Below are 144,179 nucleotides of genomic sequence, written 5' to 3'. Positions count from 1 at the left end.
GTGCCTTGGAACTGTGATTTATTGTGCTTGGACTGTGCTTTATTGCAAGGACTGTGTATTGTCATTTACCGCCAAACTCCGCCATTACAGCGCCCTGAGGAGAGCGCAGGAGAAGAAGAGGGGCGTGGAGTGGGCGTAGACAAGCTGGAGGGCGCGAAAGACAATGGCCGCCGAGTCTAAATATTTCTGCGTCCTGAGGATGTGTCCGTCAGCAGCCGAGGTCCGCCTTCTCATCCTCTTTGGAGGGTGGAGACCATGGAGACGGGGCCACCCACGAAAGAGACCGCGGGAAGAGGACACTGGAGAAGAAGCAAAGATGGCGACGCCAGGAACACCGCGTGGGAATGACCCGACTCGGCGTGAGGCTGCACAACCCGACACAGCCCCAGATGCGCCATCGTTGCGGGGACTGACCCTCATGGAGCTACCGATGGGCCGACCCCCCTTGCCACCGTCTGAGGAGTGTGTGGCTGCAGCCGAGGCCCGGCAGATAGCCTACCGCCGGGAGGCCGATGCCCGTGTGATAGCCCGGCTGGGCCAACCCACTGAGGTTCGCCTGTCTCCGGTGTCCCCTGCTTCCTTCACCCCGACCGCGGCGGAGTGTGAGCTGCAGGCACAGAACCTGAGGATCCTGCCAGAGGCAGAACACCTGCAGCGCTTGATGACGGCCTGGCGGAAGAGACCCCAACCTGCGGCCCAAGTCGATCTGATGAGCATCGAGGAGACTCCACCGTCACACTGGGGTGTTGTGGTGTCCTTCAACTCCCGGAAAGGAAGGGGAGTTATTCAGGAGATCGGGGAGCCACTACAGGTCCGTGTTGACCGAGAGGAAGTGGAGCCCTGCGGGGGAAGGTACGACTCCGACCTGGAGCCTGGTGACGCAGTGACCTACACCCGGTGGAGGAGGGAGGTTGGCTGGATGGCTCGGGGAGTCCAGCGGTGTGTCGCACTCCAGGCCGCTGCCGAAACGTCAGAGGACGAGTTTCCTGCAGGGAAGGTGACGGAATCCGTCCCCGCGGAACCTCAGGAAGTCCAGACCCACCGCGTGCCTCGGGGTCGCGCTTGCCTACGAGTAAGGAGGACATCCCGACGAGGGATCCTGTCGTTGCTGGGGCCGGAACCGGTCCTTGGTACACCAACGCGACCCGTTGGCCTGGTGAGGCCTGGAAGAAGACCGCATCCTGCTCCGCAAGAAACTGAGTAAGCAAGAATGCTTCATTACATGTATATAGTTAACTGTTTCTGCTGTTTTGCTGCTAAAACCTGTCTAGGGTTATTCTTAAAGGGATCCCTTTGTTGACCCGGGATCCCTATTGCTTTTTGTTTGTTTTCTACTTTTGCCCCAGTTACCAAGAGACTGCCGAATCATGGACGGTGAATGATTCACAAACTGATGCTGTAAATAGTTTGCACCTTCTTAAGGGTTCCCCTTACTGGTTTTACATAAAGAAAGGACTCTTTGCGAAGACGCTGTTCTTGGAACCAGCACAGGAGTCCTTACTGCGAACGGACTTGCAGCTTGAGAAGTTGCACTACCTCATAGAGACTTGGTTCCCTCTTAAAGGGAATGTTCACATATTGCACTTATGAACAGTGTTGCCTTAAGATGGTTAAGTGGCAATAATGTCTTGACAGAAGAAGTTAAATGTAGCTAACTAGTTGATTCTAAGAAATGTTTAATAATGTTGATAGAAGAATGAGGACAGAAAGTGAACCCGTACGGGGTTAGTCAGTGAGTCCTCCTAGGAGCCATACAGAGATGGCTCAGTAATCCTGAACTGAAAGCTGGATGATAAGTTCTATACTGTGTATAGTAGCGGAAAGGCAGAAGGCCCGGGCGGAAAGGGGCGGTCCTGTAACAGAAAGGAGAGGCAGCAGGCCTGGAGCAGATCGGACAGGCGGTCCTGCAGATGTAAAGAAGGAGAATGCAGAAAAGTTGATTAGTATTATAATGTTTTATGAGTAGGTCTTTAGTGGATTGAGCGTGTACGTCCTTAAAGGCAATGTTAACTTATTGTTCAAAGTTTGCACTAAGTAGAATACCCGGTTGGGTAAAAGAAGTTATTTATAGCATGTTACCTATAGTATTTAACCATGTTTGTAATGTTCAAGTGTCCTCACCTCCCATAAAGGGAAGCTCTGTTCAAATTTGCTTATTGTTACTGCATTTCAAAAATTGTATGTCTTTTTGCTGACATGTATTGTTGTTTTCTTCCCAGTCCAGGAGTACTGGATTTAACCGGGGGGGGGGGGGGGGGAGTGCAGCGCCCCAGAGTCCTGGTCGTTGCAGTAATGTCGCTCTGCCTCTAAGGGGAGTGATGTTACGTCTGATGGCACTGAGGGAGTTCATCTGACCAGGTATCACAGACACCAATACATTTCACAGTCTGGCCTCCAGGGGGAGCTAAGGGTTCTATGTATTAGGCCACTCCTCACAGTCTGGTAAAACTGGGGGTTAGGCAGGAAGTTAGAACAGAAAGCTGACTGGGTTGGAACCAGGCAACACCTTGTGGCAGAGGGTGTTGTAGGGGAAGATTCAGAGGGGTCCCTGTCAGGGGTGGGATCCTGACAGAGGCCTAGCGAACAGAGAGAATGTTACGGGACCGCGCCTGCACGATATAGCGGCGGTGCCCCAAGAAAGGACAAGAAACGAGATCAACGCAACAAGGAGAATACCAGTAGGAGGCGTGCTGTAAGACGAGGCAACATCCTACTGAGGCGCATAACCGGTGGCCGGAACGCCGAGGAAGTATTAGGCTCCAGGCAATACTTCAAACCTACGGCAGGACAGTCAGTTAGAGGCGGGCTGTCTCACCCAATTGACCTAGGAAGACACAGGGGGGGTAACAACAGGAGTGGGGAAACGCTAGAGTCCCGGAAGAGCTCTGAGCCTCCCCGTCATACGGGTGCGTCCTAACCTTAACATCTGGGGACGTGGAAGAACATCAGAATCGAGTTGTGAGGGAACACGAGAAACAGACACAACAGTTGTGGGGACTATCCCGTAAGCACAGCAGGGGAGGACCACAACACACAAGCGCTAGAAGGTAGGCACAGATTTCCACCTGCAAAGGGAGCTCTGGATGTGCCATCGGACCGGCCGGACTTGCGCAGCCTGGTTAACCGTATTCCGGATTGAGGACCCTGAAGCCTTCAGTAAAGAGGTAAAGAGACTGCAACCTGGTGTCCTCGTTATTTACTGCGACCGCCACTTCACCGCACCATAACATCATCCCATACCTCCACCTTTATTGTACGCCCCTCAGCAGGGTCACGGACCGGGTCTAGCCACCGTGACAACCCCAGAACAGAGACTCAGAGGCCCGGTACCGGGTACCCCTCGGCCCCGCGGCAGTGGGGGCGCTACAGAGGATACTTAGGGGGCCATCATACAGTGTGGGGATTACAGTGAGGAGGCCATCATACAGTGTGGGAGCTAATGTGCGGTATTTGTACAGTGTAGGGGACCAACATACAGTTTTGGAGCCATAAAACAGTTTGGGGGCTACTAAGGGGTCAGTATACTGTGTGGGGACATTATTCTGTGTATAAGGGAGCATCATACTGTGTAGAGGGGAGCTGTACAGGGGGAGACTCAAAATTATTAAATGTTATAGGGGCACTCTGGATATTGTGACTGTCACAGGGGCACACAGAAGACCTTATAACTTTCTAGGGGGCAAAATGTGGGCACTGTTTTCTTGGGCACATGCACAGGGTATTACTATATTCTAGATGGTTGTTTTACCATCCAGAGGGCACACAGTAGGTGCAGTAATAGGGACACATACGGTAGCAGTGGCTCAGTATTGGTGTATTAGCAGGATAAGGAATTTCTGCAGTTTGGGAATAGATGGGGACGATACCTGAAATGTGAGAAGTCAGATGTGTCTTTGTTGTAATCTCTGCAGCTGACTCCAGGCTGGAGAAGTTGTCATATCAGTCTCCATCAGAAAGAATGTTATCTGTAAAGGTACCTTCACATTAAGGGTACTGTCACACAGTACCATTTTAATCGCTACGACGGCACGATCCGTGACGTCGCAGCGATCGTATGATTATCGCTCCAGCGTCGTAGACTGCGGTCACACGTTGCAATCACGGCGCTGGAGCGATGCCGAAGTCCCCGGTAACCAGGGTAAACATCGGGTAACTAAGCGCAGGGCCGCGCTTAGTAACCCGATGTTTACTCTGGTTACCAGCGTAAACGTAAAAAAAACAAACAGTGCATACTCACATTCCGGTGTCTGTCCTCCGGCGTTCTGCTTCTCTCCACTGTGTGAGCGCCATAGCCGGAAAGCACAGCGGTGACGTCAGACGTCACCGCTGTGCTCGCTTTCCGGCTGGCAGACGCTCACACAGTGGAGAGAAGCTGAGACGCCGGGGACAGACACCGGAATGTAAGTATGTACTGTTTGTTTTTTTTACGTTTACGCTGGTAACCAGGGTAAACATCGGGTTACTAAGCGCGGCCCTGCGCTTAGTTACCCGATGTTTACCCTGGTTACAAGCGAACACATCGCTGGATCGCTGTCACACACAACGATCCAGCGATGTCAGCGGGTGATCAAGCGACGAAAGAAAGTTCCATACGATCTGCTACGACGTACGATTCTCAGCAGGATCCCTGATCGCTGCTGCGTGTCAGACACGGCGATATCGTAACGATATCGCTAGAACGTCACGAATCGTACCGTCGTAGCGATCAAAATGGTACTGTGTGACAGTACCCTAAGCGACGCTACAGCGATAGCGACAACGATGCCGATCGCTGCAGCGTCGCTGTTTGGTCGCTGGAGAGCTGTCACACAGACCGCTCTCCAGCGACCAACGATGCCGAGGTCCCCGGGTAACCAGGGTAAACATCGGGTTGCTAAGCGCAGGGCCGCGCTTAGTAACCCGATGTTTACCCTGGTTACCAGCGTAAAATGTAAAAAAAACAAACACTACATACTCACATTCACGTCCCTCGCCGTCCGCTTCCTGCAATGACTGAGCGCCGGCCCTGCGCTTAGTAACCCGATATTTACCCTGGTTACCAGTGTAAAACATCGCTGGTATCGTTGCTTTTGGTGTCAAACACGACGATACACACCGGTCTGACGACCAAATAAAGTTCTGAACTTTGTTCAACGACCAGCGATATCACAGCAGGATCCTGATCGCTGCTGCGTGTCAAACTAAACTAACAACGTCACGGATCGCTAGCGATATCGTTTAGTGTGAAGGACCTTAAGTTACTATCCTTAACTCCACTGTGATCTCCTATATGTTCTGCAGCACTGGTCTTTCTGCAAAACACTCTTCCCTTACATGTATTTTCCTTGATATATGTGATCCTGTTGGAGGTTGTGGGAATTAATATCCTGCTTATATTCAGATTATCGGAAGTGGAACGAAGCTACCCGCTTGCAGAAGTGGACTGGCAAACCGTATTTCTCTTGACCCACAAGATGCTAGTTAGAAAAATAGTCAGCTTACTGGTCTGCAATGAGATCCCCAATCCTGCCAATGCCCAGGACGGATTGGGGTGAGCACCCACGCCAAATGAGAACAAGGGGAGAAATGATCCAGCTTGAGGCGGAGGCGGGTAAAATTTGATCATGAGTAAGACTCTGTAGTTGAAACGCATTGATTGTCCTCACTACTCTGCCAGATGTTTGCTATGTATATTTTTTTAAGAACATTATACATTTTTAAGTTGTCCAATAAAGCTTCACAAAGTTGTAGCCTCCTCCGCCTCAAGCTGGATCATTTTTCCTCTTCCTCTTCACAAGATGCTAGTGCAGTGCCCCAGAGTCCTGGTCGCTGCAGTAATGTCGCTCTGCCACTAAGGGGAGTGATGTTACGTCTGATTGCACGAAAGGAGTTTCTCTGACCAGGTAACACTCACACTACACTTCCACTCTGGCCACCAGGGGGGTGGTTCTATCTAGTAGGCCACTCCTCACACTCTGGTAAAACTGGGGGTTGGACAGGAAGACAGGGAGAGAAGTAACTGGGAAGAGCTAGTGAGAGGACCTGTCAGGGATGGGATCCTGGCAGACTCCTAAGAGCAGAACTAACCAGTGAACAACGGGAATACAGAAAAGAGGCATTAGGACCAGAAGGAGTCGTGCTGTTAGACCGAGGCAACATCCTTCTGAGGCGCAAACAGTCGGTGGCCGGAACGCCGAGCAAGTAAGAGACTCTAAGTACTACTGCAAACCACGGCAGGGCAGCCAATTATAGGTTGGCTGTCTCACACAAATCACCTAAGCAGACAACGGAGGCAGCTGTGGGAGAGGGGCGACTCTAGGGTCCCGGAAGAACTCCAGGCCTACCCCGTCATACGGGTGCGTCCTACCATATCATCTGGGGGACGGAGAGAACGAACATCAGAGACAGACAGAATCAGTTGTGAGGACTATCCCGGGAGCTCAGCAGGGAAGGACTACAATACCCAGCGCTAGAAGGTAGACACTGATTTCCACCTGTAAAGAGAACTCCTGATGTGCCTTTGGACCGGCCGGTCTCAAACAGCCCTGTTGACAGCACTCTGGACTGAGGACTCTAAAACCTTCAGTAAAGAGGTAAAGAGACTGCAACCTGGTGTCCTCGTTATTTACTATGACCTACACTGCACCGCAATATCACCACCATTTACCACCACCTTTCACTGGACGCCCCTCAGCAGGGTCACGGACCGGGTCTAGCCACCGTGACAACCCCAGAACAGAGACTCAGAGGCCCGGTACCGGGTACCCCTCGGCCCTGCGGCAGTGGGGGCGCTCCATTTTGGCGTCACGAACAGGATCTACTTAAGCCTGAAGAATCAGGTCATGTGTGCCTTGGAACTGTGATTTATAATGCTTGGACTGTGCTTTATTGGAAAGACTGTGTATTGACAATTGCCGCCAGGAGTTCCCACCACGATTCGCCATCGCAGTGTGCGGAGGGAGGAGCCTCAGCTTCGTGGGCGGGACCGGCCAAAAAGAAGCGCGGAACGAGAAAGCGCGGTAACGTGCCGATCCCGGAAGAGGAACTCCGATCTCCAGCAGGTTAGTGGAGGAAGGGCCAGCCATGTCCGAGTCGGGAGGAGCGGAGGAAGAGGCCACAGCCGGGGACGCAGGGGCACCTCCGGGCCCCGCAGCGGGTGAAGCCGCGGCCCTAATACAACCACCGGTTGCCGCAGAACCCGCTGTTCCCCTCAGCCAGTCGGACGCTGCCGCTAACACAAAAGCCATAATGCCCTTCTCTATGCCGTACCTGCCCGGGGCGGCCTGTGTTGTGAATTTGGATTCTGGGCTCCCCCGGTGGCCGCTTGTGGAATTGGACTTGTCATCCTCTTTCCTGTTTCACCTGGTTCCATCAGTAGTGGGTGTCGCTATTTAAGCTCATTTCTCTGGTGGTTTCTTGCCGGTCAACAATGTTATCTGATGCCTCTCAGTGCTTGTTCCTGCTTCTAGACAACTTCTAGATAAGTTGGACTTTTGTCCATGTTTTGTTTTGCCTATTTGTTCCAGTTCACAGCTGAAGTTTTGTTACTGTGTCTGGAAAGCTCTCGTTGATCAGGGATTGCTACTCTGGCGTTATGAGTTAATGCCAGAGTTTAAGGTAATCTCTGGATGGTGTTTTGTTAGTGTTTTTCTGCTGACCATGAAAGTATACTATCTGTCTTCTGCTATCTAGTAAGCGGACCTCAAATTTGCTAAGACTATTTTCCTGCTGCGTTTGTTGTTTCATCTGAACTCACCGTCATTATATGTGGGGGGCTACTGTCTTCTTTGGAATATTTCTCTAGAGGTGAGCCAGGTCTTATATTTCCCTCTGCTAGCTATTTAGGTCTTAGGCCAGAGCTGGGCATCTAGCGATAAATAGGAAATGCTACCTGGCTATTTCTAGTTGCGCGGCAGGCTTAGTTCATGGTCAGTATAGTTCCATCTTCCGAGAGCTTGTCCCTCTATAGGCTTGCTATGATCTCTGCCTGCAGAGATCACGACAGTTTGACCGGCCCATAAAGTGTTAAAGACCCAGGTTGAGAAAGGAGAGTTATAAGAAGTCTGCTGGAATTTTTTTTTTTTTTTTTTTTTTTTTCCTCCAGTCTGCCTTGCTGCAGTCTTTTTTCTCTCTCTCCTCCTAATCTCTGCATGCTCTGTGTGCACCTGACTATAATGGATCTCCAGAGTGTAACTGCGGGTTTGAATAATCTCATCACGAAAGTACAAAATTTACAAGATTTTGTGGTACATGCTCCGGTATCTGAGCCGAGAATTCCTTTGCCGGAGTTCTTCACAGGGAATAGAGCTAGCTTCCAGAATTTCCGAAATAATTGTAAGCTTTATTTGTCCCTGAAGTCTCGTTCAGCTGGAGACCCTGCTCAGCAGGTTAGGATTGTGATTTCCTTGCTCAGGGGTGACCCTCAAGATTGGGCCTTCTCATTGCCAGCAGGGGATCCTGCGTTACGCGATGTGGATGCGTTTTTTCTGGCCTTGGGCTTGCTTTATGAGGAACCTCATTTGGAACTTCAGGCAGAAAAAACTTTGATGGCACTATCTCAGGGGCAAGACGAAGCTGAAGTTTTCTGCCAAAAATTCCGTAAATGGTCTGTGCTTACTCAGTGGAATGAGTGCGCCTTGGCGGCAACTTTCAGAGAAGGTCTCTCTGATGCCGTTAAGGATGTTATGGTGGGGTTCCCTTTGCCTGCAGGTCTGAATGAGTCCATGACAATGGCTATTCAGATTGATAGGCGTCTGCGGGAGCGCAAACCGGTGCACCATCTGGCGGTGTCTATGGAAAAGACGCCAGAAAGTATGCAGTGTGATAGAATTCTGTCCAGGAGCGAGCGACAGAATTTTAGACGGAAGAATGGATTGTGTTTCTATTGTGGGGATTCTACTCATGTTATATCAGCATGCTCTAGGCGTACAAAGAAGCTTGATAAGTCTGTTTCCATTGGCACCATTCAGTCTAAGTTTATTTTGTCTGTAACCCTGATTTGTTCTTTGTCATCCATTGCCACGGACGCCTATGTTGACTCTGGCGCCGCTCTGAGTCTTATGGATTGGTCCTTTGCCAATCGTTGTGGTTTTGATTTAGAGCCTTTGGAGACTCTTATTCCTCTGAAGGGGATTGACTCCACCCCATTGGCTAATAATAAACCACAATACTGGACACAAGTAACCATGCGTATCGATCCGGATCACCAGGAGATTATTCGTTTCCTGGTGCTGTATAATTTACATGACGATTTGGTACTGGGATTGCCATGGTTGCAGTCTCACAACCCAGTCTTGGACTGGAGAGCAATGTCTGTGTTGAGCTGGGGATGTAAGGGTATTCATGGGGACGTACCTTTGGTTTCTATTTCGTCGTCCATTCCCTCTGAAGTCCCTGAGTTCCTCTCTGATTATCAAGACGTCTTTGACGAACCCAAGCTTGGGTCGTTACCTCCGCACCGTGAGTGCGATTGTGCCATAGATTTGATACCGGGTTGTAAATATCCAAAGGGTCGTTTGTTTAATTTGTCTGTGCCGGAACATGCTGCTATGCGGGAATATATAAAGGAGTCTTTGGAAAAGGGACATATTCGTCCATCTTCTTCTCCCTTGGGAGCTGGGTTTTTCTTTGTCTCAAAAAAAGACGGCTCTTTGAGACCATGTATTGATTATCGGCTTCTGAATAAGATCACTGTTAAGTATCAATACCCATTGCCATTGCTTACTGATTTGTTTGCTCGTATAGAGGGTGCTAAGTGGTTCTCTAAAATTGATCTTCGTGGGGCGTATAATTTGGTGCGGATCAGGCAGGGGGATGAGTGGAAGACCGCATTTAATACGCCCGAGGGCCACTTTGAGTATTTGGTCATGCCTTTTGGTCTTTCTAATGCCCCTTCAGTTTTCCAGTCTTTTATGCATGATATTTTCCGCGATTTTCTGGATAAATTTATGATAATATATCTGGATGATATTCTGATTTTTTCTGATGACTGGGACTCTCATGTCCAGCAGGTCAGGAGAGTTTTTCAGGTTCTGCGGTCTAATTCTTTATGTGTGAAGGGGTCTAAGTGCGTTTTTGGGGTCCAGAAAATTTCCTTTTTGGGGTATATTTTTTCTCCCTCTTCCATTGAGATGGATCCCGTCAAGGTGCAAGCTATTTGTGACTGGACTCAGCCCTCCTCTCTTAAGAGTCTTCAGAGATTTTTGGGCTTTGCCAACTTTTACCGCCGATTTATTGCTGGTTTTTCGGATGTCGTTAAACCACTGACTGATTTGACCAGACAAGGCGCTGATGTTGCTAATTGGTCCCCTCATGCTGTAGAGGCCTTTCAGGAGCTTAAGCGCCGTTTTGCCTCTGCCCCTGTGTTGCGTCAGCCTGATGTGAATCTGCCTTTTCAGGTTGAGGTTGACGCTTCGGAGATCGGAGCTGGGGCAGTGTTGTCGCAGAAAGGTTCCGACTGCTCCGTCATTAGGCCTTGTGCCTTCTTTTCTCGCAAATTTTCGCCCGCAGAGCGGAATTATGATGTTGGGAATCGGGAGCTTTTGGCCATGAAGTGGGCTTTTGAGGAGTGGCGCCATTGGCTCGAGGGGGCTAGGCATCAGGTGGTGGTATTGACTGACCACAAAAATTTGATTTATCTTGAGACTGCCAGACGCCTGAATCCTAGACAGGCGCGCTGGTCTTTATTTTTTTCTCGCTTTAATTTTGTGGTGTCATACCTACCGGGTTCTAAGAATGTTAAGGCAGATGCCCTTTCTAGGAGTTTTGACCCGGACTCTCCTGGTAATTCTGAACCCACAGGTATCCTTAGGGAGGGAGTAATTTTGTCGGCCGTTTCTCCTGATCTGCGGCGGTCCTTGCAAGAGTTTCAGGCGGATAGACCGGATCGTTGTCCGCCTGATAGACTGTTTGTTCCGGATGATTGGACCAGCAGAGTCATCTCTGAGGTACATTCTTCTGCATTGGCAGGTCATCCCGGAATTTTTGGTACCAGGGATTTGGTGGCAAGATCCTTCTGGTGGCCTTCCCTGTCACGAGATGTGCGAGTCTTTGTGCAGTCATGTGACGTTTGTGCTCGGGCCAAGTCTTGTAGTTCTCGGGCTAGCGGACTGCTGTTGCCCTTGCCTATTCCTAAGAGGCCTTGGACACACATCTCGATGGATTTTATTTCAGATCTGCCTGTTTCCCAGAAGATGTCTGTCATCTGGGTGGTCTGTGACCGTTTCTCTAAAATGGTCCATTTGGTTCCTCTGCCCAAGTTGCCTTCTTCTTCTGAGTTGGTTCCTCTGTTTTTTCAGAATGTTGTCCGATTGCACGGTATTCCTGAGAATATTGTTTCTGACAGAGGTACCCAATTTGTGTCTAGATTTTGGCGGGCATTCTGTGCTAGGATGGGCATAGATTTGTCTTTTTCATCTGCTTTTCACCCTCAGACTAATGGCCAGACCGAGCGGACTAATCAGACCCTTGAGACATATCTGAGGTGTTTTGTCTCTGCTGACCAGGATGATTGGGTTGCTTTTTTGCCATTGGCAGAGTTCGCCCTCAATAATCGGGCCAGTTCTTCCACCTTGGTGTCCCCGTTTTTCTGTAATTCGGGGTTTCACCCTCGATTTTCCTCCGGTCAGGTGGAATCCTCGGATTGTCCTGGAGTGGATGCGGTGGTGGAGAGATTGCATCACATCTGGGGGCAGGTTATGGACAATTTGAAGTTGTCCCAGGAGAAGACTCAGCGTTTTGCCAACCGTCATCGTCGTGTTGGTTCTCGGCTTTGTGTTGGAGATTTGGTGTGGTTGTCTTCTCGTTTTGTCCCTATGAGGGTCTCTTCTCCTAAGTTTAAACCTCGGTTCATCGGCCCTTATAGAATATTGGAGATTCTTAATCCTGTTTCTTTCCGTTTGGACCTCCCTGCGTCCTTTTCCATTCATAACGTTTTTCATCGGTCGTTATTGCGCAGGTATGAGGTACCTGTTGTACCTTCAGTTGAGCCTCCTGCTCCGGTGTTGGTTGAGGGTGAGTTGGAGTACGTTGTGGAGAAAATTTTGGACTCTCGTGTTTCCAGACGGAAACTCCAGTATCTGGTCAAATGGAAGGGTTACGGCCAGGAGGATAATTCTTGGGTCAATGCATCTGATGTTCATGCTTCTGATCTTGTTCGTGCCTTCCATAGGGCTCATCCTGGTCGCCCTGGTGGATCTGGTGAGGGTTCGGTGCCCCCTCCTTGAGGGGGGGGTACTGTTGTGAATTTGGATTCTGGGCTCCCCCGGTGGCCGCTTGTGGAATTGGACTTGTCATCCTCTTTCCTGTTTCACCTGGTTCCATCAGTAGTGGGTGTCGCTATTTAAGCTCATTTCTCTGGTGGTTTCTTGCCGGTCAACAATGTTATCTGATGCCTCTCAGTGCTTGTTCCTGCTTCTAGACAACTTCTAGATAAGTTGGACTTTTGTCCATGTTTTGTTTTGCCTATTTGTTCCAGTTCACAGCTGAAGTTTTGTTACTGTGTCTGGAAAGCTCTCGTTGATCAGGGATTGCTACTCTGGCGTTATGAGTTAATGCCAGAGTTTAAGGTAATCTCTGGATGGTGTTTTGTTAGTGTTTTTCTGCTGACCATGAAAGTATACTATCTGTCTTCTGCTATCTAGTAAGCGGACCTCAAATTTGCTAAGACTATTTTCCTGCTGCGTTTGTTGTTTCATCTGAACTCACCGTCATTATATGTGGGGGGCTACTGTCTTCTTTGGAATATTTCTCTAGAGGTGAGCCAGGTCTTATATTTCCCTCTGCTAGCTATTTAGGTCTTAGGCCAGAGCTGGGCATCTAGCGATAAATAGGAAATGCTACCTGGCTATTTCTAGTTGCGCGGCAGGCTTAGTTCATGGTCAGTATAGTTCCATCTTCCGAGAGCTTGTCCCTCTATAGGCTTGCTATGATCTCTGCCTGCAGAGATCACGACAGGCCTGGCTCCCACGATACTCTGGGGAGTCGCATACATTCACTGACTTTAAGGAAGGGCTCTGCAGCCTGCTCGAGTTCTATCCCCTGACAGAGCCTCAGAAGGTTCATATGATAACCGGCCAACTCTTCGGGGCGGCTCTGAGAGAATTGAAGTCCTGGCCCGCCGAGGATAAGGGAACTGCACAGCAGATTTTTGCAAAGCTTAAAGCCACCTTCGATACTCGCACTGCTACAGAAATTAAACTGACTTTCTATGGATGCAAACAGAGACCGCAGGATAGCTTACGGGACTATGCCCTTAATCTCCAGGAGGCGATGCGGGCCATTAAGCAGAGTGACCCCGGCAGCATGCAGGATGAGGATAAACTCTTGAAGGAGCGGTTCATTGAGGGGCTCCTGTGCAGTCACCAGCGGGGCCAATTGCACTTCCTGGCCATGCAAAATCCAGACTTGACTTTTGCGCAATTCAAAGATAAAGCTATCCAGGCATTGCAGGAGCGACAGCCCAGCCGTGCAGCACCTCCCCGGCGTCCCGCTCTCACATACCACCAGGAGGTGGCATCGGATGCCCCAGTCGCCGCCCAGGCCGATGCCCAGAGCCTAGAGGACGACTCCCCTGCAGGACTTCGCCTCCAGATGCAGGAGCTAACCAAGAGCGTTGCTGCCCTGGCCCGGACGGTGCAGTCCCTACAGGAGGCCCCCAAGGAGAAGATCCAGTTGGCCTCCAGACCAGAGGATGTCCCTTGGATGCGACAGAGGAGGACTCCGCCGACCAGAGGCCGGAACGACGATCGCTTCCACCAGGACGGACGACCCATCTGCCGCCGCTGTCACCAGGTGGGCCACCTTGCAAGGTACTGTCCTTTAAACGAGCAACCCCTGGGGCAAAGGGCCAACCCCCAGGAGTAGGACGGTCAGGCCCGCAGCATTGGAGAACCAAGTACATTGGAGGATGACCAGTTCTCCCTGTAGTGGTTGATGGAATCCCCTTGAACGCTTTGCTGGACACCGGTTCTCAGGTGACGACTATACCTTACGTGCTTTATAAACAGTATTGGGAGGACACCGATATTACTCATGGCCCTGACGATGATTTCACCATAATAGCCAGTAATGGTCAGCCGTTGCCACAAGTGGGGTATAAGGAGGTCACCATCAAGGTGGGGCGGGTGGAATTGAAAGCCCAAGGGATTGTGATTGTTGATATTGATCGTCGAGAATGTAATCCCATGATGACTCTTGGTACTAATGTTATAGAAAATTGTCTTGCAGAAGTTATTGTTTTGTTGCAACAGGTGGCAGAAACCACTGGCCACAGTGAGCAACGTGCCCTGCAGAAGGAAATCAGAGCTCTGATGCAGAGACAGCAGGTAGAGCTGACTGGTGGTGAGATTGGTCGTGTCACTGTGAGTGATTCAAACCCCATTGTGATACCCCCCAGGAGTGAAATGTTAATATGGTGTCGGGCAGCCATAGGCCTCAGGGGAAAGGACTACCAGGCCTTGGTAGAACCCGTATATTCAGACAATAGGCCTACTGTTCTGACAGCCCGGGGGGTGGTCGACGTTCGCCAGGGGAGAGTGCCCATACGTGTCCTCAATTGTGGGGAGGAAGAGGTTCACCTCACCAAGTATGCCACGCTCGCCAAATTGTTCACTGTTAATAATAGTGTGATACAGACACCTGAACCCTTGGTCCCGTCAAACGTGGCGGAGGACAACGGTTCTGCAGAGCACTCGAAAGATTGGTGTCGGGAATTGCATGTGGGCACTGACTCTACCCCATCCCATCAAAAACAGGGGGCCTACAGGGTGGTACACGAGTACGAGCAGGTATTCAGCAAACGCCCCTTAGATTTTGGGCAGGTGAAAGGGATCCAACATCATATCCCCACGGGAGATCACCGACCCATAAAAGAGAGATATCGCCCTGTACCCCCAGCTCATTACCAGTGTGCCAAGGACATGTTGCGGGAAATGAAGGAGGCTGGGGTGGTGAGAGACAGCTGTAGCCCCTGGGCAGCTCCGTTAGTCCTTGTTAAAAAGAAAGATGGTACAATGAGGATGTGTGTTGATTACAGGCAGTTGAATCGCATTACACATAAGGACGCATACCCACTGCCCAGGATAGAGAAGTCTCTGGCTGCCTTAAAATCTGCTAACTACTTCTCTACCTTAGATCTCACCAGTGGGTACTGGCAGGTTCCTGTAGCGGAGGCGGACAAAGAGAAGACGGCCTTCACGACACCAATGGGTCTCTGCGAGTTCAATTACATGCCCTTCGGATTATGCAATGCTCCCGGGACATTCCAGAGGATGATGGAGTGCTGCCTGGGACACATGAACTTCGAAACCGTGCTGCTGTATTTGGATGATGTCATTGTCTTCTCTAAGACCTACGAAGACCATCTGAAGCACCTGGCCGAGGTGTTTGAAGCCCTGTCCAACTTTGGCTTAAAGGTGAAACCGTCCAAGTGTCATCTGCTGAAACCTAAAGTGCAGTACCTGGGCCATGTGGTGAGCGCTGAAGGAGTGGCCCCGGACCCCGACAAGGTCACGGTGATCAAGGACTGGCCAAGGCCCAGTGACCTTCACGAAGTCCGGCAGTTCCTCGGGCTGGTAGGCTATTACCGGAGGTTCATTAAGGACTTTACCAAGAAGGCCGCACCCTTGCAAAACCTGTTGGTGGGCCAACCAAAGAAGACCAAGGGGAGGAACACCCCCTTTGATTGGAACGAGGAGCTGGAGGGATCCTTCGCTTGTTTGCAGTCGGCACTGACGGGAGAAGAGGTACTGGCTTACCCCGAATACGACCAACCGTTTGTGCTGTACACAGATGCCAGCAATGTGGGATTAGGAGCCGTGCTGTCCCAGGTCCAGAAAGGCAAAGAATGGGTGATCGCTTACGCCAGCAGGAAACTCCGTCCCACGGAAAGAAACCCTGACAACTACAGTTCCTTTAAGCTGGAATTCCTTGCCATCGTCTGGGCAGTAACAGAGAGGTTCAAACACTACCTGGCCTCCGCGAAATTCACCGTCTTCACGGATAACAATCCGCTAACGCATCTGGATACTGCCAAACTCGGGGCCTTGGAACAGCAGTGGATAGCCCGGCTGTCAAACTACGATTTCACCATCAAGTACCGGGCAGGACACAAGAATGCCAATGCCGATGCCTTGTCCCGAATGCCCAATTTGCCAGAAACGGGAGAAGACCCGGAGGCACTTGAAGAGGTGGAGCTGCCTGCATTCCATCGCCCCAAAGCCACTCAGAACTCTCATCATGTGAAGAACAGGCACAGGAACCAACCGGATGCCACGCTGAATCCCCTGCCCCATCACGGGTGAGCAGAAACCCAGGATGGTTACCCCGCGGTCCGTCGGGTGAAAGACCTCTTGACGCAGGCAGGGTTGCATCCCGGCCCAGATGATCCACAGGAAACCCAACAGCTGTGGAAGGGGAGAAGCAAACTGTTTACCCATGATGGCAAGCTGTGCAGGAGGAGCATCGACCCACGTACTCATGAATTGGTGTGGCAGATAGTGGTGCCAAGGTGAGATGCGCCCATGGTTCTGGGAGCCTACCACGATGGAGCCGGACACTTCGGAATGGGGAAGCTAGAAAGGCTACTCCGAGGGAGGTTCTATTGGATTGGCATGAAGAGAGCCATTGAGAAGTGGTGTCGGGAGTGCGGTCCATGTAGCCTACGCAGGAAGGACCGTGGCAGCCAACGGGCTCCCCTGCAGCCTATCATCACCAAACGGCCGCTCGAACTGGTCGCGCTGGATCATGTGAAGTTGACACCTAGCCGGTCAGGCTATATCTACGCTCTTACCATCGTAGATCACTACTCCAGATTTTTGGTGGTTGTACCTGTCAAGGATCTAACGGCCAGAACTGCCGCCAAGGCCTTCCAGCAGTACTTTTGTAGGCCGCATGGCTACCCGGAGAAGGTACTGACCGATCAGGGACCAGCATTCGAAGCAGAAGTGTTCCAAGAGTTCTGCCAAGTGTACGGGTGTAAGAAGATCCGAACCACGCCGTACCATCCTCAAACCAATGGGATGTGCGAAAAGATGAACCAGGTGGTGATCGACTTATTGAAGACCTTGCCCGTAGAGGAACGGAACCTGTGGCCGACAAAGTTGCCTGACTTGGTGGATATCTACAATCACATCCCAGTAAATTCCACCAACTGTACTCCAGCGTACCTAATGAGGGAAAGACCTAGCCAGTTACCCGTTGATCTGGACATGGGGGTCCTAGTCCCCAAAGATACCTCGCCGGATGCAGATTGGGATGCAGAAAGGCAGCGAAGGTACCGCAAAGTACAGGAGTGCGTGGAAAGAAGTCTCGCCCAGGCTAGACAAAAACAAGAAAGGGACTACAACCAGCACGCTCCTGCGATTCCCCTGTCACCTGGTGAGCAAGTACTTAAACGAAAGAGGAGACTACACAAGCTTGATGACCAATGGGAAGCGGAACCGTATACCATCCTGCCATCCGATTTCGACAACACGAAGGTCTGTCTCATCAGCAAGGACAGAGGGGAGACCTCGACAGCGGTATCCAGGGATCACCTTAAGGTCTGCCCCGATAAGTTGAGAGAGAGGGACACGGCCCCAGGAATCTCCCCGCCGGTGGAAAAGGAGAAGATGATCCATACCGTCCTTGGTGACTTTCCCCAGTCCTGGACTCAGATAAATCAGGCCATCGTGGTACCTGTTCTAACGTTTCAACAGCCGGACCCACCAGAAGCAATGGTGGTACCAGATCATCCGGCCCCGCAACCTCAACAAGCCCGACCTGAAGATGCCATGCCAACCGTTGAACCGGCAAATCTTCCCTCTGCTGTATGTGAATCTGCTGTACCCACTGTTGATAGCAGCAGCTCTGAGAGCCCCAACCTGCCAGTGCTACCCAGACTCACTAGAAGTGTAGCTAGAAGACAGTGCACTACACCAGCGGTAGCAAGCATAGAGGGCCCTGTTAGGCCAATAGCAACCCCTGCGCTGCGAAGGTCCACACGCAGCACTCAGAACCAAACTCCCCTCCGCTACAAAACTTGGAGGTATTAGCGAGGGCTGCTATTTAGTTGAAAATGTTTGTGTGAATATCTTTTGTTACAGGTTTTAAAATGGACAATAGAGTAATGGACGGTGAATTGCTCAAAAACTTTCAAAAGGGGGACCCCTTTGTTTACCCGGGGTCCCCGCTGTTTCAACCATTGAACTGAGAGTCATAAACTGTGCATGACCTAACTTTCGCAACATTCAAGAGTCCTCACCTCCCATAAAGGGAAGCACTGTTATGTTTAATTGTTTATGCTATTTCAAAATTTTGTGTGTTTTCTGTTAACATGTATTGTTGTTCTTGTTTTCCCAGTCCGGGAGTACTGGATTTAACCGGGGGGGAGTGCAGCGCCCCAGAGTCCTGGTCGCTGCAGTAATGTCGCTCTGCCACTAAGGGGAGTGATGTTACGTCTGATTGCACGAAAGGAGTTTCTCTGACCAGGTAACACTCACACTACACTTCCACTCCGGCCACCAGGGGGGGTGGTTCTATCTAGTAGGCCACTCCTCACACTCTGGCAAAACTGGGGGTTGGACAGGAAGACAGGGAGAGAAGTAACTGGGAAGAGCTAGTGAGAGGACCTGTCAGGGATGGGATCCTGGCAGACTCCTAAGAGCAGAACTAACCAGTGAACAACGGGAATACAGAAAAGAGGCATTAGGACCAGAAGGAGTCGTGCTGTTAGACCGAGGCAACATCCTTCTGAGGCGCAAACAGTCGGTGGCCGGAACGCCGAGCAAGTAAGAGACTCTAAGTACTACTGCAAACCACGGCCGGACAGCCAATTATAGGTTGGCTGTCTCACACAAATCACCTAAGCAGACAACGGAGGCAGCTGTGGGAGAGGGGCGACTCTAGGGTCCCGGAAGAACTCCAGGCCTACCCCGTCATACGGGTGCGTCCTACCATATCATCTGGGGGACGGAGAGAACGAACATCAGAGACAGACAGAAACAGTTGTGAGGACTATCCCGGGAGCTCAGCAGGGAAGGACTACAACACCCAGCGCTAGAAGGTAGACACTGATTCCCACCTGTAAAGAGAACTCCTGATGTGCCTTTGGACCGGCCGGTCTCAAACAGCCCTGTTGACAGCACTCTGGACTGAGGACTCTAAAACCTTCAGTAAAGAGGTAAAGAGACTGCAACCTGGTGTCCTCGTTATTTACTACGACCTACACTGCACCGCAATATCACCACCATTTACCACCACCTTTCACTGGACGCCCCTCAGCAGGGTCACGGACCGGGTCTAGCCACCGTGACAACCCCAGAACAGAGACTCAGAGGCCCAGTACCGGGTACCCCTCGGCCCTGCGGCAGTGGGGGCGCTCCACTAGCGACTTGTCAGGCTCAAGAGAAAAACGTTATGTCCCCGATTCATCAAGACTTTTGTTTTGCACATCAGTCTCAATAAAGGAGTAAGTTGCACCAACATCAAGATATGTGTACCCCTTAATGAATTTGGAGCAACTTTCAGCTCATGTGCCTGCATTAGAAATGCACTCCGGTAAGGGACAGAAGTACATTTCTGGCATAATTTACAGCATTTTTGTGGCATAAATTATGAAGAATTTGTAGGCAATGCTCAGCCACACTCCTGGCAGTCTAAACTCCCCTCACTTATTAAAAGCTGACCAAGACTGGTGTAAAAATGCCAAAAGTTGTAAAATGTTTCTGCAGTTGTGGGTTGCACAAAAACGTTGCGACATTTCAAACACTATTACACCTAAATTCTGTTGAAAACTGATGAATTGAGGTCTAAAATTCTATATAGATAGTACAGGTGCTCAAACACTCTACATAAAATTTACAATTAGGTTTCTGATTCTTGCCACTACTACCCTTTTTCTCATCTTTTTCTCCCAATTGTTTTTCTCCTGTGTTTTTGCTTATTTTTAATCCACTTACGGTACCAATTTTCCACAGAAAGAAGGTGCACCGTTACATAAATTATGAGATTTGTAAAGTCAATAGGGACTAGATTTTCCTTAAATATTCTACCCTTGTGACACTGTAGTGTGATCATATAATGACACGATTTTACTAAGCATTCATATTTGTATATTGTATTCTGTCTTTTCTTTTAAAACAGAAGTTGATTGTGCAAAAATAATGTGTCCAAAAAAAGCCAACAGTTACCTTGTCTTAGATCATATTGTCCCATCCTCAATGAAAGAACAGCCCCTACTTTTAAGTTTTTTTGTATAGCGTTCTACTGAATGTTGCCATGGCTTTGGTTATTTACACAGATGACATGCTTAATAACATTGCAATGCCCCTAAACTAGACATTTAAGTAGCCCCTTCCTCAGGAATCCTTGGAAAGACTCCAAATTGGTCATGATCATGAATGCTTAAATTTGAGGGATCCTAGCTTAAATCCCATTTTTTTTGCAGTTAGGTTGCAAGACTTATTGGCAAGTATGGGCCATGTTTTGAGTTCATTGTAGGCTGGGGTGCTGTTGAAAAATGTATAGAATTTGATTTTAATGGCGTTCCATCTCAAGGACCATATAGCACTACAAAATATTTGTGTGTAGCCCCAGTCTTAAAGTAACTGTCTATCCTTGAGTATGGTTTATTTTGTTAATCCAAGTAAATCGAAAATCATGTTGTCATGCATGACAGTGGCCACAGGCTCAAAAAGGCTACCTCGGACAGTCTTTGTCTGGCAGATTCTAGAGGTACAACAACCTTCACCCTTTAAGCCCTGTACAGGGATCTGGTCTTACAATGGGGTCCAGTGGATTGCTTCCACTCAATGACTGTCATCTGTAAGAGCAAACCAGAGGCAGGAAGGGTTGCCAAGCAGGGTTAAATCCAAGAGGTCACATCTGGAACAGAATCTTAAAACAAAGAGGATGGTCAAAATTAACTCCAACATCAGAAAACAGGAATATTCAGGAAAGCAACACAAGTAATGACTAGCACAAGTCATTTAGCAAAACCAATTGGCTGGCAGTGGTAGTCAGAAAACCAGGGATTAAAATAGTACGTAGCCCCAAAGAGGCTTCTGTCACGGGGTTACCGCATCATCTGGCTACCTGAGCGGAGTCAGAAGATCACGGCATCTGGTTGCTCCTACTACGCTGAGAAAAATCACTTCTCCAGTGTATTAAACGTGTTTATTTCTTCCAGCTGCACAGGGGTTAATTGGCCATATTGGAATACTCCTACATTCAGCTGTGCTCGGTTCGCCACTTCTTTTCCCTATAAAATCTGGGCTCGATTGCTAAGTCCTTGTCAGAGTTAGCAATTTCTGCATGATATTGGAGTGAGAGAAGTTGGTTTTGAGGAGAGCTGAAGGAGTTTATTAGCGACTGTTGTCTGGTTTGTACACTTGGAAATTCCTTATCCTTCCCTGTCTTTCTTTCTTCCCCCTCCCTACACACCTTGGTGAATACCTCTGTTATATGTGAGTGTATATTTTGTGGAGTTTTCAGTTTACCCTTGTCTTCGTTACCCTGTCTGTCGGGTTGGTGTGCTTTGGAGCACAGTAGCTCCTCTCTTCCCTTGGTGGGGGAAAGGGACAGACGAAGGGCTGTTCTAGGAGATAGGGCAGGGGTGGAGGCACCGGCGTCTTCACCATCTGAAGTATGCCAGGAAATTTTGGAGGAGGGATAGAATACATTTGAATGCCATAGGTATGGACATGTGGTGTTTGGCGGTACAAGGAGGCATTGAGAAGTCTCTGAAGGTGTGGGGGGACATACATTTTTGAGGGGTGCAAAACATTTATGTTTGTGGCATGGGTGGAGGTCCTCGAAGTTGGTGGAGTTTGTTAATGGTGGATCGGTGTGTGTAGGGGAATGCAAGAGATACTGGACCCTCCCTGGGTGGATTTAAGTGGACGAGTGTTTAAATAATCCCGGGAACGGGATTAAAGGGACCCATGGTTAATGTCTTCGGACATTGGCCAGGTTGGATAATAGGTGTCTCTGAGCTGGTGCATAGTAGATAAAGGTAAGACATGACCTGGGGCCAAGGTGGGCTTATGAAACCTGCGGTTTATAGTTTTGGGGCTTCGACTGCCACCCCTTCTTGCAAGTTGTTTAAATTGTTTGGTTATTAATGTTAATAAAAGGATGCTGTGGCCAATTAATCCAATTCAAGTGTGGTGTGATTATTTGGAAGTTTATTAAGAAAGAATGAGGTGGGGAGTAGGAGGAAAGGGGTTAAATTTGAAGCTCACATGAATCTCGAACACCCCTTATGTCTATATATATATGTCTGATTCTATATGACTGGACATTTTAACAACAGGAAATGAAAGATGATATGTTGCTGTGCTTTAAGGAAGTTATTATGTGAAGAAATAAGGAATGTCTTTAGATTTCATCATTATCTTATTGCCAAATAGCAGTTTATAAACAGATTAGATTCATCATTGCATATATTGTTGTGCTATCTTGACATTGCTTATAAGGACACTTCACTTTTCCTATAAAATGCAAAAAGCTTCCATTTCTTAATCTGAAGCATAATATTAACGAATGATGTTTCTTTCCAATTAATGTGTCGACTTTGTAAAAAATTAGCATTTCATTAATTTGTCTGACATGTCTAGAAAAGCCAAAATGACGTAGAAATCAGAAACCTAACTAAACAACAAAAGACAACTTGAAAAAAGGTGCAAATTGTTTGATGATGATGCAAATTAAAAAGTCACTAATTGAGAAGTATTCACACCAAAAACTGTTGGAAATGGAGTGATGAATCGGGCCCACAGCATTTGTCTGTAAGGTGCAGGTAGCGGAGCAACCAACCAACCTAGATACTCTTTGGGAATACTTGTGCGGATGTCCTGAACTGAACACACCAGCAGCAGTATGAACAGTCTGAGCAAAGTGTTTTTTTCTATGTACCTCTGCAGTCAGCCTCTCAGTACCCCAAGTTCTCTTTACCTTCTGAGTCAGCCTCTCAGTACCCCAGGTTCTCTTTACCTCCTTTGTCAGCCTCTCTGTACCCCAGGTGCCCTTATACTTTGAATACTTCTTTTGTTCTGGTATCCGGAATTACTGGCTACGCTAAAAATGGCGAATTCTTGAATTTGTGATGGACAACAAGGTTTCACTTTGATTCTTCCGGGGTTCTGCTAATCTCCCCTTGATTCTGTACACTGGACCACTGGTAATCTCCCCTTGATTCTGTACACAGTGCCCTTTTGCTGTGTACACTCACACTTCTCTTTTTCTGATATCCAAAGTTACTAGCTACACTGGTAATGATGAATTCGTGAAGTTGTGCTGAACAATAAAGTTTCATTTAGCTTCTTCAGGGGTTCTGGTAATCTCCCCTTGATTCTATACACAGGCGCCCGGGTAATCTGCCTTTGATTCTGCACCCAGTGTCCTTTTGCTGTGTACACTCACACTTCTCTTGTTCCAGATTTACTGACTGTATTGGTAACTGAATTCTTGAAGTTGTGCTCGACAACAAAGTTTCACTTTGCTTATTCAAGAGTTCTGATAATCTTCCCTTGATTCTACACACAGGCCCCCAATTGAGTCATTCAGATGTACATCTTAATCATCAGTTATCACACACTGAACTTTGCACAAGGGTAAGATCTATTCACCCACTCCTGTTAAAGCTGAATCTTCTTCCCCAGCCATCCCGACCAATAGTCTGGCAACCTCTACTGCACAATATGGGCACATAAAACATAAAAGTCGGCACAGGAAGCAGATGTTGCAGCAGCAACTTTGTGTGTTACATACTGTATTTACAACAGAAAGTCATTCTGAACTAAAGTTCACCTCTTGGAGCAGACCCTCCTGGCTTCTTCCTGCAGATCTACTGTATGTCAACTTTTACAGATCATCTTTTCCTTGTAACAGCACTTTATTCTAAACTCTGCTGCCCGACTAATCCACCTGTCCCCCCGCTATTCCCCGGCCTCTCCCCTCTGTCAATCCCTTCACTGGCTCCCCATTGCCCAGAGACTCCAGTACAAAACCCTAAGCATGACGTACAAAGCCATCCACAACCTGTCTACTCCATACATCTGTGACCTCGTCTCCCGGTACTTACCTACACGCAACCTCCGATCCTCACAAGATCTCCTTCTCTACTCCCCTCTTATCTCCTCTTCCCACAATCGTATACAAGATTTCTCTCGCGTATCACCCCTACTCTGGAACCCTCTACCACAACACATCAGACTCTCGCCTACCATCGAAATCTTCAAAAAGAACCTGAAGACCCACCTCTTCCGACAAGCCTACAACCTGCAGTAATCACCGATCGACCAAACCGCTGCATGACCAGCTCTATCCTCACCTACTGTATTCTCACCCATCCCTTGTAGACTGTGAGCCTTCGCGGGCAGGGTCCTCTCTCCTCCTGTACCAGTTGTGACTAGTATTGTTTAAGATTATTGTACTTGTTTTTATTATGTATACCCCCCTCACATGTAAAGCACCATGGAATAAATGGCGCTATAACAATAAATAATAATAATAAATAATAATAATAATTCACTTTATTAAAAGTAGGTACATTTGAAAGATGCTGTAAATCAAGGATCGCTCCCCCCAAAAATAAGGTGCACACGCCCATCCTTCTCAACTATCCATGTTGAATCTCCACCTTTGTAAAATATTAGCGAATGGCTTACATAAATAGTCACTAATATCACTTCACATAGCACTAACCAAGTGCACATTCTCCAAATCAACCTGTAAAAGTTGTAGATTTTATCCAAATTTTCATCAAAACTATAATTTTTTTTTTTTTCACAAACCGGTGCATGGCCTAAAAGGGCTGCAATTAATGTTAGGAGTTACGCTGTGTGTAGACTGTAATTTCAAACACCAAACCCTGTTCCTTGGGGCTCACAATGTAATCTCCCTAGATTATGGTATGATGAGCATAGAGGACATGTTTGATGAGGGGAGGGGGTGGGGAGAGGTCAGAGTAGTGGTGGACTGTATTTTTTTTTGTTTATTAACTTAATGTGTGGAGATTCCGGCAGCCAATCAGTGCGCAGAAGCCATCCACAACGTCTAGTCACAAGGGCTTATGTCATTCTATGCAAAATCAAATGTCCCTCCGATATAAAAAGCAGACATGTTGTTTTTGCGCCATTTTGTCAGTGTAACAGTGCAGAGAGGCTTCTCCTGCTGCTGCTGCTGCTGCAAGTAGTGAAATAGTTAGCTAGGTGGTTTATTGTCAGCTAGTTCAGCTAGATAGTGTCAAATCGTCCTTCCAGCATCTAAATCCTTTGTGCTTATAGTGTGGTGCAGCCAGGAGTCCACTTTTCAGAATTTAAAGGGAACCTGTCACCCCGTTTTTTCAAGATGAGATAAAAATAGCGTTAAATAGGGGCAGAGCTGTGCAAAATTTTGGAAAGCGTTTTGCTCACGGCTGGGGATCAAGTTGTCTCATTCTTCAGCGTTTCATCCTCAGTCGAATGGTCAGACCGAGCGTATGAACCAAAATTTGGAGCAGTACTTACGCTGCTTTATTTCTGATAACCAGGAGGAGTGGTCGACATTCCTTCCTTTGGCTGAGTTTGCCATCAATAATCACCGCCAGGAGTCTTCTGGGGAGTCTCCGTTTTTTTGTGTTTACGGGCTACATCCTCAATTTTGTACTTTGAGTCAGGGGAGCTCTTCCGGCGTCCCGGAGGAAGACCAGTTAGGAGCACAACTGTCATCAGTCTGGAGGAGAGTTAAACAGCGCTTGTTGAGCGTGGGTGCTAGGTACAAACGTGTGGCTGACAGAAGGCGTGTGCCAGGTCCGGACCTGAGTGTGGATGACTGGGTGTGGTTATCCACAAAAAACATAAGACTCAAAATACCATCCCTTAAATTGGGTCCTAGGTTTATTGGTCCATTTAAGGTCACTGCTGTCATTAACCCAGTAGCTTACCGATTGGAGCTTCCTACGGTGTATAAGATACACAACGTGTTCCACAGATCGTTGCTAAAAAAGATGGTGGGTCTTGTGGATGCGACACCGATGCCTTCTCCAGTCTTGGTGGATGGTAATTTGGAATTTGAAGTCTCCAAGGTGGTTGACTCTCGTGTAGTGCGCCGCACCTTACAGTACTTGGTACACTGGCGTGGTTATGGGCCGGAGGAGAGGTCTTGGGTACCAGCCTCGGACATTCATGCGGATCGGCTGGTCAGTATGTTTCACCGCCGTCATCCGGAGAAGCCGGGTCCTATAAGTCGTGAGGGCCCTGGGGTCCCTCGTTGAAGGCGGGGTACTGTCATGTCGGACGCTGTTCATACTAGGGCGTTCGACAGACAGTGGTAATTCCGCTTTTGTCCACTATGCGCTCAGTGGCGTTGGCTAGATTTTATCTAGCTGGTCCGGGGTTAATTTAGCTGGTGCTCGGATTGGAAGCTGGGTCACGCCCACTGCCTTTAAATTGTTCTTCTGAACATTGGGCGTCGCCGATTATAGCTTCTGTCTTGTGCTTTGTTATCTCGGTCTGGAGTGGTGGTCTAGGAAAAGGAGTATCGTATCTGGTGGTGTATATTTCCCTTTGTCATATTTTCCTCCTTCCTATATTTGTATTTGTTTTGCCCTGTGCACTCATAGTGTATTCCTGAGTGACTGCGGCGTGGTGTATATTTTCCATTATCCTTGTCTGTGCTAACTGTGGGTATTGGTTAGTGGTCTATTCACTGGGAGGTGGGTAGTGGTTTCAGCCAGAGGTTGTAACAGGAGATAGGGTGAGGATGGAGGCCCAGACAAGCACACCATCAGTGTAAACTCTGGGAGAAGGGTCAGTCAGGGTTTCCCAGAGATGAGGGAAATCGCAGGGGCCCTGGTTATTAGCTCTTGCCTATTTAGACACCTAGATTTCCCGTGACACCTAGGTGTTTAGTAGTTTAGTTCTCTAAACCCTGTTGTTTAATAGTTTAGCTCTCCCTCTTCTGGTATCTCAAGGTTTAGATCTCTATCCCTTGGTGTCTAGTGGTTTATTTCACCATCCCTTGGTGTGTTGGTGTGTTGTGGCTTAGTTATCCAACCCTAGGTGTTTAGTAACTTAGTTCTCCATCATCTGGTGTGTAGTGGTTTACATTTTCATCCTCAAGTGCCCTGTAAGCCTTAGGGATTCCAAGACTTGGTGTCTAGTTACACCTTGGTGTCTAGTGGTTTAGTTCACCATCTCTTGGTGTGTAGTGGTTTAAGTCTCCATCCCTTGGTGTGTAGTGGTTTAATTCTGCAACCCTAGGTGTTTAGTAGTTTAGTTCTCTAAACCCTTGTTGTGTAGTAGTTTAGTTCTCAATCTTCTGGTATCTCGTGGTTTAGTTCTCCATTACTTGGTTTCTAGTAGTTTAGTTTACCATCCCTTGGTGTGTTGGTGTGTTGTGGTTTAGTTATCCAACCCTAGGTGTTTAGTAGTTTAGTTCTCCATCCTCTGGAGTGTAGTGGTTTACTTTTTCATCCCCAAGTGCCCTGTAAGCCTTAGAGATTCCAAGACTTGTGGAGCAGACCCTTCCACGCCTACCCCCATAGCTACCAGAGTCACCCAGCTTTGTTGAAGCTAGAAATGCTGGTCCAAGCCCTGTCCCAGGCCCTGTCACATGCATCAATGCTGTGCAATTATACTATTTGAGCTGTTTTGGCAAGTTTTTGCCCCTTCCTTAAGGTTGTTGTTTATACGGTTGGTTTTGTCTCCCATTGAATTCAATGGGGTTTGTGTTATGAGCTGGTGGTTTAGGAGCAACATGGGACGTGAATATCAGAATATCAGGGAAATCCAAGCAGAGATGTGAATCCAACCAGGAACCATTGACAACTGGCACAGGCTAAAGGATAGAACCAGGCTAAATAGCCGAGCCAGAAAGACAATCAGTGGAAGCAGCTGCTGACTACTAAATCCAAGGAGCAGCAGTACCACTTAAAACCACCGGAGGGAGCCCAAGAGCAGAACTCACAAAAGTGCTACTTACAACCACCGGAGGGAGCCCTAACAGCGGAATTCACAACAGTACCCCCCTTGAGGAGGGGTCTCCGAACCCTCACCAGAGCCCCCAGGCCGATCAGGACGAGCCAAGTGAAAAGCACGAACCAAATCGGCGGCATGGACATCGGAGGCAACAACCCAAGAATTATCCTCCTGGCCATAACCCTTCCACTTGACAAGATACTGAAGCCTCCGCCTCGAAAAACGAGAATCCAAAATTTTCTCCACCACATATTCCAACTCCCCATCAACCAACACCGGGGCAGAAGGATCAACAGAGGGAACAACGGGCACCACATATCTCCGCAACAAAGATCTATGGAAAACATTATGGATGGCAAAAGAGGCTGGAAGGGCCAAACGAAAAGATACCGGATTGATAATCTCAGAAATCCTATAAGGACCAATAAACCGAGGCTTGAACTTAGGGGAAGAAACCTTCATGGGAACATGACGAGAAGATAACCAGACTAAATCCCCCACCTGAAGCCGGGGACCAACACACCGACGGCGGTTAACAAAACGTTGAGCCTTTTCCTGAGACAACGTCAAATTGTCTACCACATGAGTCCAAATCTGCTGTAACCTGTCCATTACAGAATCCACACCAGGACAATCAGAAGGCTCAACCTGCCCCGAAGAAAAACGAGGATGAAAACCAAAATTACAAAAGAAAGGCGAAACCAAAGTAGCTGAACTAGCCCGATTATTAAGGGCAAACTCGGCCAATGGCAAGAAAGCCACCCAATCATCCTGGTCAGCAGACATAAAGCATCTCAAATAAGTTTCCAAGGTCTGATTAGTTCACTCAGTTTGGCCATTTGTCTGAGGATGAAACGCCGAAGAAAAAGACAAATCAATGCCCATCCTAGCACAAAAGACCCGCCAAAACCTAGAAACAAACTGGGAACCTCTGTCAGACACAATATTCTCCGGAATGCCATGCAAACGAACCACATGCTGAAAAAACAATGGAACCAAATCAGAGGAGGAAGGCAATTTACGCAAAGGTACCAAATGGACCATTTTAGAGAACCGGTCACAAACCACCCAGGTAACAGACATCTTCTGGGAAACAGGAAGATCTGAAATAAAATCCATGGAAATATGCGTCCAGGGCCTCTCAGGGACCGGCATAGGCAAAAGCAACCCACTAGCGCGGGAACAGCAAGGCTTGGCCTGGGCACAAGTCCCACAGGACTGCACAAAAGAACGCACATCCCGCGACAAGGAAGGCCACCAAAAGGACCTAGCAACCAAATCTCTGGTACCAAAAATCCCAGGATGACCAGCCAACACCGAACAATGAACCTCAGAAATTACCTTACTTGTCCATCTATCAGGAACAAACAGCTTCCCCACAGGACAGCGGTCAGGTTTATCAGCCTGAAATTCCTGAAGCACCCGCCGTAAATCAGGGGAGATGGCAGAAAGAATCACCCCTTCCTTAAGAATGCCAACCGGCTCAAGGACTCCAGGAGAATCAGGCAAAAAACTCCTAGAGAGGTCATCAGCCTTAACATTCTTAGATCCCGGAAGATACGAGACCACAAAATCAAAACGGGAGAAAAACAGGGACCATCGAGCCTGTCTAGGGTTCAGCCACTTGGCCGACTTGAGGTAAATCAGGTTCTTATGATCGGTCAAGACCACAACGCGGTGCTTGGCTCCCTCAAGCCAATGTCGCCACTCCTCAAATGCCCACTTCATGGCCAACAACTCCCGATTGCCAACATCATAATTGCGCTCCGCAGGCGAAAACTTTCTGGAAAAAAAGGCACACAGTTTCATCAAAGAACCATCAGAACTCCTCTGAGACAAAACGGCCTGTTGTGAATTTGGATTCTGGGCTCCCCCGGTGGCCGCTTGTGGAATTGGACTTGTCATCCTCTTTCCTGTTTCACCTGATTCCATCAGTAGTGGGTGTCGCTATTTAAGCTCATTTCTCTGGTGGTTTCTTGCCGGTCAACAATGTTATCTGATGCCTCTCAGTGCTTGTTCCTGCTTCTAGACAACTACTGATAAGTTGGACTTTTGTCCATGTTTTGTTTTGCCTATTTGTTCCAGTTCGCAGCTGAAGTTTTGTTACTGTGTCTGGAAAGCTCTCGTCGATCAGGGATTGCTACTCTGGCGTTATGAGTTAATGCCAGAGTTTAAGGTAATCTCTGGATGGTGTTTTGTTAGTATTTTTCTGCTGACCATGAAAGTATACTATCTGTCTTCTGCTATCTAGTAAGCGGACCTCAAATTTGCTAAGACTATTTTCCTGCTGCGTTTGTTGTTTCATCTGAACTCACCGTCATTATATGTGGGGGGCTACTGTCTTCTTTGGAATATTTCTCTAGAGGTGAGCCAGGTCTTATATTTCCCTCTGCTAGCTATTTAGGTCTTAGGCCAGAGCTAGGCATCTAGCGATAAATAGGAAATGCTACCTGGCTATTTCTAGTTGCGCGGCAGGCTTAGTTCATGGTCAGTATAGTTCCATCTTCCGAGAGCTTGTCCCTCTATAGGCTTGCTATGATCTCTGCCTGCAGAGATCATGACAGTTTGACCGGCAAATAAAGTGTTAAAGACCCAGGTTGAGAAAGGAGAGTTATAAGAAGTCTGCTGGAATTTTTTTTTTTTTTTTCCTCCAGTCTGCCTTGCTGCAGTCTTTTTTCTCTCTCTCCTCCTAATCTCTGTATGCTCTGTGTGCACCTGACAATAATGGATCTCCAGAGTGTAACTGCGGGTTTGAATAATCTCATCACGAAAGTACAAAATTTACAAGATTTTGTGGTACATGCTCCGGTATCTGAGCCGAGAATTCCTTTGCCGGAGTTCTTCACAGGGAATAGAGCTAGCTTCCAGAATTTCCGAAATAATTGTAAGCTTTATTTGTCCCTGAAGTCTCGTTCAGCTGGAGACCCTGCTCAGCAGGTTAGGATTGTGATTTCCTTGCTCAGGGGTGACCCTCAAGATTGGGCCTTCTCATTGCCAGCAGGGGATCCTGCGTTACGCGATGTGGATGCGTTTTTTCTGGCCTTGGGCTTGCTTTATGAGGAACCTCATTTGGAACTTCAGGCAGAAAAAACTTTGATGGCACTATCTCAGGGGCAAGACGAAGCTGAAGTTTTCTGCCAAAAATTCCGTAAATGGTCTGTGCTTACTCAGTGGAATGAGTGCGCCTTGGCGGCAACTTTCAGAGAAGGTCTCTCTGATGCCGTTAAGGATGTTATGGTGGGGTTCCCTTTGCCTGCAGGTCTGAATGAGTCCATGACAATGGCTATTCAGATTGATAGGCGTCTGCGGGAGCGCAAACCGATGCACCATCTGGCGGTGTCTATGGAAAAGACGCCAGAAAGTATGCAGTGTGATAGAATTCTGTCCAGGAGCGAGCGACAGAATTTTAGACGGAAGAATGGATTGTGTTTCTATTGTGGGGATTCTACTCATGTTATATCGACATGCTCTAGGCGTACAAAGAAGCTTGATAAGTCTGTTTCCATTGGCACCATTCAGTCTAAGTTTATTTTGTCTGTAACCCTGATTTGCTCTTTGTCATCCATTGCCACGGACGCCTATGTTGACTCTGGCGCCGCTCTGAGTCTTATGGATTGGTCCTTTGCCAATCGTTGTGGTTTTGATTTAGAGCCTTTGGAGACTCTTATTCCTCTGAAGGGGATTGACTCCACCCCATTGGCTAATAATAAACCACAATACTGGACACAAGTAACCATGCGTATCAATCCGGATCACCAGGAGATTATTCGTTTCCTGGTGCTGTATAATTTACATGACGATTTGGTACTGGGATTGCCATGGTTGCAGTCTCACAACCCAGTCTTGGACTGGAGAGCTATGTCTGTGTTGAGCTGGGGATGTAAGGGTATTCATGGGGACGTACCTTTGGTTTCTATTTCGTCGTCCATTCCCTCTGAAGTCCCTGAGTTCCTCTCTGATTATCAAGACGTCTTTGACGAACCCAAGCTTGGGTCGTTACCTCCGCACCGTGAGTGCGATTGTGCCATAGATTTGATACCGGGTTGTAAATATCCAAAGGGTCGTTTGTTTAATTTGTCTGTGCCGGAACATGCTGCTATGCGGGAATATATAAAGGAGTCTTTGGAAAAGGGACATATTCGTCCATCTTCTTCTCCCTTGGGAGCTGGGTTTTTCTTTGTCTCAAAAAAAGACGGCTCTTTGAGACCATGTATTGATTATCGGCTTCTGAATAAGATCACTGTTAAGTATCAATACCCATTGCCTTTGCTTACTGATTTGTTTGCTCGTATAGAGGGTGCTAAGTGGTTCTCTAAAATTGATCTTCGTGGGGCGTATAATTTGGTGCGGATCAGGCAGGGGGATGAGTGGAAGACCGCATTTAATACGCCCGAGGGCCACTTTGAGTATTTGGTCATGCCTTTTGGTCTTTCTAATGCCCCTTCAGTTTTCCAGTCTTTTATGCATGATATTTTCCGCGATTTTCTGGATAAATTTATGATAATATATCTGGATGATATTCTGATTTTTTCTGATGACTGGGACTCTCATGTCCAGCAGGTCAGGAGAGTTTTTCAGGTTCTGCGGTCTAATTCTTTATGTGTGAAGGGGTCTAAGTGCGTTTTTGGGGTCCAGAAAATTTCCTTTTTGGGGTATATTTTTTCTCCCTCTTCCATTGAGATGGATCCCGTCAAGGTGCAAGCTATTTGTGACTGGACTCAGCCCTCCTCTCTTAAGGGTCTTCAGAGATTTTTGGGCTTTGCCAACTTTTACCGCCGATTTATTGCTGGTTTTTCGGATGTCGTTAAACCACTGACTGATTTGACCAGACAAGGCGCTGATGTTGCTAATTGGTCCCCTCATGCTGTAGAGGCCTTTCAGGAGCTTAAGCGCCGTTTTGCCTCTGCCCCTGTGTTGCGTCAGCCTGATGTGAATCTGCCTTTTCAGGTTGAGGTTGACGCTTCGGAGATCGGAGCTGGGGCAGTGTTGTCGCAGAAAGGTTCCGACTGCTCCGTCATTAGGCCTTGTGCCTTCTTTTCTCGCAAATTTTCGCCCGCAGAGCGGAATTATGATGTTGGGAATCGGGAGCTTTTGGCCATGAAGTGGGCGTTTGAGGAGTGGCGCCATTGGCTCGAGGGGGCTAGGCATCAGGTGGTGGTATTGACTGACCACAAAAATTTGATTTATCTTGAGACTGCCAGACGCCTGAATCCTAGACAGGCGCGCTGGTCTTTATTTTTTTCTCGCTTTAATTTTGTGGTGTCATACCTACCGGGTTCTAAGAATGTTAAGGCAGATGCCCTTTCTAGGAGTTTTGACCCGGACTCTCCTGGTAATTCTGAACCCACAGGTATCCTTAGGGAGGGAGTAATTTTGTCGGCCGTTTCTCCTGATCTGCGGCGGTCCTTGCAAGAGTTTCAGGCGGATAGACCGGATCGTTGTCCGCCTGATAGACTGTTTGTTCCGGATGATTGGACCAGCAGAGTCATCTCTGAGGTACATTCTTCTGCATTGGCAGGTCATCCCGGAATTTTTGGTACCAGGGATTTGGTGGCAAGATCCTTCTGGTGGCCTTCTCTGTCACGAGATGTGCGAGTCTTTGTGCAGTCATGTGACGTTTGTGCTCGGGCCAAGTCTTGTAGTTCTCGGGCTAGCGGACTGCTGTTGCCCTTGCCTATTCCTAAGAGGCCTTGGACACACATCTCGATGGATTTTATTTCAGATCTGCCTGTTTCCCAGAAGATGTCTGTCATCTGGGTGGTCTGTGACCGTTTCTCTAAAATGGTCCATTTGGTTCCTCTGCCCAAGTTGCCTTCTTCTTCTGAGTTGGTTCCTCTGTTTTTTCAGAATGTTGTCCGATTGCACGGTATTCCTGAGAATATTGTTTCTGACAGAGGTACCCAATTTGTGTCTAGATTTTGGCGGGCATTCTGTGCTAGGATGGGCATAGATTTGTCTTTTTCATCTGCTTTTCACCCTCAGACTAATGGCCAGACCGAGCGGACTAATCAGACCCTTGAGACATATCTGAGGTGTTTTGTCTCTGCTGACCAGGATGATTGGGTTGCTTTTTTGCCATTGGCAGAGTTCGCCCTCAATAATCGGGCCAGTTCTTCCACCTTGGTGTCCCCGTTTTTCTGTAATTCGGGGTTTCACCCTCGATTTTCCTCCGGTCAGGTGGAATCCTCGGATTGTCCTGGAGTGGATGCGGTGGTGGAGAGATTGCATCACATCTGGGGGCAGGTTATGGACAATTTGAAGTTGTCACAGGAGAAGACTCAGCGTTTTGCCAACCGTCATCGTCGTGTTGGTTCTCGGCTTTGTGTTGGAGATTTAGTGTGGTTGTCTTCTCGTTTTGTCCCTATGAGGGTCTCTTCTCCTAAGTTTAAACCTCGGTTCATCGGCCCTTATAGAATATTGGAGATTCTTAATCCTGTTTCTTTCCGTTTGGACCTCCCTGCGTCCTTTTCCATTCATAACGTTTTTCATCGGTCGTTATTGCGCAGGTATGAGGTACCTGTTGTACCTTCTGTTGAGCCTCCTGCTCCGGTGTTGGTTGAGGGTGAGTTGGAGTACGTTGTGGAGAAGATTTTGGACTCTCGTGTTTCCAGACGGAAACTCCAGTATCTGGTCAACTGGAAGGGTTACGGCCAGGAGGATAATTCTTGGGTCAATGCATCTGATGTTCATGCTTCTGATCTTGTTCGTGCCTTCCATAGGGCTCATCCTGGTCGCCCTGGTGGATCTGGTGAGGGTTCGGTGCCCCCTCCTTGAGGGGGGGGTACTGTTGTGAATTTGGATTCTGGGCTCCCCCGGTGGCCGCTTGTGGAATTGGACTTGTCATCCTCTTTCCTGTTTCACCTGATTCCATCAGTAGTGGGTGTCGCTATTTAAGCTCATTTCTCTGGTGGTTTCTTGCCGGTCAACAATGTTATCTGATGCCTCTCAGTGCTTGTTCCTGCTTCTAGACAACTACTGATAAGTTGGACTTTTGTCCATGTTTTGTTTTGCCTATTTGTTCCAGTTCGCAGCTGAAGTTTTGTTACTGTGTCTGGAAAGCTCTCGTCGATCAGGGATTGCTACTCTGGCGTTATGAGTTAATGCCAGAGTTTAAGGTAATCTCTGGATGGTGTTTTGTTAGTATTTTTCTGCTGACCATGAAAGTATACTATCTGTCTTCTGCTATCTAGTAAGCGGACCTCAAATTTGCTAAGACTATTTTCCTGCTGCGTTTGTTGTTTCATCTGAACTCACCGTCATTATATGTGGGGGGCTACTGTCTTCTTTGGAATATTTCTCTAGAGGTGAGCCAGGTCTTATATTTCCCTCTGCTAGCTATTTAGGTCTTAGGCCAGAGCTGGGCATCTAGCGATAAATAGGAAATGCTACCTGGCTATTTCTAGTTGCGCGGCAGGCTTAGTTCATGGTCAGTATAGTTCCATCTTCCGAGAGCTTGTCCCTCTATAGGCTTGCTATGATCTCTGCCTGCAGAGATCATGACAACGGCCCCTGCCCCAATCTCAGAAGCGTCAACCTCAACCTGAAAAGGAAGAGAAACATCCGGCTGACGCAACACAGGGGCAGAAGTAAATCGGCGTTTAAGCTCCTGAAAGGCCTCAACAGCCGCAGAGGACCAATTCGTCACATCAGCGCCTTTCTTTGTCAAATCGGTCAGGGGCTTAACCACACTGGAAAAGTTGACAATGAAACGGTGATAAAAATTAGCAAAGCCCAAAAATTTCTGAAGACTCTTCACAGATGTGGGTTGAATCCAGTCATGAATGGCTTGGACCTTAACAGGATCCATTTCTATAGACGAGGGAGAAAAAATAAAACCCAAAAAAGAGACCTTCTGAACTCCAAATAGGCACTTAGACCCCTTCACAAATAAAGCATTATCACGAAGGATCTGGAATACCATCCTGACCTGCTTCACATGAGACTCCCAATCATCGGAAAAAATCAAAATATCATCCAAATACACAATCATGAATTTATCAAGATAATTGCCGAAAATATCATGCATGAAGGACTGAAATACAGAAGGAGCATTAGAGAGCCCGAAAGGCATCACAAGGTATTCAAAATGGCCTTCGGGCGTATTAAATGCAGTTTTCCATTCGTCACCCTGTTTAATACGAACAAGATTATATGCCCCTCGAAGGTCAATCTTAGTAAACCAACTAGCCCCCTTGATCCGAGCAAACAAATCAGAAAGGGTATTGGAATTTGACCGTGATCTTATTAAGAAGGCGATAATCAATACAGGGTCTCAAGGAGCCATCCTTCTTGGCAACAAAAAAGAATCCCGTTCCCAATGGTGAGGAAGACGGCCGAATATGCCCCTTCTCCAAAGACTCCTTAACATAACTCCGCATGGCGGCATGCTCTGGCACAGACAGATTGAAAAGTCGGCCCTTAGGGAACTTACAGCCAGGAATCAAGTTAATAGCACAATCACAGTCCCTATGTGGAGGAAGGGAACTGGACTTGGGCTCATCAAATACATCCTGGAAATCCGACAAAAACTCCGGAACTTCAGAAGAGGGGGAAGAGGAAATTGACATCAAAGGAACGTCACTATGTACCCCTTGACAACCCCAACTAGTCACAGACATAGATTTCCAATCCAGCACCGGATTATGTCCCTGTAACCATGGAAAACCCAGTACAACAACATCATGCAAATTATGCAACACCAGAAAACGGCAATCTTCCTGATGTGCTGGAGCTATGCACATGGTCAGCTGAGTCCAATACTGAGGTTTATCCTTGGCCAACGGTGTAGCATCAATGCCCCTCAAAGGAATAGGGCTCTGCAAAGGCTGCAAGGAAAAACCACAGCGCCTGGCGAATTCCAAGTCCATCAAGTTCAGGGCAGCGCCTGAATCCACAAATGCCATGATAGAAAAGGACGATAATGAGCAAATCAAGGTCACAGATAAGAGAAATTTAGGCTGTACAGTACTGATGGTAACAGACCTAGCGACCCTCTTAGTACGCTTAGGGCAATCAGAAATAACATGAGCAGAATCACCACAGTAAAAACACAGCCTATTCTGGCGTCTGAATCCCTGCCGTTCTGCTCTAGTCAAAATCCTATCACATTGCATAGGCTCAGGACTCTGCTCAGAGGATACTGCCATATGGTGCACAACTTTGCGCTCGCGCAGGCGCCGATCAATCTGAATGGCTAGAGACATAGATTCGCTCAAACCAGCAGTCGTGGGGAACCCCACCATAACGTCTTTAAGGGCTTCAGAAAGACCCTTTCTGAAAATTGCTGCCAGAGCCTCCTCATTCCATTTAGTGAGCACAGACCATTTTCTAAATTTCTGGCAGTATACTTCTGCCGCTTCCTGACCCTGACACAGGGCCAACAAGGTCTTTTCTGCATGATCCACAGAATTAGGTTCGTCATACAATAATCCGAGCGCTTGAAAAAATGTGTCTACATTAAGCAATGCCGGATCCCCTGATTCAAGGGAGAATGCCCAGTCCTGAGGGTCACCACGCAGCAGAGAGATGACAATTTTAACCTGCTGAATGGAATCACCAGAGGAACGGGGTTTCAAGGGAAAAAACAATTTGCAGTTATTTTTGAAGTTCAAAAACTTGGATCTGTCCCCCCCCAAAAAATCAGGGGTTGGAATTCTAGGCTCTAAAGCCAGAGTCCGGACAACATAATCTTGGATACTCTGTACTCTTGCAGCAAGTTGATCCACACGAGAAAACAAACCCTGAACATCCATGCCAGCGCCAAAATCCTGAACCACCCAGAGATTAAGAGGAAAAAAAAGTCAAAACAGACTGCAGAAAAAAAAAAATGGCTCAGAACTTCCTTTTCCTTCTTTTGAGATGCATTTAATTCATTTTTGGCCAGTTGTACTGTTATGAGCTGGTGGTTTAGGAGCAACATGGGACGTGCTCTGGAGGAGGTGGTACCTGTACTGACCGCAGTTCCTGAGCTTAACACAACACTAGAAGTAGCCGTGGGATGTTCCTGTTACTCCCTAGACACCTCGTCACAGCCGGAGGACTAACTACCCCTAAAGATAGAAACAGGAAAGCTATCTTGCCTCAGAGAAAATCCCCAAAGGATAGGACAGCCCCCCACAAATATTGACTGTGAGTGGAGAGGGAAATGACATACGCAGAATGAAACCAGGATGTAGCAAAGGAGGCCAGTCTAGCTAGATAGATAGAACAGGACAGAATACTGTGCGGTCAGTATTAAAAACTAGAAAAATCCACCACAGAGTTTACAAAAATCTCCACACCTGACTAAAGGTGTGGAGGGTAAATCTGCTTCCCAGAGCTTCCAGCTTAACTGAATTAATCCATACTGACAAGCTGGACTAGAAAAAACATAGAAAGTGCAGAAAGATTAAGTCCACAACAAGTGGACTGCAAAAGAACAAAGCAAGGACTTATCTTTGCTGAACTGGTGAGAATATCAGGGAAATCCAAGCAGAGATGTGAATCCAACCAGGAACCATTGACAACTGGCACAGGCTGAAGGACAGAACCAGGCTAAATAGCCGAGCCAGAAAGACAATCAGTGGAAGCAGCTGCTGACTACTAAATCCAAGGAGCAGCAGTACCACTTAAAACCACCGGAGGGAGCCCAAGAGCAGAACTCACAAAAGTGCCACGTACAACCACCGGAGGGAGCCCAAGAGCGGAATTCACAACAGGTTTGTATATGTTCGGCAAACTGTTTAGCATACATTGGAATCATCATATAGCACATAAGTAAGTTAAGGACAAACTGTACTTTAAGAACATGTATATCACAAATATTCTTCTTTATTTATCAATTAATTTTCTGGAGTAAGGCCTCTGTAACGTATTTTTATCTAACAGATATCATTCTGAAACAAAAATCCAGTGTTAATTGAATAGATTTATCATGAATTTAACCCAGCGACTATGTATCCGTGAATAGTTCCCATAGAAGATACTTTTATGATATCCGTCTGGAAATCCGCTACCAGACAACAAGTGCAGTGACTCCCATCCCTCCCTGCATCTCCCCTGGCTCACTCTCCACATTCGATCCCATCACAAAAGAAGAAGTCTCCAAGCTTCTCTCTTCTTCTCGTACGACTACATGCACCACCGACCCCATTCCCTCACATCTCCTCCAGTCTCTCTCTCCAGTCGTCACAACTCACCTAACTACAATCTTTAATCTCTCCCTCTCTTCTGGCATTTTCCCCTCCTCCTTCAAACACTCTATCATTATTCCATTACTAAAGAAACCCGCCCTCATCCAATCCTGCAAAAATAACTACAGACCAGTCTCCAATCCCCTTTTCATCTCTAAACTCTTGGAGCTCCTGATATACTCCCGCCAGTTACCTCTCCACTCACTCCCTCATAGACTCCTCACAGTCTGGTTTCCGCCCCCTACATTCGACAGAAACTGCACTCATCAAGGTGACCAATGACCTTCTGACAGCAAAATGTAATGGTGACCACTCTCTGCTCATTCTTCTCGACCTTTCTGCAGCTTTCGACACTGTTGACCACCCTCTCCTACTCTCTAGGCTTCAGTCACTAGGCATTAAGGACACTGCTCTCTCCTGGTTCTCTTCCTTTCTTTCTGATCGCTCCTTCAGTGTTCTGTTCTCTGGCTCCACTTCATCTCCTCTTCCTCTCACTGTTGGGGTACCTCAGGGCTCAGTCCTTGGCCCCCTTCTCTTCTCCCTCTACACGGCCCCTATTGGACAGACTATCAGCAGATTTGGCTTTCAGTACCATCTTTATGCTGATGACACACAACTATACACGTCTTTCCCTGACCTTACCCCCGCTGTACTACAGAACACCATTGACTGTCTGTCTGCAGTCTCCAACATCATGTCCGCTCTCTATCTGAAACTCAACCTCTCCAAAACTGAACTTCTTCTGCTCCCGTCATCTACTAACCTCCCTAAATCTGACATTTCCCTCTCCGTGGGTGGCACCATAATAACACCCCGGCAGCAGGCACGCTGTCTGGGTGTTATGTTTGACTCCGATCTCTCCTTCACATCCCATATACAATCTCTTGCCCGCTCTTGCCGCTTACACTTAAAGAACATCTCTAGAATCCGCCCTTTTCTCACCATGGAAACAACAAAAACCATCACTGTCGCCCTGATCCACTCCCGCCTGGACTACTGTAACGCTCTATTAATTGACCTCCTCCGTACTCGACTTTCCCCTCTCCAGTCTATCCTTAATGCAGCAGCAAGGGTTGGCCATCTAGCTAATCGTTACTCAGACGCGTCCGCTCTTCACCAGTTGTTACACTGGCTGCCCATTCATTACAGGATACAATTCAATGTACTTGTTCTCACCCACAAAGCTCTCCACAGTGCGGCACCCCCATACATCTCCTCCCTCATTTTGGTCTATCGGCCTAACCGACCGCTGCGCTCTGCAAATGACTTTCGATTAACCTCTGCACTAATTCGTACCTCCCACTCCCAACTCCAAGACTTCTCCCGTGCTGCGCCAATCCTCTGGAATGCTATACCCCAAGATATTAGGACCATCCACAATTTGCATAGTTTTAGGCGCTTGCTCATAACACATTTGTTCAGAGTGGCCTAAGACATTCACTAATCAAAGTCATTTTATGTTTGTGTGTGTATCCCATTCACTATCTCCATCTATCCCCCACCCCCTGAAAATGGCTGGACCATCATTGTAAATACATCATTGTAAGTACACACCTGTACTTTGTATCTCCCCCACCCAGCGTCGGACTGGAGCACCTTGGGCCCACCAGAGAAAATCATTCTTGGGGCCCACAATGTAGCTACATAGAAATAGATACAAGACCACCAATTGTGCGGTAAAAAGTGCTAATATCAGGGAATAATATAAGGTAGTTCACGTCTTAATTATGTAGCAAGGGTTGGGGTAGCCCCCTCACAGAATATAATGTAGCCCCCTCATAAAATATAATGCAGCCCCCTCTCATAGAATATAATGCAGCACCCCACAAAATATAATGCAACCCCCTCAGGTATAACGCAGTCCCCACCATAGAATATAATGTAGCACCCTCATAGGGTATAATGCAGCCCCCCTCATATAGTTTAATGCAGCCCACCACAGAATATAATGTAGACCCCTGAGAGAATGCAGCCACACCACAGAATATAATGCAGCCCCCACATAGAGTATACTGTAGCCCCCTCATATAGTATGATGTAGCCCCCATAATATAATGTAGTGTAGTCCCCTGAGAATGCAGTCCCCCCACAGAATATAATGTAGCCCCCTCATAAAGTATAATGCAGCCCCTCTCCACCCCATCATTGTCCTCATCACACCTCCATCATTGCCTTCTCCCCCTCCACCCCTATCATTCTCCCCAACCACCTCCATCACTGCCCATTCCACCACCTGCATCATTGCCTCCTCCCCCATCATCATTGTCCATTTCATCACCTCCATCACCTCAATCATTGCCTCCCCCCACCACCATCATTGCCCATGACCTCCATCATTGCCTCCCCACCACCATCATTGCCCATTTCATCACCTCCATCATTGCCTCCCACCGCCACCATTGCCCATCACCTCCATCATTGCTTCCCCCATCATTGCCTATCACCTCCATTGCCTATCATCTCCATCATTGCCCATCACCTCCATCATTGCCTCTCCCACCACCATATTTGCCCATCACCTCCATCATTGCCTCCCCACCATCATTGCCTATCACCTCCATTGCCTATCACCTCCATCATTGCCCATCACCTCCATCATTCTCTCCCCCCACCACCATCATTGCCCATCGCCTCCATCATTGTCTCTCCCCCACCACCATCATTACCCGTCACCTCCATTATTGGCTCCCCCCACCAACATCATTGCCCATCACTTCCATCATTGTCTCCCCCCACCAATATCATTGTCCTTCACCACCACACACACACCTCACCGCAGCAGCAGCTCATCACCTACACACACACGCAGGCACACACACACTCTCACACACACAGGCACAGACACACACATGCAGGCACAGAAACACACACGCAGGCACACACATGCACACACACATGCAGGCACACACACACGCAGGCACACAGCACAGCTCACTTCCCCGCAGCAGCAGCTCATCCCGGCAGCCTCTTCCTCGCTGGAAGCTTTCTGTCTGAGACAGCATGCTGGATGATGACGTCATCCACCTGAGCTGTCACATAAAGGAAGCAGGACGCCGGGAGGTGAGCTGCTCTGTGAGTCTGAGTGCCTGCATGTGTGTGTATGTGTGCGGTGCGGTGCTGTGTGTGTGTGGGTGTGCGGTACTTTGTGAGTGTGTGTGGTAGTGGGGCTTTACATGCGGGCAGTGTTAGCTGCAGCCTGCAGCTAACGCTGCCCGCTATTAAAGAGAAATGGTACACACGCCTCTCCACACCCATAGGGGCGTGGGGAAGCGTGAATATTCATTTTGCTTTTGCATTTGCATTTTCCTGTCTCCAGCTGCTGCTACGCTGGCACAGGGCGGGCCCCCTTGACTCAGGGGCACACCATAGCAACTTGCTGGGGGCCCCTGGAGCAGTGCGGGCCCTAGGCAGCTGCTGGCCAGTATGCCAGCAGCCAGCAGGTGTCAGTGCCTGGGTCCACCGGAGAATCCTCCGGTTCTCCGGTGGGCCAGTCCGAGCCTGCCCCCACCTCATTGTAGATTGTAAGCTCTCACAAGCAGGGTCGTCTTATTTTGCTTTAATTATTGTTAACGTTGTTACTTATGACTGTTGTGTTTGAAACTGTTAAACTGTAAAGCGCTGCGGAATATGTTGGCGCTATATAAATAAAGATTATTATTATTATATTGTCCATTTTCTTATTTGGCAGGTATTCTTCACCTCTTAGGCTCCAATTCATAATTTGGGCTTTTTTTCAAGTCACATTTCTTTATTTTTCTCTTCTGGTATTTGTTGATTTTTTTTGTTTCAAATTTTTCAAAATGGAGCATGTTGTTAATGAACTTTGCACAGATTTAAAAATTCTCATAATTTTAGTTTTTGGCCTGTTTTGCACCTTATTACAGCAAGACGTCTCATGTTCTGCTAACATTTTGGAAAATTTGCAATACAAAAAAAACCTCAGACATATATGAAATCACTCTAGGGGTAATGATGGAATATACTTGTTAAAAAATTTTAGGACATTTTAAAATTGCAATATATGAAAAAGCTAAAAACACCTAAAAATGTCAAAACTATGCCCATAATGGCGAACATAAAAGAAAAAACCCAACATGGGCGAAACAGATAAAGTAGACTTTTAAAAAATGCGCAAATTCAATGAAGAATAAGTCTCAAATGCAAAAAACTAGACAAAAAAAGCACAAAATGCAGTAATAAATTGGGCTCTGTATCTTTTATAGGAGAAGAATGGTTGAGGTAGAGAGAAAAAGTGAATTGTATTTTTCAGACATTTGTTCCCACAGCATTTATCAGTAAATAATATTAAATATAATAAAATTCATAAAGTAACAAATGAATGTCCTACTAAATGGAACAAAAAGTTAATTGTCAAATGGAATGTCCTTTAAGTGCTTTATTGATCTCTACCAAAAAACGTAAGCTACTATTTTATTAATGCTGTCAGAACAGAACCCCAAGAGTCCATTGTTATCAAAACTCTAATGGGCAGGGTTCTCTTTGCCTTACCTCATTATACAGAACCAGGAGTACTGGATCAGATTTTTTGTTTTATAGGGAACCTGTGAAATTGTACATGTGGACCTATCTGTGGCCACCATAGTATAGAACACGAGGAGCTCAACAGATTGATATATAATTTTAGGAGGACAAGATTCAGTATATTTAGCAATTTTTTCATTTAAATCTATTCTTTTTCTATGGTCAGGAGTCCAGTGGGTGGTCCTACACCGTGATTGACAGTCAATCACTGACCTCCTACTGGACTCCTAAACCGAGGATGAGCAGGGAATAGATAATCTGAATTCTTTGGATTAGATTATATGAAACTTCCCACTGATTAACTTTTCAATCTCAATGTAATTTTCTGTTACAACACTTCTCTGGTCTAAATTTGAGTAGAATTATTTTTGACCCTCCCATGCTCCTGATGTCTCCATTTTTCTGTAAACGTCCAGGTTATCCATGCGTGTGATATGTAATTCCCAGGGGAAGAAGTTCTTTAGTTGTGCTTTACTCTTTCCCTTTGTCACAAGAAGTTCCATGTCACTGTTGTCCATAAGGCGAATCAGGTCACCGTCTGGGTCCTTCATATTCAGAGCCAGGTCAATGCCAGGGAACTCGTTTCTGGATTAGGCAGCAAGAAATTAAAAAGTAAATACATTTACAAAATAGTTTCAAAATTATATAAGGAGAGTAAAATTTTGGACACTGCGAAAAGAAAAGATGTACCAGCCACTGCCTTTATTGACCAATTCTACACCTGGCTTCATCACTTTCTCTCTGCTGACATTCCCACCATCATCATGGGTGACTTCAACATCCCCACTGATACCCTTCAGTCAACAGCCTCCAAACCTCTGTCCCTTACTTCATCTTTTGGACTTACTCAGTGGTCCTCCGCAGCCACCCACACAGACGGACATACACTAGACCTGGTCTTCACCCGTCTCTGCACTCTATCTAACTTCACCACCTCCCCTCTCCCTCTATCCGACCACCATCTGCTCACTTTCTCATCCCTGTCCTCCTCACCGGTCATCCATGTTCAGCAACATGCTCACCCCCGCAGAAACCTTGCACACCTAGACACCCACAAACTCTCTGACTCTATCCTACTGGCATCCATATCCTCACTCCACGACACAGACAGTGCCACTGCTTTCTACAATGCCACTCTCGCATCAGCTATTGATACGGTTGCCCCTCTCATTCATGGCAGACATATCAATAGACAACCCTGGCACAATAACACCACTAAAAAGCTCCGGCAATTGTCCAGAGTTGCAGAGCGACGTTGGAAGAAAACACATTCGCAAGACGACTTCACTGCATTCAAACAGGCAACACTCGCTTTTAAATCTGCTCTCCTCTGCTAAACAGGCCTATTTCACAACCCTCGTATCTTCCCTATCCTACAACCCCAAACAGTTATTCAAAACCTTTAACTCCCTCCACCACCCCCCACTGCCCCCTCCAACCTCCCTCATCTCTGCTGAGGACTTTTCCACACAATTTAAAATTAAGATCGACCAAACAAGGCAAGTCTTCATTGTTCAACCACCACAACCCCTTTGTGCACCAGACCAATGCCCAAACCCCATAACATCCCTATCCAACATCACTGAAGGGGGGCTTAACTGTCTCCTCTCCAAATCATACCTCACCACCTGTGCGCTCAACCCCATCCCATCCCACCTCCTCCCCAACCACACCACCACTCTTATCCCATCCCTAACCCACCTCTTTAACCTATCATTTAGGCTAGGTTCACATTGCGTTTGGGCAATCCGTTAAGCGCATAGCGCTAGCGGATTGCGCTAACGTAATGTATCTATAGGGATCGCGTTTGCTGATCCCGCTAGCGCAGATCCCCAATCTGCGCTAGCGAGGAACGGACCTTGGGCGCACCTCGGATGCTGCAAGCAGCGTCCAAGGTCCGTCAGAAAATGACGGCACAACGCTAGCGCGTGCCGAAAATGGCATGCGCTAAGGATGCGCTAGAGAGCAGATTCACATTGCCGTCAATGGGTGCGCTAACGGACCCGTTGCATGGCGTTAATTGCGACAATTTTGCCATGCAACGCAGTCCGTTAGCGTTAACCCATTAACGCAATGTGAACCTAGCCTAACTTCTGGCACCTTCCCTTCTGCTTTCAAACATGCCACAATCTTGCCTATCCTTAAAAAGCCAACCCTCGATCCAACTGCTATGTCAAGCTATTGCCCAATATCACTGCGGCCATTCGCTTCCAAACTCCTGGAGCAGCACGTCCACGCTGAACTTTCTTCCCACCTCTCATCTAACTTGCTCTTTGACAATCTACAATCTGGTTTCTGCCCCATCACTCAACTGAGACAGCCCTGACCAAAATTACTAACAACATATTAACAGCCAAAGCTAACGGACAATACTCTGTACTCCTCCTTCTAGACCTGTCCTCTGCTTTTGACACAGTTGACCACTGCCTCCTACTACAGATCCTCTCCTCTTTTGGCATCAAAGACCTCGCCCTATCCTGGATCTCTTCATACCTTTCCAACCACACATTCAGCATCTCCCACTCCCAACACTAACTCCTCAACCCACCCTCTCTCTGTTGGAGACCCCAAGGCTCTGTTCTAGGACCCCTACTCTTCTCAATATATTCACTTGGCCTGGGACAACTCACAATTCCAGTACCACCTTTATGCTGATGACACTCAGATCTACCTTTCTGGCCCAGATGTCACCTCTCTGCTGTCCAGAATCCCAGAGTGTCTATCAGCCATATCCTCCTTCTTCTCTTCTGGCTTCCTCAAACTCAGTGTGGACAATTCTGAACTCACCATCTTTCCTCCATCTCATAGATCTTCCTTACCTGACCTATCTATCGCAAATAACAACATCACGCTTTCCCCCATACCGGAAGTCTGCTGCCTCGGAGTAACCCTTGACTCTGCCCTGTCCTTCAAACCGCACATCCAAGCTCTTTCGACCTCCTGTCACCAACAGCTCAAAAATATCTCCAGAATCCATCCTTTCCTCAACCGTCAATCTAGTAAAATGCTTGTGCATGCCCTCATCATCTCCTGCCTTGACTACTGCAACATCCTCTTCTGTGGACTCCCTGCTAACACCCTTGCACCTCTCCAGTCCATCCTTAACTCTGTTGCCCGCCTAATTCATCTCTCTCCTCGCTACTCCTCGCTACTGGCTCCCATTCCCTCAGCTTATCCAGTTCAAATTACTAATACTAACCTAAAAAGTCATCCATAACCTGTCTCCTCCATATATCTCTGAACTAATCTCCCGATATCTTCCCTCATGTAATCGCCGGTCCTCCCGAGACCTCCTTCTCTCCTCCACACTTATTCGCTCCTCACCCAACTGCCTCAAAGACTTCTCCCGAATATCCTCCATCCTCTGGAATTCTTTGCCCCAAAACGTCCGACTATCAACCACATTCGGATCCTTCAGACGGAACCTGAAAACCCACCTCTTCAGGAAAGCCTACAGCCTGAACTGACCCCGCTGCTTCCTCACCACTACCGAAGCTACCGCCTCACCAACACCGGAGCTCCTGCAACCCCCAACCTATTGTCTCCTTCCCCACCATCCTGTAGAATGTAAGCCCGCAAGGGCAGGGCCCTTGCCCCTCTGTATCAGTCTGTAATTGTTAGTTTGTTTACAGTAAGTGATATCTGTAACTTGTATGTAACCCCTTCTCATGTACAGCACCATGGAATCAATGGTGCTATATAAATAAATAATAATAATGTACACAATCATATTAGAGATTTGTGTTAGATGGATCTTCTATCCTTTACCGTTCCATTTTGTGTCACCAATTTTAAAAAGGGAGCACACACAGATTTCTGTTCTAAAAAGGGAGAAATAGCAGCACACAGACGGGCAGATTTATCAACATGTCTAGTTCTAGACAGTTTTAAAAATCCACCAAATTTAGTCTGTCTAGTCTAAGGATACACCACCTATTAATGAGGTTACCAAAATTTTGGCAAATTGTCCCCAATTCAAAGCAATTTTCTCCAGAATTCTGTATTAAATTGTTTTGAATAGTCACAAAAATGTTTACACCACTCATTAGAAATTCCTGATTCATCATGAGACTTGTGTATCTTAATGAATCAGGAGCGTCTGACTCCAACTAGCCTCCTAATCAAGACCGACGAGAAAATTGCCAGTCTCGATGAATCGGGGCCATTATATTACAGAATAAGCTTACTCCCCTTTCTGGCCAAGCCATACCTTTTTGTCCCTCTTCAGACAGGACGTAAATACTGTCTAAAACACATAATAAATATTGTACAAGTCATAAAAGACAGTTTTTTGGGCTCAGATTATGCCAGAATAGTAGCGCATTTAGCTTGATAATAAGGCCCCAGAGTGTCTACACGTCTATAATATAGAACTGTGGTGACGGCGTACAATGTGATATGCATAAGCTCCTTACTTTCGCACTAAAAATATAAATTTCTTATTACTGATTTTTCTACAAATCATCCCAATGTGTGCTTGAAAGGTATCCGTGTTCAATTTAGCCAAATACTTAAATATGAGGGCCTCAATTCATCAAGACCGGCAATGTTTTCACCGGTATTGATGATGAGGCGTGATGAAGGGAGATACGCCTCTTAATGAGTCAGGTGCATCTGAAAAGTGGAATGGGTCTCGGTGTGACTTGCCACAAATCTTACTCCGGTCACAGACTGGAGTAAGATTTCTGGTGTAAGGTAAACCACAGCTCAAAGATTAGGCAAAATTTTTGAGACTTTTCAAGCTAATTTATGCTAGAATTCTGCAGAAATTGCTTTGATGACTGATTGCTTTGAGGGGCCATGATACACATTAAACTGTCGCCCTATATTACTACTAATATGGGCAATTTTGATTAAATTAGTCTAATGTGTATTAGGGCCTTACAAAATGTATAGTATATAGATACTAAAAGAGTAAAGACAAGTATTGCGATAAAAATTATTGCACAGGCTGATATCAATTAATAAATAATGTGGCAAAAAGCATAAGCAATAAACAAAGAGCACCTCCTCGATAATGATATGTAGTACATAGTATATAGTACCTGAAGGTGAAAATAAAGTGGGAATAAATAAATGCAGAAAATGCCAACATTAAAATACACACAGTTAGAATGTTTTGCCACACGTTTCGCCACAAACAGGCTTCCTCAGGGGTCTATACTTGTCTTTAATATTATGGGCTGCATCGATGCACTCTATTATTGCTATGGGATCAGTGAGTTTATAATGCAATTTGTGACCATATATTGTATATTATTTGTGGCAGTGCTTCAGGTTGAGCGCCTTTTGTATGTGTTTTTAGTCTTTTTTCTTTGTATCTATGAATTCTTGTATAAAGTCTAAATATTAAATGAAATTCTCACTTTATTTTAATCCTTGAAGTTGCTATTAACAGCAGAATTAGGGCAGACATTACATTTGTAAGTACATAATGAAACATCGTAGTGACCCAGTTATGTAGATAGCACGCCTGGTCCCCCATGCAGCACTCCAAAGTGACCCATCTACATAACTAGGTCAGTACGATATTCAAAATCAGATGTGGCTCCTGAACTAATTATTTATAGCTGTGCCATCCTTGTCTATGGGGCTTATGCAATAACATCATTTGTTTGGACATTTCTAATTATGAGGCTTGTGTAATATAATCATTACTTTGGACATTAGTTCCTTTATCTCAACATTCCTGTTTTAAAGGAAATCCGTCACCTGTTTTTTGATGCCACATCTGAGAGCAACATAATAAAGGGGCAGAAATCCTGATTCCAGTGATGTTTCACTTACTGGGCTACTTGCTACAGTTTTGAGAAAATCACAGTTTTATCTGCTGCAGATCTACCAGTTCTCTGACTGCTGAGCCCTGTATAGCCCCGCCCACATCGCTGATTGGCTTCTTTCTGTGTACACTGTGCATAGACAGAAAACTTCCAATCTGTGATGGGGGCGGGATTATACAGAGCTCATGAGTATGGAGGATTATATGGCAGCAGGTTTAGCAGTCCTCTGGTGATAATCTCCTGCTGATAAAACTGTGATTTTTTTTTTCAAAACTACAGCAAGCAGCGGAGTAAGTGACACATCACTGAAATCAGGGTCTCTGTCTCTACATCATGCTTCTCTCAGATTTGGTGGCAAAAACCTGGTGACAGATTCCCTTTACCCATATGAAATTGTACCTACTGTTTTGATATTGCAAGCATTATTTATATAACTCATAACTAACTATATAACTAATCAATTGTTGAATCAAAATCTTACCACTGCCCCCTCATTTTTTAATCTGCTTTAATCATGTCCATCATGATTTGTGCTTTTATTGTAGCCTTTTTCATAATAATGTAATTTTGTTGATCAATTGGAAAATTATTTTTGTCTTTTTTGTAATGCAATATTTTTGGTTTATTATATTGGTTTTTAGACCCTTAAACTTCTCAATAATATATAATTTTTAACTTTTGGAAAATCCTTGGATTTAAAAAACCTTTGAGATATCAGCAGCTGGAAGTGCATTAGTTGGATATGAATGGTATCAATACACAAAATGAAAATGATATATTTATTAAACCGCTCGAGGGATTGTTATTAAACCTGTTTCTGCAATACTCCTGGTATATTCTGTAAATGGCGAGGCTTGTCTAGATAATTTAAGTCATATAAAAAAAAATCGGCTTTATTTTTTTCGAGCAGTTATTGATTTTCTTCTATGCTAAAAATACCAATAGTGCATACTGAAGTCAAAAAGAAAAAGGGAAAAAGGAAAAAGGGAAATCGGCTCACCAAGCGTGGAAAAATTGTTACCTGAATCACGGTCTCCAGACCGACTTCTGGAGAGAACAATAAAGAAGAAAAAATCCAGCATCCACAATAATAGAGAAAAATTAGACTAAATCATGACTTTTAATAATTACAATTAAAAATTTAAGAACAAAAGAATGTGTGCAATACAAAAATAAAAATAAGTGGGGAGGAAGGGAGGGGAAACAGGGACACAAATCTACGCGTAGGCCTGTTCCCCTGTTTCCCCTCACTTCCCTCCCCACTTATTTGTACTTTTGTATTGCACATGTTCTTTTGCTCTTACATTTTTAATTTTTGCTATTAAAAGTCATGTTTTAATATCATTTTTTTCTATCATCGCCAATGCCAGATTTTTTCTTACTTAGTTCATACTGAAGCCTTTGTGAGAACTGCTGCTTCTTTCAACCAAGGAAAATGAACCTTGCCAGTAATAATGTACATATTGAATAAACTGGCCAATTAAATCATACAATAAACTCGATGTCGTCAATCTTTTACATAACAAGAGATCAATTGATTGGATTCACTGCACAGTTCATTAACCGACCTCAAGCTTTATGTTCAGAATGGAGAGATTTACCTTATTAACTGTAGCAGTTCATTGTATGACGGCCGTTTCTTCACATCCTCTTCCAAGGGGATATCTCTGCAACACAGAAGATTGTACGCATCTGTGTGCTGCATTGTTATAATGGCAACAGTGACAGCAATAGCGCCCCCTACTATAAATACCTGATCGAGCACACATCATAATCGTGGAAGTAGCAACGTAGCCAGCTGGCAGGAAACTTTTCCTCCGGAAGATCCTTGATGATTCTCACGAAGGACAGTGGGAAAATCCCTACTCCATCTGCAGTCGATCCCTGATAACCAAAGCAAGACGAGCACATTGGGTTATAATACGAAATATACAGTATTACTGCTGATTATTTTATTAGCATCTCAATTATCAGATGCATAAGTAACACGTGGCCTAATAGCATATTGTCCAACGAACAGTCACCTAAGAAGGGATCAGTCAGCAAATTTGACCCTACAAAACTAACCAAAGTGCTAGATAAGAGATCTCAAAAGCTGTTTAAACATATCTTTGTTGTACTTTTAGTAGCAGCATAAATGATAAAAGAATTACCAGGAATCTGATCCATATGTGGTGGTGTTCAACACCTTAGACGCCTTGGCCAATAGTGGCCAAGGCATCTAGGTGGTTAGACAGAGCACGGCACCACTCTGTCACTTGATGGCTCACTACTCCTGAAAAATTATCACAGGGTGCAATAGTAGCCACAAAAGCTGGGGACCCTATAAAGTGTCCTAGACTTGCCATCTTTTAATCCTTAAAGGGGTTGTCCTGGAATCTAATACTGATAACTAGTGATGAGCAACTATACTTGGTATTCAGGTTTTCCGAACATGCTCGGGTGTTCTCCAAGTATTTTGGTCATGCTCGGAGATTGTTTGAGTCACCACAGCTGCATGATTTGTGGCTGCTAGACAACCTGAGGATTCCCTAACACACAGGCAATCCCTGCATGTATTCAGGTTGTCTATCAGCCGCAAATCATGCAGCTGCAGCGACTCAAACATAATCTACAAGCACGCCCAAAATACTCGGAGACCACCTGAGTGTCATGCAGCGCTCGCCCCCGGCTTCTGCAGCTCGCCGGGTGCGCGGCGCATTCAGCTCTGCGCGTGCGCACATCTGATTCCTCTGTTGGCACTCCTTCCTGTCCTCTCCGTCATCCTGGAGGACTGTAACCCGGAAGTAGCTCTCACGCTGGTATATAAGCTGCTTCCTGCTGCTCCTCTGTGCCTGATGATCATTTGTGTTTACAAGTGCTTCTGGTCACCTGTGGTCTCTGTGCGTTCCTAGCTTTCTGACCTTGGGACTCCTCCTTCCTCTGCAGTACCAGCCTGATTTTCCTGTGTTCCTGCTTTGTTCCTTCAGTTCCTGTTTCTCTGCGGTACCTGCCCGGCTCCTTTACCATTTCCTTGCTCCCGTCAGCCTCTGTGTCTCCATATTGTCTCGTCAGCCTCCGTGTCTCTGTAGTATTCCCATCTTCTCCCTCGTCTCAGTAGTTCCTTGCCATTCCCTCTGTTTCCTCCGCTGTTTTCCTTCGGTCCCTGTGTTCCTGCAGTGTACCCTTCTTATCTCAGTCGACCCTCCAGCTTCCGTGGCGATAGTCCCTCACGGGCCTGCCCCTAACGCTCCCTGTATAGGGGGCGGTCCCCCTGGTCAGCTCGTCCGAGAGGGGTTCGTCGTCACGGTCCAGTGGGTCCACTCTCCGTTGTCCCTGTTTGAATCCACTCTCTCCAATGGGACTGCACTCGGATGACATCTGAGTGCAGCCTGATTCTTACAGCATCACAGTATCATCAGGCCATGGACCCCGCTGGAGCTTCCGCTACTCAAAAAGACTTACTCTTTTTGCGTGAAAACCAGACTAGGATCATGTCGTTTTTAAAAAATATGGAGTCTCGCCTAGCGGCTTTACAGCCTTCTGATCCTGGTATTGCTCCGCAGTTGGTTGCCCTTCAGCTGGAGCTAGGTCTACAATGGGACACTCAGTCCCATATTTCGAATTTTTTGGCCTCTATTAATGATCGGCTTCTCGCCCTCCAGAATGTGGCCTCTGTCTCCACTCCTGTCTCTGCGCCACAACCCTCGCCCCGACTTGCTAGACCTCCTCGGTATGGTGGGGATCCTAAAGCGTGCCGCGGCTTTCTTATTCAATGCCAGTTGCATTTTGAATTTTCTCCGCTACTTTATCCCACCGATCGAGCTAAGGTTGTTTTTATAGTATCCCATTTGGAGGGTGAGGCTTTGGCGTGGGTTAATCCCCTCTGGGAGCATAATGATCCTTTGGTCTCCCAACTCAATCCGTTCCTGGATACCTTCCGCAAGGTTTTTGATGAACCTGGACGTCTGGTCTCTACCACAGAGTCCCTCTTTAACCTTAGCCAGGCCACTCTCTCTGTAGCTCAGTACGCCATCCGTTTCCGGACTCTGTCTTCAGACCTTGGGTGGAATAATGAGGCTTTGGTTGGAGCGTTTTGGCGTGGTTTGTCTTCACGGATTAAGGATGAGCTGGCAGGACGGGACACTCCCACCTCTTTGGATGATCTTATCTCCTTGGCCATACGCATTGATCTGCGCTTTCAGGAGCGCACTCGCGAGCTTGCCAGAGAAAAGAGACCTCTTCGCCAGACCACTATTGCTCGAGGGACTTCTTTTTCTCAAACAGCCCCGGTGGTTTCTTCATCTTCTCCTGAACCCATGCAGGTCGATCGCTTTGAGTCTTCCGAGCAGCGCCGCAAGGAGAGACTCGCACAAGGTCTCTGTTTTTACTGCGGTAGTGCCTCTCATCTCTTACGCGCCTGTCCTCAGAGGTCGGGAAATGCCTCCGCCTAGGACAGGTAAGAGAGGCCTTCCTAGGTGGTTATGACTCCTCTCCACCTCTGGTTTTGTCTGTTATTCTACATTTAGGTTCCCGTCATTTTTCTCTGGAGGCTTATGTTGATTCAGGAGCGGCTGGGAACTTTGTTCAGCTCGAGGTTGTTAACAGGCTTGGGATACCTGTTAGACCCTTGGAGACTCCTAGACAAATAGCTTCCGTCGATGGTCAGCCTTTGCGGGAGACCGTCAACTTAGTTACGGAGGAAGTTGAACTTCAGATTGGAGCTCTTCATCGTGAGAAACTGGCCTTTTATGTTTTACCTTCATTGTCTCATTCTTTCCTTTTGGGTCTTCCTTGGCTGAGAGATCACGAACCCACTCTGGACTGGCGCACTGGAGATATTCTACGGTGGGGACAGTCTTGTCTGAACAGGTGCCTGCTTCCTGTCAAGCCTGCGTCCTCCTTTCGGTCTGCTTCGGAATCCACGGGAATTCCTCCAGCCTATTGCGCCTTCTCGGATGTCTTTACCAAGAAGGAGGCGGAGATCTTGCCGCCGCACCGCTCTTATGACTGCCCGATAGACCTTGTTCCTAGTTCTACTCCACCTCGAGGACGTATTTACCCATTGTCTCCTACCGAAACTCAAGCCATGTCCGAATATATCCAAGAGAATCTGGCCAGAGGCTTCATTCGAAAGTCCTCCTCACCTGCAGGAGCTGGATTCTTCTTCGTCAAGAAGAAGGACGGTTCTCTTCGCCCATGTATAGACTATCGGGGTCTCAACACTATCACGATCAAGAACAAGTACCCACTTCCTCTCATACCAGAACTCTTTGATCGTCTACGTGGAGCACGAATCTTTACCAAATTGGATCTCAGAGGAGCTTATAATTTGGTCCGTATCCGTTCCGGTGACGAGTGGAAGACTGCGTTTAATACCAGAGATGGTCATTATGAATATTTGGTTATGCCATTCGGTTTATGCAACGCACCCGCAGTCTTCCAGGAGTTTGTAAATGATGTTTTTCGGGATCTACTTTACACCTGTGTTGTAGTGTACTTGGACGATATCCTTGTGTTCTCTCCAGATCTGTCTACTCACAGAAGAGATGTACGGCAAGTACTTCAGCGTTTGAGAGAGAATCGGCTGTACGCAAAACTGGAAAAATGTGTCTTCGAACAGTCATCTCTTCCCTTCTTGGGTTTCATCATTTCTGACGCTGGTTTGTGTATGGATCCTGGAAAAGTTTCTGCCGTGCTCAACTGGCCACGTCCTCTTGGAGTGAAAGCAATTCAGCGATTTCTTGGATTTGCTAACTACTATCGGCAGTTTATCCCTCACTTTTCCTCTCTTTCTGCTCCAATCTCCTCCATGATTCGGAAGGGTGCCAATCCTCATCTATGGTCGTCTGAGGCCGAAGAGGCTTTCCGGTCCATCAAGCAGGCCTTCGCCTCCGCTCCTATTCTTCATCGTCCTGTGGCCAATAAACCCTTCATCCTTGAAGTAGATGCTTCTGCAATTGGAGCTGGAGCTGTGCTCTCGCAGAAATCCTCTTCTGGTCGTCTTGTGCCCTGTGGTTTTTTCTCTAAGATCTTCTCCTCCTCTGAAAAGAATTATTCTATCGGTGATAAAGAACTTTTGGCAATCAGGTTGGCATTGGAGGAGTGGCGGTACCTCTTGGAGGGGGCTTTACATCGTTTTGTAATTTACACAGATCACAAGAATCTGGCATATATCCGCTCTGCGCAAAGACTAAATCCTCGGCAGGCCAGGTGGGCCTTGTTTTTCGCCAGGTTTGACTTCGAACTTCGTTTCCTGCCAGGAGATAAAAACTCCAGAGCCGACGCTCTGTCTAGGTCATTCCAGGCGGTGGATATGGAGGAAGAACCTGCGCACATCATCGATCCTGCAAGAGTCATCACAGTTGCTCCTCTCTCTCTTTCCTCGTTGCCTCCGGGTAAGACCTTAGTTGCTGAAGAGAACAGAGAACGCGTCTTACTTTGGGGTCATGCCTCCAAATTAGCTGGACATGTTGGTCTCAAAAAAACCCTCCGTCTGATCTCTCGCTATTACTGGTGGCCTACGTTGTCCAAGGACGTCCAAAGTTTTGTCGCCTCTTGTCCCTCCTGTGCCAAGAATAAAATTCCCAGGCAGCTACCTTCCGGGCTTTTGCATCCTTTACCGGTACCCTCCACTCCGTGGCAACATTTATCGATGGACTTCATCACTGACCTGCCTTCTTCATCTGGTTGTACCGTCATCTTCGTGGTCATGGATCGTTTCTCCAAGATGGCTCATTTCATTGCACTACCTGGTTTGCCTTCTGCTCCCGAATTGGCAAAGATTTTTGTTCACCATATTTTTCGTCTTCATGGTCTTCCTTTACATATTGTTTCTGACCGAGGTGTTCAATTCACCGCCCGCTTCTGGAAATCCCTCTGCAAATCTATGAACATTTCGCTTGACTTTTCTTCGGCCTACCATCCGCAGACCAATGGCCAGGTGGAACGTACTAATCAGACCTTGGTAACTTATCTCCGTCATTTTTCCAATTCCCATCAGAATGATTGGTCTGACTTGCTGCCATGGGCTGAGTTTTCTTACAATAACTATTCCAGCGAAGCTACTAACAAATCTCCATTTTTTATCGTCTACGGTCAACATCCTGGTCTTCCTCTTCCGGTTCCTCCTGTCTCTACTGTACCAGTGGCTGATCTTCTGTCTAGAGAGTTCTCCAGGGTCTGGCAGGAGACCAAGTCTGCCCTTGAGTTGGCTCAAGTCAGGATGAAGAGACATGCGGACAAAAGACGCCTCGATTCTCCTATATTCCATCCTGGGGACAAGGTTTGGGTTTCTTCTAAATTTATCCGTCTCAAAATTCCTTCACATAAGCTGGGTCCTCGCTATATCGGTCCATTCGAAGTTTTGTCTCGTATTAATGACGTTTCTTACAAACTTAAGTTGCCTGCCTCTCTGCGTATTTCTAATTCTTTTCATGTGTCTCTCCTTAAACCCGTAGTTTTTAATCAGTTTCATTCTTCTAACCTTTGTTCTCCTTCGCCTGTTTCCGAGGATGATGTCTTTGAAGTTAGGGACATTTTAGCCATGAAAAAACTTAGAGGGAGAACTTTGTTTTTGGTTGACTGGAAAGGTTTTGGTCCTGAGGAGAGGTCCTGGGAGCCTCGTGAGAACATTCAGGCCCCTCGCATTTTGTCCCGGTTTCTTTCAAGTCTTAAAAAGGAGGGGCGTAAAGACGGGGGTACTGTCATGCAGCGCTCGCCCCCGGCTTCTGCAGCTCGCCGGGTGCGCGTGCGCGGCGCATTCAGCTCTGCGCGTGCGCACATCTGATTCCTCTGTTGGCACTCCTTCCTGTCCTCTCCGTCATCCTGGAGGACTGTAACCCGGAAGTAGCTCTCACGCTGGTATATAAGCTGCTTCCTGCTGCTCCTCTGTGCCTGATGATCATTTGTGTTTACAAGTGCTTCTGGTCACCTGTGGTCTCTGTGCATTCCTAGCTTTCTGACCTTGGGACTCCTCCTTCCTCTGCAGTACCAGCCTGATTTTCCTGTGTTCCTGCTTTGTTCCTTCAGTTCCTGTTTCTCTGCGGTACCTGCCCGGCTCCTTTACCATTTCCTTGCTCCCGTCAGCCTCTGTGTCTCCATATTGTCTCGTCAGCCTCCGTGTCTCTGTAGTATTCCCATCTTCTCCCTCGTCTCAGTAGTTCCTTGCCATTCCCTCTGTTTCCTCCGCTGTTTTCCTTCGGTCCCTGTGTTCCTGCAGTGTACCCTTCTTATCTCAGTCGACCCTCCAGCTTCCGTGGCGATAGTCCCTCACGGGCCTGCCCCTAACGCTCCCTGTATAGGGGGCGGTCCCCCTGGTCAGCTCATCCGAGAGGGGTTCGTCGTCACGGTCCAGTGGGTCCACTCTCCGTTGTCCCTGTTTGAATCCACTCTCTCCAATGGGACTGCACTCGGATGACATCTGAGTGCAGCCTGATTCTTACAGCATCACACTGAGCGTGCTTGGAAATCTCGAGTATACTCACTCATCACTACTGATAACCTATCCTTTCAACAAATTTGCATAAATCAGAGGATAAAGCAAATGTAAGAAACTTTGTAATAGACTATATGTAAGGGGCCCCCAACCTGTGGCTAGGGAGCCACATGTGTGGCTCGCGGGTGTTTGCTAGACCTGGTTCTAATGCACAAAGCTGGCAAATAGTTATTAAAGTCAGGCTTCCAGATGGGGACTTTTGAGAATAACCCACACAGAAGAGAAGATCTGGAAGCAAATATACTTGCTTTGGGTGTTTAGGGATAATTTACAGGGATTTCCCCATAAACAAAGCATTAACATTTTAATCAATAGATCTTGGAATAATAATAGGTTCCACAATTGGATGTGTTTAAATGAAATGTTCCTGTGCTGAGATAATCATATAAATGTGCTCCTGCTGTGTACTGTGTAATGGCCGTGACTGACCGTACAGGAACTTGGTCTGATCATACCACAGCTCCTGGGGGCGCTAGCCGTCACTACTGTGAGAGGACAGAAGCTGGATGTGTCTTTCGACCCTCTCTCAAAGCTTAATGTGGCTTGCAACTCTCTCAGAGCTAAATGTAGCTCTGAAGGTCAAAAAGGTTGGGGACCATTGCAATGTTATCAGATAAATGGGCTTCTTTATCCACTTATTAGCCACTTCTGACCCTCCCCCCTCTGTCTTTTCAACTCAAATTCACTCTGAAAACTGCTAAAATCTATCATATTAAAAAAAAGACTGCCAGCTCTCTGAGGGATCATATCAAGATGTCTATGTAAGGATCGGAAGAAGGAGGAGCAGAGGGAAAGGGAAGCACAGAGACATAAACCCTACAGCTGTTTTCTGGTAAGTGTTTTATCTCCCCCTAGTGCTGGACTCACAGATATATTGCTCAGTACCGCTTTAATATGGTTTACTTGCTACTGCATCGTCTGGACATGTACTAGAGGTAGGAGAGAGCAGGAATCCCTCAAAGCTGTGTGTGCTTTGTATGGGACAATTCTCTACATTCCCCAACACAGTAGTAGTGATGCTCCTAAGGTTTTTGTCACGGTTCCACTCCTCAGTGTGTCTGGGGTGAAGTTACTGACAGCTCAGCAGTCCAATCTGGTACAGGGGAGTGCTGAAGCTGTCAGTAATTTAACAGTTTTGTCATCCAGTCTGTCAATGGGACGCGCTGAGCCATCGGTGTGTTGATTGACAGCTCAGCAATCCAGTCTGAGACTGGGAGGCACTGGCTGTCTCAAGTTCTTCATTGTCTCAGATGATTGCTAAGCTACTTAACTGGGCTGTTACCCCCAGACTTCTGCCAGATGTACATTCAGCTAAAGTGTGGTGTGTTACTCTGTGCCTTGCGTTCTTTTTGTAGATCTTTCGTTGTCTGACCTTGGACCTCGTTCTGACCATCCGTCTGTTTAACCCCTCCTGCTCTGATATGCTATCCTCCTGGTATTCTGACCTCGGAACGTTACCTGACTATGTCTTTGTATCTTCCTTCTGTTTTTGATGTACCCTCCTGGCTTCTGACCTTGGACTCCTTGATTGTCCTGACTTACGGTTTGGCCGTATGAAGTGACTCATCGTCACATTACGTCAGACCAATATGTTTCTCTTTCTCACCAGACTGGAGCCTGTACACACATTTTGTGACCAGGTGGCGAATTTGACGTAGATGACTCAGGATCTGGCTAAGGAATGGCAGAGTCTGGAGTCATCGCCATATCAGTTGCAGAGTCAGATAATTAATTTGATGAAGACCTCCTATAGCCCTCAACTGCTGGCAGTTGCTGTGACGTCAGTACCCTCTGATGTACAGTTGGTCTCTCCCGAACCTGTAATGGCGCTCCCTAATAAATTTTCAGAAGAGAAAGACCAGTTTAGGGTATTTAGGGAGAGCTGTAGGTTATTTTTTACCCTGCACCCCCGGTCATCAGGGAAGAGGCTCCAGCAGGTGGGAATAATCATGTCCCTACTGTGATGGGTTCCTCAGACTTGGGCATTTTCTTTGTCCCCATAATCCCCAGAACAGTTTTCTGTTGATGCCTTGTTTGACAGTTTAAGTCTGATATATGACGAATTCGACAGGATCCCAGTCGCTGAGGTTAAGATCATGAATCTGGCACAGTAGGGGTCGCACAGCTGGGGACTACTGTACTGAGTTCCAGTAGTGGTCCACCGAAGTTGTGTGGAACGATGCTGTTCTCAGGTGCCAGATCCACAAAGGCTTTTCCAAAACCCTTAAGGATGCTGTGGCCCTGAAATTCATGATGCCCCTTGTTCTCTGGTAGAGGCCATGACCTAGGCCATGCGAATGGACCAAAGAATTCATGAGATATGTGGTGAACAGTAGGCTGCCGGTTATACGTCCCAGGAGCAGGTCCATTTACCTGAGGTGGAATCATTGGAGGTTAGAGTTTCCAGTCTTCGTGTTGTGGAGAAGAAAAGTAGATAAGATCTTGGACTCTGTACTGTGGTCTCTCTGGACATTTTCTTAAGAATTGCCCAACTCGTCTTCAGGCTATCAAACCGTCAGGAGAACATTTGAGTATGGGTGATGGCTGAGGAGGTCAGCCAGACTCCCAGGTACCTTGTTATTCCTCTGATAAAGTACTGATAAATACAGTGTTATCCTTCGAGAACCTGGTGTTATATATTAGCATTCATTGACTGTGGGTAAGCTGCTAATTTTATTGATTCGGGACTGGTTCTGAAGTTAGGGTTAGGGACAGTTAGTTTAGAAAGACCAATTCAAACCTTTACCCTTGACATGACACCGTTAGCCTGGAATTTGATCAAGAGGGTAATGGTGGATTTCACTCTCCAAATGGGAGCACTCCACTCTGAATTCATCTCCTGTTTTGGATAATTTACCTGCTGGATTGGTACTGTGGCTACCATGGTTGCAGATTCACAATCCTGGTATTGATTGGTGTCAGAAGGAGATTGTTAAATGGAGCCCCAGTTGTTGAAAGAAATGTCTAAAAACTGTACAAATATGCTCCTCTAGTCTGAAAAATCTGCCAGGGTACATGAAGGACTTCAGAGATGAGTTCTCAGTAAAAGAGGCAGAGATACTACGTCCCCATCGTCCCTTTGATTGTCCTATTGATCTTAATGCTAGCACCACATTGCTTAAAGCTCGCCTTTACAATTTGCAGGAGCCTGAATGGACCACCATGAAAGAATATGTTAACGAAAGTCTACAGAAGGGTCATATCCGTTCTTCCTCCTCCTCTGTAGCTGACGAACGTTTTCTTTACGTTATGCTACATTATTGGGGGATATTCAACTACATTGTATATGAACGTGTTCCTCACGAGACCTAATCTTAGCAACCATACTGTTTTATATATGTACATTCGTCAATCAATTTTCTGATATTAAGCACTTGTAGCATAGCACCTACTATGTGTCTTGGGGGACACTCGCTTGGCACGGGATTAATGCACTCAGGCACGGTTTTCTATCAAAACAGAGTCTTTTAGGTTTATTTCTCACAACATAAACCACATCCACAGGAACTTAGTAACAGTTTGAACACCATCTGGAGGTATTCAACTTCACCACAGTTCGTCTCTGACCCCGGTCAGCATTACACACGGTTTTCAGACCGTTACCCGTTGGCAACCTTCACGGGTTCCTGGACACCTCTTGGCCTCAGAGGTGCCCCATACACAATGTCTCTCTCTTCTAACCCTGGTTAGCATAACACGGATCCCTTTCCGTTGCCTGTTGGTGCCGCACAGGTTTCTCGGATACCTCTCCTCCACAGAGGTATCCTTCAGATGTTTCTCACTCTGACCCCGGTCAGTACAACACAGATCTCCATCCGCTCCACACACTGGCATGTGCTAGGTCCAGAGCCCTGCCATGTGCTCTTCAGGAATCCTATTCTGCAGGACTTCCAACACAGGCTTCCAGGACCTTCCGGCATAGACCATTCAGGTCCACACTCCAAGACCATGTGGCCATCCCTCAGTCACATTATATAGTACTAACCACTCCCACAGGTGGGAGTGTGGATGTGTGGTTAGTTTGTCCCACCTATCTCACACAACTAGCCTAGTAAGTCTCTCTTACAACTATACAAACTCTTGAGGGACTTCAGGTCCCAGAACAACAACATTGCATCAGACTTACCATGCAGTCTCCCTCTGCGACACATATCTGCCATTCACAACAGTGCCGGACTTTGTCTCATCAGAATTATGCCTTCAAGTGCATCTTGCAGCGCACACACAGCACCCCCTGGCTGTAACATTGGTCACCGCACCACATATTCCCCCCCTCTGTTCAAACCCGTAGGGTTGAACACTTATCACACACCATCCTTATCGTCACACCTTTGTTAGGTCTTTTCCCGCCCCTAGTGGTCAACATGTAAGTCTTGAATTCTAGTCTTCAAGTCACCATCTGTCCGTGTCAACAGATCTTTCGTCACCACATTTTTGTAACAAGGTCTCCCACCTATGTCACTCTTAACCTCACCACTCCAGACCCATCCACCATCTCTTGCATGGCTTGACCATTCCTTCCAATGACTTTCTTCCAGGCGACCTCTGAGCTCTGCCACCTCTTTCTCTAAGGCACTCACACGGCACTCAGCAGCCTGTCTCTGAAGCTCCTCCTGCCCCAACCGGGTTTCCACTTCAGGCCCCACTCCTTTGGTGGCCTCTTCTTCACTGTACTCCCTTATTTCCTCAGAGTCACAGTCACCCGCATAGTCTGTGTCATACCCCACAGTATGGTGAACCCCCAAGTCACACTCTTTCTGGGTGTCAGCTCCACACGTTCTATCTACCACATCACTAACAGTCATATTGTGGCACACATCAGGTGACGTCATGTCCGTAAGTTGGGACCGTCCACCATTTTCCTTGGTCACGCCTAACTTAGGACTGTCAACTATAGGGGGTGCATTCTCTGCATTAATTTTCATGCACAACAATTCATTTGCCCTGGACAACAGTCTGACTGAATCACCCTTTTGGGATGCTCCGCCCCCTTTTGGGAAACCACCATCCCGCAGGACTCCACCCCTCTCTGGGCAACTTCAACCTTTTGGGTTACCGCCCCCTTTTGGGACTCCGACCCTTTTTTGGAAACCACCATTCGGCAGAACTCCACCCCCTTTAGGGTTGCCACCCCTTTTTGGGCAATTACTCCCTTTTGGGATACCACCCCTTTTGGGACTCCGCCCCTTTTTAGCAACCATCCCTGTTTGGGTTTTCCGCCCCATTTCTTTGGGATGCTACCCTTTGTGACACCACCCCTTCCCTGGGGTACACACAACAGTACCAGTTCACACAGTACAGAGAAAAAAACACATCTCTTTGGGTCGCATCGGCTCTTTAAGAGTCTGCACGGAAAGAAGAAGAAAAAATGTTGTTGTTTTTTTCAACACTTCACCAGCTCCTGCTGGCAATCACAAGCCGCTGCTGCTGAAACTTTTGCTGCAACTGCAGCCGCACTCCACAACGCTCTGTACGGCTCCACCGCAGACTTTGTGGACCCGCCGATCCACAGCAAGACGCTTGTCACCTTCGTAACTCCGCCGAGTTACAGCAAGACGCTTGTCACCTTCGTAACCCCGCCGAGTTACAGGTATTACTGCACAAACACTTTATCTCACTGATCCCGATCAGCATAACACACGGTTGTCAGATGGTCGACTTCTCTGGTTCAGCCAGCACCGCACATGTGCTTCTTGGGAACCGCTTTGCCCGCATTCTCCACCAATTGTAGCATAGCGCCTACTACGTGTCTTGGGGAACACTCTCTTGGCACGGGATTAATGCACTCGGGCACGGTTTTCTATCAAAACAGAGTCTTTTAGGTTTATTTCTCACAACATAAACCACATCCACAGGAACTTAGTAACAGTTTGAACACCATCTGGACGTATTCAACTTCACCACAGTTCGTCTCTGACCCCGGTCAGCATTACACATGGTTTTCAGACCATTACCCGTTGGCAACCTTCACGGGTTCCTGGACACCTCTTGGCCTCAGAGGTGCCCCATACACAATGTCTCTCTCTTCTAACCCTGGTTAGCATAACACGGATCCCTTTCCGTTACCTGTTGGTGCCGCACAGGTTTCTCGGATACCTCTCCTCCACAGAGGTATCCTTCAGACGGTTCTCACTCTGACCCCAGTCAGTACAACACGGATTTCCATCCGTTCCACACACTGGCATGTGCTAGGTCCAGAGCCCTGCCATGTGCTCTTCAGGAATCCTATTCTGCAGGACTTCCAACACAGGCTTCCAGGACCTTCTGGCATAGACCATTCAGGTCCACACTCCAAGACCATGTGACCATCCCTCAGTCACATTATATAGTACTAACCACTCCCACAGGTGAGAGTTTGGATGTGTGGCTAGTTTGTCCCGCCCATCTCACACAACTAGCCTAGTAAGTCTCCCTTACAACTATACAAACTCTTGAGGGACTACAGGTCCCAGAACAACAACATTGCATCAGACTTACCACGCAGACTCCCTCTGTGACACATATCTGCCATTCACAACACTGCCGGACTTTGTCTCATCAGAATTATGCCTCCAAGTGCATCTTGCAGTGCAAACACAGCACCCCCTGGCTGTAACATTGGTCACTACACCACACACTGTATATATGGCAAAGCATGTAGTGATTATACTGTATGTCTCTTCTAGAGACCGTCAAGTGACTCTTACAAAAAGACCCAAGAGGGTCAAAACATCAGGACTTGATTGTTACTTTTCTTGTGTATTAAACTATTGTGCTTTCTCAATGGGGTCTAAATGGTAATGTGTCTCCTTGTGGAAAGTGACAAGCCAAGCCTGGCATGTCAGAGTGAGGAGACTTATAAGCCATGCATGCTCGTCTGGGAAATTAAATAGCCAAATTGTCTCTTCAGAGAGGAGGAGGACTAAAACTCTAGTACAATAAACTCTTATCAGCCTCACTTCTACTGTGCGGTGAACTGTCCTATAGTCTGAGTGACAGAGTCAAATACCCTGATTGATTAGCACCTTCTTGTTCCTCTTCTTACTGAGTGCACTCACTCTAATATTCTATACGCTGCTGTATATGGGAGACATCATACCAGTTGGTCTCCACTCACTAGCTCAGAGACAACAGAAATGTCTACATAGAGCCTTCATAGGGGAAAACTGGTGGAAAATGCAGGATACAAGTCAAGTAATGGTAAGAAATAGTTCTTCCATTATGTACACACATGCCAGCTTATTTTAAAAAGTCAACTAAGATTACAGGTACGCTTTAATACATCTCCCTTTTTCTGATTGTTACATTTTTGAAAAAAAGGAATGAAAAACATGTTTCGTATCACCATATCCAAGCTGGCCTGAAAAAAAATATTGTGCTATTGGACCCACACAGTAAACACCATTAAAGGATAAGGAAGTTAAAAAAGATTTTTGACACCTTGCTTCTAAAAAAAAAGAATGAACTAGAAAGTGCTTAAAAGTCATATACATTCAGGATTTGTAACAATAAAACAGCCTGTTCCACAAAATAACAAGCTCTTACAACACAGCTTCTTTGATAGAAAAATTGAAAAAAAGTTATGGCTGTCAGAATATGGCAACATAAAGACAAATTTTGGTTTTGAAAAGTTTTTCCTTTTGGAAATGGTGCAATTGTTTTTAATGCATCAAATGTATGTGCGAACTCACTTCCTCAGTTGCTGGGACATGAAAAATAATAAAGCAATGGCTTCCTCAAATTATTGTCAAAGGCAAGATTGAAAAAAACAAAAGCGAAAAAATGGAAATAGGCCAAATAGGGAAGTGGTTAAGGGAGAAAAATGCACAATCACTTTTAGACTGCACTTTCTGGTTAAAGGGTTCTTCTGGGGGAAGAAAGAAAATTAATTAATTAAAAAATTATTAGAAATTTAAAAATACTTTTAATTAGCTATTTTATTACTTGTCTTTAGGAATGAGCGGACAATTGCCTTGCAAACAAATGTGGATAGGAAAATGACTTAAAATGATACAGAATAAAAATAATAATAATTATCTTGAACCAAGAGGCAGAGGTCCAAGTGGAGGAGTTTTTCCACTGACATCAAGCCCAGGGGTTAATAATGAAGAGATGTTTATCAGATACCCCCATTACTAACCCCGTAGTCTAAATAAATACATAGAAAAGTTTATATGTAAAAATCACTCCCCTACAAGTTCCACCTTTTACCCATCTATTACCCCCCAAAAAAACAACAAGGATCTGCCACAATCCAAATGGAAGTCAAACGATGATCCCGGTTTTCTTTGTCCAGTCTATGGAGCACTGTTCTGAGAACTAAGCTCCTTACACTGGAATACCAAAGCAAGCCAAACTATGCGGTGTATCAAGTACAGATACCCCAAAACAAATCCTCTGATATAAATATCACAAATAGCCAAGAGAATGTCTTATATACAATTTAAAACATAACTTTTACTCATACTTATATAAAATAGTTTTATGGATAATAGACATAAAGTGCCAAAAGTGCTCAAAATACCAGTGCTCAGTAAAAAATGGTTTTATCTCACCAAATCAGTCGTTTTTTTCTCTCTCTTTTTATCAGGAGCACTATTACAGACAGGGGGGGAAAATTTTGATTACTGTGCTACCCCGGTCGTGCCCCTGTATTGCTCCTGCCCTGACAAGGGCAGTTCCCAAGTCAGGCTAAATAATTGTCCCCACCATGAAATAGATAAATATCCCTACGCGTTTCCTCTCCCATAGGGGAGATTCATCAGGGGAATGTATAAATATAAATTGTGGGATCTGTAATTTTTCAGAAAAAAAGCCCCTCCATCGGGAAATGGGCTCCTATATGTCCAGTGCACCTGTTTTTGGGTATGGACTAATGGTAAGGTGAGCTAAGCTCCTTACACTGGAGCAGCAGCCACTGTCGGGTCTGTCTCTGTGAACTGAGGTGACATCAGTCAGGTTACCTCAGTTCACCGTGGCCGCTTCTCAAAAGGGGAACATCGCTCTGGACTAAGGCAGTGAACTAAGGTTACCAGAGTTCACAGGCTCCAGGTGTTCCAATATCCTTAAAGTCTCCCTTAAAGGCTTCCTTAAGGTTTCCGGGCCTCAAAGCTGCCAGGAGACCCAGTGGCTGTGAACTCTGGTAACCTAAAGGTGTGAACTGAGGTGATGTCAGTTAGGTTACCTCAGTTCACAGCAGCAAGTTTTCACAAGGGTAGCATGAGTGCCGGACTGATGATGTGTGGTGACCTCAGTGGCTCAACAGTCCGCCACTCATGCTGCCCTCATGAAAACTGGCCGCTGTGAACTGAGGTAACCTAAAAGACATCACCTCAGTTAACAGGGGTCGGGCGGGTCTCACAGAGTACAGTGTGAGACCCAGCAGTGGCTGCTGCACCAGTTTATGGAGCAGCGTTCTCTGAGGGAGGCATCACAGACTGGATGAAGAAGATGGGGATCGTCATGGGACTTCCATTTAGATTGCAGCGGACTGAAAAGATTATGTTTTCTAACATCCTGTAAGTGCTGCTGCTTATATACACTCTTTTGGAAAACAACACCTCCAACAGCTTTCATCTGATCCTTTCCATGCTCTTCACCCTCTCATTACTCCCAACTTAGCTGCCTGTGTTTCAGGGAAGATGTTATTTGCTTTGTGTATATATAAAACTTTTGAACAGTGCCACATCTTGTTTAAAAGGCACCCTCTCTAATAAGAAGGGGCCAAGCAACACATTTAGTCAATAGGTAGTGTGGTGTTCTACCAGTACAGTTGTGATGTCCCTTGATCACAGTGTGGCCAGTGTCCTGAACCTGAACCCCTGATCCCAGTGTGGCCAGTCCTGAACTCAAAGTCCCTGGTACCAGTGCAGCCAGTCCTGAACCTGAAGTTCCTTGTCCTAATAGATCCAGTGCCCGAATTTTTGTGGTCTGTATTTCTGGCTTGAAAAAGGTCTATTATGGCCGAAAAATCACATCATCTACCTCATTTTTGCACTTTTGCCCTATGTTTTTAACAACGGAATAAAAGATATGTTTTAACCTACGAGAATTCTCTTGCGCCTTGGATCTTTCTGAAATCGTGCGGCCAGTATCTGAAACTCATCCCCCAGTTCCCGTGTGTCCAGACTTTGAATCAGAATCCGAGACCTGTGTGTCTGAACATGTGCCTCCGATTAATCTGTGTATTGGACTGCTACAACACAGTTTCCAAACACTGAAGCCACATCAGTGGCACCTGTATCCTGAAGCCATTCTGGCAGTATCCGAATTAGTCCAGTCTGAACGTAGACCCTAGTCTGTGTCAGGGAACCTGACCCCTGGGGTCAGCAGCTGCTGGACTGGAGATTGCCTTGGAGTGCAGCCAAGCCTGCCAAGCCAAGCTTCTCTCCACCATCAGGAGCTCCAGTGAACACCTGGTAGTCATTAAACTATGCCCATTCCTAGGCAGGGCCAGCCCAGTGCGAACAGTGGGTCCGTGAACCATGAGCGCCACCTGCCGGCTGTAATGATTTCCATGTCGAATGTGTGTTTTTTAGCTAGAATTAATTTGTGTAGACCACTTGTGGTCAAACCTCTCCAAACAGTAGATGGGTGTAGCTGGGTCCCACTGGTTGCAGCCAGTTCTGAGCTGATGGCATTGCTGGATATATTCTTATTTCAAAAGCAAGTAAGCATGATGTGTCTTTCATCTGCTGCACTTAGTTTCCTTGGCCGACCATTGCGTCTACACTTCACAATGTTGACAAGTTCTTGGTGCCCTCAATGCTGAGAAAAACAGGTAGATGCATCATGCAATACCATTAGGCATTGCCATTTAGAACTATAGGAGAACAAAGAGTTCTGAAAGTGACGAAACAGCTCCACAGAGCCTTGAACTCAACATAATCGAGTCTATTTCTGATTACATGAAGAGACAGAAGTACTTGTACAAGCCTACATCCACAGAAGGTCTGTGGTTAGTTCTCCAAGATGTTTGACGCAACCACCCTCCCCAGTTCCTTCAAAATCTATGTGCAAGTGTATATACAAGAATGGATGATGTTCTGAAGGCAAAGGGCGGTGACACCAAATATTGATGTGACTTAGATTTCTCTTTTGATCATTGACTTTGCATTTTATTGATTGAAAAAAAATAAACTAATAACATTTTTATTTTGAAAGCATTCTTACTTTGCAGCATTTTTTCACACCTGCCCAAAAACTTTTGCACAGTATTGTAGATCATTACCGACAATGAGGACAATTTCTTATTGGACATTAACTGATGACATATTAACATATACAGTGGTATACACAAAAAGACAGTATATGAAGTCATCCTTCTGATGCAGGATCATGCCATGGTTTCTCAAGTTTACAAGTTAGGCCGGGGTCACACTTGCGAGTGCAATGCGAGAAACTAGCACGAGTCTCGCACCTCAACACCCGGCACTGCCGCCGGCACTCGGGACCAGAGTGTGCAGCTGCATGTATTTCTATGCAGCTGAACGTTACGGTCCCGAGTGCCGGGTATTGATGCGAGAGAATCGCGAGACTTTCTTGCATTGCACTCGCAAGTGTGACACCGGCCTTAAGATGAAAATAGCGAACCTTTAGAACAGTGAAAGTCTATAAATTCTTCTACTGTTTACCAGATTTTTGGATTATTGTATTATTATTTTTTATTATATAACCTAATAAATAGGAACGTGAATCATAATTCTCATTCCTGTATATTACAAATCTTCAGACCAGAGACATCTGTTTTATACCCAGGTCAATGTCATGTCTAAGGATCCCTTATGGCCGAGATCTATCACTGACATATCTTCAGCACACTGCCCTCCTTCTTATAGAGAATCTGCAGCTTCGGTCTACACTACATCTATCACGCAGGGTTTTATTACTGTTGCAGACATTGCCACAAGATCATTTTCAATAAAATTAAAACACCCGTAGGCAAGTGAGTTCTTTCAGTGATCCTTGAAGGTGATGATTGGGGATAATTATTAATAATCACTTAATTACCTTTGTTTAAAGAGAGCCTGTCACATTGTACATGTAGTCTGATCGGTGGACAGCATGCTGTAGAGAAAAAGAAGCTGAGTAGAATGATATATTGGTTTCTTGCAAAAGATTCAGTATAACTTGTATTTATGCATTGAAATCTCTGGTGTTTGCCTGCATATGAGTCCAGTGGGCGGTGCTACTAGTGATTGACAGTTATATCTACATGCACAGTCATACAGAGAAGACTGTAAATCACTGTGTAGGACCGCCCACTGGACTCATATACATGCAAACACTAGCGATTTGTATGCATAAAATGCAACTTTTACTGAAACGTTCTCCAAAAAATGTACATCAATCTGATCAGCTCCTCCTGCTCTATAATATCAAACCTGCACATCAGATACCATTTTCAACATAACAGGCTATGTTCACACAGCATTTGTAAACCCCAAACCAGGAGTAGAACAATCAGAGGAAAAGTATAATAGAAACACGTCACCACTTCTACATTTCTCACCCACTCCTGGTTTTGGCTTAGAAATACTGATGTAAAATACTGACCAGATACTGAGAATGTGAATGTGTCTTTATACTCAGCCAACTTGCCCCTTTTTTACCTCCAACCAGTTTTTGTTGACTCGGCTCAAAAGATATATGAGATCTCCACACTTAAAGTTAAGTTCTTGGTCAGCATTCCCTTTAAAGTCAAACAGAGCCTAAGAAAAGAAATAAAAAAAATTGTAAATAGATCAATGATAGATAGATAGATAGTTAATAGATATGTGATTGATTGATTGATTGATAGATAAATATCTATATATAAGATAGATAGATAAACTCCTCTCAGCACATAACATGCTGGAACATACTTCTGGGTTCATATCACTGAGGCTAACATTCTCAGTGACACATATCTCCCCTTCAGTATTTTAACAGTGACTGTCAAGGCACTGTTACAGGATATATCAGGGCTAGAGGCTCCTTCCCTATCCCTAAAACTATGGGCAATGGGGCCCTAGCTATCCCTTTTTCCCAAATTACTTCTGATGGTAAAGATGCCGGGGCCACGTGCCATGCTGAGCTCCTTAATCTGCCCTTATCATCCCCTCTCCCACCCAGGGAGGTGGGGAATTTTAGTGTATAAGAATACAGAAACCAGACTAGCAAGGGAAAACGTACAGGGATAAATGAAATACCAATCATACAAATATGCACTCACAAACAGTAGAGTGGAACACCGGGAAGTAAAGGAAGGATAATGTGTGCAAAACTGTAAAGCGCTGCGGAATATGTTAACGCTATATAAAAATAAAGATTATTATTATTATAAATAACAAATAGGAGAGGATGAGAATATGCACATATACAAATCATCAAGCAACAGTCTTCTGGACAACTCTCCAAACGCCTCTTCAAACAACCAACACCTCCAACTCCACAACCAGGCAGTATGAAACTAACTAACACTGGCAATCCCTGATTGCTAGAAGTGAGTATAAATATCAGAGGGGAGTGGCCAACACCGAACAGCAGAGAGCAGCTAAGCAGGAAAGCTCCAGGAATGGTCAGTTGAACAGATTAACCCCTGCACTGCTAGCTGAAACCTGCACTGTTTAACTTGAAGGTGAAGTGCTTCTAATTAGTGCAGGAGTATGTGAAATCAGACACCACAGTCTTCTGGCCCCTCTCTGTCGTGGTGCCACGAGTGCTACCTTCTCACAATGGATAGAAAATAAATAGATAGACAGATAGATGATAGACAGATAGATAGATAGATAGATAGATAGATAGATAGATAGATAGATAGATAGAGTAAAAAAGAAGGCAGCACTCTATAGACTTTGAAGTGAAAAAAGTGGATTTATTCAGACCCCCATGTGGGTCTGAATAAGTCCACTTTTTTCACTTGAAAGTCTATGGAGTGCTGCCTTCCTTTTTACTTTATCTGGATTGGGGCAAGTGTGGATGCATTGCTGAGGAGACCTGAGCACTCGCTAATTTGATACTGTGCTGTTCCACTTTTTTGCTATAGATAAATAGACAACTAGATCTAAGAAAGAACAGAGGCTATTTAAGTTTATATAGAACATTTTTTATTAGATCATTGAGTTAAAATTGATATTAAAAACCATCTTCAATTAATGAGCTAATTTCAGAAAAGTATAAGATGTCATGCACTGGCTGGTACGCCTCATTATGGAGAGGTTTAGCTTTCACTGCATTGCAGCTTTCCTGTACTCTTAGCTTCTCTCTGTATATAACCCTTGGTGAAGCCTCATTGAAGCATTAACCCGATGTCTTTGCTCCAACTGTGCACTGGATAAAATGCAGTGAAGCGAAAATACAAAGTACACCTACACTTATCAGAGAGAGAAAGATCAGTATATGTAGGTATATGGAGCAAGAAGGTGACAGGACCTGCTGTGGACCAGAACTGGAGCAGGAACTGTATTAGGAGCATTGACCTTCTCTGTATTTACAAGAGCATGTAATGGGTCTTACACAGGGTCAGTTTTGGGGTTATGTTACCCAAATCGTTGTATAGCCTACAGTGGAGGAGGCACCATGCTTGCACAGGGTACTTCTATCACTACTGAAGGGGAACTATGTGACCAAAAGTTTGCTGCCCTGATCCCATGATTGTTACTTAAATTGATGAAAAGGCAGCTGCACAGGATTACTTATTTTATGGATTGACTGGTATTATATGAGGACCTAGAAGAAGGCCAACACTTGGACCAGAACGGCAGAGCCAGCCAAAAGTGACCCAGCTTAGCGGTAGCATGGCCGCAGCAGTTTGGGCAGCACCGTTCCTGTTTATTGTAAACTCGGATGTCTAGTGTTCTCTTTTTTATTGTGTTTTTGTATAAAATGTGCTTTGATTGTCCTGTTAATGGCAGCTCTAAATGGGTGTCTAAATTAGCAGGTTGAAGGGTATGTGCCTCCCTGATGCTTCTGGTACTTTGGGTGGTCCGGCTGTTTTTTGGGGGCTTCCTGCAAGTTAGTGTAAATATTAAGTAGCATCAATCATTGGCCTTTTTACCATCCAACCTAGTGGTAATGGTTCAAGGGTAAGTAATACCTAATATCACTAGCTCCGCTGACATTCACAAAACATAAGTTATTCCGTATTATGGGATGGAAAATGTACTGCTGCATACAAAGCAAATGTGCAGTTTAAATTAATTGCATGTGTATCAATTAAAGGGCGGAAAATGTTGCTAGGTCATCAATATGAAATTAGCGAGGGTCTGAGTGCCACCTCCACCCCCCAACTGATCAGCTAAGACAGCTCTGATGGCTGCTGGGTGCAAACATGGAACAGGGCTACTGAGTGCAGCTCTATTCAATGTGTAGCAGCCACTGCTGGTTACTGCAGAACAGCTCCTATTCAAAATAGGACGAAAAATCCTGAGCAGATTTCAGCTGATGTCAGAACACAACCGATTTCATATTGACGATCTATCCCACTTTGCTTTAAATAGTTTGTCCAGTGATAAGAAGTTATCATGTGTCCAAAGGTGATACCTTACTGTCTGGAGGGAGTCCAATCGTCGGGACCCACAGTGATGGGTAAAATGGGGAATTTCTAACCCTGACCGGGCACTTTTATCGCCATTTCAAAATGGAATGGGAGCTTGGATGCTCTTCCACCTCTCCATTCATTCTCTAAGGGGCTGCCGGGAAAAAGCAGAGCGCAGCACTTGGCAGCCACATAAGGAATGAATGGAGTGGAGGTCGTCTTTACTCCCCGGCGCTCCAATTTGACAGCATTGACAGTTCCCCATTTTGCTAAACGTTGGTTGGATCACCACTGATCAATAAGTTATCACCTATCATCTAGGTCAGAGCTGCACAAACTGTGGCCCACAAGCTACAACAGGCCCGCTGGCTGTTCCAGTCTTACCCGAGGCATCCGAAGGGCTGAAACACTGGCCCATGAACTGAACCATGCCCTCTCCCGCTGTCATCTCTCTCTGCATCCTTGGGATGAAAACAGGGATGAGTATATGGTGGTGGAGGGAACCATCAGCTCCTTCTTCCACCAATCAGCAGACACAATGATGTCACTACATCGCTTCTCCTACGCAGAGAGTCAGTTTACAGGAGACAGAAGCAGAGCGCTGGGGAAAGGGAGCGAGGTCTGTATGTGTTATATTTTTTCATATGTGATGTTTGCATGCATTCAGCGGGCTATATGAGGGTTCATACTGTGTTTAGAGTGCTATGTGGGGGCTTATAATTTATATAGTGGGCTGTTTGAGGCCTCTTACTCTATATGGCAGGCAATATGTGTTTTAACACTGGGCTCATATTGTATATAGAGCGGCTATGTGGGAGCTCAGACTGTATATAGAGTGGCTATGTAAGGGCTCATATTGTATAAAGGGGGCTATGTGAGGGATCATATTGTATATATAGAGGCTATGCGGGGGCTCATACTGTATATAGAGCGGCTATGTGGGAGCTCATACTGTATATAGAGCGGCTATGTGGGAGCTCATACTTTGTATAGGAGGCTATGTGGGGGCTCATACTGTATATAGAGAGGCTATGTGGGGGCTCATACTGTATATAGAACGGCTATGTGGGAGCTCATACTGTGTATAGGAGGCTATGTGGTGGCTCATACTGTTTATAGAGCAGCTATGCTGGGGCTCATACTGTATATAGAGAGGCTATATGGGGGTTCATACTCTATATAGGAGGCTATGTGAAGGCTCTTCTTGTATTTAGGGAGCTATGTGGGGGCTCATACTGTATCTAGAGTGGCTATGTGGGAGCTCATACTGTGTATAGGAGGCTATGTGGGGGCTCATACTGTATATAGAGAGGCTATGCGGGGGCTCATACTGTGTATAGGAGGCTATGCGGGGGCTCAGACTGTATATAGAGTGGCTATGTAAGGGCTCATATTGTATAAAGGGGGCTATGTGAGGGATCATATTGTATATATAGAGGCTATGTGAGGGCTTATACTTTATATAGCGGGCTATGTGAAGGCTCATACAGCATATAGGGGGATGTCAGCATACTTAATTCTGCTCAATATTAAGTGATACAATTGATAATAATATAAAACAATTATAATTAATATGTTAATATTAATATTGAGAAGAATTAATTTCAGCCTATTGGTTCGACCCTCCATAATAGTCACGGTCTTTCAAGTGGCCCCTTGGGAAAATTAATTGCTCACACCTTATCTATATCATCTGTCCTGTGGATAGATTATACCTTTTTTCACCAGAAAACCCTTTTAATTACTGTGAACCACCCGTATTAACAACATTTCTAAATGCTGCTTTAAAAACTTTGAGGGTTAATACCATAAGATATTAGGTTTTCCAAAATATTTCTACCCAAATTGTCAAATGAGGAGTGCCAGTGAGGGTTAAAGATCATTTAGACAGGCCAGTTTTGACCCGGATTGGCACGATCAGTGCTCTTTTTACTGGCCTGTTTACACTGGCCGATGAAAACTCATAGTAACTGAATTAATGTGATCATAATGTCCCTATGCTGCATCATGTTATGGGAAGAACATCCCCAGTTCGTTGGGTCATAGCTGGCATTTTTACACAGGACCATTACCGGCTCTGGCTCATCTAAGCGGGCCTTTAATTTTCTTCCTGTTGTATTTTTTAAATGTATATACTCAGCACAAAGAGATTATTTCAGTGCACTTAATGGTATTAAATATAAGGTTTAATATCTTGTATCCATTCAGTATAACGTACTTTTATTTTACCAGGCATAAGCATACATATTTTGGGCACATAATAACTAATTTTGACCTTTGTGAGTCATAATGATATGAAAAGCCCCGATTTTCCGTATAACTCCATCTCATTTACATAGACATCTAATCAGATCTTTCACTTATGTGAATACATAGATCACAGGGACAGAATTTTATCTGCCTATTAAGCGAGAAAGAGACATCCAGCTTTGAGCTCCACTCTATAAATACATTAGTCTGCTCATTATATTGAACGACCACAATCCCCAGCACGATGCCAAGCATGTCTAGAGCGGCTCCTGGAGATTATGGTATGTAATTCTGTAAAACGTTATACCATTAAAACTGGTTTGTTGATCGACTATGGTAATCAACCTTATTGAATTTCTCCTATTAGGGAATGCAGCGGGGCACGTCAGGCGAAGGGATGACCCTAGAGGTGAACGTCCCTCTTAGGTGTGATGGTAATCCTAGACTTGTACCACAGAGTTGATTTCTTAATTTTATAAACTCTTTTCTCTATGATTCGGTCTTCACAGGGGACTTAAAAGTTGCAAATTAAAAAGTGATAAAGATAAGAGATAAAAAGATACGTATATGGAGATCCTCATGAATATGAAAGAGAGAGATCGGATCTGTTGCAAAAGGGTGCAGTATTTAAAGAGAATCTGTCAGCAGGATTTTGCTATCGCATCTGAGAGCAGCATAATATAGGCGCAGAGACCATGATTCCAGTGATGTATCACTTACTGGGCTGCTTGCTGTTATTTTGAAAAAAATCACAGTTTTATCTACTGCAGATCTAACAGTTCTCTAAATGCTGAGCTCTGTATAACCCCGCCCACACCACTGACTGTCAGCTTTTTGTGTATGTGGGCAGAAAGCAGCCAATCAGTGGTGTGGGCGGGGTTATACAGAGCTGATTAGTATGCTTGATTACTTGGTAGCAGCTTTACTAGTCCTCTAGTGATTTTTTTCCTGCTGATAAAAAAAGTTATTTTATCAAAACTACAGCAAGCAGCCCAGTAACTGAAACATTGCTGGAATCGGGGTCACTGCCTCTACATTATGCTCATCTCAGATTAGGTGAAAAAAACCTGGTAACAGATTCCCTTTAAGTCAAAATTTGGGCTCACTGCCATTGAGTTTCTGTGCATGCCCAAACCAAAATTCTATTGCAGGTTCGCATAAACAATTTCCAGGATTTCCAGGATTTTAAGGATCATTTTTATGCCCAAAAGATCAACATATTGATAACAAAATCAGACGTGTCCTACAATTACAGACTAGAGGTCTCGGCGCTAAACCTTTCTTTTTCAAAAAAATTTGCACAATTAAATAGAGAAATGTGCAACTCAGAATGATAGATACTAATAAGAATATAATTACTAAGCCAAGCAAGATCGGCAAATTATAGATTATAAAAGCTATATTGATTATTTTCTTACTGAATCCTTATAACAATATTATTACCTCTGCCCGTGGTCTCTCCATATCTGAAATGGTCTGAGAGTTCTTCTTACTGTCAGAAGAAAAAAATACATATAGTTTACTCTTGTCTCTGCCTTTTCACATCAATGTGGTCCTATTCTGAAATTTACAGTAATACTAAGGGCTCATTCGCACATATGATTTTCTCACGTACAAGAAAAAACTAAAAAACTATTTTAATCAGAGTTTGATCAGAGTGTGGTCCAAGTGTCACCAAAGATTCTCCACCTTCTCCTTTCTGACAGTCCATGAAAATCGTTTCTTTCATGGACCATTTTTTCATGGACGCATAGACTGGCACTACCAATTCTGATCCGACTCTCAAATCAAAATTGGACATGTCTCCATTATTTTCAGGGGACCACTTGCTCCGAGGAAAAACACATGTGAACAGCCCCATAGACTATAATTATAGCTACCAGTGTTATCTGTGTAAAACATGGAGAGCACTCGTTCCAGAAAGTGTGAACGAGCCCTAACTCTAGCACGTTCAGTTTCATATGCTGTACTGCCTCAAAAAAAGTCATATACATTTGATGAAAATAGGCCAGCTTATAAATTGTTGGTCGGTGGCTCAAAAAACATCAGACTACATCGGCCAATATTGGACTTTTTCAGCTTAACCCCTTCATGACCTTGGGATTTTCAGTTTTTCCGGGTTCATTTTTCACTCCCCTTCTTCCCAGAGCAATACCTTTTTTATTTTTCCGTCAATATGGCCATTTCAGGGCTTATTTTTTGCGGGACGAGATGTACTTTTGAATGACACCATTGGTTCTACCATGTCGTGTACTAGAAAATGGGAAAAAAATTCAAAGTGTGGTGAAATTGCAAAAAAAAGTGCAATCCCATGCGTGTTTTTTGTTTGGCTTTTTTGCTAGGTTCACTACATGCTAAAACTGACCTGCCATTATGATTCTCCAGGTCATTACGAGTTCATAGACACCAAACATGTCTAGGTTATTTTTTATATAAGTGGTGAAAAAAAAAATTGGGCCTTTTTCCGATACCTGTAGCGTCTCCATTTTTCGTGATCTGGGGTCGGGTGAGGGCTTATTTTTTGCATGCAGAGCTGATGTTTTTAGTGATACCATTTTTGTGCAGATATGTTCTTTTGATCGCCTGTTGTTGCATTTTAATGCAATGTTGCGGCGACCAAAAAACCGTAATTTTGGAGTTTCAAATTTTTTCATCGCTACTCTGTTTAGCGATCAGGTTAATTTTTTTTTATTGATAGATCGGGTGATTCTGAAGTGCATTTCTGGCCACGCGGCCGGAAGTGGTAGTTAAATGCCGCATTTAACTAGTTAATAGCGGCGGGTGGATCGCAATTCCACTCGCCACTATTGTGCGCACATGTCAGCTGTTCAAAATAGCTGACATGTCGCTGCTTTGATGTGGGCTCACCGCCGGAGCCCACATCAAAGCAGGGGATCTAACCTCGGACGTACTATCCTGTCAGAGGTCAGAAAGGGGTTAAGATCTGATCATTGGCCAAAAAAATAATCCAACATGCCTGATCAGTGGTTTGAACAATTTTGAATGTTCAGTCGAAAAGAGTTGATCATTGGTTCTGGTCGAAATCGACCATTTCGTTCATCTCTAATCTAATACACACGGGCTCCCTTCATTTTTCTCTGCCATAGCTATTGAAAAAGACATGATGCACTGAATATCCAGTTTACAAAGGAAGTCGTACATTCTCCGAGTCTGAGGGCGTAACCTGCGCAGGGCTCGAGGGATTCTTTCACTGTCGTTTGTTGTTTGGTAGAAGAATAACCGAAGATCTTCATCTAACAGAATCCAGACAGGTGAGGTCAGAAGTGCCTGTAGATCAGAGATGGAAATGACAATGCAAGGAATTTTAATTGTGGTAGTGTAGTAGTATGAACATGAAATCAAACATTAATAGCAAACCACTATAATGGTTACAGAGGTGGTGGGGGTTTGGAAAAAGAATCTCTTTTTTTTTCAGTAAAAGCACTGCAGAATATGATTTCGATATACAAGTATAAGAAGTAAAAAACACTTTTTCAGTCATTAAAGAGAATCTGTCAGAATGTTTTACTATGTAATGTAACAGCAGTATCATGTAGCAGCAGAGTGTCTGAATACAGGAATGTGTCACTTATTAGTGTGGCACCCCAGGAGTCCGGTTGCCACAGTGGCATTGCCTCCCTCACAGGGGGTGATATCATGCCTGGAAGCAAGGAGGGGTCCCCTTACCAGGTAATACCAGCATCCAACACTTTCCTTACTCCAGACCAGAAGGGGGAGCTCTAACACTCGGTTTCAGGAGTGCTTTCCTATAAGTTCTGGCGTGGAGGCAGGGTTAGTCAATCTGTAGTCTGAGAGTGAGAGGAGAGGAGGATAGTCGAGGAGAGCCTGGGGAGTGGAGCTGTGACCAAGCTCACCCCAGAGCTGAGCGCCAGAAACCAGACACCGGAGTCCGTGGTTGCTCGGGTACTGAAGTCCCGGCAGCTAAATCTGGAGGGCAGGAGACTGCAGGTCTCCTGGCCCATCTAACACCCAGCGGCACTGCAGCATATCAGAGCCCAGAGCCGCCACCAAGGAGCGACACCTGGAATAGGCTCAAGCGGCCTGCCATGCAGGTAACATTTTACACAAATTGACAGATAGTGGGAGGGACTTGTGCAGAGCTTCAGACAGCAGGAACCTAAGAGAACAGCACAGGAAGGAAGGCCTGCGAACCCACCTGGCTAGGTGGATCCTTCATTGCTTCCAGGCTGCACAGACCCCAATCATCACCTGTTACCCATGCCCCAGCCTGCATCTTCTACTACCCAGTAAAGGTAAAGAAAACTACAATCCTTTGGTCCTCCAGTTATTTCCTGCACCCTCAGTCCTGCACCCCAACGTCCATGATTCCTTTCAAAACTATACTGGCAGCCCTGGGGTCCCATTCCACCTGTGGGGAGGAGAACCATCCCAGCTGCGTCACCATCGGTGCCAGCGGTCTCCTTAAGCAGCGTCGGCTACTCATTGCCGAACACCATATGTGGCGTCATGTAAAATCCCCCACAAACTTTCCCTCATCATTTTTATTGGACGCCTAGGGTCACGGACCGGGTCACAGCTGCCGTGACAACCCCTCGAAGAGCCGTTGGACCCAGCCCGAGTATCCCACGGCTCTAGCGGGCGCTCCACTAGGTTGTGTCAATTGTTATGATGACCTGGTGGTTAGGAGCACTAGAATGACCTAATGAGCAAACTAGTAATACAGGACAAGCTCTGGGAAGTGGGAGCTCTGCTGACCGCAACCCCTAATCCTATCACAACAACTAGAAATAGCCGTGGAGCGTACCTGACTCTGCCTAGACGCCTCTTCACAGCCTAAGAGCTAACTACCCCTAAAGATAGAAAATATGCCTAACTTGCCTCAGAGAAATTCCCCAAAGGAAAAAGGCAGCCCCCCATACATATTGACTGTGAGTTAAGATGGAAGTCACAAACACAGGAATGAAATAGGTTTCAGCAAAGCAGGCCAGACTTAACTAAACAGACTTGAGGATAGAAAAGGTATCTTTGCGGTCAGCATAAAAAACTACCAAAAAACCACGCAGAGTGTGCAAAAGAGACCCCACACCGACTCACGGCGTGGAGGTGCCACTCTGCATCCCAGAGCTTCCAGCTAGCAAGGCAGAATCATGATAGCAAGCTGGACAAGAAAACAGTGGTAAACAAATAAACTAGCAGGGACTTAGCTTTTGCTGGAGTAGACAGGTCATCTGAAAGATCCAAGAGAGAACTGAACCAGTACTAGGACATTGACAGCTGGCATCAAGTAACGATCTAAGTGGAGTTAAATAGAGCAGCCAGCCTAGGACTAAACGAGGTCAGCTGAAGAAGGAACCTCAGAACCAGCAGCTCCACTCACAGCCACCAGAGGGAGTCCATGGACAGAACTCGCCGAAGTACCATTCATAACCACCGGAGGGAGTTCGAGAACAGAATTCACAACAGTACCCCCTCTTGAGGAGGGGTCACCGAACCCTCACCAGAGCCCCCAGGCCGATCAGGACGAGCCAAATGAAAGGCACGAACAAGATCAGCAGCATGAACATCAGAGGCAACCACCCAGTAATTATCCTCCTGACCATAACCTTTCCACTTGACTAGGTACTGAAGTTTCCGTCTCGAAATACGAGAATCTAAAATCTTCTCCACCACATACTCCAACTCCCCCTCAACCAACACCGGGGCAGGAGGGTCGACGGAGGGAACCATAGGAGCCACATATCTCCGCAATAACGACCTATGGAACACATTATGGATGGCAAAAGAAACTGGAAGGTCCAAACGAAATGACACAGGATTAAGAATTTCAGAAATCTTATAAGGACCAATGAAACGAGGCTTAAACTTAGGAGACGAAACCTTCATAGGAACATAACGAGACGATAACCAAACCAAATCCCCAACACGAAATCGGGGACCAACACAGTGACGGCGGTTAGCGAAACGTTGAGCCTTCTCCTGGGACAATGTCAAATTGTCCACCACGTGAGTCCAAATCTGCTGCAACCTGTCCACCACAGAATCCACACCAGGACAGTCCGAAGGCTCAACCTGTCCTGAAGAAAAACGAGGGTGGAAACCAGAATTACAGAAAAAAGGCAAAACCAAAGTGGCCGAGCTGGCCCGATTATTAAGGGCGAACTCAGCCAAAGGCAAGAAGGACACCCAATCATCCTGATCAGCAGAAACAAAGCATCTCAGATATGTCTCCAAAGTCTGATTGGTTCGTTCGGTTTGGCCATTTGTCTGAGGATGGAAAGCTGAAGAAAAAGACAAATCAATGCCCATCTTAGCACAAAAGGACCGCCAAAACCTCGAAACAAACTGGGAACCTCTGTCCGACACGATGTTCTCCGGAATGCCATGTAAACGAACCACGTGCTGGAAAAACAATGGAACCAAATCAGAGGAGGAAGGCAATTTAGGCAAAGGTACCAAATGGACCATCTTAGAGAAGCGATCACAAACCACCCAGATAACCGACATCCTTTGAGAGACAGGGACATCTGAAATAAAATCCATGGAAATATGCGTCCAGGGCCTTTTCGGGACCGGCAAGGGCAAAAGCAACCCACTGGCACGAGAACAGCAGGGCTTAGCCCGAGCACAAGTCCCACAGGACTGCACAAAAGAACGCACATCCCGTGACAAGGAAGGCCACCAAAAGGATCTAGCCACCAAATCCCTGGTACCAAAGATTCCAGGATGACCAGCCAACACCGAACAATGAACCTCAGAGATAACTCTACCTAGTCCATCTATCAGGGACAAACAGTTTCTCCGCTGGGCAACGGTCAGGTCTATCAGCCTGAAACTCCTGCAGCACCCGCCGCAAATCAGGGGAGATGGCAGACAAAATGACCCCCTCTTTGAGAATACCAGCCAGCTCAGGAACTCCCGGAGAATCAGGCACAAAACTCCTTGAAAGGGCATCAGCCTTCACATTCTTAGAATCCGGAAGGTACAAAACCACAAAATCAAAGCGGGAGAAAAACAGCGACCATCGAGCCTGTCTAGGATTCAACCACTTGGCAGACTCGAGATAAGTCAGATTCTTGTGATCCGTCAAGACCACCACGCGATGCTTGGCTCCTTCAAGCCAATGTCGCCACTCCTCGAACGCCCACTTCATAGCCAACAACTCTCGATTGCCCACATCATAATTGCGCTCAGCAGGCGAAAACTTTCTAGAAAAGAAAGCACATGGTTTCATCACCGAGCCATCAGAACTTCTTTGAGATAGAACAGCCCCTGCTCCAATCTCAGAAGCATCCACCTCGACCTGAAACGGGAGCGAAACATCTGGCTGACACAACACAGGGGCAGAAGAAAAACGACGCTTCAACTCCTGAAAAGCCTCCACGGCCGCAGAGGACCAATTGACCACATCCGCACCTTTCTTGGTTAAATCAGTCAATGGTTTAACAACACTAGAAAAATTAGTGATGAAGCGACGGTAAAAATTAGCAAAGCCCAGGAATTTCTGAAGGCTCTTCACAGAAGTAGGCTGAGTCCAATCATAAATGGCCTGAACTTTAACAGGGTCCATCTCGATAGTAGAAGGGGAAAAAATGAAGCCCAAAAATGAAACCTTCTGAACTCCAAAGAGACATTTAGACCCCTTCACAAACAAGGAATTAGCACGAAGGACCTGGAACACCATTCTGACCTGCTTCACATGAGACTCCCAATCGTCCGAAAAGACCAAAATATCATCCAAATATACAATCATGAATCTATCCAGGTACTTTCGGAAGATGTCATGCATAAAGGACTGAAACACAGATGGAGCATTAGAAAGCCCGAATGGCATCACCAGGTACTCAAAATGGCCCTCGGGCGTATTAAATGCTGTTTTCCATTCGTCGCCCTGTTTAATACGCACAAGATTATACGCCCCTCGAAGATCTATCTTGGTGAACCAGCTAGCCCCCTTAATCCGAGCAAACAAATCAGACAGTAGCGGCAAAGGGTACTGAAATTTGACGGTGATTTTATTGAGAAGGCAGTAATCTATACAAGGTCTCAGAGAACCATCCTTCTTGTCCACAAAAAAGAACCCTGCTCCCAACGGTGACGACGACGGGCGAATATGCCCTTTCTCCAAGGACTCCTTTACATAACTCCGCATAGCGGCGTGTTCTGGCACAGATAAATTGAACAGTCGGCCCTTCGGAAACTTACTACCAGGAATCAAATTAATAGCACAATCACAATCCCTATGAGGAGGTAGGGCACTGGATTTGGGCTCATCAAATACATCCCGGTAATCTGACAAGAACTCAGGGACTTCAGAAGGATGGGAAGATGAAATTGACAATAATGGGACATCCCCATGTACCCCTTGACAACCCCAACTAGATACAGACATTGATTTCCAATCCAATACTGGATTATGGACCTGTAGCCATGGCAAACCCAAAACGACCACATCATGCAGATTATGCAACACCAAAAAGCGAATATCCTGATGTGCAGGAGCCATGCACATGGTCAATTGAGTCCAGTACTGAGGCTTATTCTTGGCCAAAGGCGTAGCATCAATTCCTCTCAATGGAATAGGATACTGTAAGGGCTCCAAGAAAAAACCACAGCACCTGGCAAACTCCAAGTCCATCAAATTCAGGGCAGCGCCAGAATCCACAAATGCCATAACAGAATAGGATGACAAAGAGCAAATCAGAGTAACGGACAAAAGAAATTTTGGCTGTACCGTACCAATGGTGGCAGACCTAGCGAACCGCTTAGTGCGTTTAGGACAATCAGAGATAGCATGAGTGGAGTCACCACAGTAAAAACACAGCCCATTCTGACGTCTGTATTCTTGCCGTTCAGCTCTCGTCAAGGTCCTATCACATTGCATAGGCTCAGGCCTCTGCTCAGAAGATACCGCCAAATGGTGCACAGTTTTGCGCTCACGTAAGCGTCGATCGATCTGAATGGCCAAGGACATAGACTCATTCAGACCAGCAGGCGTGGGGAATCCCACCATAACATCCTTAAGGGCTTCAGAAAGACCCTTTCTGAAAATTGCCGCCAGGGCACACTCATTCCACTGAGTAAGCACAGACCACTTTCTAAACTTCTGACAATATATCTCCGCTTCATCCTGACCCTGACATAAAGCCAGCAAGATTTTCTCTGCCTGATCCACTGAATCTGGTTCATCATAAAGCAACCCAAGCGCCAGAAAAAACGCATCTACATTACGCAATGCAGGATCTCCTGGCACAAGGGAAAATGCCCAGTCTTGAGGGTCGCCACGTAGCAAAGAAATAATGATTTTTACTTGCTGAATGGGGTCACCAGAGGAGCGGGGTTTCAAAGCAAAAAACAGTCTACAATTATTTTTGAAATTCAGGAACTTAGATCTATCCCCAGAAAACAAATCAGGAATTGGAATTCTGGGTTCTAACATCGGGTTCTGAACTACATAATCTTGAATGCCTTGTACCCTTGCAGTGAGTTGATCCACACAAGAGGACAGACCTTGAATGTCCATATCTACACCTGTGTCCTGAACCACCCAGAGATTTAGGGGAAAAGAAAAACAAAACACGCTGCAGAAAAAAAAAAAAAAAAATGGTCTCAGAACTTCCTTTATCCCTCTATTGAGATGCATTAACACTTTATTGGCCAGCTGTACTGTTATGATGACCTGGTGGTTAGGAGCACTAGGAATGACCTAATGAGCAAACTAGTAATACAGGACAAGCTCTGGGAAGTGGGAGCTCTGCTGACCGCAACCCCTAATCCTATCACAACAACTAGAAATAGCTGTGGAGCATACCTGACTCTGCCTAGACGCCTCTTCACAGCCTAAGAGCTAACTACCCCTAAAGATAGAAAATAAGCCTAACTTGCCTCAGAGAAATTCCCCAAAGGAAAAAGGCAGCCCCCCACACATATTGACTGTGAGTTAAGATGGAAGTCACAAACACAGGAATGAAATAGGTTTCAGCAAAGCAGGCCAGACTTAACTAAACAGACTTGAGGATAGAAAAGGTATCTTTGCGGTCAGCATAAAAAACTACCAAAAAACCACGCAGAGTGTGCAAAAGAGACCCCACACCGACTCACGGCGTGGAGGTGCCACTCTGAATCCCAGAGCTTCCAGCTAGCAAGGCAGAATCATGATAGCAAGCTGGACAAGAAAACAGTGGTAAACAAATAAACTAGCAGGGACTTAGCTTTTGCTGGAGTAGACAGGTCATCTGAAAGATCCAAGAGAGAACTGAACCAGTACTAGGACATTGACAGCTGGCATCAAGTAACGATCTAAGTGGAGTTAAATAGAGCAGCCAGCCTAGGACTAAACGAGGTCAGCTGAGGAAGGAACCTCAGAAACAGCAGCTCCACTCACAGCCACCAGAGGGAGTCCATGGACAGAACTCGCCAAAGTACCATTCATAACCACCGGAGGGAGTTCGAGAACAGAATTCACAACAGTCAATACAATCAGTGTTTTATCAGCAGTAGATTATCATTACAGGACAACTGACCTTGTGCCTCCTGGTCCAACCCTGCCCCCAGCACTGATTAGCAGATCACTATCACTGTACATTGTACACAGAAAACTGAGATTAGACACAGCTCAACAACTGAGATCTGCAGCAGAGATTAATGTGGCCAATCTGCAATATAAAACTGAACCCTCAAGAGAGAGTGGTTCTTATTCTGGAAAATAAGAAAATTTCCCATTATATCACATAACAATAACCCCTTCAAAAATACTTTTCAAAGGAGTTTTCAGCAGTTTTAACATCTTAAACTGGCCACATAACGGATTTATGGTTGCAGAGCTGAGTAAAATGTAGTTTTCTTTTTTTCATTTCTCTTCCATTACCAGAAATTCTTCTCTGGGGCATATACTTCTTTCCCTGTATGATACTGACCATTCATAAGCAAGCAGTAACATACCGGAGTGAAAAAAGAACAATGCCCCCACAATAGGATAGAGAAGGTTTCTTAATGTGAGACATGTAATGACAGACAGGCTGCTGTCATCACTGATCTCCCTGCAGAGCAGTAGGTAATTTTGATGTGTTGGGAGTAGAGGAGAAAGCAGTGTGGGTAGAAACACCTCACAGCTTTCATGTCATTGTAAGGGGAGGGAAGTACAGCTGAGCTGACAGCACCATGAGAGGAATTCTGCAGCTGCAGACTTGTTTGTAATGAGACAAAGCTCATCTCTGCTGTACTGTCCCCCCAAGCCTGACTACCATGATATGAAAACTAAAAGGTTTTTTAACCACACTCCCGACATTGTGTAATCATACACAGTTCTGCAGTGATATCAGTGAAGAGATTAGACTGTCTGTAATTATGTCTCACACAGAAGAGTCTGCTCCCCTTTACTAACACTCCTTCAGCTTCCACCTCAAGGCAGCCAGTGTGTGGGGAGGGACAGTACAGCGTAACTGAGTTTTTTTTTTCATTACAAACACATATGCAGTTCTCCAGTTACAGTGCCATCAGCTGTGCTGTACTGCCCCTCAACACACAGACTGCTGTGAGATGAAAGCTAAGTAATCTCTACTGACAGCACTTTCTAATCACACACAGGTCTGCAGTGAGACCAGTAAGGAGAGCAGACTGTCTGTCATTAGATGTCTCACGCTGAGAAAGTCTATTGTAAGCTATTGGGGGCGTGTTCTTTTTCCACTCTGTGTCACTCCCTTCTTATGATTGGTCAATGTCATACAAGAGAAGAACCACACGCCCCCAGAGAAAAATCTCTGGTAATACCCCGTTAGTTTATCAAAGGTTATAACCTAAACTTTACAAGCTGCATGATATTCCATTAAATTGTCAGTTTAACATGCCCCAACTAGTGAAAGATCCTCTTTAAGTAGACATTTGAAGTCCATGTATTGTTTGCTAAAAGCAGCCACCTTAGGCAAATGAATTACTGACTGGAAATGTTTATTTCTTAAACTTACTTATATGGCGCCAGTATTTTCTCCAGTGGTTTTACAGACATTTTAATCTGTCCCTATTGGAGCCTAAAATCTAAATTCCCTATCAGTATGTCTTTGTAGTGTGGGATTAGACCGGAGAACCCAGAGGAAACCCACGCAAACACAGAGAGAACATGCAAAGTCCATGAACATGTTGTCCTTGGTGGGATTTGAATCCAGGACCCCAATGAGTTACCATCCTGCCCAAAAGTCTTTGCCCCCTTTATCTCCAATACAAATTGTTACTTTAAGGAACTATTTTCATACTACGCCTACTCTGATAACATTTTTATTTCATGACATTACAAGCCAAAATAATAACTATTTGTATATACAGATTATCACTGACATCACAGCAAACAATGATTGGAAAAATGTTCCATTTTCTATATTTTTTTACAGCAAGCAAACTCCTGAATGTGGTTACTATGTAACTACCACTACCATATAATCATAAAATCATAGCAGAAATACTTTAATACCAAACTAGACAAATCAGTCAAACTCAGAAGAACTCAAGGAAATAAAGCACAAAAAATGAGAAAGAGAGAGGAGAGTGTATAAAGAAATATAGCAAAATATATAGTACCAAATGAAAAGGCTAGATTCCTAGAAACTACTTCCTTCCCTTGATGCGAAGGGCTTGTTAATGAGATTCCATCACTCCCAAAATGCACATTAAACTAGCAGTAGATCTAAGGGATAAGTTTTCTCCTTATAGAGAGTGACATGCCAGGTCTGGCACACCAGCATGAGGAGACTTAAACGCCTTGCAAGCACCTCTGGGAAATTAAATATGCAAATTGTCTCTTTCGTGAGGAAGAGGGCTTGAACTCTAATGCCACCTATTGGAAGTAGCTATCCTACAAGTCAATATTGACCCTTTAACGAGTCTTGTAATATGACTTAGGATAAAAACCAACTCAGCATCCCAATTTGCATACACGGTGTTTCAAGGTATTGCTCCTCATCAATGCAAAGTATGAGATCTGATTCCTTGGTTGAGACTCTAAGACTGGGATCTAAGGAGTAAGATTTATCCTTATGGAGAATGACATTCCAGGTTTGGCATGCCAGTATGAGGAGACTAAAATGACTTGAATGCTCCTCAGGAAAATTAAATATGCAAATTGTCTCTTCAGAGAGAAAGAGGACTTGAACACTATTGATGTCTCTAGAGTGGAAGTCCTCTTCCTCTCTGAAGAGACAATTTGCATATGCAAACTAGCAGTACAGTGATATAGGGGATGTAACCCCCATAGAAAGCAAACTAACACTATATATTTAAAAGGTACAGTGTCTGAGAAAGTTACTCTTAATTCAAATGTGAACTGACACTGACTGAGCCCTGCTGCACGTATAAGACGGCACAGGGTGGTATCTGTGGCAGAGACATTCGTCTTACCCTGTCAAGCCACGTGAAATTGTGGGTCCTAGCTGGGTGTTGGTATTGTGAAGGCCTTGTGCCCATGCAGTCCATCTGTAACCAATGGTGTTGGCTTGCCAGGACCACTAATTCCGTTCAAACATGGGGACTTTACTGAACTTAATAAGGGATAGTGGGTACACAGTCTTAAGCACATTTCCTTCACTGCATCCTTCCTCTGTAGAATACTCCAGGGCCCTGCTGCCTATCTGTTTCATCTCTACATCATCACAACACAGCTTCTAGGCTACAGCCTTGAACAGTGAGTTTCTCTTTACTTGCCCAGCGGTTCCACGTCCTATCACTACGGACACCCTGGATCTACCTCTCGAGACCCCAACTAGTACCATGCTCTCGGTCCTCTTTTGGTCCATTACCTTGGGCACTAGTTCTTGGCTCAGCATCTTATCTGATAGCGCCTTCTGGAAGGTCTCTCAGTCTCATCAGCAGGGCCAGCTTTTGGCAAAGTGGGGCCCTAGGCAAAAGTTTAAAATGGGGCCCAAAATGCTAACATATTGCACATCACACAGAAACATTTAGGTTGTAGTTATATGCGCTAATTTCAGGCCACTAAACGAGTGTGATCGACAATATTGAAGTCACTCGCCACTTGCTTCCCAGCCTCTTTACACCGGCTGAGGAATAATGATGGGGACAGAATGATCACTAGTAGATCAATCTGTGCCCTTACAGTATCATCTTAGCAGCATATCTACAGTTTTCACTGGGTGATGTGCTGATGAGAACAATGATTTTTGTTCCAGCATAACCAATCCAATTACTTGATGAATATCCTGCATTTTGCACTCCCCCTAGTCCTCCATATAGTATAATACACCCCATAGTCCTCCATATAGTATAATACACTCACTAATGTCCTCCATATAGTATAATTGACTCCCCGTAGTCATCCACATAGTATAATACACTCCGCATAGTCCTCTATATAGTATAATAGACTCCAATCATGGATAGAACATGGTTAATGTCCTGTTCTCTCAGGGTTAATTTTGCTGGCCTTCCTTTGGATCCAGGAGGGGTATTTATACTCACACCAGACTAGGATTCCTTGTCAGCTATACTTTCCTTCTAGTCTGTGTGCCTGACCCCTGAAGTGTGTGCTCGGTTGCAATATTGTTCCTTGGTCTCCGTGCTTTACTCTGCTCATTTGTTCTTTTGGATTTCTGACCTCTGGCTTCTCTTCTGACAATCCCCTGTCTCTCCCCTTTGGTACCTCGTGATCTACTGGTTTTGATCTTAGCTTGTTTGACTACTCTCCTGTGTGTATTGTATCCTCTGCACCCAGGCATCTGGCTCCACCCTCAACCACCTCTCACTCTGTCACATGATTTAGGTCCTTTATGCCACCTGGTTAGTAACCCGGCGCTTTGCTCAGCTCCCTTGCTGCTGTATGCAGCTCTCCCAGCAGCAGTATACCCGGGAGTTGAGACAGCTCCCCATAGTCCTCCATATAGGATAATAGACTCCCCATAGTCCTTCACAGAGTATAATACACTCCCCATAGTCCTCCATAGAGTATAATACACTCCCCAAAGTCCTCCATAGAGTATAATACACTCCCCATAGTCCTCCATATAGTATAATACACTCCCCATAGTCCTCTATATAGTATAATAGACTCCCCATAGTCCTCCATATAGCATAATAGACTATAACGCAACCCCTACATAGAATATAATGCAGCCCCCCCATAGAATATAATGCAGTTGCCCATAGAATATAATGCAGTCCTACAGTATTATGGCCACCACAAACTCACTTGCTCACTGATATATACTGTATTCATGGGCGTAGAGAGTAGTGAATATTCATTCCCTTTAGTAGCGGGCACATGTGATTGCCCAGCAGCAGGTTGCATGCAGCTGCAGCTACTGTGCCCGCTATTAAAGTGAAAGGAAAATTCACTGCTCTCCACTCCTGTACTCCCACCCATCTCTCGGCGCTGGCTTCAGTACATAGTCGTGGGAGGGACTATGGGATTGGGGAACAGTGAATATGAATTTCTCTTTAACAGCGGCACAGGCTTTAGCCAAAGCCGCCGTCTCTTGCCTCCTGTCACCCGCTGCTAAAATTGAAGGCATACTGAACCAGCATGGCTACCACAGCATCTTGCAGCGGCATGCTATTCCATCCGGTTTGCGTTTAGTTGGACCATCATTTATTTTTCAACAGGACAATGACCCCAAACACACCTCCAGGCTGTGTAAGGGCTACTTGACCAAGAAGGAGAGTGATGGGGTGGTCACCAGACCTGAACCCAATCGAGATGGTTTGGGGTGAGCTGGACGGCAGAGTGAAGGCAAAAGGGCCAACAAGTGCTAAGCATCTCTGGGAACTCCTTCAAGATTGTTGGAAGACAATTTCCGGTAACTACCTCTTGAAGCTCATCAAGAGAATGCCAAGAGTGTGTAAAGCAGTCATCAAAGCAAAAGGTGGCTACTTTGAAGAACCTAGAATATAAGACATATTTTCAGTTGTTTCACACTTTTTTGTTAAGTGTATAATTCCACATGTGTTAATTCATAGTTTTGAAGCCTTCAGTGTGAATTTACAATTTTCATAGTCATGAAAATACAGAAAAATCTGTAAATGAGAAGATGTGTCCAAACTTTTGGTCTGTGCTGTGTGTGTGTGTGTGTATATATATATATATATATATATATATATATATATATATATATATATATATATATATACAAATACTGTGTGTATTTTACATAAATATACAGTACAGACCAAAAGTTTGGACACACCCTCTCATTTAAAGATTTGTTTGTATTTTAATGACTATGAAAATTATACATTCACACTGAAGGCATCTAAAGTATGAATTTACACATGTGGAATTATATACTTAACAAAAAAGTGTGAAACAACTGAAATTATGTCTTATATTCTAGGGGTTCTTCAAAGTAGCCACCTTTTTGCTTTGATGACTGCTTTGCACACTCTTAGCATTCTCTTGATGAGCTTCAACAGGTAGTCATCGGGAATGGTTTTCACTTCACAGGTGTGCCCTGTCAGGTTTAATAAGTGGGATTTCTTGCCTTATAATTGGGGTTGGGACCATTAGTTGTGTTGTGCAGAAGTCTGGTGGATACACAGCTGATAGTCCTACTGAATAGACTGTTAGAATTTGTATTATGGCAAGAAAAAAGCAGCTAAGTAAAGAAAAACGAGTGGCCATCATTACTTTAAGAAACAAGGTCTGTCAGTCCGAAAAATTGGGCAAGCTTTGAAAGTGTCCCCAAGTGCAGTGGCAAAAAACCATCAAGCGCTACAAAGAAACTGGCTCACATGAGGACCGCCCCAGGAAAGGAAGACCAAGAGTCACCTCTGCTTCTGAGGATAAGTTTATCTGAGTCACCAGCCTCAGAAATCGCAGGTTAACAGCAGTTCAGATTAGAGACCAGGTCAATGCCACACAGAGTTCTAGTGGCAGACACATCTCTACAACAACTGTTAAGAGGAGACTTTGTGCAGCAGGCCTTCATGGTAAAATAGCTGCTAGGAAACCACTGCTAAGGAGAGGCAACAATTAGAAGAGACTTGTTTGGGCTAAAGAACACAAGGAACAGTGAAACAGTGGAAATCTGTGCTTTGGTCTGATGAATCCAAATTTGAGATCTTTGGTTCCAACCACCGTGTCTTTGTGCGACACAGAAAAGGTGAACGGATGGACTCTACATGCCTGGTTCCCACCGTGAAGCATGGAGGAGGAGGTGTGATGGTGTGGGGGTGCTTTGCTGGTGACACTGTTGGGGTTTTATTCAACATTGAAGGCATACTGAACCAGCATGGCTACCACAGCATCTTACAGTGGCATGCTATTCCATCCGGTTTGCGTTTAGTTGGACCATCATTTATTTTTCAACAGGACAATGACCACAAACACACCTCCAGGCTGTGTAAGAGCTATTTGACCAGGAAGAAGAGTGATGGGGTGCTACGCCAGATGACCTGGCCTCCACAGTCACCAGACCTGAACCCAATCGAGATGGTTTGGGGTGAGCTGGACCGCAGAGTGAAGGCAAAAGGGCCAACAAGTACTAAGCATCTCTGGGAACTCCTTCAAGATTGTTGGAAGACCATTCCCGGTGACTACCTCTTGAAGATCATCAAGAGAATGCCAAGAGTGTGCAAAGCAGTCATCAAAGCAAAAAGTGGCTACTTTGAAGAACCTAGAATATAAGACATATTTTCAGTTGTTTCACACTTTTTTGTTAAGTATATAATTCCACATGTGTAAATTCATAGTTTTGATGCCTTCAAGGTGAATGTACAATTTTCCTAGTCATGAAAATACATAAAAATCTTTAAATGAGAGGGTGTGTCCAAACTTTTGGTCTGTACTGTATATACATCCATTAGCATTCGGTTTTACTGGCTCCAGCGCAGTCAGACTTGCAGCCAAGTGACAACTAGTGTCCACTATCTTCACACACATATCGTACATACATATGGAGCGCCCCCAGACGCAGGGTCGCGGGGCACTCAATACCGGGCCTCTCAGTCTCAGTCCTGGGTTTGTCACGGTGGCTAGACCCGGTCCGTGACCCTGCTAAGGGGCATCCAATGAAAGGTGTGATGGTGGTGCGTGGTGCAAGTCGCGATGAATAACGAGGACACAGGGTTGCAGTCTCTTTACCTCTTTACTGAAGGCTTCAGGGCCCGCAATCCAGAGCACTGCTAACAGGGCTGGCTGAGACCGGCCAGTCCGAAGGCACATCCAGAGTTCCCTTTGCAGGTGGAAATCAGTGCCTACCTTCTAGAGCCTGTGTGTTGTAGTACCTCCCTGCTGAGCACCACGGGATAGTCCTCACAACTGTTGTGTCTGTGTCTGATGTTCTTTCTCTCTCCGTCCCCCAGATGATATGGCTAGGACGCACCCGTATGACGGGGTAGGCCTGGAGTTATTCTGGGACCCTAGAGACGCCCCTCTCCCACAATTGCCTCCGTTGTCTTCGTTAAGTGTAAAAAAGGGTGAGACAACCAACCTGAAGTTAACTGTCCTGCCGTAGTTCGAAGTAATGCGTAGAGTCTGTTACTTCCTCGGTGCCCCGGCCACCGGCTATGCGCCTCAGTAGGATGTTGCCACGATCTTAAGGCATGACTCCTACTGGTTCTATTCTCCTTTGCACTGTGATCTCACTTCTCACTTCTCCACAATAAACCTCGCTTTGTGTCCTTTCTAAGAAGCCTGCCGCTATATCACTCAAGCACGGCTCCGTAACGATCTGTCCTTTTCGCTAGGCCGCTGTCAGGATCCCACCCCTGACAGGTCCTCTCCCGAACTCTCCCGGGCTCCTTTCTTCCTAACTTCCTGTCCAACCCCCAGTTTTACCAGAGCGTGAGGAGTGGCCTACTAGATAAAACCACTCCCCCTGGTGGCCGGAGTGTGAAGTGTAGTGTGTGTGTGATACCTGGTCAGGTGAACTCCTTTAGTGCAATCAGACGTAACATCACTCCCCTTAGTGGCAGAGCGACATTACTACAACGACCAGGACTCTGGGGCGCTGCACTCCCCCCCCCCCCCCCGGTTAAATCCAGTACTCCCGGACTGGGAAAATAAGAACGACAATACATGTTAGCAGAAAACACATAAAATTTTGAAATACCATAAACAATTAAACACTATGAACAAGTAAATATAACAGTGCTTCCCTTTATGGGAGGTGAGAACACTTGAATGTTGCGAAAGTTTCGGTCATGCACAGTTCATGACTCCCAGTTCAGTGGGTGCAAACTTAAAACAGCAGGGATCCCCGGTAAACAAAGGGATCCCTTTTGAAAGTTTTGGAGCAATTCACCGTCCATTACTCCATTGTCCATTATTTTAAACTTGTAACAAAGATATTTACACAAACACTTTTAACCAAATAACAGCTATCATTAGTATCTCCAAGTTTTGTAGCGAAGTGGAGTTTGATTCCTGGTGCTGCGTGTAGACCTCCGCAGCACAGGGGTTGCTATTGACCTAACAGGGCCCGCTATACCTGCTACCGCTGGTGTAGTGCACTGTCTTCTAGCTACACTTCTAGTGAGTCTGGGTAGCACTGGCAGGCTGGAGCTCTCAGGGCCGCTGTCACCACCGGTGGGCATGGCAGATTCACCGACAGCAGAGGGAGGATTTGCCGGTTCAACGGTTGGCATGGCATCCTCCGGTGGGGTTCGCTGTGGTTGCGGGTCCGGGTGACCTGGCTCCACATTTAGTTCTGGCGGTGTCAGTTGATGAAACGTTAGGACAGGTACCACAATGGCCTGGTTTATTTGAGTCCAAGACTGGGGAAAATCGCCAAGAACAGTGTGTATCATCTTCTCCTCTTCCATGGGCGGAGACGTCCCGGGGTCGGTTTCCCCATCTCTTAGCTTATCAGGGCATATCTTAAGGTGGTCTCTGGATATTGCCGTTGAGGTTTCCCCTCCATCTTTGCTGATGAGACAGACCTTTGTATTGTCGAAATCAGATGGCAGGATGGTATATGGTTCCGTTTCCCATTGATCATCGAGCTTGTGTAGTCTCCGCTTCCGTTTGAGTACCTGCTCCCCGGGTGACAAGGGAGTCGCAGGAGCATGCTGGTTGTAATCCCTTTCTTGTTTTTGTCGGGCTTGGGTGAGACTTCTTTCCACACACTCTTGTACCTTGCGGTACTTTTGCTGCCTCTCTGTATCCCAGTCCGCATCTGGCGAGATATCTTCGGGGGTCAGGACCCCCATGTCCAGATCCACAGGTAACTTGCTAGACCTTCCTCGCATCAGGTACGCTGGAGTGCAGTTGGTGGAGTTCACCGGGATGTGGTTATGCATATCCACCAAGTCTGGTAACTTTGTGGGCCACAAGTTTCCGTTCCTCCACAGGTAAGGTCTTCAGCAAGTCGATCACCACCTGGTTCATCTTCTCGTACATCCCGTTGGTTTGTGGATGGTATGGCGTGGTTCTGATCTTCTTATATCCATACAGATTGCAGAACTCCTGAAACACTTCCGCTTCAAATGCTGGCCTCTGATCGGTCAGTACCTTCTCCGGATACCCATGGGGTCGACAGAAGTCCTGCTGGAAGGTTTTGGAGGCCGTTCTAGCCATTAGGTCTTTGACCGGAACGACTACCAGGAATCTGGAGTAGTGGTCCACGATGGTGAGAGCGTAGATATAGCCTGACCGGCTGGGTGTTAGCTTCACGTGATCCAGCGCAACCAGTTCAAGCGGCCGTTTGGTGATGATGGGCTGCAAGGGAGCCCGCTGGCTGTCACGATCCTTCCGGCGTAGGCTACATGGGCCACACTCTCGGCACCACTTCTCAATGGCTTTCTTCATACCAATCCAGTAGAACTTTCCTCGGAGCAGCCTCTCCAGCTTCCTCCACCCGAAGTGTCCTGCCCCAACGTGGTACGCTCCCAGGACCATTGGCACATCTTGTCTTGGGACCACAATCTGCCATACCAATTCATGAGTGCGTGGGTCAATGCTCCTCCGGCACAGCTTACCATCGTGAATAAACAGTCTGCCCCTCTCCTTCCACAATTGTAATGCCTCTGGTGGATCATCCGGGCCGGGATGCAAACCTGCCTGCGTCAGGAGCTCTTTCACCCGACGGACCGCAGGGTCACCATCCTGGTTCTCTGCCCACCCGTGATGGGGCAGGGGATTCAACGGGGCGCCCCGCTTATTCTTGCGCCTGTTCACCACCTGATGGGAGCACTGGGTGGCCTTGGGGCGGTGGAAAGCGGGCAGCTCTACGTCTTCAAATGCTTCTGGATCTTCCTCCGTTTCGGGAAAGTGGGGCATTCGGGACAATGCATCGGCATTCGCATTCTTGTGCCCTGCCCGGTACTTGATGGTGAAGTCGTAATTGGACAACCGGGCCATCCACCGCTGCTCCAAGGCACCGAGTTTTGCTGTGTCCAAATGCGTTAGCGGATTATTATCCGTGAAGACGGTGAATTTTGCTGAGGCCAGGTAGTGTTTGAACCTCTTCGTCACGGCCCAGACAACAGCAAGGAACTCCAGCTTAAAGGAACTGTAGTTGTCAGGGTTCCTTTCAGTGGGGCGAAGCTTCCTACTGGCGTAAGCGATTACTCTTTCCTTGCCTTTCTGGACCTGGGACAGCACGGCTCCCAACCCCACGTTGCTGGCGTCTGTATACAATACAAACGGTTGGTCATATTCAGGGTAGGCCAGTACCTCTTCTCCCGTCAGCACCAACTTTAAACAAGAGAAGGATCCCTCCAGTCCATCGTTCCAGTCAAATGGAGTATTCTTACACTTGGTCTTCTTGGACTGGCCCACCAGCAGGTCTTGTAAGGGCGTGGCTTTCTTGGTGAAGTCTTTGATAAATCTCCTGTAGTAGCCTACCAACCCGAGGAACTGCCGGACTTCATGGAGGTTGTTGGGCTTCGGCCAGTCTTTGATCACCGTAACCTTGTCGGGGTCTGGGGCCACTCCTTCACCACTCACCACATGGTCCAGGTATTGCACTTTGGGTTTTAACAGATGGCATTTGGACGGTTTCACCTTTAAGCCAAAGTTGGACAGGGCTTCAAACACCTCGGCCAGGTGCTTCAGATGGTCTTCATAGGTCTTGGAGAAGACAATGACATCGTCCAGATATAGCAGCACGGTTTCAAAGTTCTTGTGTCCCAGACAGCACTCCATCATCCTCTGGAACGTTCCCGGGGCATTGCACAATCCGAAGGGCATGTAGTTGAATTCGCAGAGATCCACCGGCGTCGTGAAGGCCGTCTTCTCCTTGTCCGCCTCTGCCACGGGAACCTGCCAGTACCCACTGGTGAGATCCAAGGTAGAGAAGTAGTTAGCAGATTTTAAAGCAGCCAGGGACTCCTCTATCCTGGGCAGTGGGTATGCGTCCTTATGTGTAATGCGATTTAGCTGCCTATAATCAACACACATCCTCATTGTGCCATCTTTCTTCCTAACGAGGACTAACGGAGCTGCCCAGGGGCTACAACTATCCCTCACTACCCCAGCCTCCTTCATCTCTCGCAACATGTCTTTAGCACACTGATAATGAGCTGGGAGTACAGGACGTATCTCTCTTTTATGGGTCGATCATCTCCTGTGGGGATATGATGTTGAATCCCTTTTACCTGCCCAAAATCTAGGGGGTGTTTGCTCGTACTCATGAACCACCCTGTAGGCCCCCTGTTTCTGGTGAGGTGGGGTAGAGTCAGTGCCCACGTGCAATTCCCGACTCCAATCTTTCAGATGCCCTGCAGAACCGTTGTTCTCCGCCGGATTGGACGGGACCAAGGGTCCGGGTGCCTGTATCACACTATTATTAACAGTAAACAGTTTGGCAAGTGTGGCATATTTGGTTAGATGGACTTCCTCTTCCCCACAGTTAAGGACACTTACTGGCACCCTCCCCTTGCGGACGTCAACCACCCCTCTGGCTGTCAGGAGGGTAGGCCTATTATCTGAATATACGGGTTCTACCAGGGCCTGATAGTCTTTACCCCTGAGGCCTATGGCTGCCCGACACCATATTAACATTTCACTCTTGGGGGGTATCGCAATGGGGTTTGAATCACTCACTGTGACCCGACCAATCTCACCACCCGTCAACTCCACTTGCTGTCTCTGCATCAGAGCTCTGATTTCTTTCTGCAGGGCACGTTGTTCACTGTAACCCGCTGTTTCGGCGACCTATAACTTCTGCAAGACAATTCTCTATGACATTAGTACCGATGGTCATCATGGGGTTACATTCACGTCGGTCGATATCAACAATAACAATTCCCTGGGCCTCCAATTCTACCCGCCCCACCTTAATGGTGACCTCTTTATACCCCACTTGTGGCAGTGGCTGACCATTACTAGCTATTGTGGAGAAATCATCATCAGGGACACGGGTAATGTCAGTGTCCTCCCAATAACGTCAATAAAGGATGTAAGGCATAGTCGTCACCTGGGAACCGGTGTCCAGCAAAGCGTTCATGGGAATACCATCGATCACGATAGGGAGAACTGGTCGCCCTCCAATGTACTTGGCTCTCCAATTCTGTGGGCCTGACCGTCCTACTCCTGGGGGTTGGCCCTCTGCCCCAGGGGTTGCTCGTTTAAATGACAGTACCTTGCAAGATGGCCCACCTGATGGCAGCGGCGGCAGATAGGTCGTCCATCCCGGTGAAAGCGATCGTCGTCTCTGCCTCTGGTCGATGGAACCCTCCTCTGTCGCTGCTAGGGGACATCCTCCGGTCTGGAAGCCAGCTGGATCTTCTCCTTGGGGGCCTCCTGTAGGGACTGGACGGTCTGGTCTAAAGCGGCAACGCTCTTGGTCAGCTCCTGCATCTGGAGGCGTAGTCCTGCAAGGGAATCATCTTCCAGGATCTGGGCATCGGCCTCAGCGGAGACGGTTGCTTCCGGCGTCACCTCCTGGTGGTACGTGAGGGCTTGACGCTTGGGAAGTACGGCACGGCTGGGCTGTCGCTCTGGCAGCGCCTGGATGGCTTTATCTTTAAATTGCGCAAAAGTCAGGTCTGGATTCTGCATGGCCAGGAAGTGGAGCTGGGCCCTTTGGTGACTGCACAAGAGCCCCTCGATGAACCGCTCTTTCAGGATCTTATCTTCATCTTGCAAGCTGCTTGGGTCACTCTGCTTGATGGCCCGCAGTGCCTCCTGAAGATTAAGGGCATAGTCCCGTAAGCTATCCTGCGGCCTCTGCTTGCACCCATAGAATGTCAATTTAATTTCTGTAGCTGCGCGGGTGTCAAAGGTGGTTTTAAGCTTCGCAAAGACCTGTTGTGCAGTTCTCTTATCTGCGGCGGGCCAGGACTTCACTTCTCTCAGAGCCGCTCCAAAGAGTTGGCCGTTTATCATCTGGACTTTCTGAGGCTCCGTCAAGGGATAAAACTCGAGCAGGCTACAAATCCCTTCTTTAAAGTCAGTTAATGTATGGGATTCTCCAGAATATCGCGGGAGCCAGGCTGCTCCAGGTAGGTACGGCATGGAGGGCATGATGGCTGCCGTAGCCGCGGCGGTATCCGGCGGGCTGATGGGGGCAGCAAACTCTGCGGCATCCGGCGGTGATACAAGGCCCGCAGCTGCGTCTACTGCGGGGCCTGGAGGTGCCCCTGCGGCTGCGGCCGCCGCCTCCACTTCTCTCAAATCAGACATGGCCGCTCCCCCCCTCTGCTAACCTGGTGGAAGTCGGGGTTCCTCTTCCGGAGTCGGCATCTCACCGCGTCTCCTCGCTCCGCACTCTTTTCGGTCGACTCCGCCCACGAAGATATGGCGGATTTTGGCGGGCACTTTTGGCGGCAAGCGACAATACACAGTCTTTGTAATAAATCACGGTTCAAGCACAATTCAGACACAGTTCCAAGACACACATGACCTGATTCTTCAGGCTTAAGTAGATCCTGTTCGTGACGCCAATTTGGAGCGCCCCCAGATGCAGGGTCGCGGGGCACTCGATACCGGGCCTCTCAGTCTCAGTCCTGGGTTTGTCACGGTGGCTAGACCCGGTCCGTGACCCTGCTAAGGGGCATCCAATGAAAGGTGTGATGGTGGTGCGTGGTGCAAGTCGCGATGAATAACGAGGACATAGGGTTGCAGTCTCTTTACCTCTTTACTGAAGGCTTCAGGGCCTGCAATCCAGAGCACTGCTAACAGGGCTGGCTGAGACCGGCCGGTCCGAAGGCACATCCAGAGTTCCCTTTGCAGGTGGAAATCAGTGCCTACCTTCTAGCGCCTGTGTGTTGTAGTACCTCCCTGCTGAGCACCACGGGATAGTCCTCACAACTGTTGTGTCTGTGTCTGATGTTCTTTCTCTCTCCGTCCCCAGATGATATGGCTAGTACGCACCCGTATGACGGGGTAGGCCTAGAGTTATTCTGGGACCCTAGAGACGCCCCTCTCCCACAATTGCCTCCGTTGTCTTCGTTAAGTGTAAAAAAGGGTGAGACAACCAACCTGAAGTTAACTGTCCTGCCGTAGTTCGAAGTAATGCGTAGAGTCTGTTACTTCCTCGGTGCCCCGGCCACCGGCTATGCGCCTCAGTAGGATGTTGCCACGATCTTAAGGCATGACTCCTACTGGTTCTATTCTCCTTTGCACTGTGATCTCACTTCTCACTTCTCCACAACAAACCTCGCTTTGTGTCCTTTCTAAGAAGCCTGCCGCTATATCACTCAAGCACGGCTCCGTAACGATCTGTCCTTTTCGCTAGGCCGCTGTCAGGATCCCACCCCTGACAGGTCCTCTCCCGAACTCTCCCAGGCTCCTTTCTTCCTAACTTCCTGTCCAACCCCCAGTTTTACCAGAGCGTGAGGAGTGGCCTACTAGATAGAACCACTCCCCCTGGTGGCCGGAGTGTGAAGTGTAGTGTGTGTGTGATACCTGGTCAGGTGAACTCCTTTAGTGCAATCAGACGTAACATCACTCCCCTTAGTGGCAGAGCGACATTACTGCAAGGACCAGGACTCTGGGGAGCTGCACATATACCGTACAAACATAGATACACATACATATACTGTACGTACATACACATACATATACCATCATACATACACATACCATACATACACACATGCATATACTGTACATTCACACACATACCGTACATACATATACGTACATACACACAGATACACATACATATACTGTAAATACATACACATACATATACCGTCATACATACATATACCGTATATACACACATGTATATACTGTACATTCACACACATTCCGTGCATACACACACATACCGTACATACACACATACAGTTGTATAAACATATAGTATACACATATCATACATACATATACCATACATACACACAAATACACATACATATACCGTATATGTATGCACACATATACCTCACATGCAAACAGATACACATACCGTACATACACATACCGTACATACATACATACAGTTATATACACATATAGTATACACATACCGAACACACATATACATACACATATACTGTACATACATGCACATAAGCATACATATATTCCATATACTGTATACATACAAATTTATCACACATACACAGATACACACATATACTGTACATACGTACACACAGACATACACCTATACATATACTGTACATGCATACACACACACACAGACATACAAATATACCATACATACACTGTACATGCATACACACACACACATACAAATATACCATACATACACACATATACCGTACATACATACACAGATACACACACAGATAGAAACATACACATAGATACAAACACATACTGTAGATACACAGATGCACACATACATACATACACTCACCGGCCACTTTATTAGGTACACCATGCTAGTAACGGGTTGGACCCCTTTTGCCTTCAGAACTGCCTCAATTCTTCGTGGCATAGATTCAACAAGGTGCTGGAAGCATTCCTCAGAGATTTTGGTCCATATTGACATGATGGCATCACACAGTTGCCGCAGATTTGTCGGCTGCACATCCCAAAGATGCTCCATACAAGGCAGGATGGATCCATGCTTTCATGTTGTTTACGCCAAATTCTGACCCTACCATCCGAATGTCGCAGCAGAAATCGAGACTCATCAGACCAAGCAACGTTTTTCCAATCTTCTACTGTCCAATTTCGATGAGCTTGTACAAATTGTAGCCTCAGTTTCCTGTTCTTAGCTGAAAGGAGTGGTACCCGGTGTGGTCTTCTGCTGCTGTAGCCCATCTGCCTCAAAGTTCGACGCACTGTGCGTTCAGAGATGCTCTTAGGCCTACCTTGGTTGTAACGGGCGGCGATTTGAGTCACTGTTGCCTTTCTATCAGCTCGAACCAGTCTGCCCATTCTCCTCTGACCTCTGGCATCAACAAGGCATTTCCGCCCACAGAACTGCCGCTCACTGGATTTTTTTTCTTTTTCGGACCATTCTCTGTAAACCCTAGAGATGGTTGTGCGTGAAAATCCCAGTAGATCAGCAGTTTCTGAAATACTCAGACCAGCCCTTCTGGCACCAACAACCATGCCACGTTCAAAGGCACTCAAATCACCTTTCTTCCCCATACTGATGCTCGGTTTGAACTGCAGGAGATTGTCTTGACCATGTCTACATGCCTAAATGCACTGAGTTGCCGCCATGTGATTGGCTGATTAGAAATTAAGTGTTAACAAGAAGTTGGACAGGTGTACCTAATAAAGTGGCCAGTGAGTGTACATATACAAGCACATACATGCACATATTAATCTTGTATATCAGGTGATCAGATGAGCCCTGGTGGAGGTCGGCCACATAGTTCAGCTGGAGAGGGCTGCAAAACTCACTGTTGGGGATGGGGACACAGAAAAGAGGACTGATATCAGCCCCCTGGTGCTGCTGTGCTGTCCCATGCAGTGAGCCCCCTCCCCATCTCTTCTCTGTGAGGAGATACTACAGTCTGCTCTGAACAGAACAGTGGAGTGAGCAGAAGACACAATGTAAGTCCTGCTCTTCCTCCACTGCTGTCCCTGTGAGCTGTGTGGCCTGGGGCCCCTGACTGTAGGTGAGTACTCACCATTGAGATGCGCCATGCAGGAGGACAGATGACAGCCAGTGAGCACTCTCCTCAGACTGGTGAGGAAAGCGTTCATTGGCCAGCGTCTCTACCTGCATGACATGCCCCCTTTTTGAACTCCTGCACTCTGCACCCTGCTCTCTCCCTGGCACTGGATGTTCTATGATTACAGGACAGAGTGAGAGGGGCCCGATCCTGCATGATACCGGGCTTATCTGCAGGGCCCCCTCCACCTCTGGGTTCCAGAGCAGTGCCATCAGCAGTATGTCTGCCCCTGGCTGGGGGCCCCTAGGGAAGCGGGGGCCCTAGGCAGCTGCCTAGTCTACCTGCCCCTAACGCCAGCCCTGCTTGTCAGTAACTCTCTCTTTAGGATCTCACTATTCCTCGCTCCAGTCTCTTCTAGCTGTAGATCACCCTTTGGCAGCACTGCACATTTGTTACTCTACAAAACTCTAACTCCTATCTGACTATCAGGAAGTAGTCTGCTTTCCCCTGCACCAGCTCCTCCCACTGTGGGCTAGTCCCAACTCTTAACTCTCACTTACACTGCTGTTTGTTGCTGAGCAGAACTTCCTAAGAAAACATTATTTTACAGTCAATTATCTACATCCTATACTATACCTTACACTCCCTATCTTATACAGTATACCTATACAGTATATACTGTACACAACCAGCAATATGCATTAAGTTATCACAGTCTGTATCACAATACATTGCAATTCACATTATTCACATGACGCGAATGGTGTCTTCAGGGAAAGGAATGCGACAGCACAGTCTACACCCCTTACACATGCGCACAGTATTAGTGCGCATGTGCCGACACACGGGCTGAGTTCAGAGCGAGCACTTTCAATCACAGGCAGGGAAAGTGCTCAATATGCATAGTGAGGGGTCGCAACGTGTACTGAGACCTTTGACATGCATCAGGTGCACTGCCCCGTCATTTGCATTTGAATTAAAATACATTTTCTCAGGTTTTCAATTATTAAAATATACTGCGCTACTATGATTTTTAATAGGGGCTGAGTACCCCATATTACTGTGTAGCTAGTTTAATGTCCACCAGGAAGTCAGAAACGCCATCAAAAGGTCTCTAAAGAAGGAGCATTTCCTAAAGCTGTAAGAAAACTCATTTCCAAAATTCAGTCATTTTTGACTGTCAGTGTGAACATACTTTTGGAGTATGTGCACACAATGTATTTTACAGGTAGTTTGTTCCTCGGAAATAGCCTGAAAAAAAGACATCAGAAAATGCTGAATAGCACAAGTGGATGCAGACAGAAGAGGGCCCCTTCACAATAATAATATATGGGCCCTTTGCCGTTCAATAGCTCCTCATAATGAACAATTCCACCTATTTTGAAGATAGAATGGGCCCCCTGACCTCCTGGGTCCCTGTGTGGCTGCACAAGTTGCCCCAATGCTATAGCCGCCTATGCTCAAGAAAATGAACAAATGCATTTATATGTGAAAAACAACTTTTTCAAAATTTTCAACACTTTTAACTGCTTCAGGTTTCTAAAAACAGCAAAACTAGAAAAGTGAGCTGGACTGTAAGCTAGTATTCGTGCAAAGTGTAAGAGCACGTTCACACTGTGACCATTTCAGGCAAAACTCAAGAAAAAAAAACAAAAATGAGCATAAACACTACAGCAAATAAAAAAGTAAATATTACATGTAAATAACATAGGGAACTTAGTTAATGCTATTGTGATAAAAAAAAAAACATAAAAGCCATCCCACCGCGACAAGGTGAACCCATCGGGACAGCCCTAACTGTCCTAACTATTCCATCTGCATAGCTTACCATGGATGGGTGTCTCAGTCGAGCCCTTGTCCTGCTTTGTTCTTATTCACATTGACATCGTTTGACACATGGTAAGGATTTAATACTAGAGGCAGGTTAGGACCGTCACGATGGGTACACCTTGTCGCGGTAGGATGGCTTTTATGCTTTTTTCTTAAAATCGTATTAAATGAGTCCCCTATGTTATTTACATGTGCTTTTACTGTTACTTATGTACTTTCTGTAGGTTATATGCTCATTTTTGTTTTTCTGCTTCTTTCCTTGTTTTCTAAAATCATCAAGTGGTTAGAAGTAGTAGCATGCCAATTCTCCTGGCATTTTCCACTCGGAAGACGCTCTATGCTTTATACTACACAATACTTTTAGGAGAATTATTTTATAAAAATGTTCACCTAAAAGCATGTTTTTGAGGCTAAAAATCATTTTTGAGATTGGACCTCTAAAACGTTTGCACTGTTTTGCTTTTACATGCTCTTTGTTTCTTGAACTTTCAACTTTGATGTGGTCTGTGGTCATAAATGAATTGAAAGGTGGCTTAGAAAAGAACAGATAAGAGAGCTCCAAACTGCCAGTCATTCAATCTGAATTAGCTCACTGACGGACTCTCAGATAACTTATTCTGCAGCCATCCCAGAGGCTATAGAAAGTAAACAATGACAAATTTTTAATTGATCCCAATTGAAAAAAAAAGAGTTTTAGCTCTAAATGCATGCATTTAAGTAACACTGAAATCAATGGACTTTTCATGTGATGCTCGGACCTCCAAAACAAGAGGCACTATGTACATTATGGCCACTCTTGATTCTCATTAATGCATAAGGGTCCGTCTATTAATAAAGAATTCTCTACTAAAGTATTTTCAAATGAAATCTGTTTTCTGAACCAGATAACCCCTTTAAATAATTGGTTATTTTTTTGTATGGAGGAGAGTATTGGAGGGTAATGGATTGCATCTACTCTACCTTCATATAGGCATTCAAGAGCGGAATGCGACTCTCAGCAATTTCCTTCTTGTTCCCAACATAAATCTTTCCTGCAAGACAAGGTTATTAGATCCATTACGCTGGGCACGGTGCACGTAACAGCTCACACATCAAGTAAATGTTAAATTAGGCTACAGAGAAATGCGGGCCCCATGACAATGGTCATTGACTAACGGTACGGACTGCAATGACCAAAGCTCATTGCCAGAAAACAAAGAACTGCTCGGTCAGTTCTCAAGAGATCGAGTAATTCAATTAGTCATTCACTGTATGATCTGAACCATCTGGAAATACTATGTCCACTTACCAGGTAATGGTGGGAGAGCGCAGATGTAAGGGGCTATGCCAGTCTCAGGCGCATAATTGTTTTCAAGCTTGGCGTGTAGAGCAAAGAACTGGCTGTATCTTCTATATATGAAATACTTCGATCCACCTTTTGTTTTGACCTCGATCACAAATGTCTGCAATGACAATTGGAATAAATAACAGAGGTGACCACTGTAACCCAAGGATCGGTGATCTATACCAGTGATTTTCAACCAGTGTTCCGCGGCACACTAGTGTGCCGCGACACATGGTCGGGTGTGCCGCGGGGAAAGTTCCCCAAACTATGGTGCCCCCTCCTTTCTGCCCCGATCTCCTGTCCGCTCCCCTCCTCCCTCCTGTCCGCTCCCCCGGCCCTCCGATCCCCCCCCGTGTTCCGATCCCACCCCCCCATACTTACCTAGCTCCGATGTCCCTCCCGGTGTCCGGCCGTCTTCTCCATGGGCGCCGCCATCTTGGAAAATGGCGGGCGCATGCGCAGTGCGCCCGCCGAATCTGCCGGCCGGCAGATTCGTTCCTATACATTTTGGTCGCTGTGATAAGTTCTATCACAGCGATCAAAATAAAAAAAATAGTAAATAACCCCCCCCTTTATCACCCCCATAGGTAGGGACAATAATAAAATACAGAAAATATAATTATTTTTGTTTTTCCATTAGGGTTAGGGGTAGGGTAAGGGTTGCACTTAGGGTTGCACTTAGGGTTAGGGTTGCACTTAGGGTTAGGGTTGCACTTAGGGCTAGGGTTGCACTTAGGGTTGCACTTAGGGCTAGGGTTGCATTTAGGGCTAGGGTTGTACTTAGGGTTGCACTTAGGGTTGCACTTAGGGTTGCACTTAGGGCTAGGGTTGCACTTAGGGCTAGGGTTGCACTTAGGGCTAGGGTTGCACTTAGGGTTGCACTTAGGGCTTGGGTTGCACTTAGGGCTAGGGTTAGAATTAGGGTTAGGGTTAGAATTAGGGTTAGAATTAGGGTTGCAATTAGGGTTAGGGTTGGAATTAGGGTTAGAATTAGGCTATGTGCACACGGTGCGGATTTGGCAGCGGATCCGCAGCGGATTGGTCGCTGCGGATTCGTATCAGTTTTCCATCACGTTTACAGTACCACGTAAATCTATGGAAAACCAAATCCGCTGTGAACATGGTGCGGAAAATACAGCGGGGAAACACGAGTGAGTATAAATACATTTAGAATCTATATTATTAACTATATGTAGAATATGTACTGTTTTAGTGTCATTTTGTGCCATTTTGGTTGGGTGTGTGCCCCGGGATTTTTTAAGTATAAAAAGTGTGCCGCGGCTCAAAAAAGGTTGAAAATCACTGATCTATACTGTGGTGAAGGTAGATTTAGAGATCACCACTAAACACGGTTTCAATTCAAGTAGGATTTCCTTGGAATATTAGATATGAGTTGATAGATCTGTGATGTACAAAGACAGTGGTCACTTGGGTCCAAGATCAAATTTTGCTTTGTTGCTCTAATGAGTTTGCTCAGCAACAAAAAATGACCTTTAGTCACACAGCATCCTTGGGGACAACAGAAATGAGATTGGGATCAACGACTGGGTGACAGTATATTTTCCATACAACCACATCATTTCAAGTAGCAATTAGGCCGGTGTTTGTTTTCCTGAAATGGCTTCGCCGGCGTCGGTTTTGCTGTTGTTCTTGCAGTGGCTCCTGCTCTATACTGTGAAAAAGAGAGTGTGGGTAGCTTCCGAACAAAAACCATCTGAAGAATGAACATGTCCCTTCTTTAACCAGCTTCAGGGTTTCCAAACCCTGAAATTTGTAACAGAAGTGACATATGATGGAGCCTGTGTACAGCAATATCGTTTTCACACTGCTGTGCACTATGTTCATTTGTGAGGGGGCTTTTGTGGATTTTTTTCAAGCTGGTTCCATGCAGAATCTGCCTGAAAAAGACATTATGTGCACATAGCCTTAACAAGAGTTTTTTCCTTACATAGGCTTCACATGGCATAGGTCTTGCTGCTCTAGAAGAATTTCCACAATGGAAATATGCCACTTATGAAATCGGTGGTATGTGGTGGAAGAGTAAGGCACCAAATAAATGTTTTCTTTGATTTTATTATTGATGACCTGTCTTTTGACATTTGAGAATGGAAAACCCAAGATAGAAATGTGGTGCCCCTGAGGGCCAGGTGCCACAGAGGTACTGCACCTCAGCCACAGGTGTGGTACTCCACTGTCAGGTAAGGAGGGGGCACTACCCGAGACCCACACTAGCATCCAACACTAGACCACTACAAGCCAGGGGATCTGGGTTCTATTGAGGGAGGGCCCCATCTCAGGCTGGAGGAGAAACTAGGTAGACGGTGTGGGTGGAGAGAATGACAGAGGGAGGAGTTAGTAAGTAAGTGAGGAGTTGGTGAGGAGAAGTGGAGGAGAGCAGACGGGAAGTGTGAAGCTCCTGAGAGAAGGAAGGGGTCTTAGGGGCAGGAAAGTGAGGAAACCACCCGTGGCGCCAAAATCCAAGCCGACCGTAGTTGGGTGGAAGGACCAGGTCGCAGTGGGGGAACTACAAGGCTTAGCTAGCAAGCCGGAGGCTGTGGTAACTGTTATGATCCTAGTGGCTGAGGATCACAAAACGGACTAGCTAAGTTTATGAACATAGACACGAGTTCTAGGGAGGTGGAATGTTGTGAACTCTATTTTTGGGCTCCCTCTAGTGGTCACAAGCGGTACTGTGTAGTGTTGTCTTTCTGCAGGTTGGCTTCATCACCTGGTTCGTTATCCTTGGTTGGTTTCCTATTTAGCTCACCTGGATACTCAGTTCCTTGCCTGCTATCAATGTATTCAGTGCTCTTCAGATTCCTGGTGACTACCTTGCTCCCAGTCTCTTCAAGACAAGCTAAGTTTTTGTTTGTTCAGTTTCTGATTATCAGCGTTCATCATGTTTTTTTGTCCAGCTTGTTAAAATGTGATTTCTTACTTGCTGGTTGCTCTAGGGGACTGAGTTTCTCCCCTCACACCGTTAGTTGGTGTGGGGGTTCTTGAAATCTCAGTGTGGATATTTTGTAAGGGTTTTTTACTGACCGCATAGACCCCTTTTCTATTTTCTGCTATCTAGAATTAGTGGGCCTCTTTTGCTGAATCTGCTTTCACCCCTGTGTATGTGCCTTCCTCTTACCTCACCGTTATCATCTGTTGGGGGCTTCTATATCTTTTGGGGATTATTTCTCTGGAGGCAAGAGAGGTCTTTCTTTCTCTCTAGGGGTAGTTAGTTCCGCAGGCTGGCTCGAGACGTCTAGGATTTTAGACACGTTCACCGGCTGCCTCTAGTGTGGTTGGATAGGTTCAGTTTTGCGGTCAGTCCAGTTTTCCACCTCCCTAGAGCTTGTGCTATGTTTAGTCACCTTGCTGGAGTAATTTGTGATCCTCAACCACTAAGGATCATAACAGTATAGCAGGCCAAAAAGTGTTTTATGCATCGCAGAAGTGGGATTAAAAGAAGACCTGAGTACATTTTTTTTTTTTTTTTGTGCTGCAGTCTGTCTAGCTTCTTTCATCCAATTGAACTCTGAGTGGTTTTGAGCTCAGCTGCAGACATAGATGTTAAGACTCTGACTTCTAGTATGGATCATCTTGCTGCACGGGTGCAAAGTATTCAGGATTTTGTTATTCATAGCCCTATGTCAGAACCAAAGATACTCATTCCTGAGTTGTTTTCTGGAGATAGATCTAGGTTTCAGAATTTTAAGAATAATTGTAAGTTATTTCTATCTCTGAGACCTCGTTCCTCTGGTGATTCCGCTCAGCAAGTAAAAATTGTTATCTCCTTGTTGCGTGGCGACCCGCAGGATTGGGCTTTCTCTCTGGCGCCAGGAGATCCTGCATTGCTTAATATGGATGCGTTTTTTCTGGCTCTTGGATTGCTTTATGAGGAGCCTAATCTTGAGAATCAGGCAGAAAAAGCGTTGCTGGCCCTCTCTCAAGGTCAGGATGAAGCAGAGGTGTATTGTCAAAAATTTTCGGAAATGGTCAGTGCTTACTCAATGGAATGAGTGTGCCCTGGCTGCAAATTTCAGAGAAGGTCTTTCTGAAGCCATTAAGGATGTTATGGTGGGGTTCCCCACCCCTACAAGTCTGAGTGATTCTATGGCTTTAGCCATTCAGGTTGATCGGCGTTTGCGGGAGCGCAAATCTGCTCATCCTTTGGCAGCATTTTCTGAACAGGGACCTGAGTCTATGCAATGTGATCGAACTCTGACCAGAATTGAGCGACAAAGTCATAGACGTCAAAATGGGTTGTGCTTTTACTGTGGTGATTCTGCTCATTTTATCTCAGCATACTCTAAACGCTTAAAAAAGGTTGCTAAACCTGTCACCATTGGTACTTTACAGCCTAAATTTATTTTGTCTGTTACTTTGATTTGTTCTTTGTCGTCCTACTCGGTTATGGCCTTTGTGGATTCGGGTGCTGCCCTGAATCTGATGGATTTGTCATTTGCCAGGCGCTGTGGTTTTGTCCTGGAGCCTTTGGAATTTCCTATTCCTCTGAGGGGAATTGATGCTATGCCATTGGCTGAGAATAAACCTCAGTATTGGACGCAAATGACCATATGCATGACTCCCGTTCATCAGGAGGTGATTCGCTTTCTTGTTCTGCATAATTTACATGATGTTGTCGTTTTGGGTCTGCCATGGCTGCAGGCTCATAATCCAGTTTTAGATTGGAAAGCTATGTCTGTGTCAAGTTGGGGTTGTCAGGGAATTCATGGCGATACTCCATTGGTGTCTATTGCTTCTTCCACTCCTTCTGTGGTCCCTGAGTTTTTGTCTGACTACCAGGATGTATTTGATGAGCCCAGGTCCAGTGTCCTGCCCCTCATAGGGATTGTGACTGTGCTATAAATTTAATTCCTGGTAGTAAATTCCCTAAGGGACGACTTTTTAATTTGTCTATACCAGGGCATGCCGCGATGCGGAGTTATATAAAGGAGTATTTGGAGAAGGGACATATTCGCCCATCCTCTTCCCCTCTTGGTGCAGGATTCTTTTTTGTGGCCAAGAAGGACGGTTCTTTGAGACCGTGTATAGATTATCGCCTTCTGAATAAAATCACAGTCAAATTTCAGTATCCTTTGCCACTATTGTCTGATTTGTTTGCTCGGATTAAGGGTGCCAGTTGGTTCACCAAGATAGATCTCTGTGGTGCGTATAATCTTGTGCGCATTAAGCAGAGAGATGAATGGAAAACAGCATTTAATACGCCCGAAGGCCATTTTGAGTACTTGGTGATGCCTTTTGGACTCTCTAATGCTCCTTCTGTGTTTCAGTCCTTCATGCATGACATTTTCCGAGAATATCTGGATAAATTTATGATTGTTTATCTGGATGACATTTTGGTTTTTTCTGATGATTGGGAGTCCCATGTGAAGCAGGTCAGAATGGTGTTTCAGGTCCTGCGTGCTAATGCTTTATTTGTGAAGGGCTCAAAATGCCTCTTCGGAGTACAGAAGGTCTCCTTTTTTGGGTTTTATTTTTTCTCCTTCTACTGTGGAGATGGACCCAGTCAAGGTCCAGGCTATTCATGACTGGACTCAGCCCACGTCTGTTAAGAGTCTTCAGAAGTTCTTGGGTTTTGCTAATTTTTACCGTCGGTTCATCGCTAATTTTTCTAGTGTGGTTAAACCTTTGACGGATTTGACCAAGAAGGGCTCTGATGTGACTAATTGGTCTCCTGCGGCCGTGGAGGCCTTTCGGGAGCTTAAGCACCGGTTTTCTTCAGCTCCAGTCTTATGTCAGCCAGATGTCTCTCTCCCCTTCCAGGTCGAGGTTGATGCTTCCGAGATTGGAGCAGGGGCTGTTTTGTTGCAGAGAAGCTCTCAGGGCTCTGTGATGAAGCCGTGTGCTTTCTTTTCAAGAAAATTTTCGCCTGCCGAGCGAAATTATGATGTTGGTAATCGGGAGTTGTTGGCTATGAAGTGGGCATTTGAGGAGTGGCGACATTGGCTCGAAGGAGCTAAACATCGTGTGGTGGTCCTGACTGATCACAAAAATCTGATTTACCTCGAGTCTGCCAAGCGCCTGAATCCTAGACAGGCTCGTTGGTAGTTGTTTTTCTCCCGTTTCAACTTCGTGGTCTCGTACCTGCCTGGTTCGAAGAACGTTAAAGCTGATGCACTTTCTAGGAGTTTTGTGCCTGACTCTCCGGGAGTTTCTGAGCCGGCTGGTATTCTCAGAGTGGGAGTGATTTTGTCTGCCATTTCTCCAGATTTGCGACGAGTGCTGCAGAAATTTCAGGCGGATAGACCTGACCGTTGTCTACCAGAGAGACTGTTTGTCCCGGATAGATGGACCAGCAGAGTTATTTCCGAGGTTCATTCTTCGGTGTTGGCGGGTCATCCTGGGATTTTTGGTACCAGAGATTTGGTGGCTAGGTCCTTCTGGTGGCCTTCCTTGTCGCGGGATGTGCGTTCCTTTGTGCAGTCTTGTGGGATTTGTGCTCGGGCTAAGCCTTGCTGTTCTCGTGCCAGCGGTTTGCTTTTGCCTTTGCCTGTCCCGAAAAGGCCTTGGACGCACATTTCCATGGATTTTATTTCGGATCTGTCAGTATCTCAGAAAATGTCTGTCATCTGGGTGGTGTGTGATCGTTTTTCCAAGATGGCCCATTTGGTGCCCTTGCCTAAGCTGCCTTCCTCCTCCGATTTGGTTCCTCTATTTTTTCAGAATGTGGTTCGCTTGCACGGCATTCCTGAAAATATTGTGTCTGATAGAGGATCCCAGTTTGTGTCCAGGTTTTGGCGAACTTTTTGTGCTAAGATGGGCATTGATTTGTCTTTTTCGTTGGCCTTCCATCCTCAGACTAATGGCCAAACCGAGCGAACTAATCAGACGTTGGAGACTTATTTGAGATGTTTTGTTTCTGCTGATCAGGATGATTGGGTGACTTTTTTGCCATTGGCCGAGTTTGCCCTTAATAATCGGGCTAGTTCTGCTACCTTGGTTTCGCCTTTTTTCTACAATTCTGGTTTCCATCCTCGTTTTTCCTCGGGTCAGGTTGAGTCTTCTGACTATCCTTGGGTGGATTCTGAGGTGGATAGGTTGCAGCAGATTTGGAGCCATGTGGTGGACAATCTGAAATTGTCACAGGAGAGGGCTCAGCGCTTTGCCAACCGCCGCCGCGGTGTGGGTCCCCGACTTCGTGTTGGGGATTTGGTGTGGCTGTCTTCTCGGTATGTTCCTATGAAGGTTTCATCTCCTAAGTTTAAGCCTCGCTTCATCGGTCCTTATAAGATCTTGGAAATCCTTAACCCGGTGTCTTTTCGTTTGGATCTCCCGGCATCGTTTGCCATCCATAATGTGTTCCATAGGTCTTTGTTGCGGAGGTATGTGGTACCTGTGGTTCCTTCTGTTGAGCCTCCTGCTCCGGTACTGGTCGAGGGCGAATTGGAGTACGTGGTGGAGAAGATTTTGGATTCTCGTATCTCTAGACGGAGACTTCAGTATCTGGTTAAATGGAAGGGCTATGGTCAGGAGGATAATTCCTGGGTTGTCGCCTCTGATGTTCATGCGGCCGATTTGGTTCGTGCCTTCCACACAGCTCGTCCTGATTGCCCTGGGGGTTTTGATGAGGGTTCGGTGACCCCCTCCTCAAGGGGGGGGTACTGTTGTGAACTCTATTTTTGGGCTCCCTCTAGTGGTCACAAGCGGTACTGTGTAGTGTTGTCTTTCTGCAGGTTGGCTTCATCACCTGGTTCGTTATCCTTGGTTGGTTTCCTATTTAGCTCACCTGGATACTCAGTTCCTTGCCTGCTATCAATGTATTAAGTGCTCTTCAGATTCCTGGTGACTACCTTGCTCCCAGTTTCTCCAAGACAAGCTAAGTTTTTGTTTGTTCAGTTTCTGATTATCAGCGTTCATCATGTTTTTTTGTCCAGCTTGTTAAAATGTGATTTCTTACTTGCTGGTTGCTCTAGGGGACTGAGTTTCTCCCCTCACACCGTTAGTTGGTGTGGGGGTTCTTGAAATCTCAGTGTGGTTATTTTGTAAGGGTTTTTTACTGACCGCATAGACCCCTTTTCTATTTTCTGCTATCTAGAATTAGTGGGCCTCTTTTGCTGAATCTGCTTTCACCCCTGTGTATGTGCCTTCCTCTTACCTCACCGTTATTATCTGTTGGGGGCTTCTATATCTTTTGGGGATTATTTCTCTGGAGGCAAGAGAGGTCTTTCTTTCTCTCTAGGGGTAGTTAGTTCCTCAGGCTGGCTCGAGACGTCTAGGATTTTAGACACGTTCACCGGCTGCCTCTAGTGTGGTTGGATAGGTTCAGTTTTGCGGTCAGTCCAGTTTTCCACCTCCCTAGAGCTTGTCCTATGTTTAGTCACCTTGCTGGAGTAATTTGTGATCCTCACCCACTAAGGATCATAACAGTGGAAACTGGACTGACCGCAAAACCTGATCCTAACCAACACACTAAAGGTAGCCGGTGAACGTGTCTAAAATCCTGGACGTCTCGACGCAGCCTGAGAAGCTATCTACTCCTGGAGGGAAAGTAAGACCTCACTTGCCTCAAGAGAAATCACCCCAAAGATATAGGAAGCCCCCAACAAATAATAACGGTGAGGTAAGGGGAAAACACAAATGTAGAAATGAAAACAGATTCAGCAAATGAGGCCTGCTAATACTAGATAGCAGAAGACAGATAGGGAACTGTGCGGTCAGTAAAAAACCCTATGCAAAATATCCACGCTGAGAATACAAGAACCCCCACACCAACTAACGGTGTGAGGGGAGAAACTCAGCCCCCTAGAGCTACCAGCAAGCAAGGAAATCACATATTAGCAAGCTGGGCAACAAACAAAAAATAAACCAAGAAACATATGACCACTGATGGTCAAAAAATGAACCAAGCAAAACTTAGCTTCTCTTGAAGAGACTGATAACGAAGGACTGCAGGAGAGCTCCAAAATAGCACTGAAGACATTGGCAGCAGGCAACAACTGAGAGTCCAGGTGAACTAAATAGGAAACCAGCTAACAGATAACGAGACAGCTGATCAGCCTCAGACCTGCAGAATGACACAAAGAACCACCAGAGGGAGCCCAAAGACAGCACTCACACAGTACCAGTTGTGACCACAAGAGGGAGCCCAAAAACAGAGTTCACAACAGTACCCCCCCTTGAGGAGGGGTCACCGAACCCTCATCAAAACCCCCAGGGCGATCAGGATGAGCCACATGGAAGGCATGAACCAAATCGGCCGCATGAACATCAGAGGCGACAACCCAGGAATTATCCTCCTGACCATAGCCCTTCCACTTAACCAAATACTGAAGCCTCCGTCTAGAAATACGAGACTCCAAGATCTTCTCCACCACGTACTCCAATTCGCCCTCAACCAGCACCGGAGCAGGGGGTTCAACAGAAGGAACCACAGGCACCACATACCTCCGCAACAAAGACCTATGGAACACGTTATGAATGGCAAACGACGCTGGGAGGTCCAAACGAAATGACACCGGGTTAAGGATTTCCAAAATCTTATAAGGACCGATGAAGCGAGGCTTGAATTTAGTAGAGGAAACCTTCATAGGAACATACCGAGAAGACAGCCATACCAAATCCCCAACAAGAAGTCGGGGACCCACACCGCGACGGCGGTTGGCAAAGCGCTGAGCCTTCTCCTGTGACAACTTCAAATTGTCCACCACATAGTTCCAAATCTGTTGCAACCTATCCACCACAGAATCCACCCCAGGACAGTCGGAAGGCTCAACCTGACCCGAGGAAAAACGAGGATGAAAACCAGAATTGCAGAAAAAAGGCGAAACCAAAGTAGCAGAACTAGCCCGATTATTAAGGGCAAACTCGGCCAATGGCAAAAAAGTCACCCAATCATCCTGATCAGCAGAAACAAAACATCTTAAATAAGTTTCCAAGGTCTGATTAGTTTGCTCGGTTTGGCCATTCGTCTGAGGATGGAAGGCCGACGAAAAAGACAAATCAATGCCCATCTTAGCACAAAAGATCCGCCAAAATCTGGACACAAACTGGGATCCTCTGTCAGACACAATATTTTCAGGGATGCCGTGCAAGCGAACCACATTCTGAAAAAATAGAGGAACCAAATCAGAGGAGGAAGGCAACTTAGGCAAGGGCACCAAATGGACCATTTTGGAAAAACGATCACACACCACCCAGATGACCGACATTCTCTGAGAGACTGGAAGATCCGAAATAAAATCCATGGAAATGTGCGTCCAAGGCCTCTTCGGGACAGGCAAAGGCAAAAGCAAACCACTGGCACGAGAACAGCAAGGCTTAGCCCGAGCACAAATCCCACAGGACTGCACAAAGGAACGCACATCCCGCGACAAGGAAGGCCACCAGAAGGACCTAGCCACCAAATCTCTGGTACCAAAACTCCCAGGATGGCCTGCCAACACCGAAGAATGAACCTCGGAAATAACTCTGCTGGTCCATCTATCTGGGACAAACAGTCTCTCTGGTGGGCAACGGTCAGGTCTATCCTACTGATATTTCTGCAGCACACGTCGCAAATCTGGGGAAATGGCAGACAAAATCACTCCCTCTCTGAGGATACCAGCCGGCTCTGAAACTCCCGGAGAGTCAGGCACAAAACTCCTAGAAAGAGCGTCAGCCTTCACGTTCTTCGAACCAGGCAGGTACGAGACCACGAAATCGAAACGGGAGAAAAACAACGAGCAACGAGCCTGTCTAGCATTCAGCCGCTTGGCAGACTCGAGATAAATCAGATTTTTGTGATCAGTTAAGACCACTACACGATGCTTAGCTCCCTCGAGCCAATGTCGCCACTCCTCAAATGCCCACTTCATAGCCAACAACTCCCGATTACCAACATCATAATTCCGCTCGGCAGGTGAAAACTTTCTTGAAAAGAAAGCACAAGGCTTCATCACAGAGCAATCAGAGCTTCTCTGCGACAAAACAGCCCCTGCTCCAATCTCAGAAGCATCAAGCTCGACCTGAAAAGGAAGAGAGACATCAGGCTGACACAAAACTGGAGCCGAAGAAAACCGGCGCTTCAGCTCCCGAAAGGCTTCCACGGCCGCAGGAGACCAATTAGTCACATCAGAACCCTTCTTGGTCAAATCCGTCAAGGGTTTAACCACGCCAGAAAAATTAGCAATGAAGCGACGGTAAAAATTAGCAAAACCCAAGAACTTCTGAAGACTCTTAACAGATGTAGGCTGAGTCCAGTCATGAATAGCCTGGACCTTGACTGGGTCCATCTCAATAGTAGAAGGAGAAAAAATAAAACCCAAAAAGGAAACCTTCTGTACTCCGAAGAGACATTTTGAGCCCTTCACAAATAATGCATTAGCACGCAGGACCTGAAATACCATCCTGACCTGCTTCACATGGGACTCCCAGTCCTCAGAAAAGACCAAAATGTCATCCAGATACACAATCATAAATTTATCCAGATATTCACGGAAGATGTCATGCATGAAGGACTGGAACACAGAAGGAGCATTAGAGAGTCCAAAAGGCATCACCAAGTACTCAAAATGGCCTTCGGGCATATTAAATGCTGTTTTCCATTCATCCCCCTGCTTAATGCGCACAAGGTTATACGCACCACGAAGATCTATCTTGGTGAACCAACTGGACCCCTTAATCCGAGCAAACAGATCAGACAACAATGGCAAAGGATACTGAAATTTGACCGTGATTTTATTTAGAAGACGATAATCTATACAAGGTCTCAGAGAACCATCCTTCTTGGCCACAAAAAAGAATCCTGCACCAAGAGGGGAGGAGGACGGGCGAATATGTCCCTTCTCTAAAGACTCCTTTATATAGCTCCGCATTGCGGCATGTTCTGGTACAGACAAATTAAAAAGTCGTCCCTTAGGGAACTTACTACCAGGAATCAAATTTATAGCACAATCACAATCCCTGTGAGGAGGCAGGGCACCGGATCTGGGCTCATCAAATACATCCTGGTAGTCCGACAAAAACTCAGGGACCTCAGAAGGAGTGGAAGAAGCAATTGATACCAAAGGAGCATCGCCATGAATCCCCTGGCAACCCCAACTTGACACAGACATAGCTTTCCAATCCAGAACTGGATTATGGGCCTGCAGCCATGGCAGACCCAACACGACAACATCATGCAAATTATGCAGCACAAGAAAGCGAATCACCTCCTGATGCACAGGAGTCATGCACATGGTCACTTGAGTCCAATATTGAGGCTTATTCTCAGCCAATGGCATAGCATCAATTCCCCTCAGTGGAATAAGGAATTCCAAAGGCTCCAGGACAAAACCACAGCGCCTGGCAAACGACAAATCCATCAGATTCAGGGCAGCACCTGAATCCACAAAAGCCATAACCGAGTAGGATGACAAAGAACAAATTAAAGTAACAGACAAAATGAATTTAGGCTGTATAGTACCAATGGTGACAGGTTTAGCGATTTTTTTAACGCGCTTAGAGCATGCTGAGATAACATGAGTTGAATCACCACAGTAAAAGCACAACCCATTTTGACGTCTATGATTTTGCCGCTCAATTCTGGTCAGAACTCGGTCACATTGCATAGACTCAGGTCTCTGTTCAGAAAACACCGCCAGATGGTGCGCAGATTTGCGCTCCCGCAAACGCCGATCAATCTGAATGGCCAAAGCCATTGAGTCATTCAGACTTGCAGGCGTGGGGAACCCCACCATAACATTCTTAATGGCTTCAGAAAGACCTTCTCTGAAATTTGCAGACAGGGCACACTCATTCCATTGAGTAAGCACCGACCATTTCCGAAATTTTTGACAATACACCTCAGCTTCATCCTGGCCCTGAGAAAGAGCCAGCAAGGCCTTTTCTGCCTGGTTCTCAAGATTAGGTTCCTCATAAAGCAGTCCAAGCGCCAGAAAAAACGCATCCACATTAAGCAATGCAGGATCTCCTGGCACCAGAGAGAAAGCCCAATCTTGAGGGTCGCCACGTAACAAGGAGATAACAATTTTAACTTGCTGAGCGGAATCACCAGAGGAACGAGGTCTCAAAGATAGAAATAATTTACAATTATTCTTAAAATTCAGAAACCTAGATCTATCTCCAGAAAACACCTCAGGAATAGGTATTTTTGGCTCTGACATAGGGCTATGAACAACAAAATCCTGAATGCTTTGCACCCTTGCAGCAAGATGATCCACACTAGAAGTCAGACTCTGAATATCCATGTCTGCAGCTGAACACAAAACCACCCAGAGATTAAGGGGATGAGAGAAGCTGGACAGACTGCAGCAAAGAGAGAGAGGAAAAAAAAAAAAATTGTACTCAGGGCTTCTCTTATCCCACTTCTGCGATGCATTAAACACTTTTTGGCCTGCTGTACTGTTATGATCCTAGTGGCTTAGGATCACAAAACGGACTAGCTAAGTTTATGAACATAGACACGAGCTCTAGGGAGGTGGAAACTGGACTTACCGCAAAACCTGATCCTAACCAACACACTAAAGGTAGCCGGTGAACGTGCCTAAAATCCTGGACGTCTCGACGCAGCCTGAGAAGCTATCTACTCCTGGAGGGAAAGTAAGACCTCACTTGCCTCAAGAGAAATCACCCCAAAGATATAGGAAGCCCCCAACAAATAATAACGGTGAGGTAAGGGGAAAACACAAACGTAGAAATGAAAACAGATTCAGCAAATGAGGCCCGCTAATACTAGATAGCAGAAGACAGATAGGGAACTGTGCGGTCAGTAAAAAACCCTATGCAAAATATCCACGCTGAGAATACAAGAACCCCCACACCAACTAACGGTGTGAGGGGAGAAACTCAGCCCCCTAGAGCTACCAGCAAGCAAGGAAATCACATATTAGCAAGCTGGGCAACAAACAAAAAATAAACCAAGAAACATATGACCACTGATGGTCAAAAAATGAACCAAGCAAAACTTAGCTTCTCTTGACGAGACTGATAACGAAGGACTGCAGGAGAGCTCCAAAATAGCACTGAAGACATTGGCAGCAGGCAACAACTGAGAGTCCAGGTGAACTAAATAGGAAACCAGCTAACAGATAACGAGACAGCTGATCAGCCTCAGACCTGCAGAATGACACAAAGAACCACCAGAGGGAGCCCAAAGACAGCACTCACACAGTACCAGTTGTGACCACAAGAGGGAGCCCAAAAACAGAGTTCACAACAGGTAACTGTATGTGCCACAGCCACATCCACACATATTTGCCGAAAAGGCAGCCACATAGGATCAAGGGGACCAGGAGGATGTCGCCCGACAGGATCCGAGGCTGCTGGCTTGGGACACTGTGTGTGAGGCACAGGGCAGGAGGGTGAAGCCAGTGCAGAGAGATGGCCAGGGAAGGATCATAAGAAAGGGAATCTCGGGAAAGTAAACCCCAAATTACCTGAGAGCTTGCTGGACCACAGACCCAGAGGACAAAGCACCCGGCTGGGGACTGCATTTAGGAACTGTGAGTAAAGTGTGGAAACTGCACCCTGCTGTGTCTTCAGAGTTATTTACTGTGTCACCTGCCCTGCACTACAACATTCACCATCATTGACTTTAACTCTGTTAACTGCCCTGGGGCCTAGCTATACCCGTGGAGAGCTGTAACATCTATGCTGTGTCACCAACTGCCCCAGTGGACCTGAACTGCAGCGTCGGCCATCTCCTTGTTGCCGAACACCACGGGTGGCGTCACAAACAAATTTCCTATAAACTTTATTTTCCTCTTCAATTCATTTTTATTGGACGCCCAGGGCCACGGACAAGGTCATTGCTGCTGTGACAACCCCCCGAAGAACTGTCGGACCCAGCCCGAGTACCCCACGGGCCTAGCGGGCGCTGCATTTTGGCATAACAAACAAATCCTCTATAAACTTTGTTATTCCCCTTCATTTCAACTTTATTGGAAGCCCAGGGCCACGGACGAGGTCACCGCTGCCCTGACAACTCCTTGAAGAACTGTCCAACTCGTTTTCTAGTACCCCACGGCCCTAGCGAGCGCTCCAGAAACATAATAAGAAAATAACCTGCAGTGAATGAATAAATAGCAATAGTGCATGAAAATAATATAGGGTACTTAGTTCATTTAACATAATTTTGATTAAAAAGCTGTAAAAGCTATCCTGCCATGTCACAGTGACCCTAACTTGGATTCACTCTGTAGAGCTATAGCATGCAACTATGAAATAAACAAATTTTGAATTGCATTACTGCTCTAGAAAATAGGAAAAATTGAGAATACTTAGAGCATAAATTGTCCAATTCATGTGTAACCTGCAGCCGTGATAAGGCGATTCTTGGTGCTGGGACCTATCCCATTGGGACTCCTCTCATGGGCTGATAGCTAACTACATTTATATGGGAAGGTAGGATCCTGCGTAATTAAAACTGCCAGAAGCTGAGGGGTGGAGTGCTCAGTCAGAGAGCCTAGGCATACAAATATCAAAAGACTGACTGTCACTTCCAAACAAATCAAGAGTGTACAGGTGCTTACTAAGAGTAGCCATCTAGAAAATTCTCACGGTGCTAGCAGTGATCTTATTGAGGTCACTGCAGTTCATCAGGTCGCTCACAATGAGCTGCCTGTGGCAACCGCAGCTTCAGTGATGTTTCAGCAGCTCATTGTCTCCTGGACTTCTGTCTGAACAGGCGCATCATGCCACCGTTCAGTTTGAAATCCAGATGAAGCAGATATGGATTGCGACATGGGACAGTATGGATTATCTTCTCGGTGAGAAATATGGTTGTTTATTATTTTTGTTTTTTTACAGGGGACATGGGCATCAGAGGATTATTTTCTCATCGGAGAGGTAAGGATTATGGTTGTTTATTATTTGTTTTTTTTTACAGGGGACATGCGCTTCAACAGATTTTAGATGTAAAGGTGAGTATAACTTAGTTTTTTTTAAATAAAGTGTAAAAAAAATGGTGCTGAGTTTTATTTTAAATAAAGGATTTTATTCTTGCTGTGTGTTTATTTCCAAACTTAATGTGAGGTTACTAATGGGGGCGTCTTATACACGCCTCTCTATTACCAACCGCAGAGCTTGATGTCAGCTGCCAATACAAAACTGACATAAACCCCAATTCTATTACCACACTTTGCACTTCTACAGAGCAAGTGGGAAGACCGAGGCAAATCATCAGATTTACGCGGCTGAGGGCTGATGTTGGTAGCCTAGGAAGGAATATCTTTGGCCCCTTCCCAGGCTATTAATATTTACCCACAGCAGTCTATTTAACCTTTGCTGGTTTGAATAAATAGGTGAATACCACTTCATTTATTTTCTTGGGTTCCCCCTAAACTCACCAGTAAAGGCTAAGCAAACAGCTGTGAGCTGTTATTAATAGCCTGGCAACCTTTTGGGATATTGTCCCTTTTCCCAGATTATTAACATCAGCCCCCATCCGTGGGCTTTCTCTATGCTGATTATCAAAATTATGAGAGAGCCCATTACATTTATTTTATTTAATTCTTAAGTTACAGAGGACTTCTACAGTGGGTGCTGAATACAACTCCCATCACTGTCACCTGGTCGCGATAATCTCAGGGAGACCAGACAACAATGATGAGACCTACCGACGCCTGGGAACAGCTAACTGTACTGCTTTTCCTAGGCGCCTGTACATGTCACATGGACTCACAGATGCAATGCGAATGTGACACATGGACAGCAAACGGATAAACGGATGTCACATCCGTACATATGAATGGCACACGGACCACGGATCTCACCAGTACTGTGTTTTCCTGTACAGCGTACAGGAATCACCAGGACATGTGAAGGACGTCTTAGACTGTGAGTGTATCCTGCTGAAATGACTGGATCCATTGACAAATATGGTTTATAGCTACCTTAAAGGGGTTGTCCAGGGATGTAAAGTATTTTAAAGTACTCAGGCTGGTTAAAAAAATAAAAGATGGAAAATTTACCTATTCCACGCAACTTCCGTTCTGAGGTTTACCTAGTCCCTGCTGGTTTCCACTTCCTGATCCAATCTCTGGAAAAGCCGATTCAGCCAATTACTGGCCACAGCAGCGACCCATTTCTGTCTCTGGTTGAACAGGCAATTCTGGAAATTTCTGGTGTGTCCAGATGAGACCAGGAAGTAGAAACCAGGGGGACAAGGTAAGCATCAGAAAGGGAGCTGCAGGGGTTTGTTGAGATTATTACTTACATTTTTTTTTTCAGAGTCCAAGCCCTTTTATAAATGTTTCTTTGGCTGAACAGCCTCTTTAAGATCCATGAGCCCCAATTTAAACATCCCCATCCTTTTATATGACAATAGTATAATTTATGTTATTTTGGGAAAAGGGGTATACCCTAATTGTTCTTACATAATATACTGAGAAACCACTTCTCTCTTCTACATCTGCAATATGGGCGGACACAGCAACATCTTCTGGAAGCTGCTCAAAGTCACTAGTGCAATGAAAAAAGGACATAAAAATCAGAAAAACTAATAAGTAACAGATGTTAGACAATTATTATATCCAAACAACCCCTCACAATATTTTTTATTAATATCAAAAGTCATGATGAAAAACATAAAGAAAGAGTAATTAAATAATTAATTAAATACAATGTTTTTCGTAATAACATATTTGTCATTTGTCATATTATAGTTACAAATGACTATTTAAGCGCACATCATAATTAATATGTACGCGCACAAGGACACTTTTTCGTAATAATATATTTTTTCTTCTTATTATCCACGATATAAATAACACCACTATGGATAATACTATTTATGATTTAGTACTTTTGTTATACACATGCACTATATTATTTGTGGATTGTTTTATGATAATATATATTAATGGTTTGTCATTTGCAGTATGTTATTTATACATTAATATTTTTGTGCACATTATATTTAATATGTGTCCTTTTAATAGGATTTTATATATTATTCTTCCATTTCCCCTTTTTTTTGCTTTCCCATTTTTTTTATGATTTATTATTATTTTCACTTGTTTCACCTATTAGTAAGTCTGATGTTAGCAGTCTTCCAGTTCGCCGGTTCCGGTGTGCTTTTTCGCGCTGCTGTGCCCCATTCAGATGGTATGCGGCTAGGCGCCGGCCGCTGCTTATGGCCTGTGTACTGGCGATGTGATTCAGCGCTAAGAAGCTTGGTGACGGGGACTGCGCATGTGCGATGGCATGGTATGCAATTGGTTGTTGCCGGAACCACCGTGTATTAAATGCTGACGTCATCCACCTGAGACCACGCCCCCTTGAGGAAGCAATAGTCACGCTCACGAAACGCGCGTCGGGGTGAGTGGTCGCCTCCTGGACTGGACTAAATCAGAGATACCGCTATGGGTAATTAACCTTTTACTTATTTACTTTATGCTCATTTCACTTCTCTGAAACAGCACTATATTATGGGGAAATATACTGTGTCTTTCTAGCTCAGACTAGCCACATGACTTGATTTGTATAATGCTGCTACCTTCATCCCACTATATGTGGGTTGTGAGTATATGATTTTCTTGGGGCTAGAAATTGACGATTTTTATACTGTCCATTTGGATATTACTTTAGTGCTGTGGTATACATGTCCAGTTTGGCGGCCACTTAATATTGTCACCTTTTAGGATCAAAGTTTTATCCATATGAATGTAACTTGTAATTAACATTGTATTTATTTAATTGTTTATTTACTCTTTCTTTATGTTTTTCATCATGACTTTTGATATTAATAAATAATGGTGTTTTTAATATATGAAGACTCAGGTTCTCCTATTTATTCAATATTACTTTTGAGTTAGTATATTGGTGATTTTCGTATTTACGTGTGGCTGGTTTCTTATGTTATCACTCACAATACTTGTCTAATCTGAACCAGACAGATAAAAGCAATTACTGACTCAGTGATTAGTTTATTCAAACACATCTATGCAGGGCCGTATTGGACACTAGATAAAGGCGGGCCCGTGCCTAGGGCGGCAGACTGCAGGAGGTGGCAACTAGTGATAAGCGAGTATACTCGTTGCTCGGGTAGTCTCTGAGTATTTGTTATTGCTCGGAGATTTAGTTTTCATTGCCTCAGCAGCATGATTTACGAGGGGCTGCCGGGCGAGGTGGGGATACTCCCCCAGTAGCCTTATGGGTAAGCATGCATCTTTGAAAGTACTTTGGGGTTTATTGGGCTAATCCATATTTATGTATTGTGACATTTACCTGTGGGATTATTTTCTGTACATTTGATGCTTGCATCCCGGGGATGAATTTGGTTGCCCTCCCCTAACCCGTCATGTTTCCTCTGTTTTATCTCCTGGTTTCTATACATTGTATACAGCACGTATATTCGATTATTTTTTACGTGTATTGTCATTAAATACATTTTGTATCATATATTTCTAAATGTGTTGTTTGGGACATTTTTGCTCCATTTTTTCTTGGCTATATATCATCGGAATGGTCTTTCATACATTTTCCTCTTTTGCAACTTTTTCAATCAATACCTAGAACTAGGAAGTTTCTGCTATTTTCTATTGGCATCTCCTATACAGTCATCTCATGTGTCGCTCACATAATTCAGCATCAGAGCTCTAGATGCAAGATGGTTGGATACGTTTATGTATAAGGCTTTTTATAATATTTCCTTTTTTGTTCAGGATGCCCTGGAACAATAACAATAATGGGTGCAAATATTGACTTTTTTGCTGATTTGATCTTGTCGTTCTTTTCTGATAAACTGTATGCCACTTACCTTTCATCTCTTAGCTGGCGAGGAAGAGACATGACCGGTTGGATGACTGCAGGTATGTCTACCCTGTATTAATAATAATTAAAAAAAAAATTAAAGCAGTTTTCCAAAAGAAAAAAAATCTTTAGATAAGCTTAAAATAAAAAATATACACATGTAGCACTAGCAACGCTAAACTGAGCTTGTAAGTGCTCACTTACATTACATGAATCCAGCCCCTTTCTCTCTCTATCCATAAGTCAGTGGGCTGGTATGGCTACTGAAAGGGTCCAGTCCATCAGTCTCCTTCAGCACTCGCTCCTGTGCTGAACTTAAGTCAGAAACTGATACATTATATAGAATATTGCAATATCTACACATTACACGGCTTTTCTGACCTCCCATTCTACATCCATAGGCATTAATATGGAATCGGACTCTTTGCAGCTAAAACAACTCCCACACTTCTGGGAAGGTTTTCTGCAAGATTTTGGTGTCTGTTTTTGAAAAAATTTTGTCCATTCATCCAAAAGAGCATTTGTGAGGTCCAGGGCCAGCGTCACCATCCAGCACACCCGGTCAAGTTTCGGGGCCCTAAGTAAGGGGGGGGGGTAGTCAACTTGCTGCCACCGGGCCTCCCCCATCGTGCTTTAAACTTTTTGAAATCCTTACCTCTCCCTATTTCTCCGCTACCCTGGTCTCTTCCGCATCTTCTGACTCTGTGACACCTCAGGGCAAAGGGCGCAATAACGTCACTAAGGGCGCACTGAGCAGAGGGTCAGAAGATGCTGAAGAGACCGGAGCTTCACCCAGCAAGGAACTAGGAGAGGTGAGTATTTTATTATTTATTATTTTATGTATAGAGCATTATATGGGGCCCATTATTCTGTATGGAGCATTATATGGGGTCCATTATTCTGTATGGAGAATTATATGGGGCCCATTATTCTGTATGGAGCATTATATGGGGTCCATTATTCTGTATGGAAAATTATATGTGGTCCATTATACTGTATGGAGCATTATACGGGGTCCATTATTCTGTATAGAGAATTATATGGGGTCCATTATTCTGTATGTAAAATTATATGTGGTCCATTATACTGTATGGAGCATTATATGGGGTCCATTATTCTGTATGGAGAATTATATGGGGTCCATTATTCTGTATAGAGAATTATATGGGGCCCATTATACTGTATGGAGCATTATATGGGGTCCATTATTCTGTATGGAGAATTATATGTGGTCCATTATACTGTATGGAGCATTATATGGGGTCCATTATTCTGTATGGAAAATTATATGTGGTCCATTATACTGTATGGAGCATTATACGGGGTCCATTATTCTGTATAGAGAATTATATGGGGCCCATTATACTGTATGGAGCATTATATGGGGTCCATTATTCTGTATGGAGAATTATATGTGGTCCATTATACTGTATGGAGCATTATATGGGGTCCATTATTCTGTATGGAGAATTATATGGGGTCCATTATTCTGTATGGAGAATTATATGTGGTCCATTATAGTGTATGGAGCATTATACAGGGTCCATTATTCTGTATAGAGAATTATACGGGGTCCATTATTCTGTATGGAGAATTATATGTGGTCCATTATACTGTATGGAGCATTATACTGGGTCCTTTATTCTGTATAGAGAATTATACGGGGTCCATTATTCTGTATGGAGAATTATATGTGGTCCATTATACTGTATGGAGCAATATACGGGGTCCATTATTCTGTATAGAGAATTATACGGGTTCCATTATTCTGTATAGAGAATTATATGGGGTTCATTATTCAGTATGGAGCATTATTTGCAATGTACTATAAGAAGGACAGTGTTAGGGTTTAATTTTGTACAGAGAGAACAGTGAGGTGTAATTACTCAGGAGCACATTGTAAGGTGAAAAAAAAGCCCCAGATATCCCCTTTAACTCCTTAATGATGAGGCCAAATTTTTTAAATCTGACCAGTGTCACTTTATGTAGTAATAACTCTAGAATGCGTCAGCAAATCCCAGTGATTTTGAGATCGTATTTGTGTGACACATGATATTTTATGATAATGAAAAATTTAGGACGATATGTTTTGTGATTATTTATAAAAAAAATGTGCAGTTTTCAAACTTTGAATGATTATCCCTTTAATCCAGATTGTCACAACACACAAATACATTAACAAATAACAATTTCCCTCATGTCTGTTTACCATTTGTAAAATGTTCTTTTATTTTATTAAAATTTTATAAAGTTTAAGACTGTAGCAGTAATTTGTCATTTTTTCAAGGAAATGTACAAACTTTATTTTTTCAGGAACCTACACAGTTTTGAAGTGACTTTGATGGTCCTATATATTGAAAAAACAAAACAAAAGTGATAATACCATTTTAAAAACAGTATCTGTCAACATATAGAAAATTGCTGTCAGGTAGTTTATTAACCGTTCAGTTGATTTTCAGGAATTAATGCAAAGTGGCATGACAGGAATGAAAAAATTAATTTTTATCACCTAAATGTTGCTAACCTTTGAACAGGCCACTATAGGCGGCAGACTCCAAGGCCATTATTTGGCCACAAATTGCCATGGCAAACATCAGGACCACAAAATCGTAATCTCACAATGCCAATGGGATTAAAGAAGGAGACTCCGCACTCTGTTAACCATTTAGATGCTGTTGTCACTGTTGACAGTTATAGAGTACTGTTGATGGCTGCTGGATTGTCACCTGTATGGGGGATGCTAGTCTCTTATATCGCAGGTCAGTGAAACAGATGTATTGGTGGTCATTAAGGGGATGTATAGGAGGGGATGCCAAACTGAATTTTTGCCCTAGGTCAGTGTTCCCCAAGTACGGTCCTCAAGAGCCACCAACAGGTCATGTATTCAGGATTTCCTTAGTATTGCACAAGTGATAATTGCATCACCTGGACAGGCAAGCATTCAATGACCTGTGCAATACTAAGGAAATCCTGAAAACATGACCTGTTGGTGGCTCTTGAGGACCGGACTTGGGGAGCACTGCCCTAGGTGGAAGAAAAGCTAGATTTGCTCTTGGGGTTTTCGCTTTCTTTGGATGAACATGTTAGGTTATTGGTTGAACTTGATGGACGAGTGTCTTCTTTCAAGCTTAAAACTTTGAAACTCTTTACAGGACCAGCTCAAATTCAACGAGCCCGTTAGAAAAAGTCACAAAAGTTAGTAAAGGCAGACTGCGTGGCGAGGGGCTGGGTTTTATACATCTGTGGAAATGGGACTGAAAGAAAAACATAGGGGTGTCCTAATTCCTTTGTTTATGTAATATAAAAAAAGCAAGGAAATCAACTCGCCCTCCTTCTGACCAGTAGTCACAAAAGATACGGTGCACAGGAGTATGGAGGAGAGTCAGTGCAGTAAAGGAAAACTTCCAAGGTAGCAGAGGATCCAGCTCTCGTAAAGCTAGATTTTAAGTAGCTTTACGAGTCCTAGATTGACTACTACCTTGGACAGTTTGCCTATACAGTGAAGCTTGAGAACACGTCATCTCTCTTCCTTCTTCAACTACGTATATTAGTAAGATCCACTTATGCAAAGTGATAAGCAGTGTTTCAATTTTGCTCTTTTTGGCAAGACTTGTTTACAATTTTCTAAATCGATAATCAATTTTATCAACTGTGCATTACATTTTTTATTATTTGTTTTGCTCATTAATAAAGGGCAACTTTCAATTTGGCATTCAAAATATGAAATGGCCAAGTTGACATTTTAGCAATCACTTAAATTCAGTAGTTGAACTTTCAAAAAATATCAGATTTCTAAATATTTCTCCATTCATAGCGCAATGCAAAAGGAAGCCAGCGTGTAATCTTCCTCTTACTTCACAGGAGCGTGAAAGTGTCAGGAGTGTACCCACACACATCGCACACAGCTCAGACACATCATCGGGTTGCTAATCTGTCATAGAAAATACAGTGTACATGGCTCAACTATACGACCTGCACATAGATTAACCCCGGGTCCCATCTCCAAGCCGAAAACTCTACAGTCCCACGCTGCTCCTGTCTCTCACCTGTCCCACTGTCCGGGAACGCCACAACGGGTTTACTCTTGTCTCTGACAAAGAAGGAAGTGCATAGAATAAATTGTGAACAAAAGCAGAAGGAGAGTTCTAGGAAGTGGTGACACAAGTCAGACAACCTCCCCTTCCACCGGCTTGCTCTTTTTCGACTCTTCCTATTTACACCACTGATGACAGCTATGGACACTGGAGATTTAGTCGTATGTGCAAGAAATGTATTCCAGTATGTTAACACCAGTCACATTTATGTATAATAATTAAGTAAGAACTGAGGATTACATGATTAACAATACAATTAGACTGCAACATATCTGTGTCTTTGTAAGAGGAATTCCAAAGTTGAAATAAACTAATAAAAAAGTTTAAAGCTTTTGATCCTGAAATTCTCATTCATAGCAGAAGTTCTCAACGTAACCTTGAGTGCCGGCAAAGCTGCGTACAGGATAGAAAGTCTATTGGTCCATACACTGTTCTGCTGGTACGTCTGAACTTTCCTTTGAGTGATAATTTGGAGTCTCTGGACCTGGAACCCCACAAATGAAAACTACTAAAATGTGTCTATAACTTTATGAAAAAAGGGGTATCAATGTCTCAGCTAAGAGGAGGACTTGCAGTGTGCCAGCCACTTTATGTAAACCAGTGTTATATTAAAAAGTTTAGGACTTTATATTTTTATAGCAAATAAAGTAATTGCATAAAATTGGAAAACCCCTTTAAATATTTAACTTGTAACGGAGCGTTAGTAATTGCTTTACAAACTGCTGTTATTCTTTCCCCTCAAATGTTTGTCTTGGTATTGCACTCCTCAACACTGAAATTACAACACAAAGAAGGGGATCCAAGAAGTATCGTTTCTCCTTGCGGAGAGTGACATGTTAAGCATGTCGAGGTGAGGAGTCTTAAAGCCACAATGCTCCTCTGGGAAATATGCAAATTGTCTCTTCAGAGAGGAAGAGGACTAGAACTCTAGTGCCACCTATAGGAAGTAGCAATCCTAACAGTCAATGTCGACCCTTTAACGAGCCTTGTCACATGACTTAGGATATTGAGATTCTGGTTTGGCTTTTATCCTAAGTCATGTGACAAGGCTCGTTAAAGGGTCGATACTGACTGTTAGGTTTGCTACTTCCTATAGGTGGCACTAGAGTTCTAGTCCTCTTCCTCTCTGAAGAGACAATTTGCATAACACAAAGAAGGAAAAGACCTGGAATTAGGGAAATTGCCGGATCGATAGGTATGTTAATGATATGTAAATGATGAAAAAAGAAAAAAAAATTAAAATATTAGCAGGATAGGAGATTATATGGGGCAGGATGTAGACACATTGGGAAGGATGGGAGATCATATGGGGCAGGTTGGAGACGCATGGGGCAGGATGAAGACACATGGAGCAGGACGGAGACTCATGGGAAGGGATGGGAGAACATATGGGGCAGGATGGGAAATCGTGTGGAGCAGGACGAAGACACATAGGGCAGGATGTGAGATAATATGAGGCAAGATGGAAGATCATATGGGGCAGAATGAGAGATCAAATTGGGCAGTATAGGAGATCATATGGGGCAGGATAGAGACACGGGGCAGGATGGGAGGTTATATGGGGCAAGATGGAGAAATATTGGGAAGGATGGGAGATCATATGGGTCAGGTTGGAGAAACATGGGGCAGGATGGAGACACATGGGGCAGGACAGAAACACATGGGGTGGGATGGGAGAACATGTGGGGCAGGATGGGAACATGGGGTAGGACAGAGACACATAGGGCAGGATGTGAGATTATGTGAGGCAGGATGGAAGATCATATGGGGCAGAAGGAAAGATCAAATTGGGCAGGATAGGAGATCATATGAGGCAAGATGAGAGATTATATGGGGCAGGATGGAGACAAATGGGGCAGGATAAGAGACACGGGGCAGGATGGGAGATTATGTGGGGCAGGATGGAGACCATGGGGCAGGATGGAGACACATGGCGTAGGATAGGAGAGCACATGCGTCAGGTTGGAGACACATGGGGCAGGATGGACATACTTGTGGCAGAATGGGGGATCATATGGGGCAGGTTAGAGACACATGGGGCAGGATAGAACATATGGGGCAAGATGGAGATATATGGCACTAGAATTGGGGGGACACATGAATGAGAGACATGGGAACAGGATGGGAGAACTTATGGGGCCAGGATGGGAGAACATATGGGGCCAGGAATGAGACACAAGGGGACCGGGATGGGGGACATTATTACTGCAGAGGATAATTAATGGATATTAATACTGCTGTGATATATTTTATTTTTTAGGATACTGTTTTCAGTGGGGTTCCTGTTACTGTTCAGAGCGGCACTATGTCTCTCTTTTTTCTTCATCTGGTGTAGTGTAGAAATTGGGGAAACATTGGGGAATGTGCTTTGGAAGCTGTGGTCTGGATAACTGTGTTATTTTCTGCAGAGATAAGTCCTGGCTGCAAGAAGTGATGGCGATCTGCGCGGGATATAGAAGAAAAGCGAAGATGAAGGACTTCAACTAGAGATGTCACTGGTGAGTCACTGTGTTACCTGTACACTGACATTGTACACTGTATACTATGTACAGAGCTCCTTTGCATAATGTCACTGGTGAATCCTGTATTACTTATACACTGACACTATACACAGACTCTTGTATATAATGTCACCAGTGATCACTGTATTACCTGTACACTAAACACAGAGCTCCTGTGTATAATATCACTTGTGATCCCTGCATTACTTATACACTGACATTATATACAGAGCTCCTGTGTATAATGTCACTGGTGAGTCAGTGTGTTACCTGTACACTATGTAAATGCAGCACCCCAGAGTCCTGGTCATTGCAGTACTGTTGCTCTGCTACTAAGGGGAGTGATGGTACGTCTGATTGCACTAAAGGAGTTCACCTGACCAGGTAACACACACCCACAGTACACTTCACACTCCGGCCACCAGGGGGGGGGGGTTCTATCTATTAGGCCACTCCTCACACTTGGGTAAAACTGGGGGTTGGACAGGAAGTCAGGGAGAAAGGAGCTGGGAAGAGCTCGTGAGAGGACCTGTCAGAGGTGGGTTCCTGGCAGAGCCCTAGCGAACAGAAAGAACATTACGGAGCCGTGCCTGTGCTTTCAGCGGCAGTCTCCTAGGAAAGGACAAGAAGCGAGGGGTATTGTGAAGGAGTGAGAAACGGGAATACAGCGCAGAGGTGATAGGACCAGAAGGAGTCGTGCTGTAAGATCGAGGCAACATCCTTCTGAAGCGCAAAGTCGGTGGCCGGAACGCCGAGAAAGTAAGAGACTTTAAGCATTACTTCAAACCACGGCCGGACAGCCAATTATAGGTTGGCTGTCTCACTTAAACACCTAGCAGACAAGTCCAGCATAGAGGGTGGCAGCTCTATCTTTAGCACTGAAGCACTTTATCTCCCATGCAAGCTAGTCCCCTGATGATCCTGCTTGCAAAGAAACGCGTTGGGACCTTCTAACAGGGAGAGTGCAGGGCTTATGATATTGTAGGGATAGCTGTGGACTGTCCTTGTAAGGGCAGGAGTTTGGGGATTGAGCTCATTAATAGCCCCGCAGGGATTTGACAGGGTATTGTCTCCTGAAGTCGTGCGATAACGGATTATTCCAGAGAAGCACCACTGGGATTTCAGCTCTCCTACCTTCTACAAATTGGTGAGATCGTTCTTTTATTATTACTCTCCCAATCATGTGTATCCCTCTTTATCATTGTTTTTCTTTCAGTAAATGATTGACTGCTAATATTAATGCAACCAAGGCACATATTGGTTTGGGTACTTGTTATGTACCATTGGTTTTGGCTTTTTGTCATTTAACCAGGTTCCTTGGTCTAAGTGTTGGAATTCTGGACCACTGCCAGTGTTCCTATAGAAACCCCTTTTAGTACCTTTTTCTATATGGTATACTAATTTTGTACATACCTAGTGGTACTTTTTATTGACATTTGTCTTTGGTGACACCCATTTGCATATTTTTTACCAATATTTATTAAAAGTTATGTATAAAGAGGTCACCATCAAGGTGGGGCGGGTGGAATTGAAGGCCCAGGGGATTGTAATTGTTGATAATGACCGCCGTGAATGTAATCCCATGATGACTATCGGTACCAATGTTATAGAAAATTGTCTTGCAGAAGTTATCGTCTTGTTACAACAGGTAGCAGAAACCGCTGGCTACAGTGAACAACGCACCCTGCAAAAAGAAATCAGAGCTCTGATGCAGAGACAGCAGGTAGAGCTGACTGGTGGTGAAATTGGTCGTGTCACTGTGAGTGATTCAAACCCTATCGCGATACCTCCCAGGAGCGAGATGTTGATATGGTGTCGGGCAGCCATAGGCCTCAGGGGTAAGAACTACCAGGCCCTGGTAGAACCTGTATATTCAGACAATAGGCCTACTCTCCTAACAGCCAGGGGGGTGGTCGACGTCCACCAGGGGAGGGTGCCAGTACGTGTCCTTAATTGTGGGGAGGAAGAGGTCCATCTCACCAAGTATGCCACGCTCGCCAAACTGTTCGCTGTCAATAATAGTGTGATACAGACACCTGGACCCTTGGCCCCGTCTAACCTGGAGGAGGACAACGGTTCTGCAGGGCACTCGAAAGATTGGTGTCGGGAATTACATGTGGGCACTGACTCTACCCCATCCCACCAGAAACAGGGGGCCTACAGGGTGGTCCACGAGTACGAGCGGGTATTTAGCAAACACCCCTTAGATTTTGGACAGGTGAAAGGGATCCAACATCATATCCCCACAGGAGATCATCGGCCCATAAAAGAGAGATACCGCCCTGTACCCCCAGCTCATTACCAGTGTGCCAAGGACGTTACGAGAAATGAAGGAGGCTGGGGTGGTGAGACACAGTTGTAGCCCCTGGGCAGCTCCCTTAATCCTTGTTAAAAAGAAAGATGGCACAATGAGGATGTGTGTTGATTACAGGCAATTGAATCGCATTACACATAAGGACGCATACACACTGCCCAGGATAGAGGGGTCTCTGGCTGCCTTAAAATCTGCTAACTATTTCTCTACCTTAGATCTCACCAGTGGGTACTGGCAGGTTCCCGTGGCGGAGGCGTGCAAAGAGAAGATGGCCTTCACGACACCGATGGGTCTCTGCGAATTCAACTACATGCCCTTCGGATTGTGCAATGCCCCGGGGACGTTCCAGAGGATGATGGAGTGCTGTCTGGGGCACAAGAACTTTGAAACTGTACTGCTGTATTTGGATGATGTCATTGTCTTCTCTAAGACCTACGAAGACCATCTGAAGCACCTGGCTGAGGTGTTTGAAGCCCTGTCCAACTTTGGCTTAAAGGTGAAACCGTCCAAATGCCATCTGCTGAAACCCAAAGTGCAGTACCTGGGCCATGTGGTGAGTGCTGAAGGAGTGGCCCCAGACCCCGACAAGGTCACTGTGATCCAGGACTGGCCGAAGCCCAGCAACCTCCACGAAGTCCGGCAGTTCCTCGGGCTAGTAGGCTATTACCGAAGGTTCATTAAGGACTTCACCAAGAAGGCCACGCCCTTGCAAGACCTGTTGTTGGGCCAATCAAAGAAGACCAAGGGGAAGAATGCCCCATTTGATTGGAACGAGGGGCTGGAAGGATCCTTCACTTGTTTGAAGTTGGCACTGACGGGAGAAGAGGTACTGGCCTACCCCGAATACGACCAACCGTTTGTGCTGTATACGGATGCCAGCAATGTAGGATTGGGGGCCGTGCTGTCGCAGGTCCAGAAAGGCAAGGAGAGGGTGATCGCTTACGCCAGCAGGAAGCTTCGTCCCACGGAAAGGAACCCTGACAACTACAGTTCCTTTAAACTGGAGTTCCTTGCCATCGTCTGGGCAGTGACAGAGAGGTTCAAACACTACCTGGCCTCGGCGAAATTCACCGTCTTCACGGATAACAATCCGCTGACTCACTTGGATACAGCCAAACTCGGGGCCTTGGAACAGCGGTGGATGACCCGGCTGTCCAACTACGACTTCACCATCAAGTACCGGGCAGGACGCAAGAATGCGAATGCCGATGCCTTGTCCCGGATGCCCAATTTGCCAGAAACAGGGGAGGACCAAGAGGCACTTGAAGAGGTGGAGCTGCCCCCAAAGCCGCTCAGTACTCCTGTCAGGGTCGTAACGACAAATACCCTTCCTTCACCAGTCATTCCAAATTAAAGTATGAGCATGAGCCTTTGGTACCGGGTAAGAATGACTCAGACAAGGTGCTGATTCAATCTCAATTGAATGCCCGTGTATCTACTCATGTCTGCAACGGTCACAACAACTGACTTTATTCTAAAATACACAATACTATATTGAGTGTTAGGGGAAGGCGTGCATTAGGCGGGGTTTAAGCTAGCATCCAGTCTTTCTGATTTGTTCTGACGTCTTCTGGTGGATTCCTCCTTTTCTTCACATTCCTTAAGTTTCGTTTCTGAGGAAATGAATCTTAAGCCTTCGGACACTAAACTGAAACGAAACTGAACACTGGCGGCCATCTTTAAATACAATTACATATGCATTAGCAGGGGAAAACTTATTGTTTCACAGTATAAAATATATAAAAGTACAAAGGTATATAAGAAAATATATTTTCACCTTGACACTCCCATCATGTGAAGAACAGGCACAAGAAACAACAGGATGCCACGCTGAATCCCCTGCCCCATCACGGATGGGCGGAGACCCAGGACCCAGATCCCGGCCCAGATGATCCACAGGAGGCACGACAGCTGTGGAAGGGGAGAAGCAAACTGTTTATTCACGATGGTAAGCTGTGCCGGAGGAGCATCGACCCACGTACTCATGAATTGGTATGGCAGATAGTGGTGCCAAGGCGAGATGCGCCCATGGTTCTGGGAGCCTACCACGATGGAGCCGGACACTTCGGATGGAGGAAGCTGGAGAGGCTACTCCGAGGGAGGTTCTATTGGATTGGCATGAAGAGAGCCATTGAGAAGTGGTGTCGGGAGTGCGGTCCATGTAGCCTACGCAGGAAGGACCGTGACAGCCAACGGGCCCCCTTGCAGCCCATCATCACCAAACAGCCGCTCGAACTGGTCACGCTGGATCATGTGAAGCTGACGCCTAGCCGGTCAGGCTATATCTACGCTCTTACCATCGTAGATCACTACTCCAGATTTTTGGTGGTTGTACCTGTCAAGGATCTAACAGCCAGAACGGCCGTCAAGGCCTTCCAGCAGTACTTTTGTAGGCCCCATGGGTACCCGGAGAAGGTACTGACCGATCAGGGGCCAGCATTCGAAGCAGAGGTGTTCCAAGAGTTCTGCCACCTGTATGGGTGTAAGAAGATCAGAACCACACCGTACCATCCCCAAACCAACGGGATGTGTGAAAAGATGAACCAAGTGGTGATCGACTTACTGAAGACCTTGCCCATAGAGGAACGGAACCTGTGGCCGACCAAGTTGCCTGACTTGGTGGACATGTACAATCACATTCCAGTGAATTCCACCAACTGCACTCCAGCGTACCTGATGCGAGGGAGATCTAGCAAGTTACCCGTTGATCTGGACATGGGGGTCCTAACCCCCGAAGATACCTCGCAGGATACAGATTGGGATGCAGAGAGGCGGCAAAGGTACTGCCAAGTACAGGAATGCGTGGAAAGAAGTCTCGCTCAGGCCAGACGGAAACAAGAAAGAGACTACAACCAGCATGCTCCTGTGGTTCCCTTGTCACCTGGTGAGCAAGTACTCAAACGAAAGAGGAGACTACACAAACTCGATGACCAGTGGGAAGCGGAACCGTATACCATCCTGCCATCCGATTTCGACAACACGAAGGTCTGTCTCATCAGCAAAGACGGAGGTGAGACCTCGACGGCGATATCCAGGGATCACCTTAAAGTCTGCCCCGATAAGTTGAGAGAGAGGGAAACGGCTCCAGGAACCTCCCCACCTGTAGAAGAGGAGAAGATGATACACACTGTTCTTGGTGATTTTCCCCAGTCCTGGACTCAGATAAATCAGGCCATCGTGGTACCTGTCCTAACGTTCCCTCAACCGAACCCACCAGAACTAATTATGGTGCCAGATCATCCAGGCCCGCAACCTCAGCAGATCCTACCTGACGATGCCATGCCAACCGTTGAACCGGCAAGTCCTCCCTCTGCTATCGGCGAATCTGCCCTACCCACTGTTGGTAGCAGCAGCCCTGAGAGCTCCAGCCTGCCAGTGCTACCCAGACTTACTAGAAGCGTAGCTAGGAGACAGTGCACTACACCAGCGGTAGCAAGCATAGGGGGCCCTGTTAGGCCAATAGCAACCCCTGCACTGCGGAGATCGACACGCAGCACCAAGAATCAAACTCCACTCCGCTACAAAGCTTGGAGGTATGCACATCTTTTGTTACAAGTTTAAAAATGGACAACGGAGTAATGGACAGTGAATTGCTCCAAAAACTTCCAAAAGGGGACCCCTTTGTTTACCCGGGGTCCCCGCTGTTTCAACCACTGGACTGGGAGTCATAAACTGTGCATGACCCAAGATTTGCGTAACGTTCAAGTGTCCTCACCTCCCATAAAGGGAAGCATTGTTATATAGTTACTGGTTCATAGCATTTACTTGTTTATAGTGTTTCAATGTTTTGTGTGTTTCCTGCTAACATGTAATGTTGTTTTTCTTTTCCCAGTCCGGGAGTACTGGATTTAACCGGGGGAGTGCAGTGCCCCAGAGTCCTGGTCATTGCAGTACTGTTGCTCTGCCACTAAGGGGAGTGATGGTACGTCTGATTGCACTAAAGGAGTTCACCTGACCAGGTAACACACACCCACAGTACACTTCACACTCCGGCCACTAGGGGGGGTGGTTCTATCTATTAGGCCACTCCTCACACTTGGGTAAAACTGGGGGTTGGGCAGGAAGTCAGGGAGAAAGGAGCAGGGAAGAGCTCGAGAAAGGACCTGTCAGAGGTGGGATCCTGGCAGAGCCCTAGCGAACAGAAAGAACGTTACGGAGCCGTGCCTGTGCTTTCAGCGGCAGTCTCCTAGGAAAGGACAAGAAGCGAGGGGTATTGTGAAGGAGTGAGAAACGGGAATACAGCGCAGAGGTGATAGGACCAGAAGGAGTCGTGCTGTAAGATCGAGGCAACATCCTTCTGAAGCGCAAAGTCGGTGGCCGGAACGCCGAGAAAGTAAGAGACTTTAAGCATTACTTCAAACCACGGCAGGACAGCCAATTATAGGTTGGCTGTCTCACTTAAACACCTAAGCAGACAACGGAGGCAGCTGTGGGAGAGGGGCGACTCTAGGGTCCCGGAAGAACTCCATGCCTACCCCGTCATACGGGTGCGTCCTAACCATATCATCTGGGGGACGTAGAGAACGAACATCAGAGACAGAATCAGTTGTGAGGACTATCCCGGGGTGCTCAGCAGGGAAGGACTACAACACAGGCGCTAGAAGGTAGACACTGATTCCCACCTGCTAAGGGGACTCTGGATGTGCCTTTGGACCGGCCGGTCTCAGCCAGCCCTGTTAACAGTGCTCTGGATTGAGTATCTCAACACCTTCAGTAAAAAGGTAAAGAGACTGCAACCCTGTGTCCTCGTTATTCATCGCACTCTGCACTACACATCATCACCCTCAACTTCTACTGGACGCCCCTTAGCAGGGTCACGGACCGGGTCTAGCCACCGTGACAATCCCAGAACCGAGAAAGAGAGGCCCGGTACCGGGTACCCCTCGGCCCTGCAGCAGTGGGGGTGCTTCATAAAGAGCTCCTGTGTATAACGGCACTTATGGTAATATTATTATTATTGTGGTGTTTTTTAATTAATGATCATTATTGAAGTATTCAGTCACTATGTGGTGGTAATATGTGGTCTGGTCATGGTGTGGTGTTATTTGCTCTTTGTATGTGGTATTATTCGGTCACTATGTGTTGGTAATATGTGGTCTGGTCATGGTGTGGTAGTATTTCTCTCTTGTATGTGGTATTATTTGGTCACTATGTAATGGTAATATGTGGTCTGGTCATGGTGTGGCAGCATTTCTCTCTTGCATGTGGTATAATTTGGTCACTATGTAATGGTAATATGTGGTCTGGTCATGGTGTGGCGGTATTTGTTCCTAGTATAGTATTATTCAGTCACTATGTGGTTGTAATATGTAGTGCAGCCAAGGGGTGACAGAATTTAGCCCCTATATGTGGTATTTGTCATGATCCATTTTTGGATTTGTGGCAGCTCTGGTTCCACTCAGTTTAAAAATCTTTTCCTTTTGGACCATCGGGGGTTAATGTCAGTTTTTCCCAGCTGGCTATCTGATGTTACTGCAGTGCTGTTGGGTCAGCTGATGCAGGGGGTGACCACTCCCACCATCCTTTAAAGGGTCACCTGATGCATTAGCTGACTGTTGGTGATAGTTTCTTTCTGGAGACCAGCCTAGCAGGAGCAGCTCTCGGGTGTTAGCCACATCAGGTTATTGGAGTCCAGTTGCTGTTGTTTTCTGCGGTGTGGAGCTTAGCAGCAGTGTTCATGAGCTAAGTGTGGTGTTTTTGTTACCTTGTACCTTTTGGTGTTTGTCACTTCCCCTGTGTGTATTATCTGCAGAGGTGAGGCTAGTGCTCCTTGCCGGCCAGTGCACTAGCCAGGGCAGACATAGGTGACTACTTGGAACGAGGTATCCTGATGGCGGCGGGGGAAGGACCCGCATAGGGCATTATGGGAGTGCAGGGTCAGGTTCAGGTTTGAGCTCATTTGGTGACCATCCCCCATTCCCTATGGGTAGGGCCTTCCTCTCACCTTTTCCATCCCGTTGTTTGTGAGTTGTGCCATCCGTTGACCGACCCACCCGTTGGGTCGGGTCATGCCATGACAGTATTAGTGGTCATTTTAAAAAACATATGTGACACTTTTCCTTAAAGAAAAATAAATAAAAATATACATAAAAAGAGTTTTGGATATTTTAAGAATTTTTAATAGGTTAGAGTAGAGTAGGTCCCTGCTAAGAGAGTCTACCTTGTCGTGGTGGCAGGCTTGAAAACTCTTTTGGCCAAAGCAAAAGTTGCTGGATATGTATCTGATATGGTGTTCGATGTGAACTGTTAATGTGTGATTGGTGATGATGTGGTGCAGAAGAGGACTTTTTCCAAGAATGGGTGGTGGGACTAAGGAAGGTTCGAGGGGTGGAGGCAGAGCTGGGGTGGAGCCTGGGCAGAGTCTCAAGGGAGCCTGAAATATTTACCAGTAAGGGGCCCTGAAATTCCAGCTGGCAGCCTTGTCTGCAGCAGTGTGTACGACCGCTTAAAACTGTTTAGGCATGCATGGACCCCTGCTTCAGAACCCTTTGGTTGGCGGTACTACTACTATTCAAGCTTGTCAACACATTTTTCATATTCAAAGCGCCTCAGAATTGTCTTGGACCCCACATCATGTGCGGATCTCTTTCTTCCACACCAGGACAACGTAATTACATCTCAAGACCCGATGGCTGCTAACATCACTCTCAGAGCTGGGAGCTGTCACCTGGGGCATATCATCAAGGCAATGCCAGTTGGATAGATAACCAGGGATAAACAAAATTACTCAGGATAAACGGATTATCATCATGAGTTAAAGTTTATAGTTAATGGTTTCACCTCAAGGGCCATTCCAAATTGGATTCTGAATGTAATTTAGCTTAGAGGAAGCATAGGATAGCATTATCTTCTCCAGTCAAACAGGTTAAACAGAATTATGGATGTTATTAAAAAAAATCCCTGTACTACATCACAATAAAGATTTACACAAAGTATTGATGTCATCAGTCAAAATATCTCGCCTTTTAGTAGAAATGGTTTCAAAAGGTCAAAAAAAGCTGAAACCAACCTTTATGTTTGTAAACTAATCTCTGATATTATTCAGCACAACTGCTACTACCAGTCTTTTTAGGAAGAGTTTTCAGCACAGGCAGAGGCAGGAATACAATGATGTGTATATAGATGTTACCTATCAGATAACTCAAGGTCCAACATTAACAGCAGGAGATGTCACACCTGACCCTGTTCCCCCTCCTTGAACAATAACCTTTACTTTGTGCATGCTCATTAGACCCTTCAATACAAGACAGGGTCAGAGTGTTTTCATTGAGGCTATGTACATGTATTGTTTCCTGAAACAACAGTTGTTGTTAGAGTTAAAAAAAACAACAGTTGTTGAAATTTGCAAATTTTCTATTTTTTATTTCTAATAAAAATACAGATTGTGATTTGGAAAAAAAACATTGCCACAAATGGAAAAAAAATGAAAACATTTAACAAAAAAGCACGATTTAAACAATAGGTCATTTTCTGATTAGTAAAATTATTTAAAGGTAAACTATTAGTCAGTGCCACATTTATTCTTCCTATTTGACCACATTTATTCTTTCTATTCGAAAGGTCCTATTGGGGTTGTCTTCCCCTCCACAAAGAGCTACAAGCACCTCTTAATCCTTTTCCTGCCTTATCTTTGACTCTCACTCTCATTTTTGTGTGATTTTGGGAGCCATCTTGCCTGAGCTGCTGCTCTTCACAGTTAACAGCAGTTCGGAGCTTAAAGGGTATTCCCATTTCCAAGATCCTATCCCAATATGTAGTAGCTGTAATAATAATATTAGCAAATATCTCCAATTAGAAATGTAGTATAGTTCTTCTGATAAGCTATGTCGCTTACGCCATGCAGTGGTCATAACCATGGATATCTAAGCTACAGCACATGGAGTAGACAACATAGCGAATCTGAAGAACTATACTATACTTTTAATTGGAAGTATTTGCTAATATTAATATCATTACACCTACTACATATGGGATCTTGGAGATGGGAATACCCCTTTAAGCTATAGTGCAGCCACATGAACAGATGATTCATTGACTTACATGGGAAACTGTTGTGGTCATGCTTTGTGACCTGTGCAGAAGCCACTGTATGTCCATAAGTATAACATAAATGAGAAGGTACGTCACTGTGATCGTACGGGCCCAGGAGCAGTGCGTGTATGATCATCTTTGGGAGCTCGACGTAAAGGGTTATTCCCACAATTTCGATCACTGCTCGGTGGCTTAAAATTCTTAAATAAATTAAGTTTTTAACTGTAATCAATTTACAAAACTACTCACTGGTCCAGGTATTACTCTGGGAAAACAAGCATGTCATAGACTTCTGCCTGTCTGGTTGACCTTGGCTACGTCTTGTAGTTTTTTTGTCACCACGCTTAGACACGAAAGCGTCACCTTCCACCACTGTGCCACCAACGGATAGCGACAGCTCCACACCAGAACCTACTGTGTGGAACCTTCTTTTGTCAGCAACTGTGAAAAGATCCCTGTATGTACCTCTCCTTGTGGGGATACACCATATCATATTGTATGAAATACTACACCACAGGGATAATAACTATCTTTGACCTAAGATGCTTCATTAAATGGGCGACTATGTGATCGAGGCTATTAACTGGCCGATACGTCATTTTGCCTGTCGCTTCAGCAATCATTATTAATAAATTCTCACTTGAAGCATATTTTTCAACTCGTATGTGTGCAGTGATTTTTTTGAACTACCACTATGGTACAGGGACTGGCATGTTGGGAGTTGTGAAGAAAAAATTGGGTCAAAATGATTGTGGTTTTTTTCAATTAAGGAAATTAATAAAGCTGTGGTCATCTTTCCACCCAACAGGAAGTTGTTGTGTGTTTATTGTTCAGGCTATACAAGATCATCCAGGTTAAGGA

The 144,179-nt window shown here is 45.8% G+C and overlaps 1 protein-coding gene across 1 annotated transcript; it reads right to left on the bottom strand.

Moving 5' to 3' along the window:
- Positions 1-43,287: 43,287 nt before the first annotated feature.
- NCF4 (neutrophil cytosolic factor 4) lies at positions 43,288-130,495 on the bottom strand. Its single transcript, XM_077278430.1, has 11 exons — positions 130,425-130,495; positions 126,386-126,448; positions 124,002-124,086; positions 106,657-106,810; positions 106,329-106,399; positions 78,793-78,920; positions 77,076-77,124; positions 70,477-70,575; positions 51,164-51,294; positions 51,012-51,077; positions 43,288-44,215 (listed from the first exon to the last, which is right to left on the bottom strand). Exons 2-11 carry the CDS (start codon positions 126,415-126,417, stop codon positions 43,993-43,995), a joined length of 1,038 nt encoding a protein of 345 aa, XP_077134545.1. The 5' UTR covers positions 126,418-126,448; positions 130,425-130,495; the 3' UTR covers positions 43,288-43,992.
- Positions 130,496-144,179: the final 13,684 nt, after the last annotated feature.

Source organism: Ranitomeya variabilis, chromosome 8, assembly GCF_051348905.1.
Source record: "Ranitomeya variabilis isolate aRanVar5 chromosome 8, aRanVar5.hap1, whole genome shotgun sequence".
Lineage (NCBI taxonomy): Eukaryota > Metazoa > Chordata > Amphibia > Anura > Dendrobatidae > Ranitomeya > Ranitomeya variabilis.
The sequence above is the reverse complement of the archived record's forward strand: the minus strand, read 5'-3'. Positions and strand labels throughout refer to the sequence as shown.

Coding starts and splice junctions, on each gene's coding strand:
- NCF4 (XM_077278430.1), bottom strand. CDS start 126,417: ATGTCTCTTCCTCGCCAGCTAAGAGATGAAAG. Junction 106,811..124,001: donor GTGGTTTCTCAGTATATTAT/GTAAGAACAATT, acceptor TTGTCATTGCAG/ACATTTGTGATCGAGGTCAA. Junction 44,216..51,011: donor GAACTGCTACAGTTAATAAG/GTAAATCTCTCC, acceptor TGCCTAATCCAG/AAACGAGTTCCCTGGCATTG.